Source organism: Trachurus japonicus, chromosome 9 (assembly GCF_045865225.1).
Source record: "Trachurus japonicus isolate A0001 chromosome 9, Traja_1.0".
In the NCBI taxonomy this organism is placed as follows: domain Eukaryota; kingdom Metazoa; phylum Chordata; class Actinopteri; order Carangiformes; family Carangidae; genus Trachurus; species Trachurus japonicus.
This window is the reverse complement of record NC_140915.1, coordinates 33,774,202-33,918,380: the sequence shown is the minus strand read 5'-3', so window position 1 is coordinate 33,918,380 and position 144,179 is coordinate 33,774,202. Positions and strand designations below refer to the sequence as shown.

At 40.7% G+C, this 144,179-nt stretch overlaps 1 protein-coding gene across 12 annotated transcripts; it reads left to right on the top strand.

Annotated features, from left to right (window-relative positions):
* Positions 1-30,394: 30,394 nt before the first annotated feature.
* pbx3b (pre-B-cell leukemia homeobox 3b) lies at positions 30,395-91,039 on the top strand. Of its 12 annotated transcripts, none has more exons than XM_085787559.1 (11): positions 30,438-31,537; positions 32,104-32,177; positions 76,214-76,455; positions 78,395-78,585; positions 79,622-79,757; positions 80,589-80,618; positions 85,149-85,314; positions 85,903-85,980; positions 86,402-86,514; positions 87,446-87,535; positions 89,271-91,039. In XM_085787559.1, the coding sequence occupies exons 1-11, from the start codon at positions 31,290-31,292 to the stop codon at positions 89,361-89,363; spliced, it is 1,461 nt and encodes a 486-aa protein (XP_085643685.1). In that variant the 5' UTR covers positions 30,438-31,289; the 3' UTR covers positions 89,364-91,039. The 12 variants fall into 12 exon arrangements, with proteins under 12 accessions (XP_085643695.1, XP_085643694.1, XP_085643685.1 ...); XM_085787558.1 differs by having other exon boundaries at positions 30,774-31,537; positions 32,098-32,177; XM_085787568.1 differs by lacking the exon at positions 86,402-86,514 and having other exon boundaries at positions 30,413-31,537; positions 89,271-90,496.
* Positions 91,040-144,179: the final 53,140 nt, after the last annotated feature.

Here is a 144,179-nt window from a genome sequence, read left to right as displayed (position 1 = left end):
AAGTTTGTCCAGGAGTGACAGGTATGGAGACAAGATGACACAGTGAACTGAACAACCTGAAAGACAAACACTGCGTCAGTGAGGATTTGCAGCTCAGGCTCATGAAGATGAAGCTCCACCTTCTCCATACATATTCAGCACAACTCAGTGAATCAAGCTCACCATGCCAGAGATAATGTGCTGCCTTGTTAGTTTACAGATATTACCCTACGGTATTTTACTCTAAGTCACTATAATGCATTAATCACAAAGAAGAAATAAAAGTACAAAATCCTTGACATAAAATCTTATCTTCCCACATGAATGTCATATCTGTGAGTCAGTAAAACCCAATTAGTCACTTACACTTGACGTGCAGGTGTGTCCCCTTGTCAGACAAGAAAACATTTTCAAAACACCAACAAACCGAAGTCAGCACCCGGAACCGACACTTGTAAGTCCGTAGTCAGAAATTGTTAGCCCGTGTTCCTTCTCTTTGACACCAAGGCGTTGATCCTCATTCTTGCTGCACAGACTTTGAGGTGAGAGTGAGGCAAGGATAGAGATACGGTGGAGGCGGTGATAGGGCAGGTGAGTGGAGAGGATGCCAAGCCCAGTGGTCAGCGGGTAACAGAGAGAGGGCGGCTGTCACATCCTGCTGACTTAGCCAAGACAGATGAGACAATCAGCAACCCAAGGCCTGGACAGCTCTTCAACCCTGCATGAGGGCAGCTTTCCACAACATCTCAAAGCTCAACTCTGCTCTCCCTTGCTTTGCTGCAGTGTGGAGGTGAAGCCACTGCTTGGGAACGTTCTTCAATTCTTGACATGTTAAAGGATAATTACCGTTTTTTTTTTACAATCTGGACCTTATTTCTAGCATAAAATATGGTCATTTACTCACCCAGATAACTCTGGTGTCATTACAAGTCATTCCGATGAAATTAGATCCAGCTGAGAGCCGCGTATATCTGTATAATGCGAGTACAGGGGGCAGCTCAATGCAGCCTTTAAATAACACATTATCTGCCACGAAACTCATTAATTTCACCAATATTTAGTTATTATACGCTAGTGCTATTCCCCTCTGAGTCGGGGCTGACCTGTTATCAACATCCGGGGTCTGTAGGTTGATCTATTGACCTCTGACCTGGATGATGTCATCTCCGACCCCGGCACGGCGCGGCTTGTTGCTACCGCTAATGCTACGGTTCGTTTCTGCGTGTTTCCGACTTGTCAGAACAAAATGAGCAGCTGGATGAAGTTCAGCTTCCACAGGCTTCCTCTCCTCAACCTGGACTCACTAAAGCTCCGGCTAGTTGAGATAAAAATGGACCCGAATGCCGAAGTGGAATGATTATTATCAGAATGAGCCATGCTCAGAGATGACATCATCCAGCTAGGTCAGAGGTCAGCAGGTCAACCTACAGTACAGACCCCAGATGGTAACCCTGGACTCAGAGGGGAATAGCACTAGCATACAAAATATTGGTGAAATGAACGAGTTTCGCAGCAGATAATGTGTTATTTAGAGGCTGCATTGAGCTGCCCCGTGTACTCGCATTATACGGATATACGCGGCTCTCGGCTGAATCTAATTTCGTCGGAACGACTTGTAATGACACCAAAGTTATCTGGGTGAGTAAATGATCGTATTTTATGCTAGAAATAAGGTCCAGATTGTAAAAAACAGCAAAAAGGTGTGATTCAGTCTCTCCATAATGCTTAATCATTTCAATTGTTGCTAAAGCTAATTCTTATACCATCATAAATCAATACTATGGAACAAATAACATATGTAAAAGAGGTGACCTCCAGAAAATTATCAGAAACCTTCAAATTCTTCTCAACTCTTCCAGAAATTAAACTTTTAGTACAGGGATTCCCAAACTGTGGTGCGTGCCCCCCCTGTGGTGTGCAAGCTGCTGCTAGGGGGTGCGTGGCATGAAAAGGATAGCTAATGGCCACGCTGTGGTGGTATGTTTGACTAATGAATAAATAAGTCATACATTATTTTAATTTGCTTATTTACAGTGTAAATAGTGAAATAGGAGAAAATCATTTATAAACCTCAATTAAAAATTCTGTAATTGTTTTGATTATAAATAAAATACAGTACCCAAAATGCAGTTGATAACTAGACTCTGACTTTTTTTTTTTTTTTTTAATTGTGTCACTCATTGTATCAGCTAGGTCAGAAAGTAGAAGAGGGTGTGCAGCCTAAAAGGTTTGTGAACCTCTGTTCATTGGTTTTGGTTTTCTGGAGCTGACTTTATTGTTTGCTAGACTCTCATCCACCTTGTCTTTAGCCACAGCAGGCAGCTGTTGAACCTTCTGCTACCTGCTCAGCAACAGTGGTGAATTGAGTGGCTAAAGTAAAAAAAAAAAAAAAATCACCAAACATAGAGAAAAAAGGAAATGAGTGTTGGATTTACCTTTTCCACATGGCAAAACCAATTGAGTTTAATGTTTGTTCTGCAGCCCCCAAGTTGCAGAGATATATCATAATGCAGCTTTACGGCTGGATCTAAAAACATGTGCAAACTTGACTGAATGCGCAAACACATGATGAAGCTGATCTTCTAACCGGGCGCACCGAGGATTGTGTCTCTCAAACGGGTAAAATTGACCGTGCAATCCATTTAGCGTTTTTGCCTTAATGAATAATGCAAATATGGGAGTTTCTGCCAGAACGCAAAAATATTGGGAGGAGTAGATGCAAATTTATTTAGTGCACGCAATGTGATTTACCAAAACTAAAACCAGTTGCGGTGGCAGTTTTTGCGTGTTTATTTAGCACGTTTGAAAGGCAAGTCTAGCCTAGCTTTGCGCACAAATGGCTGCAGTTATTGAATTAATACCTGCCAGGGAAAAAGTTTGTATCTTCATTTCCTCGCACCTGGGTCATTCCAGCAAACTGTAGCAGTCTTTCAGGTGTGTTATAAATCCATTAAAGGGATAGTTCAACATTCTGGCAAATTGGCCCATTGCCATAATCCATAATGGGATTTCTTGGTTTCCCACATCAAACTCATCAAATACACAATCCAACAACTCGAAAATGCTGTTGAACAATAGAAGAAAAAACACAGCAAGGAGACTGTCCTGGTGCAAGTACAGTAAGTGGTAAAAAGTAGGGAGTCCAATACTGATGGGTCCGAGGCACTCTGAGGTGTTGTTAAAAATCCTTTATTTTACAGGAACTCAAAAATGCTCTGGTGGACAAGTTGTGACCTGCATATTCACCACGCTATGAGATAATAACGGAACGTTACAAGACAGAGTTGTTTTCAAGGTAAATGCAGAGACTGCTGAAAAACTGCCCTCGTCAGGAACGCGCATCAGCTGTTTTACTTTGAAAACAACTGTCTCATAACGTTCCGTTATTATTTCATAACGTGGTGAATGTGCAGGTCACAACTTGTCCACTAGAGCGTTTTGGAGTTGTTGGATTGTGTATTTGATGAGTTTGATTACTGAAACCAAGAAATCCCATGAGCCTCCGTAGTGTAGCTCTAAGCAGCTCGGCGGCTCTGCTCTGCCGTTCTAAAAATAGCTTGCACCGACAATTAAAGGTAATAGACCTACTCCTATAGGGAATATGGCAATGGGCCAATTTGCCAAAATGTTCAACTATCCCTTTAAGCGCCGTACGCACGCCGCACATCTCCCTTCCGGTGCACTCCTCTCCTCTCCTCCCTCTGGGACTGAGAGACATCACCGCTGCCTTCGCTCCGTCTGTGATCCCTCTGGTCAGGGCGTTTAGATCTGAGTGTGGCCCGAGTGCCCCACCTGAGCTCTGTGCCACAGCGCACACCTCCAGCTCAATGAATGACAGCAGGTCTCCCAGTTACCTGCTCAGCTAAGACAGTGAGCTGCTGCCCAACACTGATCAGAGCAGCTCTCCCTCGTTTTAAACCAAATCTTACTTTGTTCTTTGTTGTTCTTTGTTTTGTTTCGTCTTGCTCTGCCTATATTTTTATGAGCCCTTTCATCAGTATTTGCGGTCAACTTGAAATAGGTTCAGTGTCTGACAGAAAACCTGGAGGTCCTCGCCCAGTACTGATGGCAACATGTAAACCACATGGACCACACACAAATTATCATAAACTAAGAGGTTTATGGGAAATGTAGTCTTCAACAACCACTATCATCAGTTAAGATGGTAGGGGACAGGGGCAACCAATCATCTGGACGGTTGTCTCATTTGTTTGTGATAATTATACCAAGGTGTCACACTTAATTTGACAATGACATATGGATGTTTAAAAATGCAACACACTGCAGCTTAAGCTGTGCTTCAGATGTTTTGCTGGGTATCCACTGGATGGTCAGTGTTACTGCAGCTGGCAATGAACTCAAGTCACAAATTAAAAGAAAAGAAAAAAAAAGAAAAGAACAGAAAGGAGAAGAAAAAAAGTTTTGGACTGTGTGTGTGTGTGTGTGTGTCTCACTTTATGTGTGTGTGTCTCACTTTCTCTGTGTCAAAAATTTCCTAAAGACCATGCTGGACCCCAGGCCAGCTTCCAGCCTCTCTCCTAATTGCATTGATTTTTAGCACAGTAAATCTAGCTGTGTCACAATCTGCACTCCACAGGCATGATGTACTGCTCCAACGCCAGCATGCACGTCTGCTCCCAAATTTGCTGGCTTAAAATTTGAACTGTAATGGCATGATTAATGGTTAAATTAATTAATTGCTAAATGTATGCTAATTGTTTAATTGGTTGCCTGATCTATATAAGATCATTTATAAATTAAATGAGTTGATTTACAAAGTTTATTGATTAAATGTGACAATGAGTTATACGGCCGACTACCTGATTTGCAATTTTCCCAATTAAATTCACAAAGCTCTTTAAAGTGTGGTTTTGCAAAGTGTGCCCTATCCAAGTGATCTATACCAGCGCTGACACTGCTGTACTTATTTATGAAATCAGACAGCCGATAATGATACATTAATATTAATGCCAACTGTAAATTTTCATATTGCTCTGCAGAAACCAATCCAAGAACATTTATCATTGTAAATCTATCTATTTTTTACATTTTTAATGCAAATTAAAGTGGAAGTCCTCAGTAAGGTCAAGTATCTGGGTGAAATCAGATTGTCTTTGGTTCTGTGAGCTACAGGTAAACTGTCTGGGAAGACATGTGAAGGACAATTTTAAAGAAACATTCACAAATAAGGTTGAAACTCTCATTTGCTGTAAAAGAAGGAAAGGTTTGGCATTAGCACATCAACATCTCACAGGTGTGTGTGTGTCTCAGCCATAATACAAATGCTTGTATGTCTTTGTGCTGAATTGTAATATACTATAATGTAATGTTTGGGCTACAATACAGATAACCTCTCTAAGTGCTTAGTTCTTCTCAAGAAAAGAAAAAATCCACAGAAACAATCACCTGTAGTCCATTGCGATACCACTACGCTACACTCCACTTCCTGTCTGTGTATTACCATTTTTGTTGTCTCTCCCCTGGGGGCTGGAGGACATGCAGGGATGTGGTGAAATATGGCAGTACGGCAACCAATACAACTGCCCCTTTGGGTGTGATAGTGGGAGCTTGTGTATGTGTAACAGCTATCTGTTCCAAGATCATCAAGAAAACACTGACCTGCGGCTCCTATATTGCACATCCCATAGTCTAATTAGAGTAAAACCACCTGCAATTCACAGCAATGGCTGCTGAATAACTAGGTGGGTGTTGAAATGTCGAGTCACTTTGCTAATTCAGCATTTATGAGCAAATGGTTTATATGAAATAACTCAGTTGTAATGAATAAGCATTATTTTGTGATTATTAATTATACCGATTATATGATGAAACATGATATATATATTGTTGTTATTTAAAACATTAATTAAACAAGCACTTATGACAATTCAGTGTCATAAATCAGTACTTGTTTCATCATGAATACTCCTCTGCTGTCATGACAGTTTAGCAAACTGAACTGAAAGCTCCAGAAGGAATCTATAAGACCAATGTGTTTCAAGATTTAAGTTTTATTTTTCATCAGGCATAAGTTGAGCTACTGTTTCCAGAGCCTAATGTCAGGGAGAGGAAGGTGACCTTTGACCTAAACCCCACAACACAACAAACCACAAAGACTCTGAGTACAGGTGTAGCAAACTGAGCAAATTTTTTTAGAACCAAGTGGGAGTACCAAAAACTGTGAAAGATGGAAGACTAATTTAAGGTACATTGTGTAGGAATTACTCCCATCTAGCGTTGCGGTTGTACTGTATATCGCAAGCAACTCAATGGTATTTTTCATGCTGCATTCACGTGAAATTGGGCAGACGGCAGACGGACGACAGCCACTGCACGTAACGGCATAAACAAGCCTCTATGTAAACAAGTGGTCCGTCAGCACGAGGCAAAACAATACACGTGACAATATGTTGTCATGGCGATGTCGTATTGTTTACCTGACCCACGTTTTACCGTTTTTAACGCTCCATTCCTCCACACTGCGTTACCGCGGTGACTTTTCACAGACGCCACCTCGACCTGAGCCGACAGCTCCGGTGTCTCCGCTGAGTTTCCGTGGTTTCCTACCGTCACGCTGCCACTGAACGTAAAAACATGGCGACACCACATGGCAGCCAGCACCGAGCTTACCCGCTCCATGTAGATATAAATGATATGAACGGCTAATTCAGAGCTGAAAGGAACACTTCAGTTTGTTGATGGGGGGGATTACTGATTTATGAAAAACAGACTTTTGAACCAAATAATCAATTTTTGTGAATAGATAACAGGAGAAGTTACACAATGTCCCTTTAAAGGCTGGCTCCAAAAGTGGGCCAACACACTCCAATATTTAAATACCTAAAAAAAACAGCAGGAATTAAAGGACAATTCCAGGGGAATTCAACTCGGGGGTGTATTTTCATATCATTTTAGGTCTAAAAGAAGGAATCTGAATATTTTCAGTTTAATCGCTCCTGTTTTGCGGTAGTTGCGTCTGTCCCCGCATCGCCACGGCAGCAATGAATGGGAGTGGATGTAAGTTCCGCTGTTTAGGCTGTTTACAGCCCTCAAAGCCGCAATTTTTTTCCACAGACGGAGATGGAGACTCAAACATGCACCGAGAAGTTTATTTACTTCAAGCAAGCCGACATGTTTGTAAAAGTAGATCTAATTCAAAGAGCCCGAAGTTGCAGTGCTGGTGTATTCAGGCGCAGTAGGAGCTACCGTTTGTGTCATAAACACAGGAATATCAACTCTTTACTTGCTTCAAGTGTACATTTTTTCCACAGATAGCGTCAGGTGGCTACTCAAACATGCGCCGAGAAGTTTTTTTTACTTGAAGCAAGTAAAGAGTTGATATTCCTGTGTTTATGACACAAACGGTAGCTTTTCCCACTGCGCCTGAACACACCACGCACGGCAACTGGGTCTCGCGTGAGACTCTGCAAGACTTTGAGTTAGATCTAGTTTTACAAACATGTCGGCTTGCTTGAAGTAAATAAACTTCTCGGTGCATGTTTGAGTAGCCATCTGACGCTGTCTGTGGAAAAAATTTGCGGCTTTGAGGGCTGTAAACAGCCTAAGCAGCGGAACTTACATCCACTCCCATTCATTGCTGCCGTGGCGATGCGGGGAGACGCAACTACCGCAAAACAGGAGCGATTAAACTGAAAATCTTCAGATTCCTTCTTTTAGACCTAAAATGATAGGAAAATACACCCCCGAGTTGAATTCGCCTGGAATTGTCCTTTAATCAGTTTACAGGATCACACAGCTGAGTTTAATCTCTACAGGTATGACAACTGTATACTTCAACGACTCACCTATTGAAGTTTTTTAAGACCTAAAGTTCTGCATATAATTGACAACTGATAGCCTAAGCCACAAACTGGCATGCGCCTAAACCTTGGCTTATATTTGCCGGGCAGAGGTGACGTCAGAGCAGCTCAAAACTGTTCTTCACAGAAGCTGTATCCAGCTAGAACAGGCCAAGACAAGCCTGAACTTCAGTGAAACAAGAATTAACATTGATGTAGCTTTCCACCACTGTAGACAGCTTGGTGGCCAAAGGATAGATGCTTGATGCTCAACTCACAACGTTTCCTATGGACTGGTAAGTAAACAGCTGTTAATGCTAATGCTACTGTAACTATGTAGCAACAGTGAAACACAGATGCTTCTTCTGCGATGTTGATAGAGATTTTTCACAAGTTGAGTAACTGCTCATAAACACATTAATAAACACTTGGAAATGTCCTCATATCTGCTCATAACTACATTCTAATGTGCAATAGTGTTGATGGACTGTTGTCAGTGGAACAAAGCAAACTGCTGTAGTGGTGAATGTGATTCATTTATAGTTTTGTGGAGCTAATGGGACGGCCTCCAACAATTTTGATAATAATCTGGTTTCTACTCTCCATGGGCAAAAACCCAAAATAGGAAAAATACATTCTGTGTCTGACAGCACAGAAGCAACAGTGTGCATCTTTTTTTTTCTTTCTTTTTTTTTAAATGTTGCTCTTGAGTAATCCAGAAAACAAATCAATGCTGTAAAAAGATGAAGGGTAGCTGTCACTCTTTTGGTAATGGGCTGACAAGACTGAAGTCAGGTTAAGCTATCAAATGACTGACAGATCATACATACTGCTAATGTGCACTGATGTAAATATTTTAAATAAATACTTCAGGTAATGAATAAATCGTTCCGACCTGCATTAACTCAGCACTGGAGCGATGGCAAGGGTAATATACAGACTTTCAAATAAATAAATGGACTGTGTGTGTCTGCCACAGTGCACAGGACTGCTGTGGATCTGGACGGGCAACAGAGGCAAAGTTTGGCAGCGGGATGCAGAGATAGAGAGATGGAGGCCAAAGCTGAAAGCAGTGACAAGGCCTCCCAGATCTAAATTGATTTAAGTACCGCTCTAATTTGGAATAATCCACTATTCATCCATTACAGTCACAATTATACCATCCAAAGCAGTTATTTCAACCTTACACACTTTCATCCTGCGCATTCAGTGACCAAAGCTGTGCCACTCTCTCTGGTACTGAAGCTGGCAGGAGAGGCCAAGATGATAAAGGAAAACACATGCTCAACGTGAAAGAGAGAGTGAGCTGGACAGAGTGAGTTGACCAGTTTGACTAATTTGATGTGATCGAAAGAAAAGCACTTTCTGTGTTATTCTACATTAGCCTGAACAAATACAGGGAGTCTTTTTCATGCAGACAGATGAATTCCAGAAATGAAATCCAGGTTTTTTCTGAATTTCGGAACTGCCAATGAGTCCTACCTTTCAGACACATTCATCTTCTTCTTTGTCTTGTCTCTTGCCGTCTGTTTATTCTGGCATTCATCAGCGCCATTACTGCCATGCCCGTCAGATCTCTTTGAGGGAAATGAAAAACAGCAGTCATTTTAAGGTGCAGGCTAAAGGTTAGTTCATGTGGAGAGACTCTGGCACATGATTCCCTTTGTGCGTCTCCTGTGCTGCTATATTCTGCTTTGACCTGAGCACAGTGCTGTAGAAGTGCACCCTAAAATATACTGAAAAGTCTCCGAGTTCGGTGTCCCCAGATAAGAAAAGTGCAGCTGCAACAGTTCTGGTGTGAAGAGACCCATTTGTATTTGGTTTTATAGGACAAAAGTTTAAAGGCCATCAATTCATGAGGCTTAAATTATAAAAATGAAAAGAAAGGAGAGAAAAAAACATTTCTAGCATAGCAAAAGTGTCCTCCACTTTGTATTTGGCACTTTGGAACAGATTTGCCTTTGGAAAAAATCTTTCCATGTGAGAAATTCATTTTTTCTGTCTCAAATGCCTCATTAGGTTATATCTATCCTTGCAAGTAAATGAAGAGCAATTAGCTCTGTTAAAGTCTCCAAAAGGCCACAATGGCAATAAAAAGAAATTATTGTACAGGTGGCAAATGTTGGCTCGTCTTCATGAGGGGAATGCATGTTTGCTAATGTTGGCGGTGTTGGTCCAGAGGTTACATGGGGAGCTCGCGGTGAATTTTTTATATGTTTTTGCTTTTTGTAGTTCCTCGGAGGTGATGAATGGCAATGGGTATAGTGCCAGTAGCGATGTCTCTAGAAGTAGCTTATTCTGTGCTGCCAAGCATGATTTATGACAAGAAAGGGGAGGGGGGAATCTCTGACTTCACCATTTGCCCTCCTGCACTTTTCCATATCGTCCAAGAGGAGTTTGGGGGTACTGGATTGACACAGCAACTGCACACATCTGGTTTGGAGATATAGCCGGGCCTTTTTTCAAGCCAACAACCATTTGAAGAATATAAGTGGGAATTAGAAAATGGAAATATGATGTGGCAAAAGAGGGAATAGTATCCATGACGAAGACTATTATTGTTTTTTTAAAGGGCTCACATTGTCGGCTTTCAAGAGTTTGTTGTCAAGTTTTCGGGAACTCAGAATAAGAATAATGTGCCTGTGGGCTTTTTCAAGTAAATGTAGATTAGGGAGAAGATATTTCTTCCAAACATATGTTCTCATACACAGAAATGCTGGATGCTGACTGGTGGATATTACCAGCAACCAACCCTAATTCAAATAACAGCAGTGCTGAGTAGAGAATTTCTGCAGGGTGTGTCAGTTGAAATATAACTGCAACCTGACTGACGGAAAGATTTAAGTGACTTTTTCTTTTTTAGATGGAAACCATGTCAAACTGTGATGCATTTATGGCAACAGGAGCTAACTGTAATCTAAAAAATAATTGTTAGCATTTTTACAGGAAAACAGTGACATCAACTCTGCTGCTTTCTCCATTTATTTGAAGAAGTAAAATACGTAAAGTGTAACAGCACAATGAATAGGCTATACTGTACTTCCCCTGTTTCTCACGTTCTCTATGCAGTATCTCATTCCCCTGATAATGTAAGAAAAAAATAATCAGAAAAACAAAATGTGCATTTTCCAAGCTTTTTTCCCCTTTTCTATTTTCCTTGGAAGTGATCAAGAAGTTAATGAAAACTAAAAGCAATGTCTTTATTGATGTTAAGTGTAGAAATTCTGCAAATTGATACTGACTGTGATATACTTAGTAAATAAAATCTATAATCTTTAATATAGGCATGAGTATGACAAAGTCAGCTCCCTTTCAAACATTAAAACACCTACACTGAATTTTAAAATGATGCTAACAGCATCAGCAATTATAATAAAATAATATCTATGAAAGTTATGCTGACAGGGGTGATTTCCTGCAATGGAGATGCTTTTACTTTAATGTAAGTACATTTTGCTTTAATTTTACTTTATGAGACCTTCCTTTGGTTTTATAATTAAGCTTTACTGATTTTCTACAATTCAGTGACAATTTTCAGATAAATTAGAAATGAAAGGAAAACAAATATATGAGAGTGAGAAAGATACCTCAGGTTAAGTGCTTTGTTCAAACTCATAAACATATGGTAAATACTGTAACCTGTGATGCCAAAGAGCTCCTTATCTGCCCCATAAACTCTGCACTTTAACAGATTTGTAGTGCAGAGGGGAACACTGTGTCCCTGCAACCGCAGGCCATTAGTCCATTCAAACAGAAATTCAGAATTTACTTTGGTTTGTTTTTCCATCAACCATAAAGCCCAGACATCAGCTGACAAAGCTAACAAACAATCCACTGTAATGTACAACACCTCTGATATGTTTAATGCTAATGATGCAACTTCAGTCTCAAGTAATTCTGGTTTAGCATTTTATTGTTCAGACATGCTTTTAAGGACCTCTGTCTTCCTAAATAATACTCACATAAAATCAATGCGGTTAAAATGCTCAAGGAGGATTTTAGCACTATAAGGATGAATTAGACATTCAGAAACTCTATTAATTTCAGCAGTACGCGGCGTCATATTTAGATTTAATAGAAAGTTTTTAATGAAGCAGATTGGAAAAGGGATCCTTGCCTCCATTACTGGATGATGGATAACTGAGAAAGGTTAGCAGCCACTCATTAACACTCTCTTAAATTACGAAAGTACTTGCCGCTTTTTTTTCCCTCCACCTTTCATTTTTCCCCTTAAATGAGATAAAATAATATTGAGAGGATGAGCGTTGAATCAAGTCCAACCATAATTAAATACACTGATGGGGTGAAAGTGTTCTCTAGTGCTGGTGCTGTTTGAAAATGTTGCTGTGAGTTAAGATGGTATGAGGCACTTATGTTCCAATCCACACGGCTGTCTGTGGGAGTGTGATGGATAAGTGCACAGAACAGATCTATGGGAGTCAAAAGAAATGTGCTAAAAAGTGTTTTTCTGTTATTTTCTTTGCATCGCAATTAGGCTGTATACACTATGGTTAACACTGTCACATCACGAGTCAGTCTATGGGGTCATCTGCCCTAAAAGAATATAATATGCAGAAAAAGGAGGATCTTATCCATTTGTAAACTTTCTGGATATACATTTTGTGAAAAAAAAATTGAACCTGTCATATTTATTCTCATGGCAGGTTAAGAGCTGGAAACAAGAGACAGAGGTAACAGAGCATCTGATAAAAATAGAGGTCATAAGATATTCTTCATTTCGCTGAGTGCTACAGAATTGGAACCACTTGGGATGTTGGTATATAGGACACCCGCTGCTAAAACACCGCCATGCAGCACCATGATTATGACTTGATCTGTCCTCCACTGAAAGCTCACGCTGGTGGAAATCAAGTACCCCGAGGCTTACAGCTCGCAGCCCAAGGCCTAAAAGGTAATAGCATGAAATATAGATACAGAGGTGACAGATGTTTACAGTGCGTCGCAAGATGGCATTGAGACACAACACAGTGGCTCCCTCCATTGGAGAGGAACCTGATGAGTAGTATAGTAAAGAGATGGAGTGATATAGGAGGTGCTCTGGCAGTGTTTGCAGGCAGATCATTAGGGCCCCTCTTTAACTCAACCCCCAGTGACAATCTATTGCTCTCCTCCCCTGTCAGCGAATCATTATGGTCTGATCATTAGTGACATCGCCACATGCCCATCACTCAGGCTGGTGCCATATTGGCAGATGAACAGCCTCTGCCCCAGGCCCACTAATCTGGAGTCTTCAGACAGGGTGGATGAAGGAATGCTCGTGGAGCATCAGAAACCCTGGACTCGCTCTTTTCACTCAGATCAAATATAGATCTAACTCAGCATCAGCGCTTATTGAGGGGAGCAATAACTGCTGTAATAAATTAAAAGCACACAATTATTGTCTTGATTTTTTTTAATTGGGGTTTTTCTTCACTAAAGAAGCAATGACGACCAACCGGTTTTCCATTTTTCAAACACGCAGTCCCACAATTAAAATATTTTACCCCCATCAAATTCAAATTCTTGCTGGGTCGGATTAACTCTTCCTGCTCCCCACTATAGCAGATGAAGGGTGCAACTCAGAGTTGCTGATCTCAAACTCACACTGTGCAGCCACACAGTTAGGAGAGCCAAACTTTTTCGAAGAAGTAGGCTATTCAGTCAATTTTACAAAAATAAGTGGCATGTATGGGCCAAAACCACAAAATCATACAGTAAGTGCGAGAAAACTTCATTCCATTACTAATATTTGGGCATTTGGTTTCTAGAGAGGAAAATTACCTTCATACAGAGTTTATAACTTGTACAAGGGTTTTAATCCAGGTTGCCAACTTTCATACTAACACTAAACTGTAAAAAATCCACCATTAACGTCTGATTGATGTGTTTATCATGTTACATTTGTTTCTTTTAATTATTTATATAAAATTGTTCTTTATTAAATGTTGCAATGTGTAACTCTCATTCTATTGGCTAATGTCATCACAGCAGCACATAGAAATAAGTCTCTGATTACAATTCATTTACTTTTACACAATTTTGTTTTGAAATATTGCACGTAACATGTATAATTTAACATAATGAATAATGTATGCCTGATAACCACGTAGTATTATGGATTTGAGGGTCCTCTTTAAGCAAGTTGCACAGCTTCATTTATTTAAGCATTTATTTGTGGTTGCTTCTCTCTCTCATCATTTCACATTTAACATTTGCTATAATTGAACAGTTACATGAGTAAAGAACCAAGCCGTGCATACCACTTTAACATGTATACTAACAGCAGCACAAAAAAAGTAATTAGTTTTGAACATAATATGCGTGGAATGATTGATTCCATGTGGAGGAACGCCAGAGATGCTCTCAGCTCTCTACTGTATGTTTAAAGATGGTGATGCAATGAAAACAGAAATGCATGGCCTCTGCTCTGTGACCTGTAAATAATTGATAAATCAATTTTCTTGACTAGAACACCAAATAATGAAGCAATGCAATTCTTATCAATTACATTTTCGTCTTAATTGTTGACTTCACTTAGCACAAAGCAGCACAGCGAAACACCATGCCATTTTTCAATTAAAAGGTCCAGATGTTTTTGGAGGCTTCAGTAGACACAGGCAGTTGTGAGAAATGCTTTATCTGCATTGTAATAATCACTAGAACATCAGCTCCAGGCTGCATTTACATACTCATGTTTTATTCCAGCCCTCTTTCTAATGCACCGCTTAATTATACTGAGCGCAGACAATGTCAGACCCCCATAGCCCCAAATTTATTATTGTACTGCATGTGAAGCAGCAACCATCAAACCTAGCTCCCCTCATCACAAAATACCACACTCATCACTGCTCTCACACTATGAAATACACATCATGCTCCCCACATCAAAATCTCTAATTTTATGATCTGATTTTTTTTTTGTGTCCTATTTTCCTTCTCTTACATGGAAGATTTGTGTTAACTGCGCATGTTATTTTGCATGAGAATGATGGTATTGTTCTGAGAATCATAATAGAAACTGGATCCAAGATGTATAATCACGAGATGTAATTACTTTGAATGGCCAAACAGCAGTTTGTCATCAGTAATGTTTGCCTCAAAACTATTGTCTTTCATCTGTTTCAGTCTTTTGCTTTGACAGAGACATTTCTGTCATGAGTGAACTTTTGTTGTTTGTTGAGACCGACTTGCATGGACATTTTATGTTACACTATGAAGCTTAAAATGTATAATTATAATTATAATGATGAATTAAAATATAATACTGCAGCTGTGGAAACTTTGTATGCTTCTGGGTGGATCAGTCCATAATAATGATTTATAAACTTCATGATATGTTTTGTGTAGAAATTCACTCACTGTTGATTTGTATACCCAAGATGGGTTGTGATTTTACTTAGATTCACTACAAGCATAACATACAGACCAAATCAATTAAATAAATCTCAAAATACATTCCATATTTCCATATTTAATTCATGTAAATGGTGAATTCTTGTTTCAAGCAAACATGCAGAATGGCTTCTTCAGGATAAAACAGACATCCTTAGCGCACAGCACATACAAAAAAAAGAAAAGAAAAAGAAAAAACACATCTTACAGCAATATAAGCCGACATCTCCAGTTTGGTAAGGTCACATGTTCCGTTACAGTGAACAGAGAGTGGATACCCCACCCACCCTCCACCCCCCCCCCCCACTCTGCACAACCAAATCCCTCCGAGAACAGCCGAGCATGGAAGAAATATTCTTATTTAGATGAGGGCTCTGCGAGGGGCATAGTATGGCATAACAGAAGAAGAATACAATGTACTGTGGCATGCATTGAGAGTGACTCCAACACAGCCCCCTTTACAGAAGGCAATCAAATCTGGCAGTCATGTGTAAAGATACTTATCTGCCTGGAGAGGATTTCAACACCATATTTCAGGGAGAAATGGAAATCAATGCTGACAGCAGCTTGTCAGTGTTATATATTCAGAACATCTGATCTCTATAGAGAAACTTCCTTGAGAAAAAGGGGAATAATGAAGAGATATTTGGCAGTGAAAGGTCAATCCTACATTGTGAATAAAGTTAAAACACAAGAGCAGGAGAGATTTGCTCAAACTGGATGTATTCAGTATCCTGATGATGAGGGGCAATATTAGAATAAAACGCACATCTTACCTGCGTGCTTCACACCCCACACTGCCTCAGGCACACTATTGCTTTTGTTTGAAATTTGGTGCATTTCATTGCTGCACAAATGAGATCCAACACAACTTCATAAACAAATACCTCTCTTCTGATATGGTTTTTTGAAATACGTTGCTGTACAGTATTCCCCTGACATATCTATAAATTCAGTGTCAAAACTAACCAGTGTTGCCTAATCCATGGACTGATGAAATATGACAACACTCCAGTAAAGAGAGACTTTGGCATGGACAAAGGCACTTCATCAGCTGGTATTCCTGCAAATGTGGAATTATCACCCAACCTGCGAAACGACTTCACAATTCCAGCAAGCAGCGTTAATCAGATTTTCCCACTAGAGCTGTAGTTCATTGTCATTGCTAATGGAGCCTCCTCTGCAGGTTGTTGCTCTTCACTAAATTAGTGTGAAGTCTTATCCCAAAAACATTGACTAATACTGCACTTAATCTTAGAAACTCTCAACTCCCGTGAAAAATCTCATCTGGACTGACACTGATGCATCGGAGCGTCGCCCTGCGTTGCATTCATCATGTTCCTGACAAAATTAATCTTGATAGACTGAAACCAAATTACACCTGAGCTCACACCCATTGCTCACCACAAACACTGAATAAATATTTATCAATGATATGTGTAATGCAGTGGCGGCTGGTGACTGAAAAAATTGGGGAGGACAGGAGGAAAACCAGTCCACGGTGTCATGTTATTTTAGTCAACTACCTATCTCTACTTTCTTATATTCGATTTAATTAGAGTAATAAAACAATGACGTACAAGACTTCTTTAAAAAAACATTTTATTAAAGGATTAAAGTCTGTTGACATCAGGACCATGAGTGGAGGTGAGTGACTTTGACATCAGGACCATGAGAGGAGCAGAGATCCTGTTGACAACATCAGAGGTGCAGAGTGAGCAGAAATCAAACTTTGTCAGTTTCATAGTAATTGGAAAAAACACTGAGGAAAAAAATAATTGAACTATTAAGTACTCACCTTTTCTTTAGAATTTGTAAAGCCACAAGGCAGAGTGACTTTGACATCAGGACCATGAGAGGAGCAGTGACTTTGACATCAGGACCATGAGAGGAGCAGTGACTTTGACATCAGGACCATCTTCATCTTCCTCATGTGCTGTTCTCCTCTCTGCGCTGTCTGACCTGTCTCCGTTGCGCCGTAGCGCTTCACTCCGTCAATTCAGAGTATTTTCACAGCGTATTCTGCGGTCAGTCTTCGGTCTCTGCTCCGGTCCCGACTGGGCTCCGGACACGGAGCAGAGAGCCAGGTCCGACAGTGCCAGGCTATCCCTCTCTGAAGCAGAGGAGAGGTCGGCTTCACTCCCGTCTGTCTTCACAGAGTCCACAAAGGGTTTCTGATCACAGGGTTTCCAGCGCTGCCGCCTAAACTAACGTGTTAAAAAAAAAAAAAGTAGCGATATTCGCCGCCGCCGCCCCCCTTGGGACGATCGCCTTCATTCATCTCCGCATCCTCACACACACATAGGCTACACACCACAGAGAAACGCGCATGCATAACAGCAGCGCGCGCTATAGGTGCCGGCCTTTCGTGTAAACAAAGCCTGGTCATTATATGACACCCGGCTATTAATTAAATGTTTGAAAAATAAATGCGACTTATAAACCGGTGCGACTTATATATGTTCTTTTCCTCTTCATGACGTATTTTTAGGCAGATGCGACTAATACTCAGGTGCGACATATAGTCCGGAAAATACGGTAATTAGTGGGGCTCGGACCGTGGGACAGTCACCGGCATGCCAGCCATCTGCTCTACCCACTACGCTACCGCAGCAGTTTACAAAGACTGCAGGACAGCACAGCACATCACACAACACTCATTAGTACACTCGCCCAAGACAAAGTGCGTTGCTGTTCCGTATTATGTCCCGCTGTTGTGCCGCTAAATATCTTCTCCTTCCGCGCCTCGACCCCAGGTTACCGTTGTGACAGTCAACGCGAATGCAGCTGTCAGAGTAACTACACGACAGCAGCATATCACAACAAAACAACTTCGTTGCTGCTCCGTATTGTGTCCCGGTCGTGCCGCTAACATTAGCTGGTAGTGAAAGCTGTAAAATACATAGCGGTATTTCCTGTTTACAGCTGTATAAATGTGAGAATGAAATTTGGGAACTGTTATTGGACCAACCTGCTGTCAATCTTGTGTTCTGATTGCTGATTGGTACAGAAGAGCCTCCTCCGTCATGACGTCATTTTACGTGTCTTAGCCAATCACAGGTCAGGATGAAGACATCCTAAATGCATTGAGTCAATGGAAGAAGATCCCGCCCCGAGGCCAGTTAGGGAAGTAAAAATCTTGCCACCTCCGTAGAGCCCCCACCTTCCTGCTCCCTGCTCCTCACACAGCCTGCTCTGTCTCCTGAGCCTGCTGGCGGCGCAGTTGAGCTGTTTTAAGTGGATTTTCTTCCAAAAAACAAACTTTTTTTATGATAAAATACATATATAATATTTTATAAATTATACTGAGATTTGGTAATGATTTATTTCAACCAGTTACTCTTTCTTAAATAAAAAATAAATTTTCCTTTTGCCTCTCAAAAATAGAGGAGGACCAACCTCCTCTGCCTCAATGGACCAGCCTCCTCTGGTGTAATGTCTTCTGTACGTGGTAAAGATATTTTGCGAAATAGAGATGGAATATGGAACTTTCAGGAGAAAAAGCTGAATATTTTTTCGCTATTTGAACTCTGATTTTTTTTTTAAAAAGGAAGAAGAAGAAAGGCTGCTCTGAGGTAAGACGTAGAAAAGAGCCAAAGGCTGTTCCTCAAGGTGAAAAACTTGAAATATTTTATTGAAGGTCGGTTGAAACGGCAACAATTAAAAACTCAGTCAAACTTCAGCTAAGTGCCTTGACCATCCAGGAAGTTGGAAGTTGGAATTATGAATTATTTGATATGAGGCGGCCTCTTGAGAGAAGTCTTTTTAGTATTTAACTCCAACTTTTTGCCTTACTGCTCTTAAAATGCACTGAACTGGCATATCATAACTCACTGACAGTAACACGTTACAAAAAGGATTGCTGTTTACTGTTTGTCTGAGTATGGAGCTGTTAATTAACATCTTAATCAATTAGCACTGGACATGATTACAGTCCACATGGCAATATTTCCAAAATCTTTTCAATTAATACCTCATGCAGACATTGTAATTTTATTTGCAGGCCACTCTGTGAATTAATATTATTTTAAAGGATTACAGGTCCATCAGCTTTGCTATTTAAATAGCTTCGTAAACTATGCAAATTGCGTCTCTCTCCTCTCTTGTGCGAACAGGGGTGAAAAACACCCATCTTTAGCCTTGCCAACCAAAAACAGACATGCACAGCTCACGTTATTTATCTTCCAAATGAACCCATTTTTCACTACTAATTAAAACATGTTGAGATGAGGAGGAACATGGAAGAAGAGAAGCATTTGTTTGAGAACTGCACAGTCATTCATTTGGACATGTATGTTTGGCGCCTGTTTAAAGAAAGCAAAGTGATGTACGAACACAGAGCAAGTTGTTGTCACTAATAGCGAGAGGGAGTCGTTTGTATTGTTGCGATGATGCTGACACACCAAACAGATTGACAGGCCTTAAAAATATTGGGAGGTTTGCCAACCTTTTCTGGCGCCATGCTTTAAAATAGATCATCCCGTCGCCTCTTTAATGTACCTTAATCTATTAGGTACACAGCAAACCAACAAGAATATTTTTAGTTGATGGGTTTTATGGCTTTGTGTTTGTGATTAATTGAATAAAATGATGGCATTTCACAAATCATCCCTTTAATTAGTCTGTGAGCGTCAGAGTGACGACGCTGCCTCCGTCTGAAAACACAGAGACAGGGGTGGGGGTACCAGCCAGAGCTCCAGCAGGGGCTGGGGGCCTTTTGCTGAGGCGGGGCAGTGGGCTGAGGGGGCAGGAGGGGGGGGGGGGGGGGGGCAGAGCAGCCCCAGGCAGCCTGTGCTGCACACCCAGGTGCTGTTGTCAGCTGGAGTCCTGCCCCAGCTGCTCGCCAAAGATTGATTTAATTATTTCCATTCCCTCTGTCCCTGCATTTCTTTAATTCTTTGTCTTCTCTACCTTGTTGCCTTTTGGCTTCTCTCTCACTCCGTGATGATATGAAAACCTAAAGGTCTATTGTTGTCAAAACAATGCATCATATATATTCATTTCTACACGTCTGGCTTCATGCAAATATAAAAGCTCCCTCACGATGATCCTCATATTTCAAAGCAGCACGCACTAAGTGAAATTGAAAAAAGGCACTAGATAACTCATATTTTCTGAAGTGAATTTTTGACACCCCTATCACTTCATCTACTTCTTTTCATTCGGCTCATTTTCATACATAATGACACAGATTCGTTTTATAATTACAGATGTACTGTATTGTTACAGTCCATAAGTGCTGAAGGAGATTTCAGCTCCGCTCGCTGAGTTTGAGGTCGTAGGACTCATGTTATCAATTCTCAATGATTTAAATTACTAAAGTTCTTTTTCTCTTATCTGATATTTTAAAGGGCAATGAAAAGGCCCATCTTTTCAGTGAAACCCATCCTCAATCACTGTTAATGTTAAACTCCATGTACACATAAGAGGGCTGATAAAGAATCATTAGTCTCGTTAATGGAATCACAGGTCCAATCCCTCCATCCTTTTCTATTGAAAAGCGCTCTTCATTTCAAAGTTGTTCTGCTTTATTAAAGCTCATTACCATTTCTCTTTTAATAAGCACTCTTTAAAGTCATTACCTGCAGTGGAGTTAAAGGCTCAGCTATTAAAAGGTTACTTTAATGTGAATAATGGCCTCCTGATATACTCAAGTTAATTACTATTGGACACTGGTTCTAGTTTAATCTAATGCTTAAACCTTAATGAAAGATATGTCACAGCACAATGAAATGGCAAAAAATTGTTCCCGATCAACAGAACTATTTGTGCTATCTCTCCTCATACAGGCAGCATCCCTCCATCTTCTGCTCTAAAGCAGACTTTCAATATGTTGAATTGCAGTGTGCTACTTTCTCAGAATATCAATAGACACATGGTTAGCATGGTTAATTGCAATAGAAGTCAATCGTATTAACGTCGTCTCCATGATCAATCACTTTTTCCTAACGTTATGTTGCAGTCAGAACTCTACTTTTATTCACCAGGCCATAATGTTTATATGTACATTGTTGTGTGTTGTGATAATTGGCCTTAAGTGGCCAAAAAAAATGTTATTGCAGTTTTAAGGTCAGGAAAATGTAAAACTATTTCACTATGAGCTGTGACCCAAGGACTTTTAAAGAGTCTGCTCCTGCACCTATATGGCCACCATCCTTCATGACCTCCCTTTAGACCAGAAAGATATTTTGGTCACTGGAATTTTATTTGGGTCCTCACTGAACATAATCCTTACAGTAATTATATTTCCCTTAAAACATTACTGGAACATACGTTAACGATATATCAAGGGATAGGGCTACATGATTTAAGGCAAAGGATTAGTGCACAAATAACAGCTTGTTGAGCCCACCCAAAATGTGCACACATTTGCAAGAAAAACAGTCAAAACCCAGAGTTAGTTACCACCAAATTATTCACCACTCACAATTCACTATAATCCTCACCCTGTAATATGAAACCTTTGAACTGTGTGTTATTTCCCTCTTTGAGAGCACGGGGTCAGATGATGAAAGCTGACCTCTTTGTTTCAGACAGTTTTAATTCACAAGTGAAAAGCCTAATTGCGTAGATCTGCACAGAAGGCCAGAGGTAAAGGCTCCTGAGAAGCATTAACCTTGAGATCACGCGGTGCCGTACACTTTCCAGAGAAATCTGGGCTGCAACTTGGGAAGAAAATTGAGCTAAAATGTGGAACAAATTTCTTTACAAAACAAGACAAGTCATTTGCTGCTGATGCAAAAAATACCCCACAGACCTCATGATGCTATCAAAACAAAACCGGAGCACCTATCACCTCCTGCGCTCACCAACCTTCCACTGCCCCTCTGAGGAACTGACACACATATATACAGTAATTAATGGGTTTCAAGATGCTCTCGCTGACACACTGAGAACTTCTCAAATCAGCAATTTTCTATAATTCGCATATCGTCACAAGAAAAATAATTACAGCCTCGATGATATCACCAGTTAACAAATTACTACTAGTCCTAATTGCTAAAGAGCAGATTCCCTTAATGTTTAAGTTAGAGAAAAGAACACATCACTCTAAAGCTCCATTTTTATTTTTTCCAGCAATGAAATATGTGTCGTATTCATGCACAGAATTAATGTGCACCAAATGCACCACATTAGCATTTTCCTGTGATACGTTTCCCTCTCTCTTAAGGTCATGTGGCTTTAACGGGAGGCTTAAGTAAGACTCATGTGCACGCGTATGACCCATTTCATAAATCCCATCGCCTCCTCAGTAGGATAGTGAATAGTAAATGTCACAAACCAGTGGGTCATCTAATCCCTTTTCCTCAACAAATCACATTAAAACAATTATAAGATGTGAGCAGTGGCTGTGTTGGAGGGCCTCAATGTGCTAAAATACTCTGATGACAACAAACATTTTCCATCATGTCAGCAACAAACGGTGCATTCATGAATAGGTTTGTTGAGATGTGGTGGACAGATGTTGTTACAGTCGTTGGTCTCCGTGCTTGACAGATTATTTGCGGAACTTCAATGTATCTTTGAAGCCCAGGGGTCGACTTCTGCCAGCCAAACAGCAATGGCACTGTCAGAGAGAGGATGGACAGGAGACTTTCAGCAAAGGACAGCATGATGAAAAGATGCAACATTATTTCTTGATCAAGAGCACAAGGCTTCTGTTGAGCATTGGCTTTTAAGATCAAATGTTTCTGTAGAAAATTGGCTGTAGCATCAGCCGTGTGGTGGTGTACTTCATAAATATTGTACTGTATGTTTCACATGAATGCCTTGCTAACAAGACGAACAGGACACAGACAAGACATGTTCACCTTGAGATGTCTGAAGATAGCTGACAATAAAAAAGTGTAATCATGTGACTTCATAGAGGCTAAAAATAAAGAATTTTGCTTTTAGCATTTATTAAAACGCTACTGATTACACACACCAGACTGACTGCTGAGATTCTTTTTGTCTTCATTTTTATTCTCTTTGAGCTCTCCATACACTTAAGAGAGGAGGAAGACAGCTGTTGGTGAATACGGTCACATTTGCACCACCGCTTGTCACCGCTCCAAAATTAATGCACTCACTGAGCTGTTAGGTGCCATAGGATCATTTTCTATGTGGCATGTTTTCGTGGGAAATAAAGGATGACACATGTTTGGAAAAAAGAAAAACAACTGTCTTAACTACTGACATGTGTGTCAGCATGTCAAAACAAAACATTATACAGTAAACCTACATAATGGGAATTTCAGCTCATACTGTTTTCCACATAATAATCTTGCAAAAGATAAAGCTAGCTCACAGTCCAGTCGTTGCTGAAGAAGTTATGCTATCCTCTTTCTTACTAAGATGGGAACTGGTACAAGTAAAATAGGCCTATGGCTAAATTCAGCAGCATCTTGGTTTAATTAAGCACAACCTAGCTTTAGTTGAAAAATTAACCTTTCAGCACCTTTTGAGTGTTTTGTCTTTTACCAGATGTGATTAGGAGGTGGTTGTTGCTTGACAGGGCAGGTAGCTTCTTCAGGGCAGCTGAGTTACTTGCATGTTAGCATATTAACTTAAGTAGAAGTGAGGACATGATAATGACAATTTGGCGTTGGAGACAGCTGTTACCGGGTAAAGGTGTGGAATTTCATGCAGAACTCTTCAGTGGATGTTTCTTCTCGTAACTCGTAAGTAAACAGCTGTCAATGCCAATGTTGGGTATGTAGCTATAGCAAAACTCAGAAATGTTTACATACTACATTTACCATGAGCCTCTGTGCGCACGGTGGAATTCTTGGACCGGCGCAAGACGGACGTCTTGTCAAGAATGTTTTCATTCATCAAGAATTAAAGTCAGAGGTTGGAAGACGATCAGATACCGTCGTAGTTCCGACTATAAACGGCGATTCGGCGGCGTTATTCTCATGACCCGCTGGGCAGCGTCCGCGAAACCTAAAGTAAGGAAACGCTGGTCGGCTCGCCCAGCATTTCCACCATTAAAAAATAATGATAGAGACAAAACTATATATTTATCGAAAATGGACCCATTAACAAATGGGTAGCGTAGATTCATCCACATTAATATGAGACTTTTTTATTGTCGTGGAATGTTTGGTTCTGCTGATGGAGAAACTCCTCGTTGTCCCTTTAAAGTTCTTGTCTCTTCTCTAATGTCATTTCGAACACAAACCAAATTGTTAAAAAGACACTTATTGCGTGTTCTTTGAGCTAATCTACTGTATGCTAATTTCATTTTTAGCACAGACATTAGCAAGGTGTCAGCCTATTTAACTTGGCAAAAATATGTAATGTGCCAAAATATCAAATTTAAACTTTGGGTGTGTCAGTGGTGAAAACACTGTGAGGGTTTACATGCAGTATGTGCATTGTGCCTCCTTTTCCTGTTGCTTCATTCATTTTTTATCCAAATGTGACTTTTGTTTGTACACACCGCTAGTCGTCCACCCAAAGACCATTTCAGATAAGACAAGCTATTTCTGAACCATTTACTGATACTGCTTTGCTACACTCTTTCCCTCAGTTGAGAAAAAAAGACAGTGGTACTGTACCTCCATAAGAGCCTCATAAAAATAATGAAACTCCGACTCTAGCAGCTCTCCCTGCTTTCCAGCAACACTACATTTGAACTGTATGTCGACAAAGCAACAAAGTCATCACTATCTACAGCGCGAGCTTGCATTATGCTGATGAATGGAGAGCCCTGCCAGATTACTTGATTTGATAAGCAGTACAACCCATCGGTAACATAATACATCACAAATTGTTTTGTCAACAATTTATGATACCATTTATCAAATGACCATCGCAGTGGGCTGAGTTATGGTGTCATAGCTGGCATAATGTCAATACTCAAGCTGAGTTGAGGGCAGTCTGGCCACATTGATTTAGACACGGTACACTCTGACCTCTTCGGAGATTTTCTCTTCATTACCAGACAAATTGATGTTGAAGAGAGAAAAAAAAGTTGTAAAATTTAATGTTTTAATCTTTACAATTAAATATATGAAGGAGATAAAGTAAATCCAGAGTCAGTGTTGTGTAAGCCTGCTGCAGTTCGATGAAGACTCACAAAATGAGCTCAGGTTTTAAATTTGACTTAAAAAATGAAGTACTGTAAGCTATTACTCAAAAACAAATACAGATTAAAATATGTTACTGGACACAGGTTGATATTTATGACTTGGGCGGAAATCTTGAGTTATGTCTGAAGATCGTTACATCTCTCCATCAATTTTTTCAGCAGATGATCCACATCAGGGTGACCACTGCCCTACAGACATCCCTTCATCACTGACCTCCTCTAGTATTTCAAAAGTCTTCAGAATCTGTCAGATACATGTGAATTTTGCGATGAAACAACTGCAATCAAGATCTGATTTAACTGCGCTGCTGAGAATCAATTTGGGCTGCAGCCTGGATAACAATTAAAATGTAAGGCCTTAAAATGCCTCCCCAAGTCAATCCCTGTCTCTAGTATTGACCAGAATATATGGCCCGTGTCCAAGCCACCAGCATTCGCTGGCCAATCTTAAAGGTTACTGCAACCACTACATGTACCCACATTAACAGGACACTCACCTCTCTGGGTTTATGGCCTGTGTAATAATTTTAAGCAAAGAGAGAAGTGCATTCAGTGGAGACAGTAACAGCGAGCGAGTCGAGGGAGGACAAGTATAGTATGATTGATCGTAGTGAGCAGTATAGCTGTGTACCTCTCACCTTCCCCCCTGATTACTGCCTGCTCCTGATCTCTCACATCTGTCTTGACTTCCTAAAGAAACAGATTCCTTACATATCATACTCTTGGGATTAAAACTCTGTCAAACGGTTGACTCTTTGTGGAACATCCTGCTTTGTATTTGTGCAGTTTTACACATGAATGGAGCGTGGCCAGAGTGGGACACTGAGCAGCTCCACTGGAGAAGCTGAAGTCTCAGTAGGCGTAATGCGGATCATCAAGATGGTAGTTTAGGGACTTTAAACTGCCGCTTTCATATGTTCAATACCCAAATCTTCAAACTATAAACAAATTACGAAGGTAAATTTGCTTATGTCCTGCAAACATGTCAGAGATGTATCAACTCTCTAATTGTGTATTTAACACTCTGGCCAGTTTATTAGTTTACTCCCACACTAACACTTCAAATGATTTAATAACCACAGGGGGAGTTAACAGCACTTGTTAGAAGATGAAATATTTTCTGCATAGGTATCTACCTTTCAAACACACTTTGTACAGTCAGTATGTAACAAGCCTGTTCAGTCTTGTTCTGTTACCAGTGAAACTTTTTGCATAGAAAACACATGATTATCAGCACACATTATTCACTAATGTGATATATCATAATTCTGCCATAGTGTTTTACACTATGGCTTTGCTACTGTTTCTTAAGCTAAGGATCTGAATGCTTCATGCACCACTGCCTCCAGTACACAACAGCTGTGAGCTGGAACTTTGAATATCAGCTCTGACCCACTCACTGAAACTCATAAAGGCACCATCGCCTAGACAAAGGAGCAGATTCAGAAAATATTCATGCTACCTCTCTATGCTTTCATGTGTGCAGCCATAATGAAGACAAAGTGCATGCGTATCAGCTACAAATACCAGGAAATAAATAAGAATAAAGTATCCAAACCAAATGAAAGACTGTTCATAATTGGGTTAGTAATGTCTCTGGCACCGTCTGCTCAGTCATTTCCTCCAATCTCCCTGAGCAACAGGGGGATCATACAGGCGACATTCAGACCAGGAGGTATCTCACTGCTGTGTGACAGTTTACCTTCAGCAGCATACTTCCACCGTCGTCAAAACCAATTCTAATTCAAGGAAGCTCCGAGGAAAGACGAACATCATCTTCAGATGTAATACAAGCAGCGATTTCACAAATCTTTTAATGATTTGTGACCCCTTTGTGGACAGCAAAATTGTGAAATCATGCACCCATAACTTCTCACTTAATCTGTATTACTCTCATCACAACAGAGCAAGCCACTCTATCAGTAAATGCTAATCTCCTAATTAACAAGCTAATTAGGCAATTACAGCTTTGCAGAAGGATGCCTAAATGAAATATGACAACACAGTCACTTTCTACAGCACCTGTGGGTCTTTTCAGATGTCACAATGAGAAGCATGATGACAAAGTGTTGTCTCTACACTCATAGGTGCTTATTTCTATGCCTCGCTTAGCTCATTTGTAAAAATATTGTCATTTTATTTAACCTAATGCACAGTGCATGTGAAAACAACTTGTCAAATTACATGTGAATGATTCCTCTTCAAAGAATCTAACCCGCAGCGTTTTGAGGACATTTTAGAATTGAAGTGTACAGAAAACAATGGTTATAGCTCTACCCCTCGGTTGTGTAAACATGGTTTTGTGAACTAGTAGCACCACAGTGTCTTACTGTAAGGACCTGTCACATACGGAAATGAATTATGTTGACATATGGCTGAAAACAACAGTGAATAGCGCTGCTATGCAATGCAATGAAGAATCATGCACTGCAACAGAGGAGAGGAGCCGGAGCTGTACCTTTGAGCCCTTCTTGACAGGTATGTAGTGTGACTTGACAGCTCAGTATTTCAATGATAAATGCAGTAGTCCTGGGACTCCCATTCACTAAACTCAAGAGTGTGTTGCTTCGATGCTTCAAGGTCAAATGAATAAGCCGAACCGCACAGACCAGTCTGTTTTTCTCCTCTTTAAGAATTGAAATCTTGTGATAATTGTATAATTCAGTTCAACATGAGTGAGGCTCGCAACTGTTTTTGTGCAAATGCCTGAATGTACAATTAAGAGGCTTTTTTATTAAGGAATTTAAAATATATCAATTCATTGTTTTATATCACATTAACTGCATGAGAAGTACTTAAATGCATCATTTGTTCTTAGACAAGTCAGTTCGTGATTTGCAAAAACTGAAAAGTAGCATGGTGACATTCTCCTCATTGTCTAGGATGACAATGAAACATCGTGAGCAGTTATTTAAGGTAATGGTAATGACTCACTGTATCATGGCTTCAGCTCAACTTCTCTAAGTAGAAGTTGCTTCCTTTCCTCAAGGCAGAGACGTGGCCACTCAGTTCTGACGCATGAAGATGATTCACGTCCAAACACCAGGTTGTCAATGATCCTGTTATATGTGTCCCTTGTCCCCTTCTTTAGTTCCTGTTTTATTTCGAAGTTTAGCGTCCAGTCTTCCTTTGTGTCTCACCTGTGTTTTGCAGCACTTGTGTCAGTTTCCTTGCAACAACAGTGTTTTCCCATTGTCCTTTGCATCTGCGTTGTATGCCCTGTATACCGGTGGTTTCCTTGTGTTCCTGTGGAACCTCTGTAAGTTTCAATAAAATCTTTTTGATCCATCGTATCTGTTTTTCGCGTCTGCATTTTTGGGTCCAGTTACACCAAAACCTGACAGATCCATCTAGTCACTTTTATTGCTAACACTGATGAGAACATGTGATTTTTAGCACGGAATTTTAATGGGCACACAGTTTTACTGAGAAATGTGAGTTGAAGTCTAAAACTGTGTGTAACATCACTGTGAAAACACTATAACACAAAAGCCTCCATGTCAGAGATGTTGTTACTGTTTAGTCAATTTAAACTCAAACCAGTTCCCAGTGGTGAAGGTGATGCTCCTCTTGGTGTCCTGGAAGAATTTTAATTTTGTTGCACAGTGTCGCAAGACATTTTCCAGATGGTTTTTTAACTCATTTCACGATCTTGTGAAATTGTTTAGCTGTCTTCGTGTTTTCACACTGCCAGTGAAGCAAAAAAAAAGAAAGAAAAGAAAAAGAAAAAAGAATGTTGGTTTGTCACAATTATCAGTAAGCTGAATAAACCTGCCAGCAACAATAAGACCTCTGGTACAAGAGAAATGTTTCTTTGTTTTTTTCTCTCCACCAGCTTTCTCAGAATAATATGCTCTTTTGTCAACTTTGTCTGAACTCTGGCCTCCTTTGTCTCATCAGTGCACAATTTCAAAAAGACACTAATGGGAACAAAAAAGTTGAAGGTGTTACAGAAAGTTAGCAGCTAAATTTTCCAGTCATGCTGACAATTGTACAACTCCTCACAAGAAGTTTACACCACTTCCTCTCTCTTTTTAGCTTAATTAAATATAAAAGTTCAGTGATATAAAAGATATTTGAATAAATTGTTCCAAACTACTTAGAAGCCAGACTTTAACACATTTATGGATTTTTCTAATGCCTGGAGTTTTAGAAGTTACATCCATAATGGTTATTTTGGCTGCCAAGGAACACAATATCTTATGTGAGTGAACAGGACTGTATACGATGCAGCAGAATTGTCCTTATTTATGTCCACTTCATTCTATACTCACCATCAAACTCAAATAAAACAAACTCCTTCTGTCAGAAGTTCAGCATCATGACATGCTGTCCTCCCACAACACTCCAGTGTAGTAAAACCTAACTGCACTCTCTGTAATCCTGCACAATTATCATGAAACGCCCAAAATGAAGGCAAACCTCTATTCTCCCTTCCTTTTCTTCACAAATCCACGATCTAGATGCTTATTGTAGAGGTGCACAGTGTATTTGCTGCCTTGCATCCAGCTCAACAACTTGTCTGCTGCCATAGCAACTGCGGAGGAGCACGGAGCAGCGCCGCCTGCTTGTGCAATGGATGTCACTCGTGGCAACGACCAATCAGAAGTTCCCATCCTTTTGTACCAGCAGTGTGAAGATGGAGGGATTGAGTGGGTGGGCTTTCGCCATCATGCATCTGCCAGTAATAGGACAAGCGGATCGTCAGTCTCCGTCACTCTAGCCCGGGATTGGTCGAGCAGCTTGACTTTCCAATAATATAAACATGTCTACTCCTTGCCTGGCTTGAACCGGGGCTTACAGGGGACTGTGCAGTTCTACATCAAACTGTATAAAAACTCTCATTATGTATTTGGCTGTGTGGTTGCAGGGCTAAATCTTTATCACTGCTAGAGAATGCACACAGCTGCACGTGCACGCGTGAGGAAACGAGGATACCCTGCTGCCGCCGCTGCGAGAAAGAGAGAGGGGGACTCTGCCGTGCTTTCATCATTATAATCACCATCCTAAGTACTAGCTCTTAACATTTTGTTTTTCGGTGTTCAGGCGAGAAGTGACAAGAATATAGACCCCTCCTCTGCAGGGCGGAGCGTGCATTTTCATTTCGTATTTTGTATTTTTTTTTTCTATCCCCGTTCCCTGCTCTGACACGTCTGCACTGAGTGAGTGGCATTGGCACACTGTCAATCGCTCACTACCGCTGCCATCAAACAACATAAAACACACACAGGCAGAGGCTGGAGCTCATAAATTTCAGCAGGGCGAGATATTTTTTGCGCATCGCCTTTACACAGCGTTGTATCCTAATTAATTTCTCCTCGCTGTTGCTTTTTTTCTAAAGAGAAATCCCCAACTTTTTGTACATTTCATATTTTTTATAGTCACATTTGGACACCTTGTGCAGTAGATTGTGTGTATATATTTTTTTCTAAATGCTGTCAGTTGTCGCGGGAGTCATTTCTGCACATTTATAGTTGGCAACACCTGCAAGCCTAAGATTTTTCTTTTTTTCTTTCTTTCTTTTTCTGCTTTTTTCTTTTTTTCTTTTGATTTGTTTACACGTTTCCACATTGGATATTTTTGTTGCCGGTGCTTCACGCGGAGGATTTGGACATTTTTGGAGAGGAAATGCGATGGGAATCCCATGAAGAGCGCTGATAAATGAGAGATCACCAAGGAGCGTTTCTGTCTCTACCAGCCGTCAAATCAAAGAGAAAAGACAGATTGGCATGAGGATTCGTGCGGGATACGATGGACCGTCAATTTTGACAGAGAAGTTTTAAGAAGATAAAAAGATTTATGCATTTTTGTACCAACGCAGCCACGCGTTTTGGCACTTTGGACCGCGCGTAAAAAAGCGAGAGGACAGCGAGAACTTGGACACAAGATTTACGCTAAAACATCACTGCTAGTCTTCATTTAAAAAAAAAAAAAGAAGAAGGGGGAAAAAAAAGAATCACCGTGTCTGCCCTGCATCGCTGAAGAAGCCCACAGCCGTGAACCCCTCCAGTCTGCGGCACATGTTGTAGCCCATTTCGTATATGAGTTTTTCAATTTGTGTGGCTCAGTGCACAGACTCTTTAGCGGCTACTATGGACGATCAAGCCCGGATCATGCAGTCGATCGGCGGCGTTAGTCTGGCCGGCCACTCGGTACAAGGAGGCATGGCACTGCCGCCTCCACATGGACACGATGGGACAGACGGGGACGGAAGAAAACAAGACATTGGTGACATTCTCCATCAAATAATGACCATAACTGATCAGAGTCTGGACGAGGCGCAAGCAAAGTTGGTTGATTTATATGTTTTATTAACTTTGCCCCCCCCTCCTCAAAACGCTGAACGCATCATTGCAGAGTTGTGGCCCGCTTAACTTAACTCCCCCATGCATAACAATAGACTGGAGTGGCTTTAATGATAATCTTCCACTGAGGTGTATTTACTGCCTCACAAAGCTTTAACACAGAGAAAGTTGTCACTGAGGGAACAACAGCTTTTTATTTAACCTGCCTGTGTGAGACTGAGAGAGGTCCTGATGTTCTAAAAGTTCATGTGCACACATGTCCTGTAGCAATGTTCATACATCTGCACAACTGTTGGCTAAAAGAAAACAAAAGCCTGTAGGCTAAAAAGCAATAACATTATATCTATAATATAACTTCATTATTGGTCTAATTCAATTAACAGATAATTGTATTTTCTTTTTTCAACTTTGTGCAAATTAACTTGGGAAAGAGCTGTGTGTTGGAACATAGTGAAAACTAAACTTTATATCAGAAATAATCCATTCACTTGTTATTGTGATTGATCAGTGAACTTATTTCAATATTTTATCTTTTCTCATACTGAAACAGGAAACATGGACTGAACTGTCACAGAATGAAACCAGCACTCTTCAGCGTTCTCTGTGAAATCAAAGAAAAGACAGGTAAGATCTTTCTGTAAAAATATCAACTCAAATAGTACAGGAGCCTGGACACAATGGCACATAGATTCTCAACCTCCCAGGGGTCTGATGGCACCCTGCACCCAGATTACAAGGGACCTTTGCCCAAATTAATCAATCACTTTTTTTTTTTGTAATATGTCATTGTGCCACACAGAAACATCCGTGTTGTTGCAGCATAGGTAGATTTATTTTCATTATTTCCTTTTCCCGGGGAAGATGCTCTCGTTTCATCTTCTCCAGCACTGGTTGCTTGGATTTAAGCAGAAAGTTCACCTCCAGCTTCCAGCTTCACTACACTGGCACTGAACAGGATGGGGGAAATCCCGCAGCATATGCTCTACATAGCTGAGATCACACAGAATTCATGCTTTATATCCTCACAACAACCTCAACATATGAAGACAACTATACACTCAGTCAGTGGGCTAACTGTTCTGCAGTTGCAGACAGACGTCTTTCCTCACAAAAGGGGCAAGTTGATGCTGGTAAAATGTGAATAACAGAATCAGCTTGTAGGAAATCATTGCAAAAAAAAAAAAAAAGACATAAAAAGAAATGTTTCTTTTAGTGCAGTTGTAAAAGAAAAGATGCAAAAGCATCAGCTGCAAATTTCTGTAACCAGGATTGAAAACTTTTAGTGTGTGTGTGCACATATACACACAGCTGAAATTAAAACTGTCAATTTTGTGTCTTACATCTTTTTATATACCTTGAACTTCACATTTTATATTTTAAAAAGTCACCTTTGTACAGACACACTGCTGTTTTTACACTTCTTCCACGATGTTTATGCAGCATATAATGAACTGCACCCCCTTTAAATTCTTAAGTGAAGACATAATTGATTTTCAGTGATAACAGCTCTGTACTGACCTTGATGCTCCACATACTTAAACTGCTGTACATCACTATTCATTTTTTCAAGTGATCTGTACAGTACATCTCTCACAGGAGGAGCAGATAAGAGTATGGAGAAAAAAAACAATGCTGTGGGTTGAGTGTAATTCAGCAAACCTGATGCCTTGTCAGATTTGTGACCTTTGTACGGTTTATGAGGAAATTGGCTTTGGGGGAGATCATAAAAGTTTATGAACTTCCCCAACACAGGTGGTGTCCTGTCCACAGGGTCAGTGCAGAGGGTCCACAGTGTGAGCCGAGCTGCTCTGCTGTGTGTGTGTGTGTGTGTGAGATCTCACATCTCACAAGATGCTATAGCTTTTATTTTGTACGCGCTGATTGATTTAACGTGAAAATGTTTTCCAGTACAGCACTGCTGCGTCTGTTGAACCTTAGTAAAAAAAAAAAAAAGAAAGAAAAAAGACTTAATAGTTGATTTTTATTTTCACACCTGAACTTACATTAACATCCACTTATTCTGTTACTCATGACTTTAATCACATGTTTTAGCAGTTTGTTTCTTGTGGACACTTGAGTGTTACTACTCTGACCTGAGCTTGAATAGAAGTGGCACAAAAAAGTAAATGAGAATCACCAAAAAAAAAAGAAAGAACACTATACGTTCATGTGTGAAAACAGTGTAAGGGAATAAGTGTGTGAGAAAGAGACGAGACAGAATGGAGAGGGAGAACAAGCTTGTGTGTGTGTGTGTGTGTGTGCATGGTTAACCTGTGGTTTAGAGTCACAGCCTCCCCCTCTTAGCCATTGACAGAGCTCAGCTGGTCTGGTGGCCTTGTTGACCGGCCTGTTTTTCCAGCACACACTGAGCCTTTCACTGGCTCCTGTCGCACCGTTCACAGCGCTTCCTTGGTCCTTTCATGTGCGTTCAGATGGCACAGGGGCCGCTGTCTTTTAGCCATGGGATCCACCGTTGGATGAAAATGACTTTTAATAATAAATTTGAAAGCCGTCCAAGAATCACTGCTGTAATTACTGCGCACATGTATCATGTTATCTCGACTTATTGTCTGGTGCGCGGATGAATAGTGGGTATAAGGTTTAGCTTCAAAGCCTCAGACGTGTTTATGTTAAAAGTATTATTTTGTGAGCCGAAATCAAAGCGGTGAGAATGATCTTAATCTTGATTTTCTTGGTTTAAGCAGAGATCAAGAAGACGTGCTGCTTCCAGCACTGGAAAGCCATGTTGAAGACTTTTCTGGGTGTTTAGAAGTTTCTGGCAGTCTTCGAACTGTTATTATAGAGCTACAGCATATTTCTGCATTGCTAATGCCCTAGAAGTATTAATTCACTTTGATATGCTAATTAGAGAGCATTATGCAAGAAATGAGATTAAGTGGCAGCATGAAGTCATTTGCCTGTCACTAAATTGAGTGTTTTTAGCAGGAGGGTTTTTTCTCCCAGATTTTCTTGGTTTTGCATTTAGATAAGCTGCATGTGAGATTCGGTGGGATGGAGGTGTTCTTTGTCCTTCAGTGTGTGATGTTTTTTTGTATACATGAAGAGAAACGGCAATTAAAATGTTTTATTCTCTCACGTTCCCGGACAAAGGCTGCGTTCATGCTGTACCTCTTTACCTGAAGACAGCAAGGGAAGACAATGAATGCATTGAGTGAGAATGGCCTGTGATTCAGATGAGTTTTGCAGTTTCTCCTCTGTGCTGGGTTTGTTTTATCCTGCTGGCTACTCCCTCGTCTTGCTCTCATGCTTGGGAGAGAGGCTCACAGCAGCAGCAGCAGCGGGAGCGGCAAGAATAACAAAGGTGAAAGATTACCTCCATATGGTATTTCTGACCAGGAAAAGAGAGGTTCTGTAGCAGGACTCCTCTTTGATGTGAGGTTTAATCAATAGAAAGAGATTACAGAAAACTATTACAGGCTAAATCACGGAGTGCCACAGAGAGGCTTAGCCCTCTCCACAGCTCTCTCAGCTGCATGGCGCTTCTTTTGGCTGCGTATTGACTTGTTGTTTTCCTGACCTTTGACTCATCAGGTTCAGAAACGGGGGGTCTGGAGAGGCAGGGGAGAAGGAGAGAGGGAGAGAGGGAGAGACAGAGGGGGAGTGTGTGGCAGATTCAGGCTGATAAATGCTGCGATCCAGTGTTTAAAGCAGTGGATTAGGGAGGGACTACACTCGCAGTCCGAGCCAATGTCGGTGTCGTGTTGGACATGTTTGATTTGGCTTCTGAAAACCGCTAAACATGCTCTCACGCCTGTTTATCGCTTCGCCTATGTTATATGCAATGTTCAGCTAGGAAGGACTGCGTTAACTAAATACAGATCAGGATGAGCCTGTAATTAACCACATGCAAGGCTGACTAAAAGCATTACCTGGAGTAAATAGAGTTAGGTCTGAGGAGGTAAGCATTTCTGAAATCTACAGGGAACATTAATTTCAATGTTCCCTGACAAAGTTAATGAGCCTTCTCATTCCAATAGGGTTATTATTATTAATACAAAATATTAGTAATAATAATAATAATATTATTATTATTGTTATTATTATTATTTTAGGAGAAAAAATATTTTTAATTTAACTTCATTATTTTACCTTATGGGTCTTCTTTGTGTTGAAAAAGCTCCAGTAAAGGCATGGCAGAGAACAGAAAGCTATTCAGCAGGAGAGACAATTGACTTTGGCTGCTTTTTGTCTCAGAGAGCCCCAGTGATGCGGCTGCAGTGACTAGATAGTGTTGTGCCGAATGGCTCGCGCACAGCTGGGTTCCTGACTGGCTCAATGGCAGGGCCACTAGTGCTTCCTCCTCTAAAGCATGAGGGGGACCGGGGGGAAGATGTGGTTATTATCTAAGTAGCTCCCAAATACCCTCCATTTCCACATCAGCTAAGATGGGAAGAAAGAGAGGCAGACAAAGAAGGAGAGGGGATAAAAAAAAACAAAGAGTGTACATGTCACTTTCATTTGGAAGGGCAAATGCTTTTGTGTGGTGGAGATGGATGCCTGTGCACCGGTGCTGGCTGGTATCAGCGTGCCCGGCTCCTCAAACCTGTTTTTTTTTTTTCCCTCTTTTTTTTTTTTTTTTTTTTGGGGGATGATGATTCAGTGCTGTCCCTCCATCTGCACACACGGGCACCCATCTTGCTCATGTCTCCCTCGCTCCCCCTCCAATCGCTCCAAGCGCTTTCTGCGGGCTCCTGCATGCGCGATCAACAGCTCATAATTGTTTTTTGCACATACGTTATGCAAATGAGTCTTTATGGCAACTGGCATAACAATTAGCATTCTCCAACAATATTTTAGTAGGTTAATTGCAAAATTTCTGAATTGTACATCTGAGTTGTTAATTAGGCATGACAGAGGTGGTGAAATAGTTATCTTCAGGCGGTGGCAGCCAGCAGAGGCTGCTTTGGATGCAAAAAGGAAGGATTGATTGAAATTAGTTTACAGCAGTAGGAACGTGGCTGTTGTTGCCTCTCTTGCCTTTCGCGGCATCTGTTTGTCGCTGAGCGTAAAAATATCAACCCGGAGCAGACAGGGAGAAGCTGTAGTTCAAATGATGACCTGAAACACTGAACAGAGATGTGAATGATACAACTTGTTGTCTTGTCATCATGACTTAGAAAGTACTTAAATAAAATAAAATAAAAACATTACCGCGGCTCTGCTCTTGTCAAAAAGACCTTCGACCTGCAGACACACTCAAACCAAACTTTCAGTTTTGTAGGAGACACACTATGGAGTTGAAATAAAGTTAATTCCATAAACACTTTAATTTTTTCACACATTTTATTTTACTATGTTTGGCACCAGAAAAAAAAACATTTTAAAAAGCTGACAACCTACGTTCATGAGAGACAGAAGTTGTAAAAAAGAAAATGAACCTCCGATGTGTTTACAATTATGAGAAATACAAGTGTGTATCCTGCTTTTTTTTTTTTAAGATTTCTTTCTTCCAACACGAACTTCTGGTCTCCTCGTGGCATGATGTTCATTACCGTGTCACTGGATGGTGGAGGATATGTAGCTGCAAAGAGCCAGTTATTAGTGTAAAAAGGGTTACAGTGAACGACTGGTGCAAAGCAAGTCCTCTCTCAGTAATGACTCTGCTATTTATAGGTTCCTATTTCATTAGCTCTAGTGTTTCAGGGAAGAGTTTTCCTCATGGGACAATAGACACCATGATGTTCATTTACTCTGTACACATTACATGTGGACAACTAAATGACCTATTATTTGGGAGTGCAAGACCACTGAAGACAATTCTGCTTTTGTCACTATTGTTGCTTTAGCTCAAGCAACCAAGTCTTTCTGTACCATTTTAGACATTATTGTTGGCAGTTAATTGTCCATATTTGAAACCATTTTGGAGTGTGTGTGTGTGTGTGTGTGGTGTTACAAATGTACATTTCACTTGTAATATTTTGACACTTTAGCTTGTTGCTCGACATGCACTGCACTGCTGCTGATGCACTGCTGTCACCTTTATTTCCCTTACACACATTTTTATTTTTTCCAAAATCAGGGAGCAAAAAAAAACAAACAAAAAAAACAAAATCTGAGCTCTTTTCTTCATTTGTGAGCTGGAAAATGAAGCCCCCTTCTCCCATTGTTCCATCTGCCATTGTTCCACATGTTTCATACATTAGAATGATATATTGAAGGCAGAAATGGGAAAAAGACTGCAATGCAATGAAATTTTAATCAGCGTCTTCTGCTGCTTTAATAAGGCAAATAATTCTTATTGGCTGCTGTGTTAAGATTTCTGATATTTAATTCATAACAAACCTTGCATTATTCTGCTTTAGCCCTGAGACAAGCTCCACTCTGCTGCCTGCCAAGAGGCAACTGTAGGGAAAAGAGAGAAGTAAAAAGAAGTGCAGACTGAGCATTTTTTTTTATCAGTTGTGGCATTATGCTATGACACTGTTTTGATACTGCCTGTGAATTTAAATATATATTTTAAATCATTTTGAAAAAGTGTGTCGGTGGAGTTAATGCCAGAAAACTGGTCACCTGAAACTGAACCTGAATTCCTTAGTGTGTTTTTTTTTTTTTTTTTTTGGGAGTAGGGGGGGGGGGTATTTTTCTCAGTATGACCGTTTGTTCGCCAAGCAGCATACTATCTCTTTATTTTCTTAAGTCCTTGAAGTTGATTTTTGTGTCTGAAGTAATGGAAAGATGGCGAGGGGCCAGCAGCTAGGTGCTGGCTCATGTTACAGTGAAACGGCGGGCCCTGTTTTCGTCTCTCGGTGAAATGGCTTAATTGGTGTCAGAGCCCCAGGGATAAAGGCCTCTTGCTCTGAAACACAGCCACACAGGCCCTGTCTTCCCTCAAACCAGGAGGAACGGCCGGCGTCTGCTGGTGAATGAGGACTAAGCCGTGGCATAACAATACCAAATGATGTTTGGGATGACAGAAATTAATATGCGCTTGCTCCCAGAAAGCTATGATTAATGACGGCGAGCAGGGGAATGCTGTCCCTCCTTTTTGCTCCTCTTTGATGGGGATTGAAAAGCAAAAAAGAAAAAAGAAAAAAAAAGACTGGTTTCTCCTCTCTTTAGAAAGTGGAGGTCATCCAGAGTACATTACTGCTATTCTTCTCCTCCTTTTTCCTCAAGCAGGAGGCAGGAAAAGGACTGAGCTCTTGTAATGAATTTTGGAATGATTCACTAACACTGTGAGCCAGTGTATTGTCCCATGGCATGTGGCTCAGAGAGACACATACCTGTGTACCTGCGCATACACATCCACCCACTGCTCCTAATTTTACCTGTAGTAATTAACAGTCTGACTCTCACTCTGATAATTACAGATATATATTTTAATAAGGATCATTTGAAGTGATAATTTGGACTAAAAAGAAAGTGCTTCTAATTTTTTTTTATATAATGGAGCTAATAACTGTGATGTGTCTTTTATTTTTTCATATGGAATTTTATACACATCCATTGATTCAGAGGCAAACGTGTGAACAAAATGGTGGTGTGCTGTTGCCATGATAATGATCTGTATCTGTTGTGTCCTAGGAGGAGACACATGAATATTTAATTGTGTCTGCTAGAGAGATCCCCAGACCCTTCTGTTCATATCTTACTTTCTCTAATGTGTTTCCACCCTCCCAGGTACTTCCTCTCTAAGTAATGGAGAATTAAAGTGCACATTAAAATGATATAAATTGCAATGTAAGGGATTTTCTAAGGACATTTGTCTCCGCACAACGCGGGTTGAAAATTCAAATGGCAAGTTTTGACAACGGACATTCTGCTGACACGGTGTATTTGCCTCACGTTGGCTCCTCAAATAAGCATTTCCTCTGTCACCGGTGATTGATATGTATTAAGCATGCACTTTTTACATCACGGTGCTCTGGAAGATGATGTGGGTGCAGGGATATGAGTTTTAAACAGTGAATGAGTTCCCCTCATATTGATCTATTTGTGTTGGCGGAGTGGCAGGTGCTATACGAAGACTGTGTCAGCTTTGATTGTTTGTGTCAGTGATCCGAGCCGACACTGAGCTTCTCGTACTGTTCGTCACTGCACTTGGCTTCTCTTGATGAATGGCAGCACACTGCACAGATCCTCAAAAAGAAAAAAAAGAAAAAATACTTGTGTCTACGCTGTCTCACAGACACAGTGAATCAGCATTGGTCTTCTCTTCACACATTATTTATCACTCATATGTGCAAGATTGTGGGACATCCCTGAACCTACTTGAGGTTTTGTTTTTGCTTTTTTATATAGAATTATGTAAAAAGCTTCCCATGTGAATGTGAACATCAGCTGTTGATGGACAGGAGATGTGTTTCCTCTCCTTTCCTTTCCCTCCTCTAAATATTCAAGATCAGTTCTGAACACGTGTGCGTGCGTGCGTGTGCGTTGGCAGGCCTGTGGCGTGAAGGTGAGGTGCGTGATGCTCTGTAAGTATGCAGAGCACGGTGGGCCTCTTGCGGGTGCTGAAGGAGAGCATGGAGTGGCAGAGTTAATTTATTTAATGACTGAGCGTCTTATATCTCCCCAGCCCTGATTAGAATCCATGCTTGATGAGGGAAGCGATAGAGGGGTGTGCACTGCCCCTAGGCCCTAGCACGTACATTCATGCTTTTCTTTCCCAGTGCCTATTTTCCCTCCCTACCCCCCCACCAGTCCACTGGGTTTTACAAAGACCAAAGAAAGGAAGGAAGAAAAAAAAAACACATTATTTTCACTTTTGTCTGTTACAATATTTTGTGATTATGTCTCTACATGAGATAATTTTGTTGCACATTGACAGGAAATTCAGCTCAGATGCTGATTAAATGCGTGTTTGTGTGTGTGTGTGTGTGTGTGTGTGTGTGTGTGTGTGTGTGTGCGCTCCGTGATAAAGACGAAGTGCCGTGGAGCTCTATGAACGTGGGAAAGCCAAACAGAGTGTGTCACTTTGGCAGCACGGGCTGTCAGCATTGGGGAGCTGCAGTTGTAAAAACCATGACCTTCCTCTTTGCCAGCATGTCTCTTGCAGAGCCAAAGCGCTGCCCTGTAGATCTGGGCTGGCTGTGGGAGGGAATACAAACACAGAGAAAGGACAGACAGTGGAAAAAAACGGTAAGAGCCATAATTGTGAAGAAGAAGGAGGAGGAGGAGGGGGGGGGGGGGTCTGAAGTAATGAAATACTTCTTGGAGCTATCATGACTGAGAAGGTGAGGGAGGGAAAGCAAGAGGACTGGCGAAGAGGGAAAAAATACTCCTAGGCTTCTAACATTTCCATGAGCCATCATCAGTAATGCCGCAGCAGCCTCACAAACCAGAAATTATTTCTTCAGGCGTCGCTGTCAAGTGTTATTCAAATAACACCAGCCTCACATTTGAATAACAGCCGACATTTTGAATTAATTAATCAGACAAGATAGTCTGGGCCTTTTCTCATTAGTCTACAGGTCAGGCTGGGGAAGATATATGCGCTGGTGATGATATACTTGTCTTTAATAGTGATTTATGGAGATTTTGGATTGTACTCGATTCGTCAAAGGGCCCAGCAGCAGAGAAATAGGACAGTGCATATTTCATTACCTAATCTTTGATATGTTGCATGATGCTAAAAGATACAATCCTCTTGTTTAGATGCACAGGAAGGTCGTTTATATTCACTCTTCTTGAGTGAAGAGGCGCATACACACACTCAGCACGCACACACGCACAAACATGGACTCGCACACACACATACACACATTTAATCTCCTCTCATAGACCTCTCCCATTTTACTTTTCCTATGCAATTAAGCGAGGGCTGTAAATTATAACTGTGTCGTACTTTAATTATCATGGTGTAAAAATAGAGTTCCTGTCTTTGAGAGGATTTCATTAACTTACTCAATATTCCATGTCAGTTCAGAGAATCACAAGATTGCAGTGAGCTTTAACATGCTCTGAATCAAGTACTTGGATGTTATTTACATTAAGTTGAAAAGTAAAAAAAAAAAAAAAAAAAAAAAAAAGAATTTCAAAGCTGCATTTATAGATTGACCTCAGAACAGTCTGTGATATTTTAGTTTGGTCCCATAGGGTGCTGAGGTTGGTCTGGGAGGTGTAAATGAATGAATATATATTTTTTAAAGCATGGCTTGTCTTAACAACGTAGTGTCACCTGCTTTATTGGCTGTGAAATATTAATGAACACATTCTGTTTAGAATTCTACCTACATTTATTTTTATTTATATTCTTTACATACACAGGTTTTAATTATCCAAAGTAGTACATGCAGTATGCGTCTGTGATTTTGTCCTAGACCGTGTGTGTGTGTGTGTGTTAGAGACCGTATACGTGTGAGCGAGTGTGCGTGTGTGTGTGTGTGTGTGTGTGCAGTGTCAGGGAGCTACGAGCTGTTGCCATTCCAGTGAGCAGCCCACACAAAATGCACCAACACCAGTGTGACAAAACATTCAAATAAATTGCTGTCAGGCTGCTGAAACACCAAGTGCAGCGATTTTTATCTGACATGTGGAAGACCCAGACATGCAGTCCTGACAAGTAACGCCGGAGCACCTGTGAGAGACGGGCGATAAAAATCAGGATATGCCTGATCCTCGGCATAACAATACCTATCATTACGTGATATTATTACTCTTCTTTAAGAGAGAGCTCCATGATGGAAAGATAGAACGCATGTGTTGGCTCTTATACCAAGTCTGGGTAGTAAATGATCTCAGGCCATTGTTTGTGCAGATGCATTTAAAATGCAGTTAGAATAATGCAGCCTGGTGCATATCAACAAGTACTGTCCATGCAGAGTTCTTTATTATTATTAAGGTTTTTTTTTTTTTTTTTTTTTTTTGGGGGGGGGATTTCATGCAGGCTCATTGTAAACAAAATCCAAGGTGAGGACATTTATTTATTTAGCAGTATTATTCACAGATGTGCTGTTTACAGACTATAATCCACATGTGAAAATTTTGAGGGTACTTTTTACATTGCACAAAAACGTAAAAAAAAATAAATGAATAAATTAAAACATCTGTAGATTAAATTCTGTTTTTTTGTTTGTTTGTTTGTTTGTTTTATAGTTCTTTGTCTTAAATTTAATTTAATGCAGAATCAAACTCCCTGATGACACTGATAGGCTTTGCTTTACTGTTCCAAGCAGCATGGAGGCACAAATAAATACTCAGAGAGCCTGTGTTGCTCCACTTATTTTCATTGAGTCCACAAAATTGACTCCGTAATTCTTAAATCCAATTGAGAAGCGTTAAAGAAAAAAAATGCTTTTTAGAAACTCAGAGACAAAGGAGTCGCTGTGCAACGCGCCATCCATTCTCTACTGTATTGTTATTTTCTCCCTTATAGGTTACTAATGAGGAATCGGCCCTCATTATGATTTTAAGGATGAGAGAGGAAAGCTTTTAATTAATGATATGTAAATGGTTCTGAATTGATTATGTTAGAATATCAAGAGAGATGGGTAGAAGCTGTGGTGTAATATATTTTAATTAAGAATTAATTAAAAATGATGGCAATTTTATAGAGGCTCACAGAAAATAGAAGAATTTATTCTCTGTCACAAGTAAATCAGCCCTTGATTAAATAAACAGACACATGCTGTATTCATTGAAGAGTTATATTTATACTTTGCCAGGAAGAATTATCCTGATTATTATTTAAAAAAAAAAAAAAAAAAAAGGAGAAGAAGAAGATCAGTGTGGTATGTCAGTGGTCGACCACAAGCTGGGTTCTCCGGGGTTAATGGTGATTTATCTCATTCCTAATTCATGAGATCCTCCTGGTCTGTGTTAGGTGGATCAATAAAGCTGTGTTTCCTTTTTGAATTCAGTGTCTACTATTAGATTTGCAGCATGGAACACAATTATAAGTAAGACATGAATGCGTGTTTTTATCACTTGTGGCAAGTGAATATGCACCCCCTCTTAAAAGATATCAATCTGTTTATGAGGTAAAAAGATTTGTGTGAAAAAGATGAGTTGTGACTAGACGTGGACCCTAGTTAACCTTTTTAATTGCTATCTGCTTTCTTTCATTCATTCTTTAGGGCAGGGGAGGGGGGCGGAGGGAGGGTGGGGGGGGGCAGAAGACGTTAGCTGCATTAACGGCGTGCGCCACTATTAAAGGGAGAGAGGTCTTTGTTTTCTGCTAACGGTGGCATGCATGCTCTGTGCTAAACTCTGCGATCAATGGCAGAGAGGCTGCTATCACAGCGCTCAGAGCAGGCGTAGCTCAGGGGGGAGGGAAAGGGGGGGAGGGAGGTGGGGGGGAGTCCCTGGTGGTTCATTTTGATTGGAGCGCAGAGTTTTGTGTTGAAAGGCGAGGGAGAGACAGGCTGTTGGAAGCAAATCCCCCTGGATCAGTTAGAGCTTTGCAACAAAAACACCTTGATATTCCTGGGAACATTTGCTTAGGAAAAAAGAATGAATTTAAATAAACGGGCAACGAGAGAGCGAAATGATCTAAAGCGTTTCTGAAGGTTTGTGTGTTCAGCGAAAGCTTGTGTATCTCAGGCTTAGAATTAATTTAGCAAGCAGCGTAAAGAGGGGAAATCATTGTAACTGTATTTTGTTGATGTATTGTTCCACATTTCTAAAGAGCTCTTTTTTATAAAAAAAAAAAAAAAAGAATCAGAATGCATATTAGGGGAGGTGTGAGGCTGATTACAGTGTAGTCTGACCAGCAGACAGTGGCAGTGTGTGAGTGTGTGCCAGTGAGTTTCTGAGCTAACCAGTGTGATATGGGCGACAGGGGGAGGATGTGCATGTTTGAGATGGGGAGAGTGTTGAATGGATTAGTAGTCTGATTCATCCATACCAGGTCACATGTACAGGCATACAGGCATCGTGCGCATTCACACATCAAACGTCTGGAAGAGCATACACACAAATATACACATACATGATGTGCAGTGGGACGCACATCGAGGAAAATCAGGCAGGGGCACAGACGTGTGCATGCATGCATATATACAGTGCATGCACACCGATGGCTGGCAGAGCATCTTCTCTCTGACACCTGCAACTAGTTGCAATACATCACTGTCAGGATCGCTTCCTCCACCTATCCGCATTTGCGCGTTAGTTATCCGCGGAGGCCTTCGTCAAAAAAGTTGAACAGTCTTGACATGAGCTCCCTAGTGGGAACAGAAAAGGTGAAGTTGTGCTGGGAGGTGCCACGGCGGGTGTCATCGCCGTGTATCCTCTCTTGCACCCAACAGCATCCTAATGGCAACTGAAGAGAGAAATGATGCTTTAACATACAAGCGTGATGCCACAATTAATTTTGTAATTGACACGTGAAGTGGAATTCTGAGCGGCAAAAAAGCAAACATCGTGTTTCGTCGCTGCTCCTCATCTCCCAACTACACAGAAGACAGCGCCGTGCAGCCAAGGCACTGTACTGTATTTATGAAATGAATAGCAGGGAATGACATAATAAAAAGCCAGGCTGAGGTTTATTTTATTTAAGGCCTCTCGTAGTGAATGTATGTGCTTGTGTAATTGACAGCGAGTGTGTGCTGTTGAGGAGGAAGTGAGGGCACGGCGCCTCCTGTGTGAGCTCACTGTGGAGATGAGGAGAGTCTGCCAGTGGCACCGCTAGTGGTGAGCACCAACAGCTCTGGCCATGACAGAGAGGAGGTGGGGAGTAGTTGGTGGTGGTGGTGGGGGTGGGGGGTATGTGGGGTAGCAGGGGGGGTCAGCGTCTGAACTGGCTGATGGGAGCCAGAACATGAAACAATGCCGGGGGAACGTCTGGTGGGTTCGCTGCACAGAATTACAAGCGAGGGAGCAGGCCTGCTGAGGCAATTACAGCTTAATGGGGTCATTTGGAAGGCAATTGCCAGGGGTTAATGTAGTATGGAGAGATGAGGTGAGATTGAAGTGAAATTTTTGGCTAGAAAATGTGTTCAAATGAAAAGGGAGCAGGCAGACAAGTCGCGCGCTGATGGGGTGGGAGGTTGATTGGGGGAACTGGAATGCCGGCTTTCGCTGCCACACAGATAGACGGCGCGAGGCCCCGTCCGCAACGCTTGTATGTGCACCAGTGCAGGCGAATGCACATGTCCGTACAGGTGCTTTTTTGCGTTCTTCTCTTCCCCCTTCTACAAGCCCGTGCTCACTTTTTCTGGCCTCTCCTTTTACTGCCTAAACCGTGAACAAGAGCTCCACTGTTCCACTTTGCTGTCTGCTTTGCTCACAGACCAAGTAGCCGGTGGCTGTAGCATGTTTTCTTTTGTCTCGGATTACCTGTCCTTTTACTGGAGAACGCTAACCGTTAGGACGCAAAACAGCAAGTGTCAGACGTTGTTTTTCGAAGTGCTACGGAGAAAGATGTGTCGGAGAAACTACAACAGACCAACACCCTAGAGAACAAGGATAAAAAGGATCATTATGCGCTGTTACGTTAGCCAGTTCATTACCTTAATTGCCCAACATAATCCGGTGTTGGAAGGGTGCACTGGAGCTTTGGGAAGGAAGTCTTTGCCAGGACCTCCGAGCACCAGGTCTCATCTCCCTGATCCCCTGATCTGTAGCAGGCGGACCAGTCGTGCTAACGTTAAACTTTGATCAAAGCCAAACTTATTTAAGGTCAGCCATGTGAAATCCCCTGGGAGCCGCCGTGTTCGCTGAAGCAGACTGCGATATAGGAAGTAGTACAGCACTGTGCCTTGCTGCTGCTGCCTGTGACCGTGCTGGATCACTGGACAGCAATGGCATTATCATCAGCCCTTTCAAGTCTTCAGCATTTTTACGCGATTATGCTCAACAGTGGAACTCAACATCATCCATGGGTGGAGATTCCTTGAGAGTGCTCGCTCTCCCTCTCTCCCGTACCCTACTCTGTCTGTCTCTCCCTCCCTCTCTCTCTCTTTTTCTGTCATCTCTGTGAAGTCTTTGCCTCCCCTCTCCCTCCCCTTCCCCTCTACACAGGGTTTTGGCCAAGAGCCGGCCACTTCACTGAGGCAGATTTTCCCAGGCTCCCCAAAGGCTATTTTACCAGGATTCCCATTAGGTCTTTACCCATTACCAATGTTCCAAATCATTTACAGAAGAATCTATTTACTTTATGTGGTAATGGATTCATTTTACATGGCCCTGCACTAAAGAAGCTGCAGCATTTAACATGCAGTTTCCCCCACAGCTCATTCTTTTTTACTGTATTTTCTACGTTTGGTTTATTTTTATCTGTTGTCTGTCTCGCCTTCAAATCCTCCTCACGCTGTGCTTTCCATTACAGTACGGTATTGCACAATGTGGAGGTGGTGGAGCATTGTGTCAGTGCTGCAGGAAAAACAAGTGTGATGCAACTCTGTTGTCATTTTAGAGTGACAAATAGACAGTGGCAGACAATCAGAAAGAGGGGAGAGAGTGCAGTGGTGTCGCTGACAAACTGCTATGACCTTTGGGTCCTTTGGCCTCCAGAGTGGAGCATACAGTGTTTACCTCAGGTCAGCAGCAGTGTGAACACGCCACACCCCCTCCCTCTCCCCTGGAGAAGAGCCCAGCCTATTGCACTCATCACATTTGAATCGTCAAAATCAATAATCAGTCAGATAACCTTTGCTCAAATTGGATGCATGCGTCTGGCAGCAGCTATAGTCGGGGGATACAGAATCTGTGTGTCATTTCACATTCACAATACTAAGAGTTGGCCACGCTAAATCATTTAATACACAAATGGTTCATAAAGAAAAGTCTTACAACGGCAACAGAGAAGCATACTGTAGCTACTACAGCTACAAAGCACTTGTCCTTTCTTCCCCTATTCCATGTCACCAAAGCATCCCATCAAAGCCTGCCTCCTTCCTGTTGTAAGGTAGAAAAAAAAAATCAATGCTGCAATCTTTTCTTTTTGCCTCCTCCAATCCGTAATTGAAATGGAAAATCAAATGAACGGCAAGCAGATAATTGTTTTATCAATATTCCCTGCCTGCCCTACAAGGGTCAGTGCAGAATGATCATGAGTCGGGGATATGACGAGGACAAAATGTGAAATTGAACAGCTAGGAGGCAATAAATCAGCCTTGACAACTAAGAGTGACCAGCATGTAGCTGCAGCAGGCAGCTCTCCCTTCAGAATTTGTCCTAAAGCTGTCTACACTAAATGGGGAATATTCATCTCATTATTGTTGCACTTAATATTGCTATCAAATATTATTCTTAGAGTCCAGACGGGAAGTCAAGGTCACTCGTTCTATTATTGTTGTCATTGTTAGTGTGTGATATTGAGAGTATAATAGAGGGCAAAGCCATATGGTTGGCCAGGCTTATGAAGAGCCAAAGAATAAATTTAGTCATTTGTTAGAGTTGAGGAAAGAAGTGGTTTCCTTTTGTCATGTATTACTGCTGCTTATGAATAGCCTTTTAAGGTTGGCAACCAACAAATGTACGAAAACACCAAGAGCAACGCAGTCATCATCATCAATAAAACCTGTTTCTGACAGATAATAGATCGTTTATACAGTTGTCAGCTTTCACTGTCAAAATGTTGATGTCTGTGGTATCGCGTGTCGACTCAGACAATATAAATGAATGGATTTAACTCTAATAAATAAATTAACAATTTATAATATGCATGGCAACTGTTTGAGCTTTGATTATTCTATGTCAATGGATATTTGTTTGGACAAAGAAGTATTTTGTACCATAATGAAAGTAAAGCTTTTATTTTCTTTCATTTTTTTAATCCTTCTAAAAAAATTATCACAGTTGTTTATTTTTCTCAACCACCACTTCAAACAGTGGCACATATTGTGTTCATAAGCAGGAAATACAGATTTAATAATGGTTTATAATGCAAGTTATAGAGGAAGACATTGTTTATTAATGCATTTGCATCAACTATCACTCCTCCTGTGAGCACCAGTGGAATGTAGGTTGGTGTGAACGCTATATGACAACATAGTAAAACACAGTTGCAGTAATGTGAGATACATCTCCATAGCAGACAGCTGTTGATAACTACTGTACATTTAATGGCCTTGTATCTGATGATAACCACATTGCAGTGTGTTAGAAATCAAATACTCTGAAAGTGTTTGGTTTGCAAAGTTTCAAGAGAAGCAAATGTTCATATTAGTGAGCTGAAGTAAGGAGTATTTGACATTTATGCTCAAAGAAATCACTGAAATAATTATGAACTACTAGTATAATAATTGCCTTTGAATTTTTTTTTTTTTTTTTGCCAAACAACCTATTAGTTATTAACTGATAGTTTTGGCTCCATGCCATAATGCAAGTTCTATTTCTGCTCCATTATGTGTCTTTAAATAAACCCATCGTGTCAGCTTTCTGAGACTTGTAAAAACTGCAGATAAAACAGTTGCCAGAAAATCGACATCCTAAATCATGTGATGTCCCTTCCCATCTGGCTCATCCAGTTGCAAGGCATTGACAAAAATATGAAATTGATTTGGTTGAAGGGTGTTAAAAAGCCGACAGGAGAATGTCACAAACAATGAATGGTCACAGCTTGGAGGAAAATCAATGACAGAGGTTGAAGCCAGTCTAGAGTGCTACTTGGCAGTGGTACACGGCCCCTGGAAAAAGAGCTGTCTTGTGGCCGTGGTTGTCTGATCAAAAGAAAAACTTGATAGGTTTAATGAAGGAGGATACAATAAAACTGACAACAAAAATACAGACACTGTTTCACTCCAATGTATATGTGGCGGCTATATGTTTACACTGTGTGGACGTCATTTTAATTTGCTGCTGTGGGATGACTTTCCATTTCCATCCCTCATTTGTATATGCAAGATCGTAATGCAGAACCGCTGACTGCCCTTCCAGCTTGTAGGGCACTTGTTGTCACCTTGCAAAGCTCATATGTACTCCAATGTTTACATATGATTACAGCCCCTGCAGCATTTTACATTTTGGGGATATGTCACAACATTGCTCCATAAATCATACAGATGAGAAAAATGTCATTCAGATGTGTTTTTAAACATGGTATGTGAATGGTACTGTATACAATAGATGATGATCCTTGGAAGGAGGGAAAAAATGAATTGGCAGAGTGTCTTTCAAGTGGACAAAGTGATGAAAATCCCCCCTACTTTGTTGGGATTGCAGTTGTAAGCTTTGCACCATATGCTACTTTCCTCTTTAGCTGGGATTATGCCATCATTATTGCTGATAAAAGCTGTTTACTGCCTTGGCTCCAAATCGATGCTCGGGGCGCTCTGAAACTGGCATTCCCTCTCCAGAAGAATTCATTCCATGCCAGCTGCTCAGGATTCAACCCCCTTTGTTTAAGATTTCACAGTTTTTGTGATGTTTATTTTCTATTTAGTTTTTGCCCCCACCCTCCCCACACACACCCCATCCTCCTCACACATGAGGTTTTCCCTGCATTAGCATATGTTTGCAACAAATTGACATTTACATTTGATTTACTTACAGCAGATTTGAAGGTGTCTGAGACATGCTTATACAATACTCATGGTACTACAGAGCTGGTTAACACAGCAGAGACTGTAACATACAGTACAAGGGCTGTTCTGAGGTGATGTTAGCGGTATCCAAAATGCAATCACTGTGTTGAAAAGCCCCTGAAGTTGGAGCAATAGCCAAAAGGCTGCCTTCTCACAGTGTTACCAATCAATGGCATAATCAGTCAATGCAGATCCAGCCTGACAGCTGTGTTAAGATAACAACTGGTTCTCATGACTATAGCAGCACCAATGACCTTGTGTGCCTCAAATTAATAATGTAAAATCAACACAAGACAACCACCCCCCTGGTTCCCATGCAGACAATGATGAACTACCTTTTCGCCTTACCATCAAAGGCCACTCAGACTAAGTCATGTTTCAAGGCACACAGCATAATGTTACTTTTTTTTTTTTTTCAACTAAGGCTCCATGTCCCTTAAATAATGTCTCTCACTCTTCCTCCACGGCTCCCTAGTACCCAGGGAAATCATACTGATCAATATTTCCCATTCTAGGAACTGCAGCAAACATTCACACAGGATTTACTGTAGCCCCCTGTTAGACTTTAATCAAGCTATAATTTAGATCCAACAAACAAAAGGTTCTCTTAAAAATATAGTCCTATTAGATATCTATCTATCTATCTATCTATCTATCTATCTATCTATCTATCTATCTATCTATCTATCTATCTATCTATCTATCTATCTATCTATCTATCTATCTATCTATCTATCTATCTATCTATCTATCTTTTTTTTTTTTTCAATTTTCCCCTTTTTCAGCAACCGTGCATGTTGGGGTCCATGCATGTGCTTGCATGCATTCATAATGTCTTCACAGGGCATAAATCAGAACATGCTATCTCAGTACTTCTTTATATTGGTCAAGGGCCATTGAGCAAAACAGCTTAATGCGCCCTTAACCATCTCAGTCATGGCAGGAAGTGGAAAGACTGCTGACTGGCTGACACTGGGGTCGACACCCTCTGCAGTCTGTTTATTGTTTAAACACTGTGTGTCTGAAAAACCATGTCACAGTAACAGTTGTTGGGGATTTTACAGAGTGGGGTAGAATGATGCGGTCTATTTTTAGTGAGCTTTTTGTAAGATAGCTATTTTTGCTTGCTAGCATACTGTACATCACTAGAGAATGGTGTAAGCACATACTTAGGTGAATTAGAAGTTAACTTGAATTGATTGATTTGTATTCTTCTAGCATTTGTCAAGAAGCCATACTTTTCCTTGTGGCCTTTTAGCATGTGAAAGGCCTTGCTCACAGCACAGTGCTAATAAGCATAGAATTTAAATGTATACTTTTGCTTGAATACAACTTGCTTAACTTCTCTTGTAACTCTTTTATAGCAAGGGCTATTGCAACCTTTGTAAAAAAAAATCTAATCATTTACTCACCAACTGTTTTCAATTTTTTTTAATTCCAGTTGAATCCCAATGTGTTAGGTCTTGACCTGCAAAAAACAGAAGCAGAGAGAACACGATGAATCAAGTGTTTATCTAATGCCAACGTTTGGCAGATGATATTCCTCACATTTATACATGACTGTTGACACACAAACTCCAGCCTGACTCCATGAAGGGAGAGCTCCCAGAGCTCCCAATCGTTTGGCAAGCTCAGACTGAGTGAGACTGACGGACTGAGGCAAATCCTTAATGAACGTACAGTCACAACTTAATGGGACATAGGCAAGATAAAAAGTTAAGATTGGTTCATATTTTGCCAAATGCATTACTATATTATATGAAATCCCTACAAACGACTGAGTAGTGTGTGTTATGTAATGCATTTTCTGACAGTAATGGAGTACAAGACATTTAGGTTTGCTCTTTGATCTCTACTTGAACTCACCGGTAACTGGGTGACCGGCGTGCAGACTGTTGTTGACTGTTCTCCATGGCAGGTGCTGACAGAGCATGTGTGGTCCCCATCACAGGCGTGTGCAATTAGCCTGACAGCTAGTCCTGGATTGTCATGAAATAGGACCCTCCACTGTTTATGTGACTGTGTGTGCATGTTTACGTGTCTGCTTTTGTGTGCGTATACTAGTAACCAGCAAATATAAACCGCTTTACCGCCACGAGATCCCTTAACAAAGCACCGTGTTGCAGCAGTGTTTGATGATTCCATATAGTACACAGTTTAGCTCCAAACTGTCTGGGTCTTGTTGCGAGGTTGGAGAATCTGTGTGTCATTTATTCAGCCTGCTGTAATGGGGAATGGACTTGGAAGAGAAGAGAGGGTAATGTATTGGAAAATATCCCTTTCAGCACCTCAGCATTACTTGTCATAGGTCAGGCTTAAAACGTAGCTTGATACAGTTATTAACTCTAATCCAGGCATAAACGCAAATCCTCAAGCACCAGCCCAATTAATAATTTGCATAATTAACATGCATTTTAAATAGAGGCTGGTCTTGTCGTTGCCAAAGCAGGGATGGGGGTAATTAGGGCTAACGGAGCAGTGCCTAGGGCCCCTACCCGCGGACGTGCGGCACTCGTTTCCAGGGAAGGGATTGACAACAGCAAGACAAGCTCTCTCGGCTTAGAGTGAAACCCCCTTTGACAGAATTAATAGTTGACAAACTGCTCCTAAAGCCCTGGCATTGTTTCTGTCAGTTGTTTGGTTTGATGTCACTGTTAGACATTATAAATCAATAGTGTCAGGATTTAGTAATGTTTATAGCCAGCCATGGTTTATTATTTCATGTGACTGTCATGGACAAATAGTATTTATCATAGCTGTCTATAAATTACAGCAGACAGACTGTTGGTTTACCCAAACCCACTCTGCTCTTACAGGGCCCATTCCAACGTCCACTTACATATTTAGAGTAATTTATTTTCCCAGCCGTAGGCCCACATTAACCCCTCTCTTTCCCACACTCCTCTGAGACTTATTGTGGCTTGATTGCTGGGCCTCCACTGACACATTAACACATCAAAAAAGCTGATCAAAGCTCATCCAAAACTGCTTGTCGTGTCTATTTCAAGACGCAACATATTTTATCTGTGCATGTTTTTCGAAAAAGCCTTACGAAAAACAAAACAAAATTGACAGCCACTTCCTCTCATGTTTTTATATTATATGCTGTCATTTGCTCTACTTTCTTAGGCAGAGGTGGGCTATTATGCAGAGTTAACTTATTCAGAGAGAAGTCATTGTTAAGTGTTCTCGTAAGAAAGTCCAGTCCTGCTCCATCAGTGTCACACTTCAACGTGAGCAATTTATAACACATTCATTCAACTTGCCGGCTTTCAATATAACAAAACGGTCCTAACCTTTGCATCAGTGCTACACTCATCAAAAACAATTAGAATCATCAGTTCTAATGAGATGATTGATTAGTCTGCTCTGGCAACATCTTGTCAACATTGAATGAGAACACAATGGCTGTATTCAGTGTCAGGTAGCATTACTTACATTAACACATGGATTTGTCTTGTTTACATTCTCCATCATAATGAATATGTAACAATGACATGTTATTGACCAATGTGCTTTGCGTTGAACGGCCCCTGTTCAAGCACTGATCAGTTGTTGTTTTTTTGTTTGTTTAACATTAACATTAACACATGTGGCTCCTATGATAATCTGATTTTATATTGTGTTAAAGTGCCTTTAATGTCTTTTCCAAGGCTGTGAAAGGATCAGAGAAAACTAAAAAGAGAGGAGAGAGCATAACCTGAGCTGGAGCGGTGATATTGATCAGCTGTGCCATCGACTATAAGGTCCACTTTCAGCAGGGAGGTCATTAGTTACTCCTGTGTGCTAATTCATCCCCGGGTTGAGGCGTATCCGTTAGAATGCTAATTCACTACTATGATCTGACAGCTGGGGTAAAGAAAGGGGCAAGCAGGCTGCTGCAAAGAGAGAGAGAGAGGGGGTGGGGGGTGGGGGGGTGGCTGGCTACAGAGGCTTAGTGGTCTGGTCTTGTGTTTGGGTAAAGAGGAAGACTTCAGTACATGGAATGTGCACCAAAAAGGGGTGCAGAGCTGACCCCTGCTGTCTTTGCCCCCTAGCAGTAATGATGTAAAAGAAAGATGACATTTGGTGTCCACATTTAACTTGCATTTGCAGTCCACTTGAGAGGTCCAGTATGCGTGACCTACCTTGATTAAGCCTGAGGCTGCCTAGGACTGTACCCTTTAGACTGAAACAAAAAGTGGAAGCTCACAGGAGAAAGCTGAGCCTGTATAATTGGGCCAAGTAGAGCTGCGGGAGGCAGCCAGTCTCCGCTTCGCCTTTTGTATATTCATGACCCCCCCGACTTGATTGATGGAAGGATAGCATTTGGTGACACTGTCATTTGCAAGTTGAAAAGGTAGTGCAGTGGCTGTAGCGGCACTGTGGCTGTGCCGTAGAAGGGGCATCGAGAGGAGGCTCATTTCTATGCTGATGATATCCAGCCCCCTCTCATTTTCTTTGTCTCCGTTAGAAGGACATCTGCTGACAACACAGAGTTTAAAAAGAACCAAGTTGAAAATGAAAAGGGGGGAGAGAAACATACATCTGTGTGTTTGCATGTAAAAAGCACATGGCTGAGCCGCGATTTTTAATCAGGGCCAAAGTTTTCTATGTGATGACTGTAAAATTGTGTCTCACATTTTAGTGAAATTGAGCATTTTGAAGCAGATGGCTGAAGAAAAATACCATATAGTAATGGAAAGATTCACACAGGCATTTTTGATGTTTTGGCTTTGAACTGACTGTCAAAGAACTGAATCAGTAACCATTAAGAAGGGGGTTGCTTTGATTTTGACAGATTTAAATCAGATTGTGTTGGTGTTTTATTTTCTAAGCACCTCTATTGTACTGAACAATCACACATTTGTTATTTGATTAGGCTATTATTAAGATTCTAAATAAATATTGACTGTCAATTTATTCTCACAGGTTGCCAAGAACATACAGAAAATAAAATTAATTTGTATCCCAAATTACTGATTTATTCAAACGCATTAATAGCATTTTGGGTTATCAGTGTGATTCAGTAGTGTAAGTCACTAATCTTTTTTGTAACTATGTGGCAACCCACAATTTTACATTATGTAATATAATATAAAATATAAATTATTATTATCAATATGTCATTATTTTAAATATTCATTTTCCTATGTATGACATATACTGAATATACACACACACTCATATCTAGTGTAGACAGATGTGTACAACCATACCCTTATTTAACCGAGAATGGAAAGACTCACGTCTTGTAAATTAAGTTGACAACATGGTCTTGAAATAGTGACATTTGACATCCAAAGGTAAATGAGACGTTCAAAGCCAAACCATGCAAAGATGTCTTAAGCTGTCCAAACATGTTTCAAAGTACCTTGCTTTGACTGTGTAAACAAGAAAGAGGGCTGGTGACAGAAATATCAGTTTCCTAGAGACACCTCTGCTATTCCCTCAGTACTACAACCCACACTTATCAGAGCCACAATTTATAGCTGCGGTGTGAAGTGTTCGCCTGCAACTCCCATCTTTGTATTTACACCAATTAGCACATAAACTCTAATTACCGAGATCAAGGCAGCCGGTAGTCCATAAATGCAAAGCGACATGGAGAACACAAGTCAGCTGACAGAGAGGGAAGGTGACAATAAATAGGGAAGTATCAATTAGGCATCAATGACGCGATGATGCATGTGCGTGCTGGGAGGTGTCACACAGAGGGAGGTGGGAGTGTGAAATGTGTGGGGGCAGCAGGGTCCACACAAAGTTGCACAGGCTGTGGGGTCTTGTAACTCACACGTTGACACACAGCGCGGTGACAAGTTGACTGTACAACATGTTTCCATATTAACACCACAGCACAACCAGACACTTCTCTTGTGTCTCAGTGAAAAGTAGTGTTTATCACAGCACCACAATTGCTTATAAGGTAACAATTAACACATACTAATTTAAGGGGCACGCTGGAAAGTCAAAAGGTATAAAAGTTCAAAATAAGAAGAAATTAATACGTTACAACGCAGGGTCATTAAAGAACCATCACAATCAGAGGACAGGTTTGACAGTTTAAACTTGTGTTTAATTATAAGGACTAGAAACTCAATCACAGCTGGAGAAAATAGGGGCTTCTTATAATGATTTGAAATGGATTGTAGACCACGCTTGAACCTCAAGTTAATCCCAATAAATTGAACTTGATCAAAGACCATAGCAGTAAAAAAGTATGGCTCTGCACATTAATCTAGCAAACGCATAAAACAGGACTGGCTCAGCTCTATAAATTAAACTCTGGCTGCAATAATGCTGATCAGGGGAAATTTTGCCAGCATTGGCTCAAGCAGCCTCTGTATGTCTGAAGTCTTGTTATCCCCTTGTCTTGATCTGGAAAGGAGTTATCTGTTCCCTTCTCCTTGTGCAGCTTGGATTTTTTTTGTTTTTGCAGGATGGCCCAGTGATGGATTTGCTAAGAGGCTGTTTACAAGAGAGTGCAGAGCATTAAAGAGCTGCCAGAAGGTCCATTAACATAAATGTTTAAATCAGACACACAAACTTATGCCCCCAAAATGAAGATGTTTCCTGTATTAATCTGCCACATCTGCCTTTGGTCCAACAATTAGTCTCCTCTAATCCAGTCCCATGTTTCACTGAGTGTCCGGTGTAAGTAGAAAAAAAAAGACTTAGACTAAAATATATGCTCAATGTCACTGCTGAGGCTGCAGCTTTCCAGGTGCCACACCAGGATTCAGAAAATAATTCTCAGTCTTGTATATTAGAGCCAAGTCTGTGGCATTACTGTGAGGTCCTGGTGTGAAGCACCAGACAGTTTACTTCTTCTTTTTCCTCTCTCTATCAACACATGGCTCCACTGCTGATTTAAAGCCCTGTAAAGATGTCTCATTTTAAATACTGTTCGCATGCGGGCCCCTGGACGACATTTCATGCTCACCAGATTTACATTATGGCCATTATGATGATTTTATGATGCTGAAGCCTTAAAAACTATTTCCTCAAAAATGCTTGGGAGTCCTCAGAGTATTGGCAAGTGTTAATATTTCCCTAGACTATGTCTGAGTTCCTCCTTCACCAAAAGCCGGAAGGTCCCACATATCTCCGGCCACTCTTTTTTTTTTTTTTTTTTCAAAGAGATAAAAGCCTCTCTCACTGGAGGTTAATGACATGTTTTTCCTTGACCCAAAATCAATCACAGGGTTAAGTGAACTTCCCAGAATTTAGAGAAACAATGAAAAATTAAGTGACACACGATAGATTTCCTACCAGTTTCCAGTGAGTGACCTTAATCATGACAAATTCTACTAGAGTTTCATGTTCCTCACCTCTTCCCTGTGATAGCAGATTGAACGGTCTGATTCTTCAGCTGCTGAAATCAGGGATAAGATGACAGAGGTAGATTAGAGTTAGCATTAGCCTCTGCTTATGCTTATCCCTCACCCGGCTTCATTTCCTTCCATTATCTTGTGTTCGGAGACATCACAACCCGTTTATCAAAAGTTACCGTTCACGGCATGTTTCACAGACGCTGTTCTCTGTCTGCTTCGTGTCCTGGAAGCACTGTAGGAAGCAATCAAATGTAGCCGAGGCCAAGAATAAAGCATGTGAATTGATTCCTCCATCACCTGGATAGGCTGTTGATTTTGGGGAGAGTTATCGCTGTTTTCCTAAGTGTGGCGTGGAGATTTGCTGGAGGGCTGAGTGATCGATTCAGCAGCCTGGAGCATCCTAGTGTGTTTATACATGGCTTGTATGGCAGCTTTCATAAGACATTTACCCCATGATTTGCGATGAGCTTATGTGTGAATAATTAATGGCAATTAATCCTTAATTACAGTAATTAGGCAAGTCACAGGAAATTAGGCTGCAGCTGGAGAAGCCCGTGCCTAGGAAAGGGAGGACTGGGGCTGAGAGAACGTGCCATTTAGTGACAGTGGAGCCATGGTACGATGATTGTGTGGCAGCGTGTTGGCTTGCCAGCAGAGATAAGACTATAGGAAGACGCAGATGCTTCCTGCCAGCCAGCCAGGCCCTGCAAAGCTAAAGCGGGGAGCGTGGACGGAGCACACCAACACAACCAATAAAACCTTCCTAGAAAAGTTCCAGCAAAGTGACCTTTGACCTCACCAGCACTTAAGTTTGCGCAGAATTACTTGTTAAGAGGCGATGAACCACTTCAACAGGTTGTGACTGATGAGCTATCAGCAAGTGGTTAATGCTACACATCCAGCTCCTCTTTTCTCACTTATATAAAACTAGATTTACCACCATTACTGAGGCCCCCGAGGCTGCTGACTTTAGCACCCAATGTGCTGTTAACACCGACTTTATGAATCCGCCGTGGCTGGAAGGGGGGAGACTGCCCAAGAAATATTTATTTGTACTTTCTAATAAAACAATTAGCTCACTTGGACTTATTAAAGGAAACTACAGCAGGCAGAGTTGTTTGGTTGCTGATTTCATTGTTTGGTAATGGTGGGAGAGATTAGGTTGATCTGTTCTGGGCAATGACAGCTCAGAAGAATAGGGACGGAGCTCTCTGTGTCTCGCTCGGAACTCATTTGTGCTTTTCCATGCTTGCCTTGATGAATTTCCGTTTCTTTCTGCTCCTGTTGCTTTCAATTACACTCTTATTCACAATCCTAATTGATATGCCAGTCTCAGTAGATGAACCATGGACTTTTTACAGTCCATTTTTCTATTCTTAGACCAACGTTTTTCCATGAGAAAATGAAACTATGGATACCGCGACTGCAACTTTCTCTCTTCAGATGTTATCTTATTACACTATCTTAATGTATTGTTTGATTGAAAACATTAAAACATGAAATCTTTAAATCTGTCAAACGGCCTCTCTTTGAAAGATTAGCTCTTGGGAGTAATGCATTTGGCGTTTTTGTGGGCCCTCTGCCGTTATGGAGCCCGCAGTCGTCACCTCCTTTCATGCATTGCATACTTTTTCTTTCTTTTTTTTCACAGAAGGACTTTTAAGCTAACAGGGAATGTAAGTGAGTTGAGGAGGCATCCAACTGTGATATTACATTAACCCATAGTGCTTGGCCATGTCTGTCACTGACTGCAGAATAAAGAGAACATGCTCTGCTCTACTCTTTAGCCTTCAGAAGTGCTATTAGAAATAATGAGGATTTATAGTAAGATAAAAGACGCTCTCTTTGCTCCTGAATTCTGAATGGCCAGTCATATTCCAGCACCAAAAGCCAAATAAGCCTCATTTGTGGTGCATACACAACCATAATGATATGATTAGTGTATGCATGGTATTCTACCAAGCATCCCATTTCTGATGCATTTAGAAACACGCTGGATACTCAAAACATTTGCTGTGATATGGGCTCCCGCTGTACATGTATATGTAATGAAATCTTTTTTAATCAGGGTTCAATGGGCATGGTTATGTTGCTTAGCCATTCAATAAGCAACTGTGCTGTGCTGCTGTCACACTCATCGCCCCCTTAGCTCTTCCTTTATGTATAACACAACCAAGGAGCGGCTGAGTGGTTGTGGTAACAGCACCTGAACACCAGCAAGGCTCCTCACTAGCACGGCGAGATGCTGCTAACGGTGACAAGGTCAGCATGTTCTACAGGCCCCGCACATACATTCTTCACTATAAGTAATATAAATGAGGCTGCGTTAGCCGTAAACTCACAGCATGTTGCCTGTAAGCTAAAGGGTAACTGCGCAAGAGCAAAAAACCTCCAAATCTCCTTTCGAGCAGTGTGGGATTGTGCAGTGAGAGATGGAGCCGGGAGCCACCTGCTAGAACCACATCTCTTGTTGTGAGGGTTTTTGCAGAATTGAGCAAATCACAGTCATTTCCAGTCAATTGCAGAGCAGAGCAGAGACACAGAGGAGGCTGCTGCTGCTGGGATGTTGTTTTTTTCCTCACATGATGTGTGTGACAGACTACGGTGCAGCATTAACATGTATCCACAAACTCAAGTAAATTTGTTGAGCGTACAGCTTTAAGTAGGAGCAGCAGAGTGTGTTGTTAGGGGCATTCTTGTATCTACAGTGGTGTTTACTCACATTGGTAATTAATTATTAATGCAGAAGCACTGAGAGGTTACAGCGATATGGCGCTCAGGCTTTCCAAGCACTGTCTATATATGAACAGTCAACATAGTGAGAGCTTCAAAGCATCCCTCTGAAATGTTTCAGACTCTCATGGAGAAAGCTTATTACAGTTGAAATGTTTTTCTAGAAGCCCCAGATATTCTTTGTGAATGCTATTGCCTGGAAAATATGGGGTATTTTTGTTTGTCTATATCAAGAAACATGTAAACAAAGAGACAGTCAGCACTTGCAGCTTACTTGGCGTGAGTATTGCAGTTCACAAGCGAGAACTTGTTTGTGCAAAAAAAAATTGTTTTGCTAAAAAATGTGAGGATTTGACAAAGAGCATAGATATAGGAATCCATTTACCAGGCCCAAAAAATATAGATAGTATTTCTAATCCAAATCATAACACATGGCAAGTGCACAGTGCAAGGCTAATCAATTTCTCCCATTCATTTTAGAGATGATATGTCCAAGTAGGAACAGGCTGTAAGGGTTTTTAATAATGAGTCCAGAGATAAACATCAACTGGCAATCTGCTCTTTTTGAGGCGTCCTTGTTGCCTGCTGAGCCCTCCTGATGACACATCGACGTGTAAGGCTATCCCCTGGCCTTTGTCTGACCCCTTTGTGGAGCTGAATTCTTCAGATGTTTGCAGGATCAAGTCACTTAATCTGTAGCACAGACTAGGGCCAGAAAAAAAGAGGACAGGGAGAGAGCGTAGTAGAAGGAGGATGGGGGAGGAGGAGGAGGAGGAGGAGGAGGAGGAGTGTGTGTGCGTGTGGGAGGGGGGGGTAGCAGACGAGCACCTCACTCTGTCTGAAGGCAGAGCATTCAGCGCACAGAGTAAAGAACTGCAAATGTCTGACTGTTCTGTTATGCACCATTGTTTCATACAGAGCTGGAAATAGACAGAAACCGTGTAGCAGCAGAGCTCTGGCAGGCAGTGCGTTTTATTACTGCTAGACCATAGACTTAGACATTAGTGAATATGGCTCATTAAATGGCATGGAATGTTACCATTTTACATAATTCCTCCTGTATCGTTGTTGTAAATGAAATCCTGCTTCTGTCTCTGACTGCACTCCAGTCACTCAACAACCATTACAGCTTTCCCCATCAGGCCCTAGCCCTCCTTTGAAAGCAGCTATCTATAATTTCAGGTCTGTGTCACACACAAAAAGCGTGTGCTCTACAAGCCTAATGGCATGGCGTGGTTGATGTGGAGAGGATAAAGCGGCAAATAGGAGGAAATCTGAAGAAATACTTGAGAATTAGGCAATGATGTATTCAGATGGCTAGAGTCACTAGGGTGGGCAACAAATATAAATAATGTATGTGGCAGGGCTCCTAAACATAAGCTGGAATTTGCTGCTGTACTTTTTGTTCTCAATCACCTTGATGAAACAATCCCGAAGCAATGGTTCTGTGAATGAGACCACTGACAAGCTGATTTTCCACCCCTGGCATGAGGCTGCTTTCTCCACTTAATGTTCTCCGATAAAGTGTAGCACAGAAGTAAACTAGAAGAGCCTCCACTCCTGACACATGTGACAGTATTTGCATCAATTATGCAGTCTACGGCTGCGGCAGGAGGGAGCGGGAGAGAGGGGAGGAGATAGGAGAGAAAAGGGTTTGTGACAAGATGCAGAGGCAGAAATGCGAATTTCTCTTTAAAATGCATTCTTTAGAAAATAACATTCAAGATCATTTACATGAAAGCGGCTGCGGCGGTGAACTCGACAAAGCAGCAACAAAGTCTGCGTATAGCGTTTTGACACTAAAGACTTTGGCAAACAGAGTACAGTATAATGGAGAGTTCTTTGTCTCCTCTGTATTCAGTGTAGGCTGAATATCCGCCCTGAAGAGTAGTGGAGGAGACAGTGAAATGAGGAGGGAGACCGGGTTAGAGCTGAGAGGGAGGCTTGAGCCCCTTATTGCTAAATTCAACTGAAGGAGTGGAGTGTACAAGGCCAAATAAGCCAAATAAACAGCACTCTGCAAGGGGCCGGACTTTATGGCTGAAGTGGTGATCTTCTCTAAATCAAAAATCAAGATGCATCGAGAAATGTGCTGCGATCGCATTTGACAATTTCATATTGTGCAGGCTGAACGACGGTTTGCAGAGATGTGTGTGACAAATGACATTTTGCAAACCTGCGAGGTTGTGAATCTCCTTTAAAACCACAGGAGTGGAAAGAGATGCCTGCTTATCAGCAGAGGGAATAACTTTTAAAGCGTGTCCCAGTTTTAACAGACTCCAGCACAGCATTTTATTTCACTGTGTCCAACCCTATTTCACATCCTAGTTAAGAACACTTACAAATCTGCTGTGCCATGGTTTCTAACCTCTCTCGTACACATGTGAATCCACAAACACACACACACACAGAGTCACATCACCAGGGCTGTCACTGCCTTTTATCCATCGTCAACCTTCAGCTGTATGGTTTATCCGTAGTGACACTATAGCAAAGTGCATGACTGCTTTTTGCCAACAGACTGCAACACTTTAACTGTACTTAGTCATGCATCATTATGGCAGACTCAAAGCGGTGTGTCTGGGAACGCCTGCAGATGGTGGAGGCTGAACCATTTGGAAAGGAAAGCTCTGTGACAATGATGCTTACTGCATGAGTAAGCGTGTATGGACACAGGAGTGTATCTGTGTACTAGTGCTGAATAGAAAACAAGTGTATTAAAAAAAAGAAAAGAAAGAAAGACGGAGAAGGCGCCCTGCTGTTTATTCAACAGGCTCCTCTGTGCAGTATCTGTTTGCGAGATATGATATATGAAATAAACATGCAAGTCTTTGTTAGAGGGAGTCTTTTATGTGTGTATTGATCAGTCATTGTTTACTCCAATCGATGCTGACTTTGTGAAATGCAGCCTCTTCTCTGTGCGTCGTGGAGGTTTAACCCTCTCCGCGTTGCATTGCATTGCATTTCGCCGCTTTGTTCTCCCCTTCAAACCTTCCTTCTGCCGAAAATGTGATAGCAGTTACTGTCACTTGTCACTTTCTCTTTATTTCAACACATGACAAAGCTTTTACATTGAGTATTCTGTGCCACACATGGGTATTTTCAACAGATCTCTCCTGCTATTGAAAGATAAATGTTAACTTCATTCAACAGAAACCTCATTCATGGTTCATACAAAGCTGCCTTCTTTATTCTTTAAGGAAATGAAGAAACCATTAGCGAAATATTCACTCACGGAGAAAGAGAATCTTATCTTTATTCCACATGACCATGCAGAGCCATATTCCTTTTGACATCATTATGTAAAACCAATTTCTCTTTCATATCATTTCCGCTGTGCTGCATTACCACATCTATACACTCACCCATTCTTTATTACAAAGTAGGTGGCCTAGAGGAAAATATATGCATTTGTTCCCTATGGCATAAAATATGCATATAGGTGCCTCATTTCATCTCCAATCTGTGTTATTCCTTTAAAAATTCACCACTGCCTGCAGTCCCTCTTCAATATTTAATTTGACAACTTTTTAATCTGTCTTTATGCAATGATGAAGTAATCGTCAGCTGTCACAGAAGTGATTGAATTGTACAATGGGATTGTAGTGACTCATAGGTTATAGGCTTCATTATTTGTCTGAAGTGTGTTAGTGGTGTGTTATCACACACTAATTTATCTTCTATCTTTATCCATCTTTTCTCCTGGGCCCCTCCACACACACACACACACACGCTCGCAAAGCAGAACTATGTATAACATTCATACATCATTCATGCTTTGTTTACTAGCTTTTAGTTTGGAGCAAATCAAAATACAAGAGTCCAAAGCTATGTAGAAGACAGTATTTAATTGTGCAATGCTGCTTTTTCAAAGTCCTTCACTTATTAGCGGGAACCACAGAGCAATGCTAATTACTCCCAGTCTTTTCTTAGCTCTTCTGATCTTTAATGATCACAGATTATCCATCACACTAGCTAAATAATTAGTGGGATTGTCTCATGAACAAGCCACCGACAGATGCTCTAACACCCACAAGGTGAACGCTGGCTGCACTCTCTCCTCAGCGAGGTGACCGAAACAGATTCGTTTGGAAAACAAAACAAATAGATAATACAGCAACTTGAATAAATGAATGTAGCAGCAGATGAGTGAGTGCAGCTCCCGCTAACTCCGTAGCACCACCTCTGCCTCGGCCTCTCTGGCAATCTGGCCATGTTGGGCCCCCACTGTGGAACAGCATGGCACTGGGAGTTGTGGTAGCCAGTCCCCCCATAGCCCCAGGCTGCCTCTACCTTTGCTATGCTACTCAAGGTTAAAGCGATCCCAGTTGGGTGTTTAACAGTGTTGTGCTCGGATCCGAATGCCCACCTACCCTCCCCTTTTCTTTTTTTTTTCTTTTTTCCCTGACACTATCTACACTGTGGAGAATGAACCTGGAGAACTACACATAACTGTTCATCTCTGGAACATTTCTACATCTACCATGTAGATCTTACCTCACTGTTCCAGCTGTAATATTTCTACAGCAGACCTTTAAATCCCCGCACCACTGTAATACTCTTATAAAGTAGCAGGGGTAAGTGATTTGAACCTTTTTACTGTGAGGATCTGCTGTTCGCCGTATACGTGCAGCTTTTGCTGACATTCATTTTGAAACCACTCGGAGCACTTGCAACTCAGAGTAACAATGCTGGGGGAAAAGTGTCTGCTGAGCTCTACAGTGAATATACCTCTGACCCAGACCCGAGGAAAGGGAGATTTATGAAATCCACATGTTTAATACATTTCATTTTGTCCAAGGGATTTGTATTGCTTACCACAGTATTTTAGGGTTGAAACATTCTGTATAGTCACAGCTTGTATTGTCTGAGGAGAATAAACCCTGTCCGGTTCTGCCTGCTGAAGATTTGTTTTATAGCACCCCGCTTCCCTCACACACGTCAGCCATGCACCGTCTGAGGTATTGCATTTTGTTGTGCTGAGGTGTTAGGTATACACGCCCTTAATCTTTAATGCATAATCCCCTGAAAATCCGCCACATAAATGAAAAAGATAACCCTCATATCAGCACAGTGACAGAAAATAAGATAGCTAGGTAATTTAATAAAGGATTGACACTGGCCCCGGTGTGATATGGTGTGTGACCTCTGTGTATTCATTGTGTAGCACAGAGCAAGTGAGCCACTGCTTGTAGAGGAGTAGTTCCTCCTATTCCGGGGAAAACTCATCCTGGGAGTGTAACATCTGTGGTGACAAACAGAATACACCATATGGATTAAAGTGCAGGGAGAGTAGTCACTGAAATATTTGCCTTCCCAAAGTGTTGACACAGTATGAAAAAAAGGAGAACCATGGCCGTGCCTTCCTGGCTGTAATCAGGTAGCAGTTATCACAGTGAAGTGTTTGCCTACTTAATGGTGTTTCCATTTTGTGTTGGGTCTGTGTCATCGGCTTCCCATTTGGATCCGCCTGCCCCTGTAAGTGCTACTGCTACCCCACCGAGGCTTAGCATGTACACACAAAGAAATGCTGGGTTGTTTTTTTCAACCCAACTGATAGGTTGAGCCTGTTGGCTAATTTATTTATTTATTTTCATTGAATTGGATATTCTGAGAACCTAATACGCTAGGTTATTTCTGTTGGGAATGGAGTTAGTAGTTGTAATTTCTATAATGTTGTGTTGGTTTGTTTTGGACTACCCAACACATTGGGTTGACGTTCAGTGGGAGGAGTTTCCCAGCATGCTTTGGGACAGTGTGTTACTGAATATAGATTTAGGTTATTTTTGTTAAATATCATCACGATGTTATCTGCTACAGCTACACAATCTTTAGTGATACTGTTAACACTTATTTACTAATTCAATGTTCTACTTAGTTTACAATTACTGTTATGGAAATAAGCACTTTGACACCACAAGTGAAGTTGTGTGTTTGGTTAGTGACCTCCCAATTTGTTGGGTTAAATTAACCCAGTGTGTGTTCTGTCCAATATTTAACCAGCGCTGGGTTGGGAAACTACCCAAATTGGGTTGTTTTTAACCCAACATTTTTTAAGAGTGTAATACTTCTGTATTTGTTCTTTCTGTGAGAATCAACAAAAGAGAAAAAAAAAGACAAACTGATGAATTGGGTGAGAAGGAGAAGTCTTTTAAAAACATCACAACCGTGGTCAGACGCCACCGCCGCAGGAAGTGTTTGGTTCATTTTGCAGCTGACCACATGCGGTCATAAATACTCTTCCCGGGGAACCCTTTGCTTTACATCTAAAATGCGCTTGAATGTAATGTTGACAGATATAGCTTGTGACGAGTGATAGTTAGAATGTATGAGCTCCCATAATGCTCCTGTCAACCATTGGTGCCAGACTGAAAAGAAGCAGTTCACCTCTGTTTTCATTCAGGAGAGTGCAGCAGACAGCACGGGCTTCTCCTCTGTATTTATTGACTTGTTTTACTAGCCTGAAACAGGGTGCTTTTATACGGGCCTGCTCAGTCTTAAGACTCTCCAGACATTTACATTATTCCTGACTGAGTTACACACACGTATAAAGGAGCACGTCCGCAGGCTAGGTTAGATATATGCTCTGCTTCCACCTCTCCTTCTCTCTTACATTCATACACACACATGCACCATTTTATTACCCCACCATTTTAGATATTGTTAGACTTGTACTTTTCCTCTAGCGCTGTTGCTTTGTGTTCATGTGTGTGTGTGTGTGTGTGTGTGTGTCTTAATTGTCTTTCTCTGTCTGAGATTGGTGTAAAAGAAAAAAAAAGCATGCTCTTTTTCAGACTTGATAAATTTGAACACTTATATAAAAAAGAAGCATTTATTATGTGTATGCTGAAGCTGATTCACTTGTATGAAAGCACAGATTTCACGAGGCTCCAAAAATCATCTTTCGCTGACTAATCTGCAGGACTGCAGAGGAAGATAATGAAAGCCAACACCAGAGTCACAGCCGACACTGTGATCCCCCCACACCCAGCCTAAACCTCCAGCAGTATTTACATGATATTTCATTTTAGAATAAACCTCTTTTCTCTCCCACTGTGAAGATATTGAACTCTTTCGCACAGATGTCATCTTAACCAAAGCTTATTAAAAAGATGGACATCAAAGTTGTGGGTGCCCATTTATCTTATAGCGCTCTAATTGGCCACCACAGGCAAGAGAACAACTAACTCCAAAATAGGAGGCGTCGAGTGGTTGGGCTAAAGAAGAGGATGTCTAAAGACCTCTCAGTGGATTCATTGCCAATAAATCCGCTGGAATGAAAGCAGGGCTTTTCTGGGAGGGGGGTATGGAATTTCACAAATACATTATGAAATGTGATATGCTGAATTAACTGAACACTTATGGCCACAGGGTTTCGTTTCTTTGTTCTGGTGTGTTTTTTGTGGCTACATTGTCCTGTGCCTAAACCTGCAACCTCAGTGTTTGAGTTGTTATTGTTGTTTTTTTGTTTTTTACCATCATGGTTGGTGACATGAGGTGGTACACTCTGAAAAGGTCATACACCACAGTAGCCACGAGCAAACTGAGATTACATTTCGCTAACCCCATACAGTACACTGCATTGTTTTGAACTCACCATTCACCACAGTGAATGAAAGCGATTCTTTAGCCAGAGTCGCTGCTACTCCATCAAACACGCGCACACAGGCCTGAGGTGAATAATGTATTATGTTTTCCACTCAAGTGGGCAATAAAAACACAAAAACAAAGTCATTAATTGCCCACATACAGTAACCAAATGCCATCAAGAGCCTGTGCTCTCATTAACCTGGCACCTAATTATCTGCCTCCAGTCTGAGTCCTGACAAGCCCCGCTGTCTGAACCCTCAGCTTGGGTTGTGGTGTGTAGTGTTGTGTCAGCGCTCGCCAACCGCAGCCAAGGCACCATTAGGTACAGAGAAGACAAAAGCTTCTCGCAAGCAAAGGTTCCCCTCCGCACGCGCCGCCACAATGTTCGTCCTGTTAATACCTTCCCTTCCAATTAAATCTGCAACTGTTAATTATTGTAATTATGAGAGTGAGCTCCAGCTCTACCCCCTCCCCCCCTTCAACTCCTCCCTCGCCGGTGAGCGGAGACGCTACGGGAGCTGTTGTGTTGCTTCAGTGGCGCCCTGTCTCTGCTCCAGTGGAGCCCTAGCAGGGAATTGGATGCGGAGGGGGACTCGGTGCACATGACAGGGGTGACGTGAGGGAGATTGCATGGTTCATCTTGGATAACTGGGCAAGCAAGTCACAGCCAATGGCCACGCCTCCACTCTAACTCATTAAATGATGTGTAAAGTACATGCTGGGAATAATTAGCACCAAATAACCTTTTTTTTTTGCTACCTTGTTCACAGTATATCACACAACCAAAAAAAAAAAAAAAAAGGTGGAATATCATCTGTAGGTGTACAATCAAACTATTCAGCTGGTCAAATGAAATGAGGGAAATGATATTCTCCCAGCAATCATTCACTCATTTGCTTTGAAAGCTCCACAGTTATTTCGCTCCTTTCTCATGGTAATGTGAAACTCTATTCTTGCCACGTTCTGTGAGAGACATTTGCGATGGATCCGAAGTGATGTGTTGAGTATAAGGAGAGCTGAAAAAGAGTGGATGGCAGGCCGGCTGCCTGTTAAGTCACTGCGTGTCTCAACATCCTCTTTGGCCTGCTTCTGTCACAAGCTGTTGTTTGGCCTGGACCTGATCTGCCCGGCTACTCCTTGCACTGCACTCTGCAGACCCAGCAGTAACCTACAACATCAGGCTCAGGATGCTTCCAGAAAACAGCGCTCTTGTTTTGACACTCGAGGTGGATTGCGTTTTTTGTGAGCTTTATCAATCCTCACACCACGAGACGCGGCTGAGAATCAGCTCGTCAAATAAGCGCCGTCTTATTCCGGTGTCGTAACCTCGGTTGCCTCGTGGCAGAGTCCCCTTGCACGTTAGCACAGCTAGCAAAGGATTGTGGCTTTACAATTTGGAGCTGAATTCTCTTCTATAAAAGACACTGAAGGAAAGAGCAGCTCCTTCTGCTCCAGGCAATGCAGCCTTTTCGTGGATACACTGCAAAATCTAAATGATGGACTGTCAACTCTCGTGCAGAAATGCCACTGCAAAGAATAATCTCTCTGGCAGTGGATCATGGTTGGCTGTATGCTACCAATGCCGTTTCTTTGTTTATGCGAGCATGTAGCATTCACATGCACGCATGAAGACATGGGCGTATGCACGTGCACAGATTTACCAACACACACATGCACTCGCACGCGGAGGAACACACGAATATGGAACACACACACACAAAACGCTTCAAGCCTAAATCCTTTCTTTGGAAGCATACAGTGAAATATATGGGATTAATAACCTGAATAGCATTATTTTTTCACCTCTAGCCTTTAAAATAATGCATGCTTGGCTAGGTGTCTGGATGAAGTTTTGCCTGTGTAGATGCCTGGTTATCGGTGTGTACAAGACCTGCTGTGTGACCTGGTTTCATGCAATCTCCATCTTCTAATTAGGAGGCTGCAGAAAGACTGGAACGAGAGGAGGAGTGATTAGTTGCCTTTGGGTATTTCATAAGTGGCTTTCAGTGCCACATTTGCATTATTTGCTTGAGGTCTGAATAACAAATCAGCCTACCTTTGCAGGAAATTGAGGCTAGCAGCTAAAGACCATTAATACATGAAATATAAAATGAAACTGAAGAAAAGAAAGAAGCAAAACATGCTAACATAATATAGGGGTGGTAAAATGAAATATTGAAACACAATCTGCAATAACTGTCTCTCTTCTGTGAGTCTACCTACAGCACAACATGTTCTCCGACTTCTCTACAATAAATACTTTTTTTCTGTACGTTCAGGGTTTATGTGGGATGTCTGCCTGAATAACACACGACTGTCTCGGTGACTGCAGCTCATTCTGTGAGCAGCAGACCATGTGAGCCCTATGCTGGAGCCCCATGCTGTATGTGTCCTGTAGGGTCAGTCAGTGTGCTGATCTGTACCGGAGGTCCTGTCCACTCATTTGGCCGGTCTCCCCCCAACCCTCTGCGTGCGGCCGCCACCGCCAGGCCTGGTCAGCCATCACTACACCACTTGGCCGTTTGCCCACTCCGAGTCTTAGAGGGCAGGAAACAAAGCGGGCACTCACACACGTCCACGTATAAACACACATATACACACACACTCACACTCACACACATGCACACATGATCACAGCAAGTGACAGTGGCTCTTGTTTACCCAGCCCTCCCACCCTCCCTCGTTCTCCTTTCATCCTCTCCCTCTAGTCTGTCATGTTGTGTGTCACTTCCCACAAATGTCAGTGCCACCGTGGGACAGTGATTAATTTTGGTGTGCTTGGCAAAATGTCTTCAAGATGTTTGTTTGGGTTGTCTTTTCCCACCCCCTTACCCACCCCCCCGCTCCCCCGCACGTCTTGGAGTCGTGGGTCGAGAGTGGCAAGCACCACCGCCCCCCCTTCACCTCAACTCCCGTCACACCCCTCACCCCCGCTGTCACAGCCTCCTCGTTTTTTTTTTTTTTTAGTGGGTGGGGGTGAGTGTGGGTGGTGGGGGCGGTGGTGGTGCCTCATCATCATCATCATCGAGGGACAAAGGCTACCTGAACTGACAGAGATCTTCTTTTCTGACCAGAGCCACTTTTTGTCACTCCCCACCACCTCCACCACCTCCATGCGCTGTCTGTTTAGTGTGTGCTGGTGGTGTATGATGGGAGAAGTCTTGACCCAGCACTGGGGGGCTGTAACACTTCACTGTCAGCGCCGCTGATTAGCTTATCACTCACCGCACTGGGAGGAAATACATCATCATTCTAGACAGGGATTCCCCAGTTTAGGGCCCATTCCCTGCCTCCTTTTACTCTGCATTTAATCACCAGTCTCTCTGTCCCCTCCAGTATTCCAGCCTCACTTCTTAAAGGACAATTCCGGGCAAATTCAACTCGGGGCTGTATTGTCCTAACATTTTAGGTCTAAAAGAAGGAATCTGAAGATTTTCAGTTTAATTGCTCCTGTTTTGCGGTAGTTATGTCTGTCCGTTCCGCTGCTTAGCCTGTTTACATCCCTCAAAGCCGCAATGTTTTTCCACAGACAGCGTCAGATGGCTACTCAAACATGCACCGAGAAGTTTATTTACTTCAAGCAAGCCAACATGTTTGTAAAACTATTCAAAGTCTATTCAAAGTCTTGTGAGACCCAAGTTGACGCGCTCGGTGTGTTCAGGTGCAGTCAGAAGCTCCCGTTTCTGTCATAAACACAGGAATATCAACTCTTGACTTGCTTGAAGTAAATAAACTTCTCGGTGCATGTTTGAGTCGCCATCTGACGCTGTCTGTGGAAAAACATTGCGGCTTTGAGGGATGTAAACAGCCTAAGCAGCGGAACTTCCATCCACTCCCATTCATCGCTGCCATGGCGATGCGGGGACAGACACAACTACCGCAAAACAGGAGCAATTAAACTGAAAATCTTCAGATTCCTTCTTTTAGACCTAAAATGTTAGGAAAATACAGCCCCAAGTTTAATTTGCCTGGAATTGTCCTTTAACCCAGTCTGTACACTCCATACAGCTACATATTTGAAAGTACATTTTGTGCTGGTGTGGGGTCAACCTCCATTGCAGACACGAGCTACACGCTGATATTCCAGCGTGGAGGAAAAAAGAATGAGCCATTTTCCCCAAAAATTATTCTTTTCAGCTCACTCTACAAAGAAAGTGAGACACAAAGTGGCAAATGTTCTTTGGCTTCCCCACAGTGTGGTATCAGGTATGGTAATTACTCTGCCATTAACATTGGGAATAGTTAATGTGTATTAATGTGTTAATGGCATGTTAATTACTGTACATGCTAGAGAGAGCCCGCAGGCATTCTCTCAGATTCTTTGTGCCATGTGGATGTAGGCCAAGCTTAAAAAAGCCTTTAAGAACGTCGATGAAAGAGGATCCTTATGTTTCATTTGTCAGAACAAAAGATTTTCAATGGTAATTTGATCCCGCGCCCCGCTTCTGGAGCTGAAAGTCACTGATCCAGGCGCCACGACAAAGGAGATGATATGAAGTCAAAGGAGACGTGGAACACGGCTGCAGTGACACTGGCCTCTTTGTGAAATGGATACTTTAAGCCCTCTGTAGTCTCTAGTGTGTTGCTTTGGCAGCGGGTTTTAATAACACGGTGGATTAGAAGCCTTGGATCATGAGTGCCAAACCCGAGTTAAAGCTCACCTTGGATGAGCCTCAGTAACAGGCTAGATGCCACGGTACCTCCACCTCCTCCTCCTCCTCCTCCAACTCCTCTCTCCCCACACTGTCGACTCCACGGCTTTAAGAGAGATGACCTTTGCAAATATTGACAGGAAATAAATTCTGTTTCGATTAGTTAGCTTTGGGAGACCTTTGCGGATCAATGCAATTAGATGAACAGAGTGTCGATACGTGGCCGGAGCCGTTCACTGGAGGCACTGGGTAGGCGAGGAGCTGCAGGAGGTCAGGGTTACTTGTAATGAACAGGATGTTTTGGAGTCACAGTGTGTAATGTCAAACCCAGGCTAAAAAAAACCACACTTTACTGCATCTTACTCTGCTTGCAGCACAGATCATTTTACTTTCTTTGAAATATTGCATTTCAAAAAATTATTAGAACTTAAAAAAAAAAAATAGAACATCTCTGGGTTTATGTGCAAGCAGCGCTGCTGTTGGAGTGTATTGTCTGGCGCCTGACAGTGCAGTCAGTGCAGCAGAATGAGGTGGAGAAGCCCAGAGCCAAGCCTTCCCTCTTCAGCAGGCCACATTAACCCAGCAGGACTCTGCCTTTATGGCTCTCCTGCTCACACTTCAGTGATGAGAGTAAACAAGCAGCGGGCCAAAGGTCAGCTAAGCCCACAGAATAAAAGAGGGCACAGGGGGGAAAGAGGTGGGAGGAAAAGGAGAGCGGCCCGAAGCAGTGCTCAGATCACTGTCAGGGCTTCAAGCAGGGAATGATGTACGAGACAACAGCCCCGAACCGGAAATGATTATAAACAGAGAACAGGGGAGAGTATATGAGAGAAACGGGCTGCATTGTCTTTATCTGTCAAATTTGTTACTTCCTCGGATCTGATACTGGCGGTGAAACCTGAAAAAAAATGAAAAGGAGAACCACCCCTGACTGATAGGGATGGATTAATCACAGTGTCTCCTTTTGTCTCAACCACAGAGGAGAAATGAGGAACAATCATATAGGCAAGTGCTTTTTCCCCAGCTACTCCACCTGTATTGTTGAATGACAAATGAGGCCGATTAAGGACATGTTACATTATTATTACAATTTCACTTTTTTTTTTTCCTTTTCTTTTACATCATTAAATGCGTTCTGGTAATTAAGTGAGCCAGCATCATCACAGTTATGTGAAATAACTAGACCATATATAGATTTTTCATTCTCAAGTCCCCATTGCTCGCAGGCTTTACCAAGGTGACACGACTCCCGCACTTTCCCTTTGCACTGAGATTAATCCCACTTTGACTGTGGAGGTGGATTAGAGCTCAACTCGGGTGCCCAAACTTGTTTTAATACCCATATCATCAGACAAAAACAGGATAAAGATTTGAGCAGGCAAAGCAGCATTGCAGGGCTAGAATGTGACTGTGGCTTTGCAAGTTACTATACAGATTTGTCAGCCGCACAGCAAATTAAAGATATTATCTCGCAGGAGCCTATTTGTGGAAGTTGTGTGATGATGCAGAGTTTAGACAGTGAATCCACAATCTTTAGCTCCTCCAACAAAGAGACAGAGATGCATTGCACCTGTATTTGAAAAACAGTTTTTTTTTTGTTTTTTTTCCTGTGGACCTTGTTTTTTTTCTTTAATTTTTAGTATATATGTGTTTGAGATGGAGACATCATCCCTTCCAACATGTGTGTTATGAATGACCAGCCAGAGCTGCTGTGGCACAAATACACCCTGGTGGACTTGTGCAGGGCCGTCTGCTTCTCGGGGCAGCGCAGTAATCATTTTTATCCTGCTGATTTCCCAAATAGAAATGGACACGTATGATAAAAATGTCACGGCCACTCCACATGTCAGTGGACTAACAGGATTACATGTCACTTTCTAATGTCTCGCTCTGTTTTCTTTTGCCATGAATGGCTACATTATTGCACGGTGGAACTTTGTGGTAATATATGGTAAGAGACAAGTAGCTCTTTATGGCCTGTGATTATTTAGTTTGAATGAAATCAGTGATTTATGCCCATTTAGCTGAAAAGCCCTGTAAATTCCCTCAGCTGCATTTCCCCTGGATATAGAGTGAGTGGAGTGAAAGTGACAACTGGGTTTGGTGTGGAAATGTACGCCGCGTCCCAGAGTTATATTTAATATACCTGACATGAAAAACGTGCCTACCTACTTACCACCACCCACAGCACAAAGAAAAGTGTAGCCTGCTGAGGTTGTGTTGAATCAGAGAGTGGGAGTAAATAGTGAATTAGGAAAATATGAACCGCGGTGGCAGACAAACCACCAGCTATTAGGGCATGTTGAGATATGTAGCCAGGCATCTGGTCAGTCAACATTTGAATCATGTGCCATTTTTGTTTCATGCTGCACAAACTGGAATAGAAACAGTCGAGCCGGTCCAGAACGAGTGCTTTGGGTGGAGTTGTGCAGATGCAGTGTGATGTGGATGAGGGTTAGTGGAGCAGTGGCATATTGTCCACATGGATGGGCTTGGCTCTGCAAGCCTGATGGAGCCTTGTCCAGCATCTCAATGTCTCCAACACAAATAGCCACATTCATCCACTCCTCTCACACCATTACACCTGAAAGACTCAAAGCCAGCCGATCCATAAATAGAGCCAAATTTGTTTTTCAGTGGCACTGCAGTCGAACAAAACACCAACAACAGGGATGAAAACATCAAAGGAGTGGCTACAATATGATGTATTTCCTCTTCTTTCTTTTTTTTTTTTTTTAGATTCAGGATTGTGTTTATAAGAAAGATAGCAAGAGAGAAAGGCGTGTTTTCCCTCCAGTATTTACTCCTGTGGATGGTGTGTGGGGTCAGTCGGTCAAAGCGTGGTAAAAGGGCTTCTCTGATTGCATGCCTACTGGCTGACACAATAGAGCCACTAATCTTCTTATTTAGAATCCAGAGGCTGGCCATATCTTAATGAAGCTGTAATGAGCTGTTGAAAATCCCTGAATTGCAGGAGGGATTATTGAATTGAAACAACTCTGGTAATCATAACGTTCGAGTAGCCACTCAGTATTTACTGCCCATTGAGCCACATTTTTATCCACTTACTAGACTGGATTGCTCCAGCTTGTTTTTGTTGTAATTTTGACCTGCAGTGTTTTCTCTCTTTTTGTGTGTATGCGTGTCTGTGTCTGTGTGTGTGTGTGTTTGTTTATTCTTTGTAAATCCCGGCATCGCGGTTGCATTGCCAATGCATCCAGGTGTGCGTGTATGCTATCTGCTGGGTGATTACGACTTGCTGACAGACTGGCGAGACAGAAAACCAGAGGAAATAAACAGCAGGATCTGAGAACAAAAAAAACAGGATTCATGAATGAGCACTTTACATAAAATTGACTCTGCACTCATTTTGCTGTATGGAGATTTTTATTCCACCGGCACATTTTTATTACTTCTTAGAATGCTGCAAAATCAAGACTATAAAATAATACAAGATTTAAGCCTGATAAGAAAACAGGAATGAGAGAAACAGTAGTTACTTTCTGTGGTTCACAACATTCAGTGTGTCAAAGACAGAGACACTTACTAGAGGTATAGTTTTCTGTTTAGCATCCTCTCACAGAGTAGAAGTGCCACTTCACCATTGAGCATTTGTCAGTTTATGGATGTTGCTGTCATGTCAGCCTTCCCGTACACACAGTGTGCAGCGCAGTGTGTAAATAAAAGAGAACAGGCAAAGACATGGGCGACAGGAAAACAGCACATACACACAAGGCACCCAGCTCATACCTGCAGGGGAAACATCACACTATAGCAGACTATGCAGCCAAACATAATGCTTTTAATTGCACTTAACACTTCACTCCTGGCCTGTTTGATCTGTTTTATTTGGTATTATTAGTAGTAGTCCTAATATGCGTCTGGAGGGCATTTAGCTAACCTTCTGTCCCTTTTTTTCTGTGTGTTCTGTTTTGCTACAGGTCTCAGCATCCGTGGAGCCCAGGAGGAGGACCCCCCAGACCCTCAGCTCATGCGTTTAGACAACATGCTGCTGGCGGAGGGTGTGGCGGGACCAGAGAAAGGTGGCGGATCTGCCGCCGCCGCAGCTGCAGCAGCGGCCTCGGGCGGGGCGGCCGACAACTCCATCGAACATTCCGACTACAGAGCCAAACTCACCCAGATCAGACAGATCTACCACACAGAGCTGGAGAAATACGAGCAGGTGAGGAGGAGTATCAAAAATGCAGAGGTTTAAAATTTGTCCTTATGCTCCCCTCCTCATGCATCCGACAACTGGAGAATCGCATACATTTCCCTTGATTGCACCATCAACACGCGACTGCCAGCTTTTTTTGAAATTTCAGTTGCATTCAAATGGATTCATTAGTTTGCATGTGATACTTCACGTCGCTGCAGAACAGCTCATTCCCTGCATTAGTAAGAAAATTACACGGAACATGTGCGATGGAGTAAAAAAAAAAAAAACTGCAGCATTATTCAGTGTGTTGTAGCTGATTATAGAGATCTGAAGAAGTGCCTTAGTCATCTGTGTTAAATGGAAGTATGATCAGCTCCTTCACCTAGCACTTTGAGCCTGCCATTAAACACAGAGGCATTATGGGTGAAAATAGAAGGTGTAACAGTGATGCCTCAGCAAGCCAGTGAGGTAAATTAGACTAATTTACTCCGTGCACTCTGAGAGAGGAGGTGGGTATGTGGGGGCATGCAACACTTCGCCTGGAGTAAATGCATCTTTCTTAAGGGGTGTTTCCAGGTTTTAATTATCTAAATGTAAATACTTAACGAATTTTACTCAGAGTAATGAGCTAAAGTGTGCACTACGTAAATGAGTTATTCTAATTAATCATGTATGAACTACTGGTTTAACGGAAAGCTGTTTAAATTCACTCTGCATTAGGGCCAAGCAATATTGCAAAACTGCGTTTACAGTATTTTAAAAGATAGTTTCACCTACTGTGTCATGAAAGCAGTGGTGGACAGTAACAGAGTAAATTGACTTGAGTACTGTACTTAAGTACATATCCAGAGGATTTGTACTTTACTTGAGTATTAGATTTATTTGGTACTTATTACTCTTACTTGAATACATTTCCAAGACAAATATTTTTACTTTTACTCGAGTTAATTTCTAGGAAGGCTGAAAAGTACTTGTTACTTTCAGGTCTGCTCTTCTTTTTTTCTAAAATACTTCTGAACACAAGCTGTGTTTGTCAAAGAAGGAAACCCTAACCCCTAAAAGCAGCACATCAGTGCAGCTGCTTTCAAAGAGTTAATTCTCAGAAACAAGAGTTAAAAGGTCCTTAAATTCAATAGAAAAAATTATAGTAATTCATTGATGTGAAAAATAAGAAATTTACTCTTACTCTTACTTTTACTTAAAGGTGTACAGAAAAGAAAATTGAATTTAAGCCCACTCTGGGTCATAAAATTAGTGTAATAACTCATCTATCAGACGATGTAGGCCAAACTTTGTGCAAAATTCTATTTTTAAGTAAATCCGGGATTAAAGTGTGTTTTGTTTTTTTCGCATTGGATAATGCAGGCGCCCGGCCTGTACACGATTCACCAGCCACTGATATTGGATCCGTAATCCGTCATTCAAACGTCTGAGACACACACACACACACGGAGCTCGAGCTCGCCCCAAGCTTTGAATATCCCGCCCGCTCGATAACGACCAATCAAATTCGTTTTCCTTACTCGGGTAAACTCGTGTTGCAGCTCGTGACAACTCGGCGCGACAAACAGGACAAACGGCCATTTCTGTACACCTTTAAAGTAAATTTAAAAGCATGTACTTTTGGATACTTAAGTACCTTTAAAAGCAAGTACTTTTTTACTCTTACTCGAGTAACATGTCGACTGAGCTACTTTTACTTGTAACGGAGTAAATTTTGACCAGTAGTATTTGTACTCTTACTCAAGTACTGGGGTCAAGTACTCTGTCCATCTCTGCATGAAAGTAATAGAGAGAGAGCGCCCAGCTGAAGCTTTTAATAAAAACAACTTGTATGATTGTATATATAATGAACTCAATTTCTATATGAAAAAAAAATTATAAGAGACAAAAATCTAAAATCTCAATTTTGTGATTTGCAACATTTACAGAACTCACTGTGGCCGTTGTTGTCTCTTGGCAGGCATGTAACGAATTCACTACCCATGTGATGAACCTGCTGCGGGAACAGTCTCGCACGCGGCCCATCTCTCCCAAAGAGATCGAGCGCATGGTGGGAATCATCCACCGTAAGTTCAGCTCCATCCAGATGCAACTGAAACAGAGCACCTGTGAGGCTGTCATGATCCTGCGCTCCAGATTCCTTGATGCCAGGTCAGTGGATATTGTGTGTGTAGTGAATATACTGTCTATGTGTGTGTGTGTGTGTGTGTGTGTGTGTGTGTGTGTGTGTGTGTGTGTGTTGGAACTTTTATTGCTTACGTCCCATATAAGCAAATCCAGTGGGCAAGGTCATTTTTAGTCTGAAGTTTTTTTGTTTTTTTTTCTTCCACTTTTCTGGCACAGCACACAGTGTGAGCTCTGCAGAGATGCATGATTTTAATTATGCTCATGTTCCATGCATTATCCATTTTCAAGACAATCATGCCCTCTCACACCTGAGAGCAGTTACAGCCAAATGAAATAGGGGACCGAGTCGCGTGTGTGTAATGGATGGAGGGGAGGTCATCGGCAGGTGTTGTGGATTACTCTAATCGCTAACAGTGTGGCGCTCAAGTTTGGGCCAAACAAGCCGAGTGGAAGCACATTCACTGCCCACTGCCTGTGTGAAGTGCAGTAAACAAGGCAAAATAAGCAAATGCTCAACAACATGATAAGTAGTGCCCTTGGGAGGGGAAGGGGGACCCAGATCTAGTTAGAGTTTGCTTGTTTCTACTGGAGATCCCTGGGGCTGTGGCACTTCAGGAACAATGCTCAACTGTGCATGCCGTGATTTCTATAATGTACCGAGATGCACCCCGACTGGGCTTTGCGCTCCATCACGAAGCCCACCCATCCGCTGCACTAAACTCTACACATTACACGCTTGGACTGGAGATTGGAGACCAACAGACCAAATTAAACATTGTATGTGTTTTGTGACTGTGTGTTTGTTTGTGTGTGTGTGTGTGTATGTGTGTGTGCTTGTCAGTTTATTGCTTGGAGTCTGGTCTTCTGTGTGTTGACGGGGACTCTTGGAGCAGGACACGATATTCTGCTCCTGAGGGCCCCTTAGAGTCCATTCCTCATTATTTTCACCATTTATGTGTGAGATTGATTGTGCAATTTGTGCGATCCAAATGGATGAGTTAATGCTGGTCCCCCACTAATAGGCTTGCTCGGCCTTTCTCTCGTTCTGCTCCCCACTCAGGCGGAAAAGGAGAAACTTCAGCAAGCAGGCAACAGAAATTTTGAACGAATATTTCTACTCGCACCTCAGCAACCCGTATCCGAGCGAGGAGGCTAAAGAGGAGCTGGCCAAGAAGTGCAGCATCACAGTTTCCCAGGTGGGTAGCGCTCATCTAACAGTAGCTTGGTGGGTAATCAGGGTGGGGAGAAAGGCAAAAAGCCTAGAGGGATAGTTACCGTAGGTCACACCACCAAGACACAATGTCCTTAGCTAACCTTGACATTGTGACTGCCTAATGATGCTTCAGTCAAGGCTGGTCCCAGTCAGTCAGAGCAGGGCCACAGGGAGGGAGGCCTATATCATCTTGGCCTCAATCAAAGCACTATGCTGTCCTTCCTTAGCCACCCCAGTGCTGGGTCCCCTGCCATTTTCCCCTCTCATTCCCATCCACCATGTGTGCTCTCTCTGTTGCCCGGTCAGACGCTCAGGTCATAAGCTGGGAAGGAAGAAAAAAAAAAAAAAAAAGACATCATCCATTACCTTTAAGAAAAGCAGTTAGAGTGTGGTGCTTCAAAAGCGCCCGGGTGAAACTGGGTATTTATTAGTATGTTTGCTGCCCAAGTGACCTTGCAGGACTCTGCTAATTCACAGTTATATTTTAGACTTAAAGATGTGACTTTCCCACTTTATATATATAGCATAGCCTCCCTGTTGGGTAAACCTGAAGGCAATATCTCTCACACCTAACCCCCACATCCAAAGTATTATTATCCTGTGCTCTTTTCCTGCTATGATTGTGACTACTATCTAGATCTCTCATACTCTATTGTTCTATGGTTGTCCTCATGAGACACAATATCAGAGAACCATGAATCTATACAATAATCTGCAGTGTTTTTTTCTGTGTGGGGAGGGGGTGTTGAGGGGTATATTGAGTGTAGTCATGAAGAGTCAGATACTGTAAAAGCCCATTCTTTTTTGCCTTCAGGGGGTGGGAAGCACCATCACAGTATCACAGGTATGTCATAACTTCTCCTGATCCACTGTTTTCATTTTTTTTTGTATCTCCTTTGTTTATGTATGTAATAGCCTCACAGTTTGCCACTGCACAGAACCTCCCTCCCTCACACCACTGGACCAATGCTAATGTTACTGTATCATCAACTACAGTCTTTCAAAGTTTGAATTTATATTTCTAAAAGAGCCGATAAGAAATTTCCAGCATTTACATCCCACCTTTAAATCCCACAAGAACACAGACTTTTTTCTTTTTTCTTTTCTTTTTTTTTTAATTGACCCATATTTTTACACTACACCCATGTTATCACCATATTCTGTCTGTACAAATGTGTCACATGATTTTTTTTAACTTTTTGGCTATTGTTTACCACATTATTTTCTTTATTCTTTAATTTATTTATTGACTTTTGTTTGTTGTAGAGCGTTAACTTATTGTGTGGTCTTTGGAATCTTCAAACTACACATTTATTCCCCACCACACACACACACACACCCACCCCCACCCCACTCCACACATACACGCTAAAGAATGTGTGCTTTATAGCTGCTAAAGAATGGCCAGCGACCCTCACAAAAGGAGCTCCACTCCACTGTTTTCTGAGTGCCTCGCAAAACACACCAATGCAGCAGCAGCTCCCATGAGAACAAATCAGTCCGTGCAGAAATTAGAGGGCTTTTAAAAATTCACTTGAACTCATCTCAGGCCCCATTTGCGGCGTACTCCTCGACGAGCGGAGGCCATGGCAGACGTTCTTATTGACTTATTCTTAGTGCTTTGGCTCATTTTAAGTGAATAACAAAGTTGGATGCTCGACGTGAGGCTGAGCGCGCCGTAAGTGTGTTATCCCTCACCGTGGCCACGCCGAGTGCTCAGCTAAGTCATTTTTTCAAACGCCCTCCAAACTTTACTTTTTTCCCTTCAGTGCTTTGTTCATTGCACAAGCAGTTCATTAAGTAAAAACCATCTATTGTTGAATGGTATGCCAATATCAGTCTGCAGCTTGGTTCGATACATCATCGCTGACGAAACACCCGGCGTCGTCTCAGTGGGGATCGTTTCAGATGCAAAGCCTCTTTACCTCAGGAGATTCCTGCAGTCTTTTTATTTTTGCTACAAAAAGAATGTAAACATTGATCTGATTAATACTCAATCCTGCTTGTTTACCGCAAATAGCTGTAGTGCAATGAGCTGTCGGCATTGTTAAGCGTGGCTCTCTAAATGCAGGATGCTGTCTTCTCCCCTCTGTCACGTTGCATGCGTCACTCCTGAATGAAGGCATGGGATTGGATGGCTGCGGTTTGTGTGAGGGTTTACTGAGGCTATGTCTGCCGTAATCTGTGTGAATGGGTCAATATTTAAGTGCATTAAGCTGCGTGTACATTATTACACTGCTAAATACATCAAATCGGTGTATTTATAGAAACAAGGACTTGAGGTTTAAGTTTTTATTGTAGACACAGCAAGTGACACCATCTTTGTGATTGTTATTTAAGGCTTAGGGTGTCATGACCTCAGATCTTTTGAGATCATAGACAGGTCATACATTGCTGTACATCAGCCACTGCGGAGTATTGACCTGAAATAGGGTGAAATAGTTTGAATTATTAACTACAGCTCGGCAGCCTCTGGAGTGGGCAGCAGTGAAAGCAATGGTATCGTGTTCTTGCAAGGGAGTCTGCGAGGTCATTATACAATCGCTGCCTTTGAGGCTGCTGATGTCAGGTAATTCAGTCTCACAACCTGGTTCTCACCACACATAGGAGTCAATTGAATGCATGGCCTGCCACGAGATAAAAGGGAATTAGTTCTGTAGATTGGGTTGTGCTCCACACCTTACAGTGCCGTGCATTTGTTCAATATTTAGCTGAACCCGAGAATCACTAAAGCCAGAGTTCAGTGGGCAGGAGAGAAATGTGTGTGTGTAGAACAGAGAAGGGTGGTGTAACGTCTGGAGGAGTTGATGCCAAACTCTGCTGAGACTGTCCAGGCTTGTAACACCATGTAGTGGTAGAATACAGTCATAACACACTTGGTCATAAAGAGCAGAATTAAAGGGACATTGTGTAACTTCTCCTGTTATCTATTCACGGAAATTGAGTATTTTGTTCAAAAGTCTGTTTTTCATTAATCAGTAATCCCCCCCATCAACAAACTGAAGTGTTCCTTTCAGCTCTGAATTAGCCGTTCATATCATTCATATCTACATGGAGCGGGTAAGCTCGGTGCTGGCTGCCATGTGGTGTCTCCATGTTTTTACGTTCAGTGGCAGCGTGACGGTAGGAAACCACGGAAACTCAGCGGAGACACCGGAGCTGTCGGCTCAGGTCGAGGTGGCGTCTGTGAAAAGTCACCGCGGTAACGCAGTGAGGAGGAATGGAGCGTTACACTGATGCTGCATTCACCTGCAGTCGGGCAGACGGCCGTCGGTAACAAACCAGATGTCATTTTAGTCACAGAAGTGGAGAGGAAGCCGGTAAAAAGTGGGTCAGGTAAACAATACCACATCGCCATGACAACATATTGTCACGTGTATTGTTTTTGCCTCGTGCTGACGGACCACTTGTTAACATAGAGGCTTGTTTATGCCGTTACGTGCAGCGGCTGTCGTCCGTCTGCCGTCTGCCCAATTTCACGTGAATGCAGCATGAAAAATACGATTGAGTTGCTTGCGATATACAACCGCAACGCTAGATGGGAGTAATTCCTACACAATGTACCTTTAAGTAAAAAAATCATGTTTATGTTTCACTGTTACTATGTCTTGAAGTTATTTGTCTGATTTTACTGAAAGACTGATCACTGATAAACAAGGTAAAAACTAACATAGCATACATCAGCCACTTTCACTTTCAACTTTCACAATAAAGTAAAAATGTTTACACGTTCAAAGACCACAGCTGACATTCTGATAAATGTAGTTCTGTTTTAACACACTGTTTGCATGAAGATGTCGCTAAATTATAGACTGATGAGCTTTAGAAAAGCTTTGCTGTGATTTTCTGGGGGTTTGTGGGCACTTTGTGAGCTGTCTTAAAGAGGGAGAATATTGTATCGTCATTGGCTCCACAATCCACTATAAGCAGGTTAAGTAAAAAGGATGATGGCCAGGGCTTTCATTGCTTCCAATTAAACCTTGCTTGTTAGTTTAACCTCTAGGTAAACCCATCAAACAATTGATGTCAAGGAAACCCTGCCAACAGTGGGCCTCGCCTGAATGGTCATTAATTTTAATTGCCTAGATATTAAAGATTTAGAGCACAGAGACGTGCAGGATAGAAATGATCTGATGTCCTGCAAATCCAGTCAGTTTTCACGCCACAGCATTGGCGGGCTGCTGGGGATATTAAAATTTAAGCACATGGGTGGAAATTAAATAAAGCGTCATTAGGGGCAGCTGCTCTTTGGCTGGTCCAGCCGTGGGCTGCAGGGCCTGAGAGGGGGGCAGCAGCAGCAGCAGCACCACGACAACACACTCTAATTTATAGGACCATTAAAAACAAGCATCATCTCATTATTATTCCACTGTTATTGCAGAGCCAGCATTCACACATAAGGCTCACCCCTCATACAACTTTTCAGTGTCTGACTGATGTTGGATGTCATCACTGCAGTTGTACGAAATTACCATTTCTTCCTGCTCTAAATCTGAATATACCCAGTTTCAGACATTAATTTGAACTCTGCACTTCCTCGTGTCTGGAGAGTTCAATTTCACTTCAGTAAAATCTCCCCAGTTTTAACCACACCATCCACTAACACTGCCACTCCAATAATCTGTGTTTACTGCTACACATGTCTGCAGGTCTTTACCCTCTATCTCTATCTTGTTTTTGATAGAAGTTGCTTTCCTGGATCACTGAGCATGCATGCACACCCACTCACAAATGTTTCATTGCTTTGTCGAACAATTAAGTGCAGTATTTACGATTTAATGTTTGTCTAGACTGGTATACATGTGCTTAATTGTGTTATTTTAGTCAAATATGGACATTTAACCCAATTATATATTTTTTCCACTTTGCATTTAACAGCTCTGTTTTCTATACTGACAAAAGTATAGACATATTTTAATTCAAATAATTGCCCTTGTATATTTAAATGATATGCCTGTCATCTAGACTCACTAATCTGGAATCAGTGCATATTCTTTAGAGGGTAAAATCTGAAGATTCCTGTATTTCACTGAGGGAAATGTTGTATGTGTATCCTTAACAACCAGCCAAGATATGAGGAATATATAATACATTGGCGTTAGTGTCTGAGCAGTGGGAGCCTCTTGTGTTTTAGTTTTGTCAGGAGACAGAACTGAGAGCATGTCATGCTCCCATCCATGAGAAGACACAAGTGGCTCCTGATTATGGCTTAATTAGCTTGTGTACCCGGCGGACATTACTGCAGGGGCTGGGAATTGGGTACTTGATGGACCCAAACATGACATCTTGAAACAATCACACTGCTCAGTGCATGGTGCTGTGGCTGCTTGACGTCTGACTCCTCTGCTCCTCCTCCTTCTGCTCTCCCACACAGGTATCCAACTGGTTTGGCAACAAAAGGATCCGGTACAAGAAAAATATCGGCAAGTTTCAGGAAGAAGCCAACCTGTATGCCGCCAAGACTGCTGTAAATGCAGCACATGCTGCAGCCGCTGCAGTGCAGAACAGCCAGGCCAACTCCCCTACCACACCTAACTCCGGTAGGCACTCCTGCATATAGACAAAAAAAAAAAAGAAAAAAGATGTGCCCTCTAACTCAGCCTTTAACCTGCTGCCTACCTGCCTCACTCTCTCATGCACCATTCACACAGGCAAGAGTGACAGGCTCTGCTCCCAGCTTGGGGATCACAGTGTCTCCTGTCTATAAGACAGTTGATGCCAAGCAAACTCATGCATAAAGAGAGCGTTCCTGACTTGTGAACCGAGAACACATGTATTTTTGGCAAAATAGAAAAAAAAAGGCAAGAATTCAGAATGATGCCATGGGATTTGTTTTCCCTTGACTTTCTGTCAACTTCCTGTCATTTGTAATGCAATGGTATGTAGTTGTAGTCCCACTGAATGGTAGCTTTTCTTTTTTCTTTTTCTTTTTTGCTAAATAAAGAGAAACATAATTGCTGGGAGCATTTTACCTGCAGTGATAGTGTTATATAAAAAAAATGACATATGCAGTTCATATTGGATAAAGCCCAAGAGGTTTAATGAGTGATGTAATGCTGAGTTTGGACTAGTTGACCTGCGTCGGGATGTGGTAAGCTTATGAAGTGGTCCCTTTTTCTTGCACCCAGGATTCCAGATGAAAGATGAAGAGTTTCAGCTGGATTCTGCAGAGAGCAAAAACTCTCTTTTAAGCAACATGTTTACTGGTACTGCTCTTTTCATAAGCTTCTTATTGTCCTTGTCATTTACCATGTGATATACCCCCCCCTGCCAAAGTTAGACTGGAAGTAGGCGATGTGGAACAATTGGGAGCTTAAGCGACCAACCACATATAGAACTGGTCCCTTTGTGTCATGTGATTTTCATTTCATTTGTGTCCACCGCATCCGTGAAAAGATCCTCTCCAGTCCTCCTCTGTTTGTTTCTTTGGTTCCCTGCTTCACCCTTGTAGTTGCTTGCTTCATGGGAGTCTTCCTTTAGTGCATTTGTCTGCTTGAGTTGGGTCTGTGTATGCAGACACACGCGTGGTGGTGTGTGCGTCTGCGTTAGTTTTGCGTGTGCGTGCGTCTGTGCTTTCCCTTTATAGCCCTCTCATGTTATTCAGCTACTTACATCTTCCCTTTCCAGGTTCTTCAGGTTCTTTTAACCTCCCAAACTCTGGGGACATGTTCTTGAGCATGCAGAGTCTGAATGGGGATTCTTACCAAGGGGCACAAGTCGGAGCCAATGTACAGTCACAGGTAGGATCCACAATCAGGGACAGTTCCTGACTACCAGTGCAGAGAGCTGTCCTTGTCTTGCCTGTGTACTGAGCCATCCACAGTGCAGTCTGAAGCACATTCAACCAAAAAACAGAAAAAAGGAAAAATAAAAAAAAACACGCTGCTCATGGGAGGGCAGTTCAAATTGCCACAGCGAGGCCTCCGCTATAACCTCCGATTGATTCAAGTGTTTATGACTATTTCGCTTTGGATGGAATATTTTGGCAGCCAAAATATAATCCCACCCCACTGCTATCATAACACAAAGCAACTTCCTGGTTACTACTCCAAACATTTTGTGAATGCATTTGGCTTTGACTTGAGCTCTTGGGTTGGTTTTGGGTTTTTGGTACTGTCTTTCCCCCCCCCCCTTTTTTTTCTGTACTCTATATTGCTGTCTTCCTGTCTCATCTTGTTATTGTTTGTTGTTGATGTCTTCCATTTTTGTAAGTTTAACGCAGCTACACACAACCAACATACAATCACAACCATGTGCTAATGACAAAAAATATATATATAAATAGAAAAATCTATAATTATTAATGATTATGGTTAAATAAATAAATAATACAATCTAATTCAAAACAGCCATGGTATATCTTATGTTATTGTTTTTGTTTCTTATTGCATAGCCACTATAAAGAATGTAATAGATTTAAGCATGCTAGTAATAGGCTGGCACTACATGTTTTTTTTTTCTTTTTTGTGTGTTTCCTTATTTTTTTTTTATTTCATTAGAAAATCTATTAGCTGTGTTACAAACCTGGTTGGTACATTTGCTGTCTTAGAAGTCCCTTTGTGATTTCACACTAGTCACTATCTGTTGCTTCACCGAGCATGTTTACAGTTGGTGTTGGACGGCTGTGAGACACCCAGTTGACCGGCTTGCACACCTTGTCTGTCCCCTCAGGTGGATACCCTGCGCCATGTTATCAGTCAGACGGCAGGATACAATGATGCTCTTGGGGGCAACACCATGTATAGTCCACATGGCTTGAATGTAAGTAGAGCTTTTTGTTGGTTGCACATGTAGATTGCTGCAGTGTCAAATCAGTTACTACAGTTTTTCATAATTAAAATGTGATTTTCTAATTTTAATCAATGGGGGGAAGAGTCTAATGTATTCCATTATATAACACAGACCCAAGTTTGCATGTGTCTCAGCTTCCCAAAGCACCCGCTGTAAAATATTACACATCATATCCTGTCACTTTGTCACCTGATATGAGCAGAAGTTAAATATGATAAACTGCATTACACAGCAGGGGGATGAAACTTCCAGTTTTACTATAATGAACATCCTTAAACACTTGACTCAAACCAAAAATGAGATTTAAAAAAAAAAACCTTTCACAGCGCAGTATCTGTTGCATTTCAGCTGTTTTGAAATGCTTCACAGAATTTTCCATAGCCTTATCTTCATGATAAAATATGAACATGTGATCGCCCGCAGCCCTTTCCCAGACATGAATTCCATCTTTCTTGATGAGATTTGATATGGCGCCTTTTTGTAAAGCAGCGCATAATCTTAAGCTATCAGAGTAAAGATTAATTTCGCTGATGAGGGAGGATGAAGAGAGAGAGAAAGAGAGGGAGAGAGAAAAATGGTATCAGACAGCTCTCTCTCTCTCGCTCTTTCTCTCTCTCCTAAAAAAGACAGAACCTCAGTCTGCTCTCTTTATATTGTTATGCCTGTTAGGTAAAATGCATACATATTCACTGTAATACTATTTAAAGATTAAGCATTAAGCAAAAATAAGGTATTACATTTTCATCAATGTTACTGGAAATTAAAAAAAAAAAGATGTCTATGTGGAAAAAAACTGAGAATGTTTAATGTAAACAAACAGTGGGGGCTATTGCAGCATCCACTGCGTTTGGTGTCATTTGCGCTTTGCCGGAGCTTTATTGCTATAAGCTCTTTAGACATGTCAACTCCTCACAGGATCAAGTGTTTTTCACTTTCTCACAAGGTTTCTCACTTCCATGTGCAGTGTAGACCTGCGCCTAGTGTCTCACCACAGCTCAGCTTGATCCCTGTTAAAACAGCGAGTGACGGCCCTGAGCTACCTCAAACACAGGGAAGCATGGGAGTCAGAACCAAATAGTAATACAGTAAGGAAATATATTTGAGAAAGTCAAATATTTGGCAAAGCCGCTGTTTTGTAGCAACAACCCCTGAAAGTGCCTTACAGATATATTAGCATAGACTAACCTTTAGCTTTGTTGGTGGTGACGTAGAGGGATCCAGTAAAGGCTAGGTCACGCCTGGAGCAAAGCAAAGTCAGGCTGGCTAAGACTGGCTCTCTTGGAGAGGCCCTGCCCTGTCACTTCCACTCAGCTCCCCCCACCTCACCCAGCCCCAGCCCTCCCTCTTCCTGACTGACAGGAGAATATGTAGCGACAAGCTGTCGGCCGCTGCTGAAATCTGCTTAGACACTGATTTCGGGGAGCGCTCCCATTGGTTGGGACACGGGACTAATTTGTTTCCAAGAGTCTCTTTGCTGATGCTACTGTAATGCAAAGAGTGCTCAGACTCCGGACTAATCACACGGCGTCAGTGTATTTGCAACATTTTAATATCAGCTGACACATTTGTGCAACCTATCAGTTTGGTTATGTTTCCTTTCCATTTCTGGAGTGTTGTGTTACATTTTGGGGATAAAATTGTACCGAGCTCATGTTCTCAGAGATTGTGATTGTAATCTCAACCTCTCTCCCCATTTGTGTCCCAGGCTAATGGGGGATGGCAAGATGCAACGACTCCGTCTTCTGTAATATCTCCGACAGAAGGACCTGGAAGTGTGCACTCCGATACCTCGAATTGATCCACTATTAATGCATCTTTGCCTCAAGCTGGGCATGGACTCTCTAACTGTCTGACCAACTGCAGAGGATATCTAAAAAAAAAAGAAGAAAAAAAAAAAAAAAGTCACAACAAATTTGTTTTCCCTTACCGTAAAATGAACCCCACCACCATGTCACACAAATGACATTCTCCATCACAAACACCAAGTGTTTCCTGATTGTTCCGTGTTTTATTTCTGTCTTCATAAATCACCCGTTAAATCACCGCACCCTTATTTGTTTGATGTAGGAGTAAGCACACACATGTACAAAAGGAAAACAGCCCTCAGATGTTACTCTGTAAACTTTCAGGATAATTATCTCCTCTGATATCAAAATACTGGATGACACTTGTGTATTTAACGTGACATTTTATGACATTTTAAATGCCCATTTGTTTGATTCTTGATTTAATTACTGCTCTCCATTTTGATAATTGCGTTCTCGTTCAGTTCTTACAATACATAGATTAAAGCAGCTGTTTCTTTGACTGTAATGTGCTCGCAATCTTGTCCAGCAACTCAACAATGCTACTGTTGACAGCTCAATGGCAGCTTTGTAGTTCCTTTCAAGATTTATTTTCGCCTTACAGCCGTATACATTAGTACAAGGGAATGACTATTCAAACTCTGGAACATAAAGAAGTGTAATTGATTGCTTGACTATATCATGACACCATTCCATATTTTATAATTTGATGTTTAGTATGTACATATGTAAACAATTTTTTTTCCTTTTTTTTTTTTTTTTTGTACTGCTTATGGAAATCAACAAACCCCCTACAGTAGATCATTCCTTCATGGCACAGGAGCAGGCCCCCATTACACAGGAAAAGATGTACATAATATAGCTAAAGAGTAATTATACATCCCACCAATCAATCCACAGCTTTATTACCTCATTCAGATTCATAGAAACCAATAATTTCCAACTTTTTCTGTAGCTTAGAGTGCTCACTTACTACCTCTAAACAATATCACCATCATTGTTTCTTTTGCCCTTATTTAATGTTTTTATGTAGTTATTTTGATTACATCTTGTAACACTGTAAACTCTTCATTCTCTATGTAATCTAATGTATATTTTAATCTTTTAATAAAATGGTGTTGCTGTATTGCAACTTAAAATGACAAAAATAAAAAAATGAAAATGATAACAATATTAATACCGTGGAAAATAAACGGGGGAGGGTTGCGGGCAGGGCGAGGAAGACGTTGTTGGTCTGTTGCTTTTATGAGGAGGGTGGGGGTGGGGCGGGGGGCGGGTGCGATGAACATTGTTGATAAATTAACACCAAACAGTAAAACTGTTGTAAATATGGAAGAAAAAAAAACATTTTGAATGTTGCTCATCTTGTTACTAAATCATGCAAAAAAAGAAAAAAAATCACTATAAAAACTGTAATGCATAGAGGTTTCAGTATTCAGAACTGTAAATTTCCAGCTCTGTTCAACAGGGTTCAAGACTTCTTTTCTCTTTTTTCTATTGTATGTGATTCTGAAACTGAAAAGTCATGACAAATGATTTGTGGCAGTGATTCTAATGTATTAAAGATGTTTAGTGTTACTTTCTAACCAGACTACACCCTGGACTGAAAAGTCTTCCTTGTGGTAGTTGTGTAATTTCAAACATGAATAAACCTTTTGCTTTCATGACATCAAGGTGTGTTTTCTTTTACCTTTTCTGAGTCAGTAGGAAAACCTTTGGCTCTTTTCTCCATCATAAACGCACAATAAGGGGGGGAATCTGTACGTTTCCACTAAAATATAACTTTAGACTCTGATTTAAGCATGCATTTTTAAAAATAATAATTTTTGCATGCTGTGATTCCTGCACGTACAACCTCTGTGTGAGCCTTCTGCTCTCATTTCTTTGTGGGTTGAAGGTAAAGGCCTAACCTGGTTTGCAGCTACCGGAGCTGACATGGTTAGTGCAATTAACTGAAATGTCAGGCACTTCTAATTCAGGCTATTTTGTCTGTCTGTTGTGGAAAGGCTGCCTTAATGGATCATTGGTTACCAATTCCACATGGAAATTGACATCCATTTATTCTCATTTTCTCAGCAGAGTTCTTCATACCTGTCTTCTTCCTGTGCTTGTGTCCAGTGTTGGTGTCTCTCAGTCACGGACGAACCCTCATGCAGTTAATGTGTGTTACACTGCTGCAAGTACAGGGGCTAATTTCATACTCTTTTTTTTTTATTTCTGTGCGCATGTTAGTGTCTTTTTGGATTTCACATGAGTGTGGAAAGACAGGAAGAGGGGAAGAAAGATGTAACAGCACCGCATGAGTTTAATTCAAGCGCAATACACAGACGGCTTCCCAGGAGAGCATATTTGTCCACTCAACCAGTGCAGAACTTCATTGAACACCTTTCTCTGGAAATCATATCTTCATCCTGATATCACACACTGCTACAGATTTCCAGATGTATGGATAATCCTTTTTGTATGGTAAATTTAATTTTTTAAAAAGAGAAACAATAACATTGCCTTGAGGTAAATCAAAAAGAGAAGCGTAATGGATTTTTAAAACTATTTTGCATACCATTATTTTTGTGAAGATTATCAATAATGATTGGATACTGCTTGAGGGATACTTTGAAACATTTCTTTGTTGTTTTATTTGGCATTTAGTGCATGCACACAAAAAACAAGTACAGTGCGCGACTGCGCGTATGCATAAATACAGAATTCCCTGTTATGAAAGCATTTGGAGTTTGAGGTCCAGTCCTGCTGTATGCTGCCATTTGGATTACAATCTATTTGCTCACTCTACCTTTACAAATAGATACATTTGCTTCCTCAAGACTTCAACTATTGGATTTTAAGTACTGCACTCAGCAAAATTGGCCTGAGAACCTTTTAAATAAAGAAGTTACATTTTCTGAAATGATGCCTATTAGAGATTTTTCTAAGGTTCATTAAAGACGACATTTTCTAAGTAAAATTCACCGTGAAAAGCATGCATCATTAAATATGGAAATCCAGAATTATATTAGCAATATGCACCAAGCTAGTGCCAATTAAATTAGAGAAAGATATCATTTATATTATTAAGGTAGAGTTCATATTAGATTAAATACAAAATGTAATTCTTTCACGGTTTGATTTATTGCTTATAGAGATTGTTCACAGACCCATGTTATACTGTACTTCAATGGAGGGATTGTTTATATTAAAATGTAAAAAGCTGTAATTGCATCACACTATTGCTAAATTAAATTGGTTGGAGGTTCAAACAGAAATTCATGAGATGGAATATATATTTTTCATTCTTAAATGTGACTCTACAGTATGAGTGTACACACAAACCACTTAGAACATGATGATTTGTTTTTCTAACTTCTTTGTTTTTCCACTTTAGAGCTGATGGAAAATTCTGTACTTCTGGTAACCCTTAGGAGTTTGATTTCAGACAATGAAATAAATTAGACTAAGTTGGGTCCAAGACAATACGTAATAATGTTGTAGTGTAGCTTTGATCAGACTGGAGCAGTATGAGGAAACAGAGAAACCATCATATCATAATTCATTGGAAATCATTAGGAGGCTGTTCCGGATGCTGATTTGAGTTAATATATAACAGCTGATACATTCTTTCTGCCTGTAATCATTGTTCGTTATTGTTAATTGTTGATGATCAACAATTAAGATGACCTAATGCATGTGATTTAAAAAACAGACCAGTGATCTCACCGGTACCCAATCAGTCAGTAAGTCAGTAAGTAAGAATCAAAGAAATAGAGTCAGTGTTAAGGCTTTGGTGCTGTTGAATGTTTTGAATGCTGTAGTGTGGTTTTACTGAGCAAAATTACACTGAACAATACTGAACACGACACTAAACTGACTCTAAAGCCTCAGTGCAATTATCTTAAAGTCTTTAATTTAATAGAAGTACAAATATTTTGTGTGTATTGGAAGTGGCCAGGTATTCAATACATCAGAAACATTTTAGATTATATAGATTACTCCAACTGTGTTTGTTACACTATCAGCATGTTAAATACAGACACATTGTGATAAAGAATATCATCTGATTAAAATGACTGTAGGTGTTCAGAGAGTGTTGCTTGTAAATACTAAAGCTCAAGGTTGTTGCTTCAAATTTGATAAATGTTAAACGTTACTTTATTTTCCTATTTAATTATCTGTGGCAGAGAAATGTATAAGAATATTCATTTATATGAGCATAACAATGCTTTATGATTTACTGCCAGTAAAAACCAACAAAGTCCTCAGACTGACTGGTTGTCCGTTCCTTCAAACATTTCTTTTCTGTAAAATGTTAAATTGTTGGTCTTGTGGGTTTTTCTTTTCTTTTCTTTTCTTTTCTTTTCTTTTCTTTTCTTTTCTTTTCTTTTCTTTTCATCAGTGTAAATAACATGTGAAATGAAAATTCCCCCAGCAAAATGTCTAAACTTTTAGGGTTTTGTTGCAATTGTAAGTCAGTACAAACTATGGTTAACGTATGTCCTTTACAAAAGGTTTAATTTAAAACATACTTTGCATGTATGGTTCTTAGTTCATATTTTCCTTTTAGAAGAGAAGCCAGGATTTCCCTGACGTAACAGATGTGGTTAACTTACTAATCCTCTCCTCTGGAATAACCCCTTTGGATAACACTCTTGCTTTGTTAGCACTTGCTTCATGATATGCTCATAAAGCCAGAGACATGAGTCTGAGAGTAGTGTACAGTAGTTTAATTTACTGAGTATAATGGAGCAGAGACCGCCTGCACTGATCTCTGCAGCAGCACTGACTTCTATTAAGAGATGAGTCCTGAGTGTCCTTTGAGCTTAAAACAGTGGAGTTAATTAACATTTGATCCTACCTCTACTTACATCTTTAGAAATTCAATTTCAATTTCATTTTAACCCATTCACCCATTTTGGTGCTGAGAGATTTAAGACTGCATGCAGCCTCATCTCTGAACCGATGGTGGCTTATCATAGCTTGTTGGGCAAAAGCAGGCATGTGAAGGCTTGTGACAGGAGACAGATGTTCGCCTTACCTCTTAGCAGACGCGTGTCAGCAAGCAAGGGCCTTTGTGCTGCTCAAATGTACTGACACCAAGTCACAAAAAAAAGAGAACGGCAACAAAACAGGAGCAGTATCTGTCGTTCTTCCTTTAGTTCTCTGTGTCTGTCTCACATACACACATTGCACAATGAATATTAAATAATTCTATCATGTAACTTTATTAAATCAATGGCCGCTTTAATTTAAGGTTTTTGACCTTTTTAATTTGGCTTCATTACTGATCCAAATGTGTCACCATTTGCTTAACTGCACAACTTACAAAGCAGGTGCAAAGTCACAGAGGCGGATGATAGATGTTGCATATACAGTAGTATGGAGCACAGTTTCATACAAAGCCACAAAAGGCTGAAGCACTGTAATATAAAAAGGATTGTGGTGACAGCTCTTAAATTCATTTGATCTATAAAGGTGCAGCGTCTGCTTTTGATTAAATTTGGTCCTTTGTGGCCTCATTCATTTTTGTTCATATTGTTTTAAGGTACAAATATGTTAATACATGTGGCATTTCTATAAATAACAAAATAAGTAAGAAAATATGTGTTTTCTAAGATATTGTACATTAACACGATTCAAACATGGCACTTGGCACCCTAAAAACACACCACAATAGTTGTGGTTCATTTGCCAGTAACATGTAACACTAACTATAGGTACAGGGAAGCTTTCCATATAAACACATCCCAACTCAATTCACTGACTTTTATCAGAGCTCAATAACTAAATGTGTGACATGTAAATTAAGCACAATAATTATCCACAAGTCTTTGCATAAAAATAGCTGGTTATCATTTTAATGGACAAATGCTTTGAGCGGCTTATTTTGACATTACTCAGATGTAATATTTAACAAACAATATTATTCTAATCAAGCAAATAAAAGACAGAAAATGCTGATAGCATATGGAGAACATCAACATTTCTAAACAGCAATCATTGGTGATTGCTGTATCAAACTATAAACTGCATATTTCAGATGGAGCAAACTCTTTGTGTTTGTGTTTTTTTTTGTTGTTGTTTTTTTTTTTTTTTTTACAATGCGGTCATACTTAAATGCCTAAATGTTTAAAGGTTTCCATGGAGTTTGTAACCACTTCTTGTGCTATGGAGCTTTGTTTGTATGAGGAGGTCAGTGTTGTTTGCATTGTGAAAATGCATGAGGACACACATGCACACAGGTGGCATGGTTCACTGCTGACTGACAGTGATGGAGCAACTAATGTATTAACAAGGCAGTGAAGAAGGTGACAGGATGCAAGGATGGATGTAAATAGAACATGAAAACAACATTGTAAGGTGAGTAACTTTGAGCATCTTCTGTAATTGTTGATGATTTGAAGTGTACATTGTGGCATATTGTGATGTTTATTATATCGTTCTGTCTTTCTACACTGTCATTCAAATTATAAACCAACTGTATAGTTGATGTACTCGCTGTTCACTATATTTCTTGCAAACTGTTTCCTGAAAAAAACCTCAAGGACAATATTTGTGGAAGGCTGTGGGTATTAACTGTGAATTGTTGGTGTTGGTGCGCAGTATGTCAGCCCAGAGTTGGCAGACCAAGCCCATGGACGAGTGTAGCCTACAAGTGTTAAGAGGGAAGGAAAATGTTTGATTAGACTGGCAGGACAAGGTAAAATGAGGGCTGAATCAAGGCTACAACCCCAAATTTGTGCTTGGGCGATGGCTGTGACAAGAAGGATGATCCAGAGACTGGGACACACAAATATCTGTGTATTGAGTGCACTTACTGGAAAGACAAATAATGTACCATTGGAAATAAGCTCGCAGTCAGGGAATCTGGATTTTACCACCTTGGTTTTGCCCTGTTCATGCCATATAGAGGATATAGACGGATATACACAGAATTAGTATTCATTTCAGAGAAATAATTTGACTGGTGGTACATTGATACGATTTTACTCCTCAAAAGTCTAAATTCCTCTTCCCCTGCGTTTCATGTCTTTGTTTTTGTTCAGATATATATCTTGACATCTAAAAACAAATGATCCTGCTGTCAACACCTGGAAAATAGATAAAGCAGCTGCACCGATTTGTTATTCAAGATAGGCAAGTGGGTCAATGACTAAGTATACCAGACAACAGACTAAATTCATTTACAGGCTTTAAAAACACGTATAAAGTGACAGGTCTACCTTAAGTGACAACATGTTTGTGACTAGCTAGCTACCTGTGATGTTTTTTTTCTTCTTTTCTTTTATTAAACTTAAGATGGTCTGTTAAATGTCCTTAGCTACATAGATAATTCAAATGTAGATGGCAACATGCTGGGCGAGATTATCAAAGCTTCTCCAGGAATTCAGAGGGATCTTAAGCATCTGAAGATGATGAAGAGATCTACAGTCAGAGTATTTGAGGTTTGTAACCTGGATGTAACATATTGTTCTCCCACATCAGCATTTACTGCTGCAAAAGACTAATGTTACTTCAGCTGTAGGTTTACATCTCCAAGAGTCTCTACAGCGAGGCAACTAGACTCAGGTGAGTACACCATGGAGCTGTACCTAACCCATTGTCTTTGTGCTTCTTTTTAGCAGCACGGATACAGATCATCACTTACAGTGTGTTCTCCTGTGTCTCTTTGTCTTCGTTAGCCATGTACCAGTTGTGTTTTGTTCTGTGTGCTGTTATGTCAGCTGTAGAGGCATCATGAATTAATAATTGCAATCAGCTCAGGTTAGTGTCTTTTCCCAAGCTGATCTACATGACCGGTCTGTCTCAGTTCCTAATAGACCCAACAGTTTGCAAACGCTGTGTCTGGGTTCTGACAGAGCACAGGGCCGGTTTTAGAGGGAGTGATGGCCTATGAAGTCAACGGAAAAGGACAAATGCATCCATCAATTGACACCAAGTTGAAATTGTTTCTACTTGAGCAAATCATATCACAGGGCTTTATCAATCAGCTTCATAAGCATACAAAGACAAGAGGAAAGAGGAGAGAGAGACCAGACGTAAATAAAAACATGGATTGGAAGCTTCTGAGGCAGATTTATTTATTTTTTAAGTTTCAATATGAATCTATCTAATAATAGATTCATATTGATAGCCTAATATATTAGTTTTTGATAGCAGTCACATTTCTGTCAAACAGAAAGTGTAGCTAGTTAGCTTAGCATAAAGACTGAAAACAAGAAAACTAAAGTTGCAGACAGAACCTTTATGCTAAGCTAGGCTAAGTCACTATAGCTTCATATTTAGGGAACAGATAGAGTATAAGAGTGGAATTAATCTTTTTATTTGTGTTTCGGCAAAAAAATTGGGAAAAAACACTTTTCCCTCAAAATGTTGACCTATTGCTGTGATGGCTTCACTGAGATGTGTTTGCTGTGTCCATTATGATTATTTAGAGCACACAACATTGTTCTAAAATGTGTGAGGAATGTCAAATACACACTGCTGTGTTTCATAACAAGCCAGTGAAATGTTAATTTGACTGAAATCGATCCAAACCTGAGAACCACCACCCAGCTGCTTTGATTCTGGTAATTACTTGAAAGAACAACTAATTTTTACAACACATTTTCCCTCCTTCATGCACTATCTAGTGCAGTGTGGCTATAGGCTACACTGTGTAATGGGAAGTCATTAGCTTTTGGTCTGATGCAGTTTGTTCTCAGTCCCTCGCTGCTACATTTATATTTCATATCTTATGTTTCACACTGTATTAACAGCTGTGGCTTGTTTTTGCCATCTGCAGACAATTACTTTAGTTTACTTGGCTTTGTATTAATAACATGTTTTCTTCTTGCAACTCTCTCAATAGACAACATACTGCAAATTCTTGACAGGTGCTGAGGCATTTGCTCGGGAGACATGGTGAGGAGGATTATTACTGCATTATTTAGTTCTCCTGAAATAAACAAACACATTCTCTTCCTGGCATCATGTGCGACTATCAAGTCAGCATTGTGTTTTGCATCGCTCCAGCTCGGAGCAGCCAATTATGATTTACGTCGACTACCAAGAACCTCAGTGCCCCTTTTCACCTCCAACAAGACCCACTTAGTGACGAATATTTTCCCTTCCATACCCTCTCATTTGCTCCATATCTCCTCCTTTTATGACCTTTTTACATTCACCTTGCCTTGTTTCACCTACTTGCTATCACAACAGTGGCTCAGGTTCCGCTCCACAGTCTAGTTTCAGTATAATAACTTGACACTTCACATTGCATTAGTCTTAGTCCCGACAACAAGGTTATGTGACCTATAGTGTCAGAGAGCATACACCATACTTGCCTGGAGTAGCTATTTATCAAGACAGCTTTGGGCCACCTATGATTCAGAGCAGAACAAATACAGATGTGAGGCTGTTATACTGAGGACATATTTGTCCAACAACCAGAGCTTTAGCTATAGCAAACACCATCACACAGCTTCCTTGCAGAGGGACTTTGGAACTTTTAATCCCTCACAAGTCACCAGGACGTATGGAATTGTGTAGAATAGACACATCATCACCCAATCTCCGAATTTCACATCACATCAGATCAGTCAAGTCAATTGATATGATGTAACTGGTTCAATCCAAAGACAAAATATGATTATTTAATCTTCAATAAATAAATAAAGAGATGTACAACTTATTCTTTCATATAAATCAATTGATATTCTATGTTATTTCATTAATAAATCTCAGAGTGATATTAGTATATTTGCAAAGATTTTGGTGTAAATATTAGAGTTATGTTTGTGTAAATCAAAATATTATATTCTCCATGTGTCAACTATTGATAAAGGGAAATAAGAGGAGCAACTGTAGCCAAGTGTTTAGGCCCAGGCACTGGATTAGACCCTCGGCTGCGGAGAAGGAGGCCAACTCTGAACCCCGAGGAAGTCATTAGGAGACCGGTGACCTCACTGGTGCAGAGCTCAAAAAAGCTGCCCATCGGCATAATGTCATATTTTACATGCCATCAGTCATTCTAGCACCCCTGGCGATATACATACAGATATTAACCATTTGAGAATATTATCATGAAACAGATTTGTAGGTATTTTCTTTACACCACACAAGATTTCTGAACATGACTTTTGGATGTGCAAAAAAGTGCTTATGGGTTACATTCTCCGCCACAGTCTTTATTGCATAATGTGGCCTTTACAGTATATCAATCTCTGGCATTGTAACTGAACTAACATGTGTGAGGCATGAGGCTGCAGTAATGACTAACAAGCTTTTACTCTGGCTGTTGCTCTTCATGATAAAGGAACATGTGATTAGCATTGCTCATTTAAAGGGATAGTTCAACATTTTGGCAAATTGGTCCATTGCCACTATTGCTATAGTCATAGCAGTAGGTTTGTTACCTTTAATTGTCGGTGTAAGCTATTTTTAGAACGGCGGAGCAGAGCAGCAGGCTGCTCAGAGCTACGCTATGGAGGCTAAAGGAATTTCTTGGTTTCCCTCATCAAACTCATCAAATACACAATCCAAAGAGTCTGCTTGCTGAAAACTGTCCCTGAACACAACAAGCATCAGCGGTTTTGCATGAATTTACCTCTAAAACAACTCTGTCTCGTAACGTTCTGTTATTATCTCATAGCGTGGTGATTGTGCAGGTCACAACTTGTCCACCAGAGCGTTTTGGAGTTATTTGATGAGTTTGATGAGGGAAACCAAGAAATTCCTTTAGCCTCCGTAGCGTAGCTCTGAGCAGCCTGCCGCTCCGCTCCGCCGTTCTAAAAATAACTTACACCGACAATTAAAGGTAACAAACTTACAGCTATGACTATAGCGATTACTGTATGGCAATGGGCCAATTTGCCAAAATGTTGAACTATCCCTTTAAGGCAAGCATTTCTTCTTTCTTTTTTTTACTACCACTGTGGCCACAAGTGGCAATTCAGGCTAAAGATAGATTTGTTTTGTTCTTCTTTACTGTACTCAACTTGTGAAAACAGTTAGAAGTTAAATTATTTTTCTGTAGTTTTGGATGAAGCTGTCTCAAGTCAAGTCTGAGCATGATGTCAGCAGGGAGACTAAATTTTTAACCAAAACCCTAAACCACATTGCATTTACCAGGCAGGGCAAGTCTAACACAAGTTGCTATTAAATTGCATCATGTAGGTGCCAACATTTATGTTGAAACAAGGGATGTTCATCCTTAAACTGCATCATGGGTGATATTTATTCAACTAAAGTGAAGTTGGGCAAAAATGGAAAAGTTCAGCCATCAGCTGTATGACTGGAACAAAACCTATTTTTGCATTCACAGAAGAAACAGCAAAATTATCTATACACATTTTTAAAAATGAAATTATCATTTGTATTTGACTTTTTTATTCCATGTGCATTGGTCCTTACAAAACAGCATCAGACAAGGGCCATCAAGTAAGCTTAAATTCAACTTAACTTATAGCCACCGTATATTGTGACCAGGAGCACAGAGCAGTAGTAGAGCTAACTGGCATTGACTTATCATGATTAAATCAGAGAAAGAATAATTGTAAGCTTTGTGGCAAACCAGGCATCAGCATTCAAACAACACTGTGTGCTTTTGCATTCATCAAAACCCCTTGAGCCTTTTCACATTTCTCTGCATTAAGCTTCAATGTGCTTTAAGAATCGCCTCAGAATGCAGTGTAACCAGTGTGGCTACTATGTTGATCTGTGCTACAATCTGCACCACTGTGCTGCATAATTTATTTTATTGCACAAGAAATAAACCCCTATCACTCTTCCACACAATCGCAGCCTTAGTAAATGTGTTTATCTTGTTTATTTCCCTCCCTCTCTCTCCTTCTCTCTCCTTCTCTCTCTCTCTCTCTCTCTCTGGGTCTCTGGGGTCCAGGCAGCCCCTGTCTGCTTCCTGGTGGTGTCTGGGAGCCTAGGTCTATGAGGCACCAGGATCATTTTCCCTCTGTAGTTGTTGTCACTAGCATGGACCCAGCTAATTCATCTTGCTAATGGCAGGTGGGTCAGTTGAGCGCTATAATTGTGATTTCCGTGTTCTCTCTCTCTCTCTCTCTCTCTCTCTCTGTCTGTCTCTCTCTCTTCTTTTTTGTGGCTGTAGTTCCTTCATCTAATAAAAATAGCAGAAGACAGCTCTACCTGCCATCAACATTCACCCTCTTGTTCATATCATCAGGAAGAAAATTCAATTGTGTTTTCAGTTAAAATTCAATCATGAAAAATTCAGATTCAGGTGGTTTGACTTTTTTTATTATTATTTTTTTTTACTTTTATTCCAAACTGAAACAAATCTTAAAGTAAAACTGAACCAAGTTACTGTATGATTTTTAGTAATTTAAGACCTGGAGTCACAGTTAAATGTATTACGGACTTTCGTACAGAATGGATATAATGAACTGTGCTTTTTAAAGAGTTAACAGATTCTCTTCACAGTAACCAGAATGAAGTCAGCAGTCAGTTGTAGTCACTGGGGCATGAATCTCCAGAGAGCGGTGGACATGGAATGAGCCCGGGCTGATTTCAGTCAGGAGGAAGGTCGTCAACACACAAATGAAAAACATGAGAAGTGGTTCAAGGTCTAATCAAGTCCTCAGACTGCACTCACTGGGAGCAATTAAGTTCCTCCCTCTCTCTCGACATAGGTAACCAGATCCTCCTATTGACATTCTCAATAAAAGGTCATTTATTGTATGGATAAAATGATCAGTCTCTATTGCCTGAGAAGCTTATAGCATAAAATGAACTTGAAAATTGTGGTCAGAGCTATGACCAAAAAAAAAAAGAAGAAAGAAATTAAAAAAAAGAAAAAGAAAAGGAAGTAGTATGTTGTTTACAGAATTACAAAGGACATAAAATCGATGAAATGATTCACATAAAAGAAGAAGAGGAATATATTTAAGAAATGCTTCAACAATAAATAAATGACCGCGCTGTGTATTTTGAATCTACATGCAGGATCTTCACTGCATGAATTTCGAGACCTTGGCACAGAGTCCAACCACAGGAATTCATTACCATCATTGCTAGTCTGACACAAATTAAGTCCTGGTACTTTCTGTCTTGCCTCTCAGACCACAATACTTCATCATAAGTCATCCTTAATTTGTATGGTTGTCGCAGGCACTTGTTGTCAAGTCTGTTAGCGTGCAGCTCCCTTTGTCAAAGCCTGTCAGGGCTGCACAAACTGGCAGAGAGAGAGTGACGCGATTTTCACACTCTGATCCCACCTAGAATGCCTACAAAACACTTGTTTGCCTCTGAGCCAAAACCTAAAATATAGTCCTTGCATGTGCTTGTTGTGCTGTCTGCCTTCACATTTTTTTTTTTTTCACAAAGTGTGACATCATAGGAGGGAGACTATATATGATACCACTGCAGACACGATTCTGCACAATCCAAACTGTAACACGATTCCATTTTGGCTTTAAAACCATTTTTCAAAACAGGATTTTACTGACGTGGGAACATGTTTCCTTTTTCTGTCTTTCACCCCCCAGGAGGAATCAACCTGTCTCTGTTTCTTCTCTGAGCATATGGCTTTTACAACACATCCCTGTTCAAATTAAATGCAACTTAGATGCTTGCCAAGTACAACTGAATAAGGGGTGAAAATGCTAAATGATACTATAAGAGCTTTTATTGACAAGGTTTTGTCTACAGAAAATATACGGATGTAGGTTTGAATAATGACTCAGTCTGCTCATTTAGCCACGGCAATAATGAGCAAATACAAATTCTCTTAAGTGCATCTAGATCATCTTAAGCTCTTACACCATGAAACAGAGCAACACATGTTATAGCCTTTCTTGTGGGCAGCTCTTGGGGGTTAACAGCCTTATGTCCCCAGTCAAGCACATATAATGAAAATGGGATGAGAGGGTTGGGAAATCATCCTCTGTTGCATTCTGACCAAAGGACTGACACAGTCGACGCTAAACACTTGAGAATATTAACAGAGGAGTCATATACAATCTAAAAATAGCTTTCACATTATATGCTATAAATACAGAGGAAGCAGCAAAAAAAATAAAAAAATAAAATGTCTCTGATGGTGGGGAGTCAGTCGACATTTCACTCTTTAGCTGCCACCCCTCCATCTCTGTTAATTACTTCTGCAGCAATACAGAAATTCCCTCGGGCTCTTTACCAAATAGCAATAAACATTGTATCACACTGACTCACCAATTGGCAAACAACTGTAGAAGACACAGGAATAAAAGTAACCAATTAAACAAAAAACCTATTTGCCTTGATTGTTAACACTTTCCTGACTATATTACAGTAACAGCGTTCCAAAAATAGAAAATAGTTTACGAAATCATACCGTAAGTGTCCCACTGAATAGAAATCTGATCACTTAGCTTGATTTACAATTTCATCATGCTACATATTGTTTTCTTTCAAAAATGAGGGGAAAACATCACTGTTGTTTCTGTCCGTTACATGTAAGGTTAGCTTAGTTTAGCTTAGAAAAAATAAAGAAAAGGAAACAGCTATAAAACAAATTATATCTTGTTCATTAAATCTAAAATTGGTACAAAATGTTAATTACTAAAGCAAGATTCCGTTTTGAACTTTTGAATTAACTACACAGCAGAGTGACTTTAACATACCTAACATAGGAACCTTGTTGACTCTGTTCACTCTGTTACAATAACATTTGGCAGCATATTAGCGATGTCAGTGAACTTATTGAACATATAACCAAATCTAAATTCCACTGGGGATGATAATCCTGCGCTATGCAACGACTTCCCTCAACCTGTAGCTCGAGATTAGCCCGTTTCTTCATATTTCATTGTTGCTGTTGTGTCAGAGACTTGATAGTATAATGGAGAAGAAACGGATAACATGAGATTCATTTTTCACAGACACTCTTGTGCAATGTGCAAAATCTCACAAAGCATTTTATTACATTAGGGGAAATTGTTTCTGGAGCAATAAAACAAATTCAATGTTGCATTTAGTATCCGCCCTCAGTTGTTGAACTAATGTTTTACATTATTAGAAAATAGTTCATCATTTTCTAATTTTTACAGTGAGTTCAGCTGCACGCATGCTTTATTCACGGACTAGATCAAGCAGAAAAGCAGCCATACGAAACAAAGGCAAAGACTTATGTGGCAGCAAGGAGTGTGGCAGCAAGTCAATGGCAGATATTCTTCATTGTTTTCTATCATCTCGAAACACAACCAGCAGCCCAGCAGGCAGTGTTGGGACTAATTCAGGGAATATTGTGTACTTTTGGTCTGTAAGTGAATTTGGTCCAACTTCAATGTGCAACACGCGGTGCTCTGGCTGGGCTTCCTGTAGCAGAGAAACAAATGCCAAGTTGCCTGTTTACAAGTAAGTACTGGTGTTCTTCACATTTTCAGTTGTTCCAGTTTAATGACTGTATAAAAGCATGATGGTTGTGTGTGTGGGCTGCAGAGGAAGGCAGCTGATAATGGAGTCATAAGGGTCATAATTATCAGTTACATTTGTGTCATGTTAATAGTGTGCGAACAGTGTGAGGCTAAGTGTTCACTTAGAGGGATATATAGAAATATGCTTATTTATTTCCTTGCTGTAAGTTGGATGAGAATGTCAAGAATGTCAATTTAGCCAGGATTAACATTTGGAAACATGAACTAGTTCGTGTGGCTCATCTGAATGTTAGTAGGCTACCAGCATCACCGAAGCTTTGGAAATGCGCTGGCATTTTTGAACAGTGCCATGCTACGTACTGTAGCTGTTTCCCTTTCTTACCAGTCCCTATGCTAAGCTAAGCTAACTGGCTGTAATCATTTATACTGACGACCTGAGCAAGTGTTTGTCAAATTGTTCAATTAGTGTTACATTTTTCCCAGATTTTTCTTCAATACGTCTGACAAATATTCCAACTGAGCCACAGCCTCATTTACCATCAGTATTATCATATCAACATCACCACAGTGTCTGTGGTATTCAGCTGAGAAGACAATGCAGCTGAGTCTTTTGAATAAGTAAAGAGACACTATTACTTACACATTCATTTTGGCACTATCAGCAATGAATCATGGATGTGGTGAAGGGCTGTATTTATCTGAGAACAGGACAGGGAATAAAGAGGTTTATCAACTCTTCATACATCCACTGATTCCCTTTGAAGTGAGATGCATCGCAAAGACATTAGAACAGAAACAACAACTGGTGAGAAATGCTGGTAAAATTGTCATTGTAGCTAATTATTTATGTAGCAGAGAATTTAAAGTAATTATGGGGTGTTCCTATAAAACAAGCCCAGCTGTGAGGTCTGTATATTTATTGTCCACATCAACTGGTTTGTTCTGAATGGCTCCAGCAGAAAAGCACATTTCAGCAAAAGGTGTCACACCCATACATCTTGTTATGTGTTCATAGTGCTTACTTGCAAAGTGCCATTCTTATTCATGTCTGAATGGGCATATGCCACACAAAGGACAGCGCACACTGAAGTGATTTCACTGTGAGAGTGCAACGGTAAGTGGAAGTAAAGTAGTTGCACTGATGCATTGACATGACATCAAAGCAAACCTCCACATCAACACATAGCTGGCTATCTTTGGAAAGTGATGATGATCTTAGCTGTGCTTCTCTTCAACAGTGAGAAAGATTGCAATGTACAGCCGTCTGCACGCCACATCCCATCTGACATGTTGACACAGTAGGTCCTTAAAAGTGCATGTGTCAGGAACTCGGAACTAATAGCGCAATGTCTAACTTCAGAAGATTAGCCAAGCAATGACATAAGCTGCGGCTGCTCCAGTGTTTAGAGGCCCGTTTTTGAAAAATGTGCGTGGCATTCGTACGTGAGGGGAGAGAAATGAAGGTGATGGGAAAAGCTCTGCCAGAGTGGAAAATAAGTGAAATGTAAGTCATAGGTAGCAATATTTTGATAAAGTAATCATGCTTCAGGAGCAAACCTCGGACTCTGAAATCAGCCTTTGGTGATTCCGCGGAGCTCCTCTGAACATGGCAGCATCAGATTTACAAATTGAAAATCATTAATAATTCTAACCAGGATGTGATAAATCTGGAATCACTCCCGATGAACCTGGACACACTTTCATAAATCAAAAAGATTACTTGGAAATTTTTTAAAATCTGACGTCAAAGTGTCAGGCTTACTAATGGTTTTTGTAGATCCCTTACCGTGATATATCATTAATCTGAGATACATTTGAAGTGTGTCACCGGGGCAATATGTGATCCCTCTAATATTAGGAATATGCTGGTCTGTGTCAATACAGGGGCTAGAAAGGGATAAAAGCGGGCGGGGGGGGAGCCAGGGAGCAAGTTGCCGTGGTTTCCATTTTGATGAGGCAGCTCAGTGCTATTTCAAATACACAACAGCAACTGATCAACCTATGTGAATGTAACAACTGTTCTGGTGATGTTGCACCCTGGTAATAGTGATGATGATGCTGATCATGAATGGCAATCAACAAATAACCTATTGTAGAAGTGATAATTTAATTTAACGCAGCGCAAGTGTTTCCCTCCTTAATCCAGAGAATATCCACAGAAAACTCTGTATCCCCGAAATCCACATCACCGCTGAAATATCTTCTTTATTCTGAGAGCAACGTTGCTGAGACTTAGGAGTGCTATTGTGAAGAAGGTGGTATTGACTGTGATGGTGAACAGGGCACCTCTGTAATCTAAATGTCATTCACTGAAAAGCATCTCCCACACAGCCAATGGCTTTCATCTGAATGTGCCTCCAAAAGATTCAATTACTTTTTCTCTCCTTCTATTTCTTTCACCCTCTGATCTCCACCCTCCTTCCCATGCACTAGTTGCTTATCTGCCGTGATTATAGTCATTATGAAGCAGTGAGATTTCAGCAGGAGCAGACATGCTCATCCAGATGCTTCTGCAACTAGGTCCTGTTTAGTAAAGGGGCTGTACAAAGCGTTACTGTAGCTGGAGATGTTATGCTGGGTATTTCAACGGCTCCTTGGCTCACCATAGATTCTTATAGTCAGGGCATAACAGGAGAGTCAGTTACAATTACGCATTCTGTGCCATATAGTCTGTAAAGATTATTCACATTAACATGATTGGCTCCATCCACAATAGCATATAAAGGTTGTGTACTGCGCTGGTACACAGCTCTGACTGTGTTTCCTATTCTGGTGAGGCAAAGGGGAGAAGTACGGCAGCCTGGGGATAGAGGGCTGTATCAGCCAACACAGCTGCTCTTTTCATGTTCAAAATCTGTTACTCGCACGTCTCCGTCTAGGTTTCAGGAGAGGGGGTGGAGTTTAAATGCGATGGAACAAAACTCATTTTTTGACAATGACATCAAAGGAGATGGCTGCTTTTGTGTTTGAAGTGGAGCATGTTTGAAGTGTTCTGAAGACAGTGGAGTGGTAGGGCAAGTTCATTGTTGCTTCGCTCTGGGGATGATTATCAGCTGCTATCGGTGCGAATCTCTGAAACAACTGTCAGCATGACATGTGAATAATGATCTCCCTTTTTCACCTGCTGACGCCTAACCAACTCTGACACCTAAATACCTACAGTACTACTAGAGTTCAGACATTCATTTCTTCTTTCTTTCTTTTCTTCCTTTTTATGCAATTCTAGGAAATTATTGAAATTACGGCAAAACTTTATTCTAACCCACCCTTCAACTTGGTACCTGCAAGGCCTGTATTTTGAATACAACGTTAAAGATGTAGCTACACAGCCAGGAACAGAGAATGAATGTTAGACACACCCAACACGCAACAACACACAATGAACTTGTTATAAGCAGCCTATAAAAATATCCTATCCAGTAAATCCTGGAACCTCCACAACAATATTCACTCATGTAAAAAGTCCTGTTACAAGAAAAAGCCAGGCAGATAACACAATAAATGCACTTGTAAATATTTAGTTATTATAATCCTTAAAGAGTACACTAATCTAATCTGTACATTATGCTTGATTAAAGCGGGAAATGTTTATATATCTAAATTAGCTATAAGTCAGATGTGTAGTTATATTACAGTTGTATATCACATTTTCTACAGGATTGTATGGAGGTGCATCTTGTACAAACTCTATGGAGCATATAGGGAAGGTCAGAAGCCATAAAGAGGACTGAAGACTTCCTAATATACAAATACAATTAAGTATTTTATGAGCTGCTGTGTATTAACTGTTTATATACTGGCTATTACTGCTTCATTAGAGGAGTTACTGTTATTAACAATGACGGCTATATAAGAGTGGCTGTTATACATTTATGTCTATTTACAGAGCAGTCTCAATGCTAATCATAGCTAATCATACAATATGATATCATATATTATGTGTTTAAAGCCTATATTATGTTTGTAAACACTTAAAAGGTCACATCTATATACTTGTACACCATATACCTCATTTATCTGCTAAATAGCACAGTGGTAATATATATTTAAATGAATATTATGGATGAACATCCTCCACTTCATGGTATTGGATGCCAATATCAAATCATGCTACACGTACATACAGTTTTATTTATTCACTTCAGGAATCGCCATGTTTTCTATCTCTGTCTCTCTGATAATAGCGAGAGAGTCAGAGAGCAATGGCTGATGCTGCCCTGACATATAAACCAGTCTTTGATATTAGCTCCTATCATATAACTGTGTGCCCTTAATGGTTACATTAACCTAGTAAAACAGACAAGTTAACAGTCCTCCCAATATGTGTAGGGAGCTCTAGATTTAGTTGGGCCTCTAAAATCCTCCTCCGCTAACTATTATTGTACATGGGTTGGCAGTCTATAGTCCAGCCTGTAAAATCTTTCAGGAAGGGTCATTAAGGATATTTCATTATCTCCATATTGCCAAGGTCAGGTTGTCCATATATCCACTTTACGGCTGCTAGGGGAATATGCTGCGACTGTAGTATAATAGACCAGAAAATGTCCACACCAGGAATGATGGGAAATCAATATTGGGCCCAGCTCATCAATACAAACCCCATTTTCACAAGCAGGAAGAAGGTACTCTGGAAAAAAATGTTGAGGAAAATAGATTGAATCAGAGCGAGAAAATAAAATAAAACAATGTTTTATTGTTAATAAAATGTTTGTTTTTTGGTGTACAATATGCTGTGAGACTCATCACACAAGAGGTTTAAAGCGGTTTGGCTTGATTTTGTTTTAATCTGCCAGCACTGGATCAGACAGTCCATAAATGTCCCAGCACAGTCATGTAACCACGTTAAAGGAGAAAGAAACATGGGTTGTGACAATGATTTGCCCCATTTGTTACAGCAGTGGCAGCCAGGGGCCTCAATCTGCCTTTGGTTTGTTAGAAGAATGTTGATGCCTTCAGTTTATTGCAGGGTAATGGCGAGGAGAAATGTAGGATGCCAACAAACAAAGGAACACTTATATCATTACGACTTAGGGAGGATACGTAGTGGAAACCACTCAGTCATTACTAAAACAATTCCGCTGTCAAAAGCATATACATACTTGACACATTTTCACGTCAAGTATTTGCGATTAATCAATCAAAGCCTCAACATAAAACACAATACTCCTCTGAGATGCAAGGTGCAAATATCATAAGGTGAAATTGTCAGTACATGTCGGCTATTTGTTAAATAAACATAGCGGAGCATGTTGTGGTCCAACAAGGAATTTACAATGTGCTATGGTGGAGAAAAGAGAAAACAGCCTGTGGTTGTTTAACCAGCCAGTTGTAGCCTTGGGCGTTGTTTGTTTATGCAGCACAGCTTCCAACAAATGAATATCACACTGGCAAACTGATGTTGGAAAAAGCAAGGACTCTGCATACAAAAGCTCCAAACAACCACCAGCATCAAAACAAGCCCAGATACTTCAAGTCAGTTCTATTTCTCCACAATGTAAAATGTATATTTTTGCCCTGTATAATTGTACAACACCACCACCGACTGACTATACTGTTACTGTACAGTGGATACATCGTCTTTGTGTGTGAACATTACACATTGTCTGCTGCATGTTAATGGCTTATTGACCATGTATGGTGTAATGAGACCTTGGGTGCAGGGGCAGCCATGATATATGAGGGTGAAAATTGGCCTCTGCTGCACTGATGACCTAATTTCAATATTCAGGGACTTGGGGATGGAAATGACACTTTTCACATTTAAGTTCTTTGTATTAGCCTCTGGCTTACTGTACCTCTGCCTAATCCCGGTCCACTGACAGAACCGCACATTGCACACAGTCAGAGACAGACTGCACCGGCTGATATGGACCCTTCAAATTGCAAACCATTCATTGTGAACACAGCAAGGTGTACACCCTTACAACCACCGGGCAGCGTGCACAGAGAGGGAGCATTTGACTTGTTCTAGGAGTCACCTTCATCTTTTCCGTTCAGCTGGGTTGATGCATGCATTCAAGAAAATAAAGCAGAGGCAGATTCCAAAAGGGCTCTGTCTTCAGAGATAACCTTGAGGATGTATGGCATTTAGCATTCCGCTCAACCCCGGTCATGGCTTCCTGAAAGCAACCATGGCTTCCCTAAAGCACATATTTTGATCCCTAGCCTTATGTGGAAAAAACATTAATACCGTTTCATGCTAAATTGGAGAGTTTCTTTCTTTTTCTTTTTTTTTTTTTTTCTTAGGGGAACGGCTTCAAACTGGAATTTAAAGACTGTCATTGCATGTTAGGGCAAAAGGGGGATGAAGCTCGATGACCTATTTGTATTTCTGTCGAGGAGAGGAGGAGAACATGAGGGTGGGGTATATAGTGGAAGGCTGCTGAAAATGCAGACTTATTTATCATTCATCCTTTATTTCTCTTGTATTAGTGAGTGGAGGTGTCATGTTTGACACATCGAAACTCTGTGTTCTGCCAAAGAGATGTGACACCAAGAGAGGTGTTGTTTTAACCTTGAGCCTGATTTAAGCAAACATGAATATATTATGTGCAGTATCCCTCATCCCCCCCCAGCTGACGTGCTCACACTGTATTCTTGCAATGCTACTGTATATTAAATGCCGTTTTTACTGCAGACAGGAATATGAGCTGTCAGGTTCTGCACAAAGGACAGGTGAACCACAGCATGGCAGCTTTGCTTTCTTCCTTGACAAGGGGAAAAATCCTGAAAGATGCACAGTAAACTATAACAAGAAGTACACAAACGATAGATAGATAGATAGATAGATAGATAGATAGATAGATAGATAGATAGATAGATAGATAGATAGATAGATAGATAGATAGATAGATAGATAGATAGATAGATAGATAGATAGATAGATAGATAGATAGATAGATAGATAGATAGATAGATAGATAGATAGATAGATAGATAGATTTTTTTTCACTCACCTGAGTTGTCATATAAGAGCAGATGGGGCACTGTGTTGGCAGCTACTGCTACGTAAGGAAAGAAGGTTCGCAGTGTGTGATTGTGTGTGTATTTGTGTGTGTATTTGTGTGCCATGGGGACAGCGCAGTAGCTCATGGTGCTCCGACAGGTCCACTGTGTGTGGTGTTCTGCAGCATCAGCAGCCGGACAGGGGCCAGACGGTGGATTTATGATGCCAGGGAGCGGAAATGACCTGCTTCTGTCATTGGGTGTGTGCCCCATCACGAGAGGCCCTAAACTATATTGGCACAGCGCTGACAGACATGTTTGTCATCCAGTCAGTTTTGAAGATACCAAGCACAGGGTATTACTCCTTTGACAAGCCCCTCCACTCAATCTGTGTGTCTACATGCGTTGTGTGCAGTCTCTTCTATTTTGCTTTGAGTACACTTTCAGACCTGTTGTTTCACATCAGGTGTCTGACTGTTGGTCAGACTAGTCCTAATCGTTGAGAGTCATTTAGAAATAATACATTATAGCAGTGGTTCTCAACTGGTGGGTCGGGACCCAAAAGTGGGTCGCGGACCCGTTCTGGATGGGTCGCGGACAGCTGGTCAAAAAAGTAAATAATATTTAATGCACATCTGATGTTGGACATGTCTTTTATTTTGAAAAATAGCTTATTTTGAAAGGCACACAAGACACTTGAACACATGCAGTTGTAATGGTCCTCCTCAGTTTCTTATTATTTGCTCTGAATGCAAAGATATCAGTTTCTTATTAATGTGGCCTGAATGCAGTGAATCTTGTTTTGTTTTGTGGTCTTTATTTTGTGCAATTTGATATTTATTCACTTTTGTGAACATGCTCTGAATGCAGAGATGCCTTAGAAGTCAAATATATTGTTTTGTTGGTCTCCATTTTGTGCAGTTTGATATTTTTTTATTCACTTCCGTACATGCAGTTGTCATGGTCCTCCTCAGTCAGTTTCATTCATGTGCTCTGAAATGCACTTTGCTCAATAAAGAGCAAAATGAGTTTTTAAAGGCTTTAAAAAAAACATGGGAAAATGTGGGTCCCAGAGTGAGACTAGTTGAGAACTCCTGCATTATAGTAAAGCATTCATTAGAGTGTCACAGTATTGATAAAGATATAAGTAGCAACTTGTAACATAGGAAGTATTAAATATCTTTGCAAAATTACATTCTTTAAAATGGACTTAAGATACTATAAAGCAGGAAATTGATTCACACAATGATATGTATATATAATACTCTCAACTACCTTGGTTTAAAGGTAATTCATGTCCTACCTATGCAAACTGTATCAGGAGGGTGCTTTCAACTTTCCAGGATTATGTGTGGAAGTGTTGCATGAACAGTGACACCTTCTGGCTCTGTGAAAAGGCTGAGTGTGACTGGATTCAAATTCCACTACTAATTTCAACTTGATTACATTCAGCAGTCATACAGACAAAATAATTATAATTTACTAATGAACTATTTATTAACAGACAATCCAATCAGGCTTTAATGGATTTCAGGTACTGCTCGAGGAAGTCTGGGATTGTTACATGTAAATGCAATTCTTTTACTTCAAATAAGGGAAGCCTGTCAGAAAATGATAACACATTGATCACACTTGCACTGAAAATCATCATTATAAGTGAGTCATATAGACAGGGTAAATATAGACAGAGACTAATTCATGTTCATGATTAAAGTGAAAGTTTAGAGCTCCAGTAGTGTGATCACACTTCACTCATTAGCTTTATTAATGTGGGATTAAAGACTGTGAGGGCTGTTATAAAAGTCGTATGATGTTGTAATTAAAAGAATCTTTGTTAGTTACATATGTGTCTTTTAAACATCAATGGTTTCATTTATATTGCGGAGTAATGTCTTAATGTTATGTCAGTAGAAAAGGAAAATCAATTCTTATATGTTTACTTTTCATCTTTCCACATTATTGGCGATTCTGTACACCTGCCAATGAAAGAGTGGATTTGAGCTTATTACTGAAGTATTTGTTCTCTTACAGACCTCATTACTAAGCATTTAGAGGCCAATTATCAGATCAACCTGTAATAAGATCAATGTTGTATAATGTGTTGGTTCATTTTTACAAGTGATGCAAACAATAAAACGTCATAGATGAAAAACATGAAGAGTAGCATGACATTGAAAGGCATGTAGGTTGATGTAACTCGGAATGTGTGATCATTGCAGGAATGTCAGCACACGGATATAAAACTGAAAAATATAAAGAGGGATACAACTAACAGGGGCAACGCAGAACAGAGACTGCCAAGTGCATAATAAAGGATCCAGCTGTAATTTAATCATGATCATATCTTAAATCAATCTTTTGTCAGTGTAAAATGGATGAATGATGCCGTAACAAAAGCCATCTCACAACAGTAAATCACTTGATCAGCTCATTTAGTAGATGCACACCGTTTATTAAAAAGGAGCACTTCATTAAATATTTTGGGCCATCTCTTTAATTGAGGTACCAAATTCCAGCTGATTTGTAGCATTTATGGCCTTAAAATCCCTGACCTACTTCTATGATTCACACAGCAGACAGACAACAAATTCTGCCTCTATCCACTTGAACTTCCAAAGATTTCCTCCATCACCAAGCAACCATCTACAGAGCCTTGCCTCACCCATCTACTCCGATGAATATTTTATAAAGATGCAAAGATTTTCCTCCTTCTTAGTGTGTAATCAAATGCACACAGCGCTGCAGGGATTTAAAGAAGAGATATAAAGTCACATCTTAAGGACCAAATCCATTTTTCTCAAGCCTTGCATTCATTTTGGAATCAATGTGCCTCTCTAGCAGCTGGCTATTTGAAGCACATACACACACGCACACACGCGCACACACACAACTGGAAGTCTTTTTTATTACTATTCTGATCTTCTGATCTTAAATATGGGGAGACAGTAGCATTAATGGACTGAACGTACTTAGTAATCAAAGGCTATCATGTAATGGTGCTTATCTGAACACTTATGAAACATGTTAATTAGGAGAGAAAATAAAGGTCAAAGCAGTGATCAGAGCACAATACTTAATATGTATACTTTGCGGAAGTTGTGTTCTATTATTATACGGTAAAACTGACTAATGATACTCATTGTAAATTTTACCATGACTAATGTCATAACTTTTCTCATTCTGGCTCAGAGCTGATCTTTGTGATTGAATCTAACAATTTGTTTTAATTTCACAGATGCCATTAGAAAAGGGAAACAGCGCTAAAATGAAAGTACTGAGAGGTGATTAATGTAATACACATATATTTTTCTATAATTATATTTTTTCTGCACAGCTGTATTTCCATTTCCAGAGTAAATTCAACACCCTTTGAAAATCTGATACAGTGTTTCTTTTAGTTTTTTTGTTTTTTGTTCCATGGAACTGTTGGCACAGTGTGCAATCCATTTGGGTCCTCTTGTTATTTTTATTGTCATGTTTGAAATGCTGTAATGCTGAACTGTTTTAATTAGTACTCTGCACTTTATGGAGATCATTGTTCACGCTTGCCTAATTATGTTTGGATGGCCCAAATCTCCATCAAAGGAAACCATTATCCTACATCGATGGTGAAGCGACGGGATTCCATCTTCACCCCCTAGACAAGGCTATTACTGCTCTGCCTTGGCTTGGACACGCTAAATAAACACATCAATTTCATAGGTCTGGAAAGTTAGAGATTGAGGGGAGATTGCAGTTATCAGCTGCATATGGTTGATACAGATACTGTACTGTACATCACCAGTGTTTTTGCACAGGCTGGATCGACCAGCACAGGATTGTGCTCTCTGATTCTTCTGACCGCTGTTTAACCACAAACCTTCTTCTGATGGGAAGAAATGAAACATTATCCTTCCATTACTTACATATTCCTTTGTAATGCCTTCCTAATGGCGGTATTTAAGAGCAGTGGGGGAGGAGTATGATTGGTGGTGTAGTTTTTTTTTTTTTTTCCATTTCCTTTTTTTTTTTTTTTTTTTTGTATGCATCCTTGCCTGAGAGCCCAGTGAATGTGATGGTTTCAGATTTGATTAGGCAGCCCAGGGGCCTCAGCAGTCCAGCCCTGCAATGGGCCGGCAGGGGCCTTGTACAGGCGTCTCATTGCTCACCATGCCTCAGTGGTGATGTACACATCGAGTGTGACCGCCCGCTTGATTTAAACAGCAGTCCAGCCTCGATGTGGGAGTGCACTCACTCAGTGCAATATTGTGGCCCATTCATCCACTAACCACTGGACATTGGTCTCTGCCAAATACATCGGGCTTGCCACCACATTTGTGTTTGGAGTGAGTGAATGGATGGAATACGAGCGCCGTGAGACTTTATGCTTGTGTGCCTTGTTCCCTTAACACTGCACAAATCAAATTTCAGCATCAACACTGACAAGAGTAGATTAGATAGTGTTACAGTGTTAATCCAATCCAGTACATTAACACTTTATTTGAATATGATTCTATTCACAGTCTTCCTTGCTGTTAATCTGCTTTGATATAATTTATGTATACTTGTATATTAGCTAGCACACAGAACTGTTCACTGGCCCTGGTGTGTGAGACTTATGAAATGCTGAATTATGAATAGGCTAAACAATAATGAACACATCTGACAACAATACAGTCAGGGGTTTGGGAATTTGACTTAGTTTGCTTGGTGTGGCCTAAAGGAAGCTAATAAAAGCTAATGTTAGCTTGCTTTAACTGATGTTTAGTTTAGTTTATTTGGATCCCCATTAGCTGTTACTACTGAAACAGCTACTCTTCCTGTTAATAAACCACATGACTTTTCTTTACTTTTTATCATCACCACATCCTCTCCACTTGTGCCCACAGTTACATCTGTTCAGCAAAAGTAGCATATAGTTAGCATGTCTTAAAGGGCCTATTCAAAAGTTTTCTCTGCCTTGGAACATTTATTGTTGGGAGCGGTTGGTGGTGACTGTTGCTTGACAAGAGCTTTAAACATTGTTGCCTTTATAATACAAGGGGTTATAACATGCCCTCTGAGCAGTGCTGCATCCCCAAGGAAAATTTAAAGGGATAGTTCAACATTTTGGCAAATTGGCCCATTTCCATAATCCCTATAGTCTTACATCCCATGCTGACATACAGCGACGTGCGTGACTAAATAGTCACGCTGCATATCAGGACACCTTTGCGCAAGATTTTGTCGCCGTTTCGCTGACTCAGGTCAGGATGTGGTGTTAGGAGTAGGTTTGTTACCTTTAATTGTCGGTGTAAGCTGTTTTTAGATCGGCAGAGCAGAGCCACGAGCTGCTCAGAGCTACACTATGGAGGCTCATGGGATTTCTTGGTTTCAGTAATCAAACTCATCAAATACACAATCCAACAACTCCAAAATGCTCTTGTGCACAAGTGGTGAACTGCCTCCTCCTAAAACTATAGGGATTATGGCGATGGGCCAATTTGCCAAAATGTTGAACTATGCCTTTAAGGCTACAGTGAATCCCTATAATAAACACACGTTGGTTAGCTGGTTATAAGAGTTTAAATAAACATAACCAAAGTTAACACTGGTGTTGTTTTTCACAACTGTAGACAGCTCTTGGCAAGAAATGGTAGTTTGATGCTGAACTCATCACATGTCTTCTAGACCGGTATAAGCTGCTCATTGCTAGAATTTGCAATTGCAATAAACCTATAGCTCCATTAATGTGAGTAGAAGAAGTCAGTCAATAGCTTTGCAAATTGTTTGACCATGTTATAAGTATTGTTTGTGTAGGCTGTGATATGAGTAATATAATTTCAGAAAGTGCCTTATAGTTTCATGTTCAGTTTTCTATAACGATCGACCTAGTTTTTATTTCAGACTTAAGAATATAAAAGCTCTGCCTGACCCATTTCAGTGGATTCCCGGTGGACACTTTAGATTTAACAAAAAATCCTTTGGCAAAAAAGTGATATCATCTAAAAACACATAGTGAACTAATATTGTTACAATACCCATCCCTGTACTGAGCAGTGCAATACATTACATTTCACAATACTTCAGCCTTTTTTTCCTCTTCATTCAGATGGTACAGAGGAGACTGGAGATGAGACACCAGTCCTACATGGTACAGTAGGCTACACAGTCTACCAGGTGGACCACCAGGGTCCTCTGTATGTGTTAATTCCTAATGTAATACAACTTATCATGGCACAGTAAATCCAGACATTCATTTGTGAAAATGACTGTGACGAAAGTTACAGCCAATATGAATGACAAACACATCATCATGGTGTCATCATCAAGTTTATATGGCTCTAGTCACACACTGTGGGTGCTCATAATGCCCAACGGGCTAAAAACAACTGAAACTATTTTGGTGTGAGATCACCCATGTCTCCAACCGCGCATATCGCACTTACAAAATCAGGCACAGCTTGTGTTCTGCCTACGAAAGGGTCATGACAAAATGCACAATAAAGATTTTTTTTTTTTTTTTCATGGTTTGAATTCTCTTATTCATTGCTCTGGACTAAACAATGATTCCATTTGCCATTTAGTGGCCTTGTAAACTAGCCCACTCATCGCACCATTTGAGAGCATAGCAGCCTGTAAGCATTTAAGTTATATTTAGAAATTCAATTCTTTACTCAGACCCTCAGCCTACAGGCCTTTTGCTATGCACAAAATGAGCAAAGTTATTTTCATTTCCTAATGGTCACCACAGCCAAGCAGTAATGAGCAGGGCCAAAGAGGATTGTTATTTTCTTAAGGATCAAATTAAAAAAAGAAAGAAAATCCTGAGTGGTTCCATCATTACAAAGGGAAGCCTAGAGGAGAGTTTGCAGTTCATTAGTCTACATGCTTGGTCCTCCTGGTCCTACAGGGTGAGGGGAATATGGGTGATAAATTGTGCATCCATTCACTTCCACAGTGCTAGTTGTCATTAAAGGCCCAATCTGGAATTGGAATATAGTGCAACCTTTGAGATCCACCTGCTGCTGTAGCTGTGTTTTTATTTATTTTGTAGGGCTGGGGACTTTTATAACTCCCAGAGAGGATGGCGGACTTTCTGAAATAAAGACTACCAGGTATGCAGTAGCCTTTAAATGTATTTTAATGCTGCAAATAACAGAGCTATGTAGGGTTGCATCAGGATGTATATTGTTTATAGAATGATAATATGCATATTTCTTTGTATCAGTCTGATTTATGCTTCTTAAAATCATGCATATTTCCTTGTACGCAAATATATGTATTTATACATTCATAGTGAATTTAATATACTTTACATTCCATTACTGGCTGTGGTTCAGTGCAGCATGGCTCATTGAGATTGCTTGTGGATACAGTCTGTGATGCTTGATTCACTTGAGGCCACTGCTGTACATCAAATAGAGGTAAAGCTGCCAGGTACATGATGTAGCTTTCACAGTTTTGGAGTCTTCACTGTGTCGCCGTGATGAAGGATGACATGTGGACTATGACATCATGCTGGTGGGCAGCTTTTTTGAGCTCTGCACCAGTGAGGTCACTGGTCTCCTAATGACTTCCTCAGGGTTCATAGCAGGCCTCCTTCTGTGCAGCCCATAGGGTCTCCCCCTCCTCTACCCAGCGCACGGCTCACTCGACATGGTCAGCTCAACGCTTGGCTAGCCTCTCCGCTCATTGTTGTTAATCAAGAAATGGGAGGCTTAAGGATGCAGCAAGTCAGTTCATGCATGCCTAGTGGGTCCTTTTTGTCAGACAATCAGATGAAGCCGAGTGGAAAAAGCCTCTTACACTGTATAAACACAAATGCAGAGCAATTGTGTAGGGAAATGATGGCTACCACTGACTGTGTGAGACAATCCCATACTCAGCTTACATAGACTCTTACATGGCTCTTGTACTTGATGTATTATTGGATACACTTGTGATATTACAACAGCAATTCTCAGATCATCAAAGTAATACATTTGCAGCATACTATATATTTATTCTGCATCCAAGTAATGGACCACAGACCTGGAGTGATTTTTTTTTCTTACTACTTGTGCATCTAAAGGCAGGATGAGAGGCATGTAAATCAGGCAGCCCATGTACTTCTTTAATATTTAACATAGGTTATTAGACAGGGCAAAGATTTGACCCCCGAGCGCTTCTGCACATCACATGAATAACTAATGTTGGCTGATTATGTTAATCAGTAGTACTAGGCAGTGATGACCAGGAACGCAGCATCAGTGCTGCAGGAGAGAGCTATAATCTCAGACGCATCACAAAAACACAGCCCGAGCCCATCATTAGCTCTGAAACACAGTTTCTGCACAGTGTGTGCAGCACAGGGTGATTTACACTTCACACGCTCAGCTTGAATTTTCCTTTAATATGTATACTAGAGATAATAAACATGCTGCATTTGTGAAGCTACTTGCTGTGATCTCCCTTAACAGATAATCAAATATTTGCATAATGATTGGAACACTGAAGCTACACCAGGCAACTCTGCATGTCAGCAGCTACAAATGGCAGCAAAAGCAAACTGAAAATGTTAAACTTCAATATCTAGGAATCATGTGATGCAGCTGCAGTAAAGTCAAATACACAAGGATCCAGGCCAGACAGTATGTGATGCCAAATTATGCGAAAGACACAACAGGATTATGAGCAGGTCCAACACATGGAAAAGTACATATTTCAGTCATAGGGACATGTATGACATCTTTCTCAGAACTGATATGAAGACCATTATTATAACAAAAAGAAAAGTGGAGATTAATTTATTAAAATAAATTATTTTCCAACAAAGTAAAGATAGATGGACATTAGATATTTGGGGTAAACCAAAGCTGTGTACTGTACTTACTGTGAAATAAAACAGGTATTTGGCCCAGAAAATTATATGTTGTATAATTTGTCTAAAAAGAAAAGATCCCTGTGTGCTCAATTAAGAGCTGGTATTCTTGGTCTTCATATTGAGACAGGCAGATATGTTGACACAGCAGAAGACGATAGAATTTGTAATTTATGTGACATCCAAGAGGTGGAGAATGAAATTCATTTTGTGTTCTACTGTCCTTTCTATGACTCTATAAGACAAAAATTGTTTAGTAAGGTAGATCCAAATAAGGAATTTGTGTGGTTAGACGATGCTGAGAAGCTAAAACATCTTTTTCAGTTGAATATATTTGCATTTTCTTTATTTCTTGAAAAGGCTTGGGCAATGAGACGGAGAGCGATATAGTTGAGTACTGAAAGTAATCTTAAATTGTTTATTTATGTGTCACACCTGTGTGGCAGGTAACACCAACAGGAAGGACTGTCTAGTCTTTTTTTGTATTTTTGTATTTGTCATTAAATGTGTCTTGTAATCCCATATGGGATGGGCCACAGTGGTTGCATAATAAAAATCCATTCAATTATTCATTCATTCATAGGTGTACATACAGTGTACAGTATAACATCTCAATTCTAGCTGAGGATGAGACATCTCTGTTAAAGTCTGACTTGGTGTGTCTGATAGCAGCTTTCTGTAGGAGCATTCTTCAGAGTGTGTCAGTGTGCATTCAAGTGCCATGCCAGCTCTGACATTTTTATCATATGACTGAGTGAACTTTAGGTGCACTCTACAAAAACGCCTACATTTTTTTTCTTTTCTTTTTTTCAAAAACAACAGTGCTGATTTTAAAAGCTTATTGCTGCGTCATAAAGCAAGTGCCTGTCTTCTCCCTTGTTTGTTTTGAGCCAAAGATAAAAACATACTTTTGGAAAGCCATTTAGAGGTAGAAGTGGGTTGATCGTGGCTATATTCCACCCCCATCACCAGAGTTCTTTGGCCTCCACCATAAAGAATTCCAACGAGACAATTTTGCGCAGTGTGGGGTGAGCTGACAGGGAGTGTTATTAAAGCGCAGGGTGCTGACCGCTCTCAAAGTTATTAAAGTGCTGTGAGATTGTGTCTGTGATAGCCCTGCCGGTCGGGATGTCCTTCACACACACACAGGTACATTACAGTGGGGATGCGGTCATCACAGAAAGAGGGGGGGTCGAGGGAGGAGAGGAGGGGTACAGATAGACATGCCAGGACCCGCTATGGAGCATTATCATTGTCTTCAATCCTCCATTAACAATAACCATTGTTAACCTCTGGCTGAAGATTCCCTCCACTATTAGTGTAAATAACTCAGAATTATAGTCTCCAAACATGTTTAAAGTTAGGGGCTTAATGGTTGTTCAGCATCAGCTGCATCAAACCTAATGAAAATAATAATGTCCATACTCACCCTAAAGGTATAATGTGTAGGAATTCCCCCCATCTAGCGGTGCGGTTGTATATCGGAACATATTCTTGATGTTGCATTCACGTGAAATCGGGCAGACGTCAGACAGACAACAGACGCTGCATGTAACAGGATAAACAAGCCTCTATGTAAACAAGTGGTCCGCCAGCACGAGGCAAAACAATACAGGCGTGACAATATGTTTTACCGTCTTTCTCTCGTCCAGTAAAATGACATCCGGTTGGTTTGCTGACGGCCGTCTGCCTGACTGCACCTGAATGCAACACCAGTGCCTCCGTCCTTCCTCACACTACACAGTGGTGACAGTTTTAACAGGCGCTACCTGGAAAACTTTCTCCCCGAGCCGACAGCTCCGGTGAGTTTCCATGGTTACCTACGATCACGCTGCCACTCAACGTAAAAAATGGCGATGCAACATGGCCGCCTCGGTTCGGTGTGTCGCCCACTTATGTATTTGTAACGACTTGTAACAACTCATTCTAAGGTACGAGAAAGCTTTCATTTGTATGTGATTCGATTCATACGTATTTATGAAAGCAATATTTGTTTTTTGCTAATAAAAAGCCAAATAAATTACACACTGGGGCTTTAAATAAATGTATTCCGAGTTGCTGCAATTGACAATTCACTAATATACTTCTAAGCCAGTACATTTCATCCACACCCAATATCGTTTTGAAATCCCACCTTCTGATGTGTTTCCTAATCCTGCCAGAAAGTAGAATGCAGATATTACACTCAGAGAGGAAACGTCAAATATAAAGGCATTCCTTAAATTAACCAATATTATTTGTACTGTGAGAAAGTTCAGGCTGAAACCTATGGGACACTCAAGTTGACTGGAGAGTCTACACTGGTGGGCCTTGATCACCTCAATTCATACAGTAAAAACCGCTCTGATAAGAAACTCTGAAGGCCAAAGTCAAGCCCATTATGTTCATTTTGGTTGTTACTTTGTCTTCTTTGTTGTAACAAAACCTGGTAGATCTATATGTCGGCATGCTGTGTGAAAAATCAAATACTGTATGTCAAACAATATGTCAAATCATCAATACACCATAACTTGACTGTAATAATGTAATTGCAAATTGGTGCAAAATAATAGAATGAAACAAAACAAGACTATGTTTCCTGAATAGCTTTTAAAATAACACCAATTTGCTAAAATCAGTATTTCCCCAATACTATCACATGCATCATTGCCTCACTTTGTAACCATACTCCTCCATACTTCAAACCATATTTTCTGAAGTGGGTCAATTAAAAGTTGATTGAAATAAAAACATAGAAACCATACATCAAATACATACATAAAAAAATGCAAATAACAATTGGTAACATATCTAATTTATTACCTGTAACTGAATTCCCACAGTTAGTAGCCTACTTCCTGTTATAAAATTGCTCCATGTAGTCTATGCGATCACATGTGTACGTCATGTGATTTCAATCACATGGCGCCAACTTAACATCAGCAAAGACAGTTTAGAAACCATAGAGTATCTTATGATGTCAATAAACATAAAGCTGCTAGCCACTCAATATCAATCAATCAATATCCTTTATTTTACCAGGTAAAAAACTCATTGAGATTTAAAACCTCTTTTCCAAGAGTGACCTGGCCAAGACTCACAGCTAATGTTAGCATACATACAGACTGAAACGGGTAAACAGCTTGTCTAGCTCTGTCCAGTGGGAACAAAATCTCCATACCAGCCTCTTCAAAGACTGAATGGCATGCTATGTTTGTTTATCTGTTTAGTGCTGCACTCTCTCACACGCAAAGGTAACCAGTTGGTAGAGGTAGTATATACTGTATTAAATATGACAATGGTACTGTATGTGCTCTCGTCTAGGCTACCGATCCATTCTGATGACAGTTTTGCCTCCGACCACGAAATTTCTTTTGTTTGAGACAAATAAAACAAATTAAATATGTATTGCTCCCTGTATGGCAGATTTATTTAAGGGGAAAATCTAATGTGAGGCTACTTTACTGTTTACTGTCTACAGTACAGGTGGAAAAAAAATAGAAAATAAATGTTTCTAAATGAAACAAAATGCAAAAATAATGGTCTGTTGAAGAGAGTGAGTTCTCAGCATGCTACAAGTCTTTGGTTCATCCCTAGGTGAGTCTCAAATTTGAATGTGGGGGCAGCTGCCTGTGTAAAATGATAGGCAAATGGGAGGAGGGCTAATGGACTGATTCTGTGGGTTTTAGAGGAGAGGAAAGAAGCTTGGAACATCAATCTGCTGTCTGCTCCTTCTCAATCTGTTTCAGCTCCACTCTGACATGACAGCATGGGGGACTACAGCCCTCGATTCATCACTGGGTCTGGAAATAACAGGACACCTCCAGTTTGTCATACTAGATTAGTCTGTGGCCCGTAACCACTGTCCTTAATAGAGTCTCCAGCGTTTCATCTGAGGTGTCCACTAGACCACCACTGTAGACCTCAGGGGGAACACAGAGGGTGTATCGACATTCCTTGTACTGGCTTATGTGTAGAGTGTATTTCACTTCCACTGTAGAATCGATAAAGAACCAAAGCCATTCACAGCTTCTGTCATTTAAAAAATATATTTCCTGCTCTAAGAATATAGAAACCTGCAATCAACAAGAGACGATTTTAGTCGTTAACCGGAGGATTTGCATGGATCATCAACTGTCATGACTGACCTGCGTACAGCCCTGGGAGATTGAGACTCGGTCACGATTCTCCAGGGACAATAAGTCTATATATCACTCATAAAATCAATTGATTGTAATCCATAGTATTTCTTAATTGGTGATTAGCTGTTACTTTGTGGATCACAGGTCCTGGCAGTGGAATTAGCCTTGGTCTTTAATAACTGCTTGACCAGCCAGTAGGGAAGTGTAATGGACAGTGCAGGGTTAGGCCGGGACTGTGATGCAGTAGCTCCTCACTGCTTCCCCTCCTGACCTTGACTGGCAGTATGGCTCTTTGAAAATCTAAGTGCCCATCTTACAGCATGCCTGAAGCAATTTAGGAGTCCATACACATTCATATAAGTCGTACCTATTGATTCTTTTGCTGCTGTTCACACACAGTCTGGCAATGTAGAGTTTCAATTATCACTATGTGACCTGCCATTGTCTGGGGAAAATGTGATGCATAGCCGAGGAATCTTGAAAGTTTAAAGAAAAAAGAAAAAGAACAAAAAACTGCATTTATTGAATAAAGAGACCCAGTGGACTCGATTTGAGAAGAGCTTGTAACTTCTTAGAAACACTCTTAATGCCCAGACTTCTATTCAGTGGAATCCTCAACTCTCCAAGTAATTCAAAACAAACCTTAACGAGACAAAAAGACGATTTTATGCATCAACTGAAAGCCAATGATTTCTCCCTGTAACTATTGTCAGTATTGCCGGCAGACATTGCTGTGTAAAGACAACAGAGTCAGTCGGGGGCCCCTGATGGATACACCATTGCTGGGGGGTTGCTTATTTAGAATGGGATGATGTGCGCTGTCTCTGGCTCCAGAGGCTGCCCCCTCTTCCTGTTTACCTGGGAGTCCTTTGGGGTGAGGTTGAGCTGAAAAGCCCAGTCGGAGCCAGTCAAAGGGAGCGTGGCGCAGTCTTGACCCTGGCGCTCCACTCATTGTGTAGTGCAGCGGTGTAATGAGGCCCTGTGTGGATATTGATATGACAGAACAAAAGGCCAAGGTGCAGTAAGGACAGCAATCCACACGTTTCACACCATTTGTTTTTCACACCGTATCCATCACATTAATGGGTCACCTTTCTGTGACAGCTCATGATTACCTGCTTACCCATGGAGAGAAAAGGGGGTGAGAGAGAGAGAGAGAGAGAGAAAGCAAGGTAAGTGCAGAGAGAGAGAGAAAGAGAGAGAGGGATAGGCAGGAAGATAGGGAGTGAGAGTGCTCCAGTACTGAGGGTAAAGGGTGAGTTGGGGTTGGAAGGGGGCTCAGGGATTGGGGGGGGATGGGAACGGGCTGCCATTTTTTTTATACTTTCATGAAGATTGGCTCCGGCCCTGTCATCATCCCCACAGAGTGAATTTATGACGGGTCAGCTCTCCATGTAGTCACCTGATGGATGGAGAACATCCAAGTTTATTTGGGGCATAGTGGAAATTCCCTAAAGCACACATATATTCTTTTCTTTTTTTTTTAAAGTGGAAACCGTCTGAGAAAGATCATTGTCCCTTTAAAAAAAAATAAAAAATCTCTTTGTTGATATTCTTATCTTTTACCCTCTTTATACCATTTTTTAATTGTCTTGTTTATGAGGAATTCTAAGAGCATAAAGCATCTATTATCCCTGCTAAGTGAATAATTATTGGCAATAAAATGCTAGAGAGCAATGTTTTTTTTTTCCCCATTGATCACATATCTTGATATTTGCTCTGTTTTTTTTCTCTATCTCTCTGTTGATTATTGCCCATCCATGGCTCATTTGCTGTAATGTCCAGCAATTTCTGATGCTGAAAATCTTGACTTGGATATATTTTATTGCAGCAACAACGAGCCTGCTGCTGATACTTTGAAAGGAAGATTTATACAGAATATCAATTTCTTCTAATGAAGGCAGTTTTGACACTCGCTCTGGCCTCACTTGGACATTAGAAACTATTGCAGAGGTATACTTAAGTTTGATTTCTAAAAGTTCGAGCACAGTTTGGCTTTAAAAAGTCAGCAGTGCAGACTGAATAGCCTACAAAGGAGCTTTTGTTCTTGCCTACATGAGCCGTTTTATAGTGTTTTCAGTTGATGTTTTCCTTGACTCTTGCAAATGTGTTATGTTCTGCTTAGCTCAACAGCTATTCATGCTTTCCATTCCCAAAGCACCGCCGCAAGTGTCATCTGTGAAATCTTAAGTCACTTAAGACGAGCATTTTAACATCTAGTCATTGCGAGAAAATGGCAAGATCCCATTTTATGATAAAATAAGACTAGAGCGATGTGTCTTTGGAAAGGCCTTAGCTCAGCATATCAGGTGAGAGGCAGGGGAGGATGAAAGAGGAGAGAGAGATCACTTTGTCTCAAATTAAAAGTCAGAGTGTCATCTTTCGGTCTAATTGCCTGGAACCATTATTGGACACTGCAAAAAATTGTGTCTGCATATGCATTTATTTTGTAATCCATTGATGTACCTCAGTTTCCTCATAGTCTGTGGGGGCCAAAACCCAGGCATGCAAACACGCTCTTTTTGTATGAATGGGGGAAGGATTGCAGCCTATACCACAGAGAGACAGTTTGCCATATGTCATAGCACCCAGCAGATATGAGGTGATGGTGTCAATACATCTTGCGTCTGCCCAGTGGAGGCTCACTCCGCATTACACTAAAACATGAATTATATAAGTGGAACAACGCTGTGTTGGGCTGGGACGTAAATCAGTAGGGAGAGAAATTGCTGACAAGTTTTGCTATTAAAAGATAATTGTAATCAAGGTGCAAGACGAGCAATGAAGTGGTGATAGCAGATAGATAGACAGCTGCAAAAGATGGATTGTTTTAATTTGCACCAATTAAATTGAAGTTCACTGGATCATCTTCCTCAATCTTCATGAATACTTGATTTTCTGGCCGCTACAAAGCTATTAAAAAGAGTGATTGGACTCTAACACTTGGTATACCATATTTTATGCTATACTTTCATTAACCCTTTGTAATAATACTTTTTTTTTTAAATAGGATGAACTTAAAGCTATACCATTAAGCAAAATACAGTTCACATATTGCAGATTATAGTTGCATGATTAATATTAGCGACAAGGCCTTTTCTTTATGACTTTTGTTGAAACTCTTGAATAATACTTCTCAAAATTATAGTGTAAGGGTGACAAGATCAAAAGCAACAATGTAATGGTCCATGTCTCAGTACTCAACCTGAGGATGTAATGTAAAGGAGGGTCCCAGGTGGATTCAAGACTGTAAATTCCAAAAATATGGGCACTGTAAAAAAAAAAAAAAAAAAATCAAACATGACTCAATCAGGAAAAAATGGGGACTATTTTCTGCTGCAGAGAAACATATTTGGCATACTGTAGCTTTATGGCAGGCAGAAATGACATGAATCAGACAAATAGAAATTGATAATGTAATTGTGGATCAATTTATTCTGGGTTTTGGTCTAGTCATGGTATTTACTGACAATAAGAAAACTATACTGCATGTCATCAGCCTCATTCTTTAACAATGAGCTGGTTGGGTGCGTAGGGATTTGTCTTTTTTTGTGTCTTAACAACATATTGAAGAAATTACGAACCTCATCAGCCATCAGTAACATTGCTGGAGGGTGAACAAAAGTGGTCATTACAATACCTTCCTCATGGTTATCTCACGGCTGAGAAGAACTTAATCTTCCACGAATGTTCACACCCACCCACATGCCCCCCCCCTCACACACACACACACACACACACACACACACACACGTACAGAGGCACATACCTTTTCAGTCATGCTTATGATTACGACAAAACATAATACACTTTAGACAGGAATAATTTGTTACTTACTTGGATTGAACTTCCTTGAACCTTTCAAAGAAAAAAAAAAACTTTTTTTTTTGTTCCTTTCCAAATGTCAATCCTTTTATTCTGGATGAGAACATTTTTACAGATTTTTTCATGCACGATTTAAAAGAAATCTCAACAAATTAACAGATACGTGCATATGTCCTTGTCTGAAATCTTTCGGTGTTAATTGATGCTGATCTCGATGGTGATGTTGTGTTTTGTAAAGGTCAGCAATCTGTGTGTTTGTTTCATTCAGTTATATAAAAGAAAAAGAAAAAAGTTGCCGCATTTTTTAAAAATAACCTCAGAAGTGGAACACCGACCCTCTGGTGCAGAAACTTCATGTATTTAAGGAAAAGTTATTTGGTATTGGCAGATGTAAATTGATGTTGTAAATCACAGTTTCGTACACAGGCGAGGCGCAGAGTGTGGTTGTGAGGGTGGTGAGGCATTTCAGCGGGGGCTGGGAGCGATGTTCCACAGTGTTTGCTTCTGAGCCAGACTTGCTCCAAGGCAGGGGTGATTAGTGCTTGTCGGTAATTTGGCAACCTTGACCATGTAACCTTGCTAAAGCTGGATTAACATTTTACCCTGGAAAAGCCAGAGATGCCTTAAAACATGTTCCATTTTTCTGCTGCTTATTATGAGACAGTGGCCTACAGAGGCTATATTCAAATAAATGCCCATAGTATGCTGCATGAGCACTCAAGGAGAAACTCTTATTAGACTTAAGCATGCTAAGTGTCAAAAAAATGTTGACATGTCCATCTGATTGCGCACTGAAAACATCACAAACATATCACTTTACATATTGAGAGCATGTGAATCCCATGGGTTAACAGCCAAGGTTGATACACAACTTTAACATTTATTCAGTTGACAGGAGAAACAATATGTGCATAAAGAAATAAATGAAAATGCAATTTTGTCAGTGATTAGGAAAGAAAGCTGTTTTCATTCTGGGACAGCAGATAGTTTTATTATTGTAGTCTTGGTTTTTAGGGACTGTATAAAAATTATTATGGCAGCCAGTCAACCTAGTATTTAAAGTATAACTAAATACATAAACCACAATAAAAGCAGACTTTACGTTTGCTAAGATTATGGCTAATGGCTAGCTTCATGTTTAACACATTTTTCATGACACATACATTTTACATCATTACTTTAGCTCTGATCTCTTTTTTAGATATGGAGTAAAGTGAACGTGCATGCTGCTATAGATTATAGCCTTCTGACAGTTGATGTGCTCCCAGGAAAGATCATGTTGATTCACCAAAGACTCAAAAACATGTTAACAATACTCTCCCTTAATCATTTTTGTACAGTGTCTTAAATGGCCAGTTTCCCATCAGCCATTTGTATTAATTGTGAATTCAAACAACCTTGTATTTCCACTACAACACAAGGTTGTTTGCTCATTTTCAAGTGGCCCTGTGTTTTTTCTGACAATGTTGTATCTGAGGTAGGTGGTACATTGCCCTCCTACCAAAAGCTCAGGCTTATTATTGAGCCTCTTTATCTTTACTGTAGCTAAGTTGTTAATTAGCTAGACCTTGAATTAGATTATTTGCATGTCTGAACAAGGGCTAAGGTATTAATGCTCCCTTAGGACAAACTGTAATAACCTCTTCGGTGGCTCCAAGATCCCTGTGGAGGGGGCTGCATGGACGCTAGCCCCTGGAAGGAGGGAGAGAGCATAGCCATTTCATCCAATTAGCTGTGGATTATACTGCTCCTCTCCCTTTGAATCCTATTTGCTGTGATAAGGTGTTCTCCTACAGGGACAGAGCTGAGCTTTGCTATCAGGAAAAATGATTAATTCACAACCCACTATTAAAATGCAGTGCCTTCCATTTCACACTGTCTGACATAGGAGGAAGAAACAGCTCGGAAATCAATACAGGCACTAAACAACCACACAGGAAAAGGAGAGGTTGGCCAAGTAAGAAAATACCCCTAAGAATCTAAGAAAGCAAGCTGCATTTCATTCTACACATCACACTTATATGGCTCTCCATGGTATGATATGTCCTTGAATTATTCAAAACCGTCTAAACTCTGGGAATGGTTTTAAGACTAATGTGGCACAATATCATGGTCGCTGTTGTTATTGCATTGTACTGTGCAATTTTCACAAATATTTATCTCTTTCTTCTGATCTTCCCAAGGGCATGTAGTTTAATTTTACAATTCCACGCTCCTTGCACCTCTTTGAATAACACACGGTATAGGATGGCGTCAGTGGGACATTTTTACAGGCATTTTTCATGTCTTTTCTGGTCTTTATCTGGCATAGGTGTGGAGAATACAGTGTCCAGATTTATATTTTCCAAGCCCTCCGACGCTGCACAAATGATGTTTAAACACCCAGCACCTAGGGTTTAATTAAGTCCCTCTAATCGTGTTCCAATCAGAAGCTTGGACTGATGGGCTGGAATTCCTGATGTGCATTTCTGTCAGTCTTAATTGGATAATTGATTGCCAATTTGAACCTGGCCACACACTGCATACACAATAAAGCGTCTGGCCATGTTCCTTGAGGATTCATTTTCCATCCGAATAAAGATGCTGCTTCGATAGGCAGAACTCCAACTATTGGTCTTGTTGAAAAATAAGCCCTGGCTGCCGATGTAGATTGGAAGTCCACTTATGAATGCTTTTTGAATTTTTAGTGCATGAACACAGCTTTTCTTTGTGTAAACGCATTTGTATTGTCTACTGGGACTTATGCTGCATATACCTTAAAGATGTGCAGCTGATTAAAGCAGCAGTTGTGTTTTTGATGTTTGGCGACAAAGTAATAACAAATATTTTTAACTATTGGTTTGATTACATGCTGATTTCAGACATGATGTAAAGTTTTAATTAAATGTACTTGTGCTTTTTTGACTCACAACATAATGCTTTATATTTACACACTTAATACCTTACTAAAATATCTTGCTTTTCCAAGGAAAGCACACTGACATTGCAAAAACCAAATTCAGTTTGTTAAATTAAATTTTAACAATCTATGGATTTGAAAGTAAATAGCTGTGTAATGAGTCAAGTTTCACATTCATATTTACACTGTTGACCTTTCTGATCTCTAGCAATGCTGTACTACTTCTCTGTATACACAACAACACCCCAAATCAGACTGCACCACTGAGTGGAGTCAATACTCACATAAGTAAATAGTAAAGTCCTTATTCAAGGTCTATTGCAGTGCATTGCATCATACAGGTGTTTCCACTTCTTTCTTTCTTTTAGCACAGTGTGATTTGTCATTGTATTTGCGTATTTTGTTAACGCAGCAATAGTTTGGAAACGATCAAAAGGTGATGCTGAAAGGGTGAAAAGGTGATAAAGAAAGACAAGCTGGATATTAATATTTATTACATATGTGAAAGATGACTGTGAGGGGACACAGACACAGACACAATATTGCTAACAATTATTTTCCCCAGGCAGGTTATACCTGAGCCTCTATCCATCGTGCACATTTAGTGGGTTTGCTGTTTACCTGGAGGATACATTCACTTAAACCAATGCTAAGCCTTCACATTATCAAATAACAGTCACATAATTATTAAAAAATACATTGTTTTGTATATATCTATTACATAAAACTTATATTGTGGTTTAAGGGAGGCAAGCTTTTCATGTTTATGTCAATTAAGGTTTCATGAGATACAACAAAATCATGTTTTGCATAGAAAATAGTCCAAATAAAAGACATTAATGTTGGTTTTCTGTGCAGTGAAGAAAGTAAGGCAGTGGTTTATTCTACAATCTGTGGGATATTGATAATTGTGTTAAACTTTTAGTGCTGCAAAATGACAAAGTGATGAAGACATAGATCTGTGAGCATAAACAATGTGAAATAACAACATTTATGAGTCTTGTAGCAGAGTGATAACATTCTCTGATAATGGTGAACAGATTTCCAAATATCTTTATGCAGTTAAATGCAATTTCCTTGTCAGAGAAAATGTCTCTGGAGAATCTGAACAACAATGAGCTGATGGGAAACAGATCTGAGGAGTCACCATAGCACCAAGCTGATCTCCTCTGATCTTACTCATCAGTGTGCACATTGCTTTCTTCTGGGACAACTGTGCATTTGGTTCCATTTAACCTTCCCTGCTGAAATGTGTGTTTGATGGTGTCCTTAGCTATCAAAATGTCACCAAACACACCACAATTTAATAATTTGTAAGAATAACATTTTCTCAGCTTTTTTTTTTTTTACTGCTGCCAAAATGTTTTGATATGCCAAGGTGAAAGACTCCTGAGGCCTTATTTTGTGTGGACAGCCAAAACTGCCTCTGGGTCCCACTTTGGGTGGGCTTGCATCGAGTTATTCTAGTCTCTCCCATCTACTCTACATTTCCTGCACTGTTTTCTCACAAGAAATTGCTTTCCCCCTCTAAATAAGAATTCTTCCTAGGAGCCAAATGGCGAAGAGAGAATTCTCCTATTATAAATGGCCTTTCTCAGCCCTGTAACCTCGCTACAAGTTTTAGCACTAAAGTGCAACCCTTGGTGGGATTAGATATTTTGGCCACCATTTGTACAGAGTGAAGTTTCTTTGGAGTCTCCTTGAGACAAGTGACCAGTGCAGGGCAAAGTGAAGGCCTTATCAGTCACCCCCACAATGGTGCCACCCCATGAATTATATTAGGGACGGATGTGGCTCACCAAGCCACTGCATTGTGGACCATCTGGGTGACAATAAACATGTCGCCACATGGTTCCCTCCATCATTCAAGTGTAGATAGCAGATCTGGACCTTAACTATAGCTCACTATCTCCTGGATCTTGGCGTGACCTGTTAGAGAGATGGAGGTGAGGCTCAAGGATATCTCTCAGAGAGTCTGCTCCAACACCAGGAGGTTATTATACCCATGCTGGGGGGAGGCAGTCCGTCTGTCTGGTGTGCTGCTCTCTCTCCCTCAGTATGTGTCTATATGTTACACTGAGAGGGGGGGTTAGTGGAAGGAATGTGTTAAAGAAACACATGTAAAGACGACTGAATAGCTGTAAGCCTTCTGTAGGTAGAAAGTGATCAAGTGTATAAATATCAGGTATTCAGTTTTATTTATAAAAATTGTAATGTATTCAGGGGGGGGTTAAAGGTATTAAATAGAAATTATTGTTATTTTAGCCAGATTTTGTTCAATATTAACTTGTAACTCTGTTTTGATTCTTGCAAGCTCCTACAGAGGAATGTTTACACAGCATCTAAATATTCCACTGTTATTGTGTTGCACATGTTTAAAGGCTTGCTGACAGCTTTAGCAGTCTGTCGTTTGTTGCTAGCATGCAGCGAAAGTGATAAAAATAAATAATAGTATGAGATATGTGAGAGAAAAACAGAACAGTAAAGTTCAGAATTAGAAAACTGAAATAACAAACTGAAAGAAGCTAAAATGTCCCGTAAAGATGAAGACAGTTGCAGAGTTCAGTTCAAATTCTCCAAATGCATTTATTCCATATAATTTGTCATGAACATATTGATTAATACATCTTAAAGTTTGATCACCAACAGTTATTGTTGGCTGAGATTTCTTTCAATGTGTAATTATGTTGAAATTTGAAAGGTATTTTGGTAGAGAGATCATGGTCCAGACATTTACCATGGACTGTTCAGACTGTCCTTTGCAGTTTAAGAATTATCTCATGTAGAAATTGAACAGTAATGGATCGGATCGGTGATGGAGTGAAGCTTTAAATGTTTGTTTGATTTTAGGTCTTAAAAGCATTTGACTTTGACTCTATCAGTTCACCATTTGGGCTGCCTTGAGCCACACATTAAAAACTGATCATTGTTTTCCCTCCACTGTGAGCCAACTATTGGACCTTTCTGCAGGCTTAATTGAACTGAAACTTTAGTGGTGCAAGTATTTTTCGCAGCAGTAAATCCACCTGCTTGAGCAAATAAATGCCTTACTGAGGTTAGTTATTTTCTGCTGTTCTTGCTAATAGAGAGCCACACAAATTAATCATTCACAAGTAAGAGGATTCAGTGGGATAAAATAATGTGAGGCTCCACAAATCTGGCATGAGGAAAAATTGCTTAATTTGACTTAACATGCTAACGCCTTGATGATGAAACCTGAAGTGAGACTCAAATGAAGCATGCTAAGGGCAGGCAACAAAAAAACTGTGCAAGACCAATGAGGAAGTGAAAAGTGAGGCATAAACAATGGCATTTAATACAATTTCATAAAACCACTTATAGCACATGACAGGGGCTCACATGTAATCACTGTAAGTGGAGACGGGGATGGGGGCTGCGGTGTCGTCGTCACGACGCCAGAACACTTCTCCATGACACGTCCCCTGCTTCTTCTCATTAATCCCCTAAGCTACATTCATTAACGGTCACTCCCTCCGTTCAGCAGGCCTGCACACTCCACTGAAGTCACACTAGCCATCACAAAAATAACCTGCTGTTGAAATGCAATGGGATAATTTGTTATAGCTCTCCGTTCGTAATATACTTCCATTTTAATTAATTAGTAAACACAGTTGCTTTATTTATTATTGCGAGATTCAAATGGAAAAGGGTATTATGCCTGGCTGGGATCCAGGTCAAATCAGAACAAGCACATTTAGACAAGTTGGAAAAACGCTGGGAAGGAAAACTCGTGCCCCTTGTATCGCACCAGACACACGGTGAAATCCAGCTAACAGCTGACACTGAAGGACAGTTGTGTAAGGATGGCAGTCAGAGGGGAGAGGTACAAGAAGAGATGATAAATACAAGAGATTTACAGGTCCTGGGAGTGTCAGATGCACTGTGGAAATAGTGCTGGGTGTGCTGTTATCTAGATGGGCCAGTTAGTGGCTTTTGGAGGATCCCCTGTTCTGAATAGGGCTGTAGTTTCAGAGGGCAGCCTTTATGGCTCACCAGTGCACTGACCACAGCCCATTAACTCAAAAAGCCTCCACAGGAGCACTGGAGCAGGGAAAGGGGCCGTGACCTGCCCGAGACCATCTTATTACTTTAACACATTATGTCTCCCACTGCGATCTTTTTATTTAAGTGACTTCAGCAGAACGCATCATCTCAGGCCAAGTCGGGGACAGACAGGGGTTTCTAGACAAGAGGCAAGAGGAGGGGTCAAATGATTTATTGGAAACGTCTGCTATTGGGTGCTACGGAAAGGGAGTGCAAGGATGGACAGTGAGTAAAAGTGTGGGGGGAAACAGTTAGTGATGAACCTGACTGCGTCGGGAGCTGTTTATGGCGTGGAGAGGCCGAGCTGACCCGAGAACAGCTCCTGGGAGGATTCTCAAGTTCTCACTGATGAGCTTTCCCAGCCCTCTGATGGCCACATGGCCCAAACTGTGAGGAGCAGGAGGAGGGTGGGGTGTTGGGGATCCGGGAGTTGAGGGAGTGATTTATTTTACCACCATGTCACGCTTTATGGGCCACACCACTAGAGATAGCCTCAAATGTTACTGTCCTCAGGAGGAAGATCAGCACGCTTTGCCTAAGTGTTGCAGCAGCTCAGACAGACTTACTCACCTCATGTGTGGGCCCCCCCCCCCCCCCGGCTTTGTATGTTTGCATCAGCCAGAGTTCACCATTTAAGGGCAGCTGACACAATATGCATCTCAGAGATACATGAAGGAAGTCAGAGGTTAAATTACAGCAGTGCATTTAAATCCTGAAATGTTTTGTCTGTAGAGAGGGGGCGTGTCCGTAGTCTGATAAATTTCTCAGTGAAGTCACTCATGTTGCTGATCTCTGTCTTTTTCATTGTCAACACTGCTCCTGATTGGAGCTTTAAAATATACATGAATTCACTCAGCATCATTTAGAATTGACTGTATAACATGTTAACATCTGCACCTCGTGGCCTTTCTAATTCATAGCATTCAAAGTTCACATTCTGTCCAAATATGGTATTCATTTTTGTCCTATAGTGACAGAATGTAAATACAATGAATGACTGTGTCAGGAATATGGTGATGAAATCATCCCACATTGTAGAAGGAGAGAGGAAAAATGTTTGAAATACTGACACTCGAAGAAAAAAAAAAAATCAAATAACCTATGGCTGCAAGTAATGATCCTTATCAGTTAATATCATTATTGACAAATAAAAAAATAGTTTAAAGGGACATTGTGTAACTTCTCCTGTTATCTATTCACAAAAATCGATTATTTGGTTCAAAAGTCTGTTTTTCATTAATCAGTAATCCCCCCATCAACAAACTGAAGTGTTCCTTTCAGCTCTGAATTAGCCATTCATATCATTCATATCTACATGGAGCGGGTAAGCTCGGTGCTGGCTGCCATGTGGTGTCTCCATGTTTTTACGTTCAGTGGCAGCGTGACGGTAGGAAACCACGGAAACTCAGCGGAGTCACCGGAGCTGTCGGCTCAGGTCGAGGTGGCATCTGTGAAAAGTCACCGCGGTAACACAGTGAGGAGGAATGGAGCGTTACACTGATGCTGCATTCACCTGCAGTCGGGCAGACGGCCGTCGGTAACAAACCAAATGTCATTTTAGTCACAGAAGTCCAGAGAAAGCCGGTAAAATGTGAGTCAGGTAAACAATACCACATCGCCATGACAACATATTGTCACATGTATTGTTTTGCCTCGTGCTGACGGACCACTTGTTTACATAGAGGCTTGTTTATGCCGTTACGTGCAGCGGCTGTCGTCCGTCTGCCGTCTGCCCAATTTCACGTGAATGCAGCATGAAAAATACGATTGTGTTGCTTGTGATATACAACCGCAACGCTAGATGGGAGTAATTCCTACACAATGTACCTTTAAGGTTTTATGTGTCTTCTCGTACCCATAAAAACCCATAAGACTCACATAGAAAGACATCTGCAAATTATGCAACATTACTGATCAATAACTTTCTGGTAACAGAGACTGTAATGAGCTGCTCGTCACCAGTTGCATTCAGATTTCATGGCAGCCTACAGTCCTACACTCCCACAGAAACACAGGAAATACTTGCCTTTTTCCTGCTCAGAGTCTTACAAGGCCCCTCAGGTTCATGACATGGGTCATGGACATTCCACTATGGCTGATTTATTTCAACCCATTAGGATTACAGAGACAAATCTGCAATCCTCCCATTTTCAGAGGCTGTCCCCTCTTTTTCAGCCAGCCTTCCCCGACAACCCACACATCAAAACTACCATTACGTTCTTGTTAGTTCACACTGTCGATTAGAGAAGGGCAACATAGATTCATGCCAAGGGCTAAATGTGTTTATTCTAATTCCTCCCCCGTCTCTGCTTTGTCAGAGACAGACACCCACAAACACAGAACATCTGAACAGCTCCAGCAGCTCACATCAGAAGGACTCAATCCTTCAGGAAGTGGAAGTAACCGATTAGATTATGTCATTGCCACAATCTGTTACGAAAAATAAACACTGGGCCTTTTCATTAACCTAATGAAGACGAAGCACGTTGATGAGCTCTTAAGTCAATTAACGATATTTAAAAACAGGCGGTGCAGCCCCAAGGTAAATTAGCATGCAGAGAGTGAGGAGGACCCAGGTTCAAACAAATTGTGCGTGGAACCCTCTGGTTCAAGCCGCTTGACTCTCTCTCCCCTAATGTACACCCCTCCTCTTCTGCTCAAACAAGCTTTCATTAGCCATAATTAACTGCGTGCGTTCTGTCTTTGCAATACCAAGAGGGCTGAAGTTGAGACTGAGGGTGGATGGGGATGCAGAGAGGAGAAAGTGTGCTGAGATGCCCCTTTTCATACTGACTGGCTGTATACTCTTCAGTCAATGTGTGGTTTGATTGGAGAATGATGCGGCTCAAGAATAATCTATAAGATCACAGTACACACAGAGAATCTCCACTCAGAAGTCTGCTCGCTTTGTTTTCATGCCTTTCTTCTCTCTTGCTCTTTTTTTTCAGTAAACTTATTTGAAATCCTCCTGGGTTTTAAACCTCTCCTTCTCTCCCTCTCTCTCTCTCTTTCTCCCTCACTTGGTCTCTTGGCTGCAACAAGGTCTGAAAAGATTGCAGTTCATTTCGACCCACAGTGGATGGAGGCCTCATTTAGTGGCTGCTGGCAACTCAATCAGCCTGCCTCACACTGATGAGTGAGTGACTACTTTCAGTGCACCAGTCAATATGTGTCCGCCGTGATAGAATGTCAGCACCCGTGCCCTGTGTTCTCCTGACCCAATGTTATGGCTTTTTTATTTTGTCTAATCAATGATATATGAAACAACACAGACACATTTCAACAACAGATCTTTGTTGTTCTTTTTTTTTTTTCCTTCCTCTTCTTCCTCACATACCCACGCTCGCTGCAATTTCTGTTCATGCAACTGCTGTGATGTTCAGGATTAGATAAGCAGTTAAATTTTTTCGTATAGCTCTTTCCTGGCTGTCTGGACGCATGCAGGCAGAATTCAATATAGATGGAAAACAAGCAATAAACAGTGTAGCTGTAGCGATCCAAATAAATGAAACACTTGCTCTCTCTCTCTTTCAACAGACTTCCTTCATGACTGATGGATCTGAACCTGGCGTCTTCTTTTGCACAGGTTTGGCTAATTTTGAAAAAAGAAAAACAGTAATACAATAAAAACTGGTCACAGATCCTTAATGCGTCAAAGCCCTAACTGAGAGCAGTGTTGGTGCCATGTTGCACCGTGTGAAATCCGATGTAGATATTTTCTTCTCGGGGTTGTTTATAGTGTTCTCTGTGCTGTGAGTAAAGAGCAGCCTATATTTTGAGGCTGGTCAGATGAGCTGAGTTCACTGTCCCCTGTGTCCTTTATTTCACACAGCCCACTGCACATGCTCTGCAGTCTGCCGACCTCTTGACCCGCCTGTCACTGTGATGGCCTCTGTTATCTGGAAGTAGTTATTTCATATAGATGGTGTCCCTCACTGCAGGTCTTTTATTGAAAATAATCTTTAGAAAGATTACCCCAAGAGGAGTTTGAGTATAACGTTCTTTAAAGCGATTTCTACTTAACTCTGAGAGATTTCTTTTTATTAGCATTATTATTATTATTATTATTGTCTGTGTACACTCACAAATACATTGACAGTCAGCTATCAAAGCAGCCGCATGCCACAGCATGTCTAATCACAAAATTCCCTTTTTCTATAGCTTTTTGATATTGTACAAACATTAAGGGGAGATACTACAGGTGAATAGGGTAAACATTTTAACTAACAGATATCACCATGAAACTGAAAGAAATAAAGTTTATCACAAGTTTTGTCCAATTTTATGTTTAAATATGTAAATTAGGCAATGTCTAATGAAATATGTGCTAGCTTTACAATGATACCTGACATTACATGGGTCAGATAACAGGCACAGCACAGTATGTCACAGTAGCTGTTAACTTTTGGCGAATTTAGGAGAAATTTACAGACAAAAGAGACAAAATGAAGTAAAATATCCACCTTAATGTGAATTTTTTAACATTTTTTTTCGACTTTTCTGAAAGAATACATGTTAAGGAAAAGAAATAGCCCAAAATCTCAAAATTGATCAGTGCATGAAAAAACTGTGTTTTTGCCTGTAGTGTAAATAGGTGTGAACGTCTTCATGGTTGCCCTGTCTACGATGCTACATATATGTTACATTGGGTGAGATGACAAAATGCATTTTGTTTTTGTACTTCCAATTATTTCCCAGTTCTTATAGGCTCACTGTTTGCTTGTGGTGTGACCCCTGACATTGACCCTTGACATCTGGGGTGTCAAAGCTCCCAGCAGAACATGAGAGCTCTGTCAATTACTGTCCTGGTTGTAAAGCTTCCTGCACCATTAGGTGTACATGATCAAGTCAAGCTTAAAAAAAAAACATTTATTTGGATTACTGCAAATCAATGGCAACCAAAAGGGAAATCCTTACAAGATGGTCAAGAAGAGGAACATATAAACTAAAAACACTTTTACAAAAAAAAGACACTGTGTCTCTTGATGATTATTGTAATTTAATATTTTCTTTTTTAAGCTTTTTAAATGAATATTAGCCACACTATAAAATATCACTAATAAAAACATTGGAAAAGAGGTTTATAGATTGAAAAAAGCCAAATACTTCCGACCTCAATACAAATAGATTATGTTAACTTCTTATTCCCAGTGGAGTCGGGAAGCTTTGAATAGATATGAGGCAAGGGTGGAAATTACATAACTGGAGTTCAAATATTCTTCACCCAGTCTGATTCATCCTACAGACCTTTAGGTTTAATTGGATATTACCAGTGATGACTACAGACATGTCGAATAAATCAGAGTGAGAGGTCAAAGATCAGAAACCTGCATGGGAAAGACATATGTACAGGGAGGAAGCAGAGGTGCAGTGAAACTGCCATCAGTGTCCAGCAGGATCATCAGGTTACAGCAGCATTAGACCTAAGACATTCAGACACTGTGCTAATACCTGTAATACTGAATACACACAAAATGGTTTCAGATCCTAGTGCGTGAAAAAGTGTTGTAGATACATTAGGAACAAAAACACTAATAGACAGTAAATCAATCAACCTCAGAAGTCATCCAGGGCTTTTTTATGGATGTCCTGCCTTCCTTGGCTGTCTCCTTTGGTGTGTCTATCAGTAGATGCATTCAGCAGAGATTTCCAATTTATTTCTAATCAAGCTTTATCTAATATTCTCCCGACAGGCAATTAAAAATTCCAGCTACCCTGAAAAGCCATTGCTCACTTTTCACTCTCTCCCAGTGTTCATTTAAGGATGTTATTTCATTAAAAGCTCTTGTTGATGAGTTTGAGGTAATTTGCAAGCACATTTGATTACCATACACACTGTTTTTAGAAACATTTTGGAGAGATATTTTAAAGGGACAACGAGGAGTTTTGGAAAAGCGAAGCGTTTTCACACTACATTCATGAGCCTCTGCGCGCACCGTGAAATTCTTTGACCGGCGCAAGACAGACTCATGTTTTCATTCATCAAGAATTAAAGTCAGAGGTTCGAAGACGATCAGATACCGTCGTAGTTCCGACCATAAACGGTGATTCAGCAGCGTTATTCTCATGACTCGCCGTGCAGCGTCCGCAAAACCGAAAGGAAACTCTGGTCAGCTCGCCCAGCATTTCTGCCACCACTAATAATAACAAAATAACGTTAGAGACAAAACGATATATTTATCGAAAATGGGCCCATTAACAAGTGTGGGTAATGTAGATTCATCCACATTACTGTAATATGAGACTTTTTTATTGTCGCAGAATTTTTCGTTCTGCCAATGGAGAAACTCCTCGTTGTCCCTTTACATAAGTAAAAACTGTAAAGGAGCTGAAAGTTTTCCATGCACCACACGAAGATTGCTACAGTTGGAGTTAGAGAGTGGTTTTCACAGCTGAGACAAGGGCAGCACTGACGTCCCACACAGACCATTTCATTTGTCTGTTGTGTTGCCTTTAGAAGGTATATCGCTGTTTTGCCTGGCGCACTACTTCACCAGGTTTATGGCCATCCACACACAAACTGAGTCTTCTCTCCAGCAGATAGAGCTTTGAAATGGCAGCAAATAATTGCAAAGGGTGAATTTGTCATTACGAGTCATAATGAGATTCTCCTGGCGAGAGGCTTTGTTTGGTGGTGTGAGAAGCTGCTCCGTTTTTAAAGCCTCGTAAACAAAATGCTACACCGTGCTTCTCTCTTCCTAAAGGATTAGCCACGTGCTCTTGTATTCTATACATCATTCCAACTAGTTTATTTAGAGAATAATTGTGTCCTTGTTTATCCTCTCTGGAGTGAAATAATGTGGCTGCAATTACTGTAAATTCACAATGAGTTGGTTTGGTTTCATACGTAGTAATCATTGGATGTTAGACCTTGTTAAACTCCTGGTTTTACTCAAGATGACAGTCTTAATCTGTGTTTTGTTTTGTTTTTCATTCCCCAGTTGTAATCTGATATCAGAGAAGTGGTACTAAGTCCATATGGGGAATAGTGAAAACATGATTAGATAGATAGATAGATAGATAGATAGATAGATAGATAGATAGATAGATAGATAGATAGATAGATAGATAGATAGATAGATAGATAGATAGATAGATAGATAGATAGATAGATAGATAGATAGACAGACAGAGACAGACAGACAGACAGACACTGCCTTGCCTAAGTTAATCACTTTGCTTCTTTGATTTTCATGCACTGCTCCATTCAGCCGTGATGATGATGGCAGGGGCGTGCAGAGCCTACAGCTAATGTGAAATAAATGCCTGAAGGGCCTTGATCAGTATGTGCTGGAGGTGCTTGAAAGAAGAAGAAAGGGGGGTTGGGGGTACAAAAAAAAAAAAAACACATGGAAAACAAACCACCCTTGAGTGCTGCACGCTCTTCGCCTATTTAGGGCAGCCATGTCCAGCAGTGGATTTGAATATGCATGACTATTCCAGCTACCCTCGCAGCACAACTCTGTGTCCAGGCACCAGCCTCTTTTCAGAGAAAGAATACACATGCATCTCATTTGAATAAGTTACAGCCTCTGTCATTCACGATAAATACATGTCCATGCAAAAATATTTATTGGGTAAATGATGGTGAAATAACCAAGTGACACAGAGTTCTTAGAACAGAAGTGGTCTGTAATTTGATGGTTTGAGAGTTTTTTAAAACTGAAAAGAAAGAATGTTTTTCTTTTCTTTTTGGCTACTTCTGTGAAAATAGTGAGCACTTCTGGTTAAGGAATACATTAACATACATTTTGGGAATTAGGTCTATTTGCTGTCTTGCCAAAAGAATGATACCACTTCCTTGTGCATGATAAACATGAGCAACAGATTATTTGGTTTAGTTATGCTGCCATAAACCCCCAATATGCTGTTCTTACACTTTAGTATTTGTACATATTGAACAAACAAGATCAAAAGATAACATATTTTTAATTAGAGAGCTTTGGGGGTGCAGAATTTCTTAACCTTAAAGGGACAGTAGCTTATTTGGCTTTTTATTAGCTTTCATATACACATATTTACCAAAGTCTAATCACAACCGATACGAATGAAAGCTGTCACGTAGCTTAGAATGAGTTGTATACAATACATAGGTGGCCGGTGCACCCACTGGAGGTTGAATCTTTGAATACAGTACGCGAAAGCGGACAAACCTGGCTCAAGCGCTCTATTGAGTGTCTGTGACTCGGCTTGTGCTCAGAGGATGATCGACGTATTGTTTTTGTTTTTTTCTGCCGTTATAAAATACTCACGATGTACAGCTGAGCAGCATTAGCAGCTACTATGTTGAGCTGTTTTTATAAGTGCAGCCAAACACCAGGCTGAAGACAGCGACCCACGTCTTTTTCTTTTTTTTTTAGCAGCGCCATTGTTACAGGTGATGCATCGTTACCATATCTATGTCCAAGTACGTTTGTCCTCTGATCTTCCTTCATGGGACTGCACTGCGTAACTGGCACATCCTGTAAGTCCTCCTGTGTAGAAGTCTGCAAGTGTGTTAAAAAAGTAATAATGATAAACACAACTGGTCAAAGATATTGTTATCAGTTAGCAGTTAGTTTGCGAACGTGTTTGTCCTCGGCGGCCACCGTCACTTTGCCGACTGGAGGGGTGCAATCTAGAATCTGAACGCTGGATGTCACGGTTTAGCCCCAATACTACATACCGAGGCTTTAAAGGGGAACTATGCAAGTCTTTTTTGCTGTTTTGGTCACTTTTTTCCCTACAGTTTCGGAGTTCATATTTTCACCACAGTGAAAATAATATGCACCCCTCCC

Excerpts from the sequence above, each read along its gene's own strand:
- pbx3b (XM_085787558.1), top strand. The coding sequence starts at position 31,290 with ATGAGTTTTTCAATTTGTGTGGCTCAGTGCACAGACTCTTTAGCGGCT. Across the intron at positions 31,538-32,097 it reads CTGGACGAGGCGCAAGCAAA|AAACAGGAAACATGGACTGA; the intron begins GTTGGTTGATTT and ends TTTCTCATACTG. Across the intron at positions 79,758-80,588 it reads GCAGCATCACAGTTTCCCAG|GGGGTGGGAAGCACCATCAC; the intron begins GTGGGTAGCGCT and ends TTTTGCCTTCAG.